Source organism: Pelmatolapia mariae, linkage group LG14 (assembly GCF_036321145.2).
Source record: "Pelmatolapia mariae isolate MD_Pm_ZW linkage group LG14, Pm_UMD_F_2, whole genome shotgun sequence".
Classification (NCBI taxonomy): Eukaryota; Metazoa; Chordata; class Actinopteri; order Cichliformes; family Cichlidae; genus Pelmatolapia; species Pelmatolapia mariae.
In genome coordinates this window covers 39,345,858-39,467,753 of record NC_086239.1, presented here as the reverse complement: position 1 = coordinate 39,467,753, position 121,896 = coordinate 39,345,858, and the positions used below count along the sequence as shown (strand labels likewise).

General features: G+C 43.9%; 4 protein-coding genes across 5 annotated transcripts in view; 2 read left to right on the top strand and 2 right to left on the bottom strand.

The window, feature by feature from the left end:
• Nucleotides 1-1,124: 1,124 nt before the first annotated feature.
• Nucleotides 1,125-51,196, bottom strand: col4a3 (collagen, type IV, alpha 3). The gene is made up of 52 exons (XM_063494238.1): nt 50,963-51,196; nt 47,483-47,539; nt 43,248-43,337; nt 42,715-42,759; nt 42,211-42,255; nt 41,939-42,001; nt 40,817-40,870; nt 40,700-40,726; nt 40,519-40,593; nt 37,965-38,027; nt 37,846-37,881; nt 37,592-37,639; nt 37,382-37,456; nt 36,822-36,866; nt 36,633-36,695; nt 36,497-36,541; nt 26,508-26,561; nt 26,381-26,422; nt 25,531-25,612; nt 25,310-25,345; nt 24,555-24,719; nt 24,284-24,376; nt 23,754-23,849; nt 23,501-23,571; nt 23,121-23,309; nt 21,365-21,533; nt 21,194-21,286; nt 19,624-19,728; nt 19,313-19,407; nt 18,074-18,224; nt 17,738-17,851; nt 17,487-17,654; nt 16,990-17,079; nt 16,770-16,904; nt 16,439-16,537; nt 15,910-15,999; nt 15,641-15,780; nt 13,735-13,861; nt 13,526-13,606; nt 13,326-13,427; nt 11,877-11,924; nt 11,605-11,790; nt 11,208-11,338; nt 9,880-9,952; nt 7,226-7,297; nt 7,027-7,152; nt 6,692-6,790; nt 5,312-5,524; nt 4,905-5,082; nt 4,674-4,791; nt 4,361-4,533; nt 1,125-1,486 (listed from the first exon to the last, which is right to left on the bottom strand). The coding sequence occupies exons 1-52, from the start codon at nt 51,047-51,049 to the stop codon at nt 1,405-1,407; spliced, it is 5,004 nt and encodes a 1,667-aa protein (XP_063350308.1). The 5' UTR covers nt 51,050-51,196; the 3' UTR covers nt 1,125-1,404.
• Nucleotides 44,081-45,300, top strand: LOC134641721 (acetylserotonin O-methyltransferase-like). The gene has a single exon (XM_063494240.1). It carries the CDS (start codon nt 44,163-44,165, stop codon nt 45,237-45,239), a length of 1,077 nt encoding a protein of 358 aa, XP_063350310.1. The 5' UTR covers nt 44,081-44,162; the 3' UTR covers nt 45,240-45,300.
• A 4,489-nt stretch (nt 51,197-55,685) lies between the features above and the next one.
• col4a4 (collagen, type IV, alpha 4) lies at nt 55,686-107,852 on the top strand. The gene is made up of 47 exons (XM_063492629.1): nt 55,686-55,720; nt 55,892-55,945; nt 58,103-58,145; nt 67,895-67,966; nt 71,773-71,907; nt 72,291-72,335; nt 72,429-72,545; nt 75,406-75,474; nt 75,547-75,582; nt 75,687-75,749; nt 76,553-76,588; nt 76,699-76,740; nt 77,039-77,119; nt 77,310-77,354; nt 77,622-77,684; nt 77,811-77,855; nt 77,948-78,001; nt 78,593-78,653; nt 78,734-78,838; nt 79,861-80,016; nt 80,177-80,266; nt 81,372-81,532; nt 81,616-81,688; nt 81,788-81,894; nt 89,405-89,588; nt 90,639-90,707; nt 90,780-90,887; nt 90,981-91,049; nt 92,490-92,639; nt 92,989-93,150; nt 93,305-93,472; nt 93,697-93,840; nt 94,086-94,193; nt 94,681-94,859; nt 95,659-95,722; nt 95,807-95,881; nt 96,000-96,107; nt 96,195-96,302; nt 98,446-98,517; nt 100,915-101,043; nt 101,153-101,260; nt 101,559-101,714; nt 104,973-105,218; nt 105,448-105,564; nt 105,914-106,099; nt 107,086-107,369; nt 107,619-107,852. Exons 1-47 carry the CDS (start codon nt 55,686-55,688, stop codon nt 107,850-107,852), a joined length of 5,016 nt encoding a protein of 1,671 aa, XP_063348699.1.
• Nucleotides 107,853-115,280: 7,428 nt separating this feature from the next.
• Nucleotides 115,281-121,896, bottom strand: part of exoc3l2b (exocyst complex component 3-like 2b) — a 37,718-nt gene continuing 31,102 nt past the window's right edge. For both annotated transcript variants that reach the window (XM_063493493.1, XM_063493494.1), the window contains exons 10-15: nt 121,449-121,565; nt 119,497-119,632; nt 117,539-117,661; nt 117,309-117,464; nt 116,921-117,042; nt 115,281-116,696 (exon numbers count right to left, since the gene is read on the bottom strand). In XM_063493493.1, coding sequence (XP_063349563.1) covers nt 116,408-116,696; nt 116,921-117,042; nt 117,309-117,464; nt 117,539-117,661; nt 119,497-119,632; nt 121,449-121,565 — 943 coding nt within the window. In that variant the 3' untranslated portion in view covers nt 115,281-116,407. The remainder of the gene's footprint in view (nt 116,697-116,920; nt 117,043-117,308; nt 117,465-117,538; nt 117,662-119,496; nt 119,633-121,448; nt 121,566-121,896) is intronic.

Here is a 121,896-nt window from a genome sequence, read left to right as displayed (position 1 = left end):
AGGTGTTAGGACCTGCAGTGCAAAGAGTGGGGCTGTGTGTGTATCAGCTGTTGTAGTTCTGTATTTTCTAATTGGCTTTCTCACATTACGTTAGTTTTTATTGTTTGTAAAACTTTTAGTATTTTTAGTTCTTACTGTATGAAGGGCACAGCTGTCACCAACCTGTGGAGGAAACTTCATTTGTGTTCTCAGCCCGGTGTTGTGCACCCCACTTTATTTCCACAACAACAAGTGTGCTACTAGCGGTGGAATCTGAGGTGGGACCGATCATCATGAAGAACGTATTTGCAGCCTCTGTCTCGATTGGCTGAGACACAAAGAGAGCTGCTCTGGTGAGCCCACATCGTCTCCACTGGGATCTTTTCTCACCTTCAAAGGTGAGATAAGTAAATAAACTGCTTCATCCCTGCACAACATGTTGAAGCTGAAGACCACACCGGTGCCACTGCTGTCACACAGGAGTTCACACAGGCGGTCAGAAAACGTTTCCTGGACTGACGAGTCTCGATTTCTGCTGCAACGTTCAGGTGATCGGCTCAGAGTTTGGAGGAAACGGCGTGGATCCATCCGGTCCGTGTCACCAGCTCACGCTGCTGCTGGTGTGATGGTGTGGGGGCATCGTCAAAACACCACCTGAGTGCTGTTGCTGAGCTCGATGTCTCAAAGCTCAGTCGGCCTCCGCACATCTGCAGCAGCTCTGTGATGTCATGTCAACATGGACCAAAACATCTGAGGAAGCGGCGTCTGCCTCTCTCACAGTTTGAGAAAGTCAGACATGTTTCTTTTTTTTAAACTATCAATCTCCATGTTTAAAGAGAGCGACGTCTAAAGGTGCTGACAGGTTTTTACGAAGTTTGCAGTGATGGCTGCAGCTCAGGTGGTAGAGCGGGTCCAGTCTGCATGCCAAAGTATCCTCGGGCAAGATACTGAATCTCTCTGATGGATCCATCAGAGTGTGATGTTGAACAGAAAACACTTAAACACAGAAAAGAGTGCTTGAATGAACAGATGAAGGAGTATTGCATATAGTGCATGTGGTGAGAAAGTGCATAAACAGGACCACTCACAGGAGACTTCTATAAAACATTTTTTATTAAACAGAATAAAATTCACAAAATGCACCCAAAGAATCTGCTTTTTTTTTCTTAAACAATGACAGCATGAAAGTATATACAACCAAGATCTGTCTGTGTACTATGAGAAAGCCGTCCTTCAGGGGAGCTCGTCTCTCTGAGCACACACAGCGCTGCACAGAGAACATCAGCAGAACTATTGTGGTATAATATATTATCATATATTTTAAAATATTAATATTCATTATTATTATCAGTAGTATGACTCAGTAGTAATGTGAACAGCAGTCGTATTTGCAGCAGCAGCACCAGCAGAGGGCGCAGCAGTAAATTATATCTGGTTCATGCAGACTCGGCAGCGGCTGATCCGGTTACCTGGAAGGGGTCCTGAGTCTCTCCAGAGCTGCGGTCGACTGCACACAGAGACAGAAATACAAACAGGAAGTAGTCAGTGTAATGATCCAGGTGAGTGTCCAGTGTTTTTCTGTCAAGGCCCTGCCCTTTGGGGGCGGAGCCCTGGTCCCACACTTCCACACTGGTTCCCTGTCTGCCATCTCTGGCAATCAGCAGGACCATACTTAAGACCAGCACTGCCATCAGTTCTTCACCAGATCGCCATGGTGGTAACCAGGCCTCGTAACTTCTTGTTTCTTAATCTCATGTCCCACAGCAATCTCGCCAAGTCACCACGTGACTCGTTCGCAACTCCTTACTCTGGACACGGCATCCATGGTCAATACTCAGCTTCATTTTGTAACTCGCTCTCCTGGATTTGAATTACTGACCTGTTTCTCCTGCCTGTCACAATCCTCTGGATTACTGGAATACAAGGTTGGAATTCCACTCACTCACTCACCACTTGGACGCCCACCCGGCTACCCCACCCTCCCTCCACAGTTTTATGTCTCCACCTAAAGCTACAGATCAATAACCAGGATCTTTCCACTCCCGCTTCGCTCTTCCTCTGTTTTCAGTGTTTCCTCGTCAGAGATTCCCCCGCCACGTCTTCACGTCTCGCCATTGGTTATTCTGCATTTTCATTAAAACTTGGGAAATCTTATTATTGCTCTGTGTTGTGTCTGCACTTGGATCCACTCCCATGTAACTGCCTTCTGACCTTGAAAGTATGAACTGGCTGAAGAAATGGACCCAATTCCGACGGCAATCGCTAAGCAGGCAGTCATGGTTCGGTCAACATGTCCTGACTTTAAGTCTTTAAGTAATCCGTGTAAAATTTCTATCCACAAACTGTAATTTCTGTTCTGAAGGCACTCCCGGTCCTAGTCAGCCACCTGCACCTACCTGTCCTCCATCCACAGCCACCATAGGGGCTCAAGCCCATTTTCCACAATGCTGTCTCCCTGGCACCTGAACTATTTTTGGGTGAGTTGGGTTGGTGTGTGGAGGATTTGTTACAGTGCTCGCTTGTTTTCGGTCGATGCTTTGAAACTCTCCTATTTTGTTGGACAGCTGAGAGGAAACGCACTGGCATGGGCTGAAGCATACTTTTCCTCTCACCCTGGCCTCTTCCTGAAATTTGATCAAACAACCAGCTCTCCCGCTTGTTCCTCTTCAACCTCCCATTCCTGCAACTGTTCTCAATAACCAAAGTTTAGCCTTGATCACTCATCAAATGGAACCAGTCCACTTAGTTTTATTTGGTAATCACAGAGACTCTTTCATTCCACACTTTTGCTTCCCCCTGAGACCCCTCTGATCTTCAGCTATCCATGGCTAAACAAACAATGCCCATATAGACTGGCCCAGTGATGAGGTCGCAAGCTGGAGTCTGTTCAGTCTGGTCAACTGCCCAAGATCGGCGCTACCTTACAGCTCACACGAATTTCCCTCACCACCTGATTCACCATCTGTCCACTGAGTAACACAACCTTCAAGAAGTTTTCAATAAAGATCAAGCCTGTCGCGTCCTCCTCACAGGCGCTGTGGTTGTGCCGACCTTCTCTCCAGAGCTCCAATACCCTCAAGCCACCTCTCCATTGCCTCCCTTTCCAGCTGAGGGTTACATTGGTGAGTTGTTAGCTGCCGGGATCATCCATCCCTCCTCAAACCAAGTATGTTCTGGTTCCCTTTTCGTTCCCAAGAAAGACAAGACACTATGACCGTGCATTGATTAACGAGCACTGAATGACATTTAAAAACTAGTAGCTTTACCTCCCATTAACTGCACATTTGAACCGTCCACAGGGACACTATTTTCATGAACTCTCTGGAATCCTCATCACCTCATTTGTATCAGGGAGGCGGATGAATGGAAGCATTTAATATACCATTCGGACACTTTGAGTACTTGGTGATACCTTTGGGCCTCACCAATGCTCCCGTGGTTTTCCAGACCCTCATTAATGATATGTTGAGGAATTTATTTTGAACATGTTTGTTGGGTGGAAAAGATCAGGATAATATTCTCAAGACACATCAGATCCATGTTTGAAGTGTCCTGGTCTTCTAGAGAGCTGCCAATACATCAAGGCAGAAAAATTTGAGTTTCACTCTCCCTCTGTCACCTTCCTGGGTTATACCTTGGCAGGAGGTAAGGTGAAGACGTACAATCTGTCTGTCCCATGTCTCGAAAGCATCTGCAATGTTTTCTCAGATTTGCCAACCTCTAACGCTAATTCATCAGAAACTACAGTCAGATTAACCACACCTCCTGCTCACCTTACCTTCAACAAAATTCCTTTCGCTCAGTCCCCTGAAGCCTAGACAGCTTTCATCAAGTTAAAACAACTCTTCACCTCTGCACCTGTCCCGGTTACCTATATATCACGAAGCAGTTTACAGTGGACATCGACGGCTCTGATTCAGGTGTCAGGGCCGTACTCGCTCAGCGAACCGGGCTACAAGGTAAGCTGCAGCCATGTGCCTTTTTCTCTTGTTGTCTAACTGCCACGGAAGAAAATTGTGATGCAGGAGATTGTGAGTTGCTAGCCATCAAGTTAGGAACTGATGAACCAGTCCATATCAGTGGAACTAGCCAGCATGACTTCTTTCCCATTGTGATCTGATGTATTTTCTAAGTGTTCCTTAAATTCTGAGCCGTGTATATCCCAACAGGCTGTATACACATGAAGGTGTTGCGCAAATACGGTGTATATAAATACACAATATTTCAACTCTTTACAAAAAAAAAAAAAAAAAAAAAAAAAAAATCACCTGGTCCTCAGCAGGTAGACTTTTGGCAGTTTGCTAGTCTGGAGCACTGAGCTGTGTGTTAACATGGTGACACAAAGGAAAACAGCAGTGACCTTAGCAAAGGTGTGTCATACCTGAACATGTTGCTGGGGTTCAGAGCAGCCAGCCAATAGCTGTAGGAGTTGGTGTAGAAGTTGCAGGTTCCTCTTTCATGACACTCAATGAAGGGGAGCTTCCTGAAGTGTTCTAGACAGGACCCAGGTGAGGCCAGAGGCTGACCCGACCCCTCCGCCCCTGCTCCTGTTTCCTGGGGAACCAATCACAACTTGGGTCAAAGGTCAGAACAATGGTTCATCCACTGCAACACTGGTTTGGTACTTTTGAGAACTGTTTTTATTTGCTTATTGTACCTTAAAAAAAACTGTAGATATGAAAACATGAGCTCACCATCACAAAGGAGTAACCCGTCCAGAGCGAGACCCAGTTGGTGGGACAGGTGGGAATCATACTGGTCTGACTGTGGACGGCGATCACCGTGGAAGCTCTGGCCTCACACACAGAACACCTGCGACACGAGAAACAGCACCCCGTGAACATGTGTCGCCCGGTGCATCACAAGTTCACGAGTAGAGAAACATTGGTATTGGTGTGAGACAGAAGTGTGGGGCTGTGTTTTACCGGCTAATGTAGTTGCTCAGTGACTCGTTAGTGACGAAGGGCAGCCCTTCTGCCACCAGTTTATCTGTGGACAACCAGTAGGACAAGTCGTTGTGTGCGGCGTAGAGACAGTTCTGCCCAGGGCTGCAGATCAGGAAGGGCATGGTGGTAAAGCGCCTCAGACAACTACCTAGCGTACCTGCAGAGAGAGACGGACGTGTTATTTTAACCCTCTTGGGTCTCCAGTTGCGCTACAGATTTAAAGTATTCAAATGCACCTCTGGATGAGGTCTGCACACCCATGAAGTTTAACAGGTTTTTTTCCCCCAATTTTTTAATGTCAAGCATTATTTTTAAAGTAGAATTCAGACTTCTCAAATGTTTCATATGAATCTTTAATAGAAAATGTAAGCAGGGTCTTGAATTACCCAGGTCTTGTCCGTGAGCTCGACTGTTGCCGTTGATGAACAGCAGGGAGTAACCCTCGTATATGAGTTTTGTTTCTTGAGGACATTTTGGGATGTCGGTTGTCTGGCTGTGTCTGGTGAACAACAAGCTGATCTTTTCAGGTGATGCTGACATAATACCCGGTGTACCCCGAGAACCTTTAAAGCCAACTGGACCTTGTGGGCCTGGACAACCTAAAACACAGAGCAGTCTCAGATCCACCACAGCAGTGATCCACAGCATTTAGTGTATATACATGGGCAGAGATGTTAGTCCCTTGTATGTGGTGCTAAAGCCACCAAACCTTAAATTAAAATTAAAACTCTGGGACGTCGCTGTCCCTCTGGGCACATATGAGTAAAGACTCCTTACAGACAGAGCAGACAGCAATAACAACAGAGATCTCTGATTATTCAAAGTGGAAACGTTCACATGTACCTCACGACCAGTTTGAAGTCTAACACAAATTCTGGACTTGGTCTGGATCACTATGTAGATCCTTCAGGTAGACAGAGGTGAGATGTGCCATTACGTCACTACGTTTATTTGTTTTGGGTTTGTTTTTTTTATCTGCTCACCTTCTATAAACGACAGCAACAAGACACAACATTAATTAACTGTAGGGACCTCTGATTGTGCCGTTTCTGCTGATGTGACTTACAGTCATACCACATCTATGTACGTCCTGTACCGGCAGTTTCAAGTTTCTATTAACCTCGCCTGCTCCTGCCAGAGTATTTTCCTCAGCAGGTATATCACTGCGTGAGGAAAATCTATTTGAAACATGAACAGGTTGGTGGCACAGGTGTAGATTTTCCCCACCTAACTTCTCGTCAAGGCTATCACATTAACTCAGCCGGCTGATTTTCCGACTGTTCTGCTGGGAAAGCTAATGGCAGCTAAGCTGTTTTGGCCAGCACAGACTTCGTGTTTGCGGCTAATTCTGAATTTTGACGAAACGCTGTAGAAGGGTAGAGTGGGGTCATGTTAACGATCTACTACACCCACCAAGGTCTTGAAGTTCAAATGAACGATTTACTCAACTTTAAAAGTACGATTCTTATATGTGCGATTTGTAAAACATATACAATAAAGTACTATGTGAAAGTTTACAATTAACTGAGTGACACAAACCACAGCTGCGTAACAGGATCAGAGGGTGACACAATACCACAGTGAGAGCAATAACATTAAGAATGTCCATTCAGTGTAGAAAACGTGTGGATTCTTTCCAGTTGAATTATTGCTGAAAAATGTTGTTTTACGCCAAAAAGTCTCTTTACACTCACATTCACTCTACAGCATTTTGAGTATTTCTAGCATTAAATTTGTGTTCAGTTCTAATGTTGGAGATTTCTTACCTCTTGTTCCAGGCACTCCTCCATCTCCCTTTTGTCCTTTTATCCCAGGGCCTCCAATTTGTCCTTTTTCACCCGTGTTCCCACAGTGCCCCTTCACACCTGCAGCCACAAACACAACATTGCTTCAATTCACACTTTCACTGCTTGTACCTGAAGCTTTGTGTCCTTCGGATCTCTCAGGACTCTCCAGGATCATGGAACACCCCCACAAGTTTACTTTGTTCCCCCAGTTTTATTCCTTTGTTTTTAATTAAGCTAGTGTGACTGACCAGGCCGGGTTTACTGCAGGCACCAGAAGTTGCAGTGAGATCTCCTGCAACTTTGTCCACACTCACCTTTGGGGCCACAATTCCCAGGGGAACCTGGAAATCCTTTTTCCCCACAGGGCCCTGGCTCTCCAGGTGAGCCTTTGTCTCCGGGAAACAACAGTAACTGTCTGGTTACATTTAGCCCCTTTGTTCCTGCAAGAGGTAACATTCAGTATTACATACAATACATGTGTCATCATGCAGGTGTGTGTTTCTGCTACGGTACCTTTTTGTCCAGGACAGCCCTGGGGTCCTGGTAAGCCGCATCCACCTGGTGGGCCTTTGTTCCCATTCAACCCTCAAACACAAACAAAGAGCAGCTCTATAAATCGCTTCACCTTCAGATATCAATATTATATCATTTAATAACATGAATATATAAGAGAGCATTAGCACACATATAGATAAGGGACAGCGTTTTTGGTACAATAAGGTCCGCTTTCTTTTCCCATTACAGTTTCTGTTGACCATTTAACCAAAGCAGACTTTGCTTGCATGAAATAAAAAGGCCTGTTTGCTGAACCTCTTGCTATGACTGTATGTTTAAATCTGAGAAATTAAAGGAATATCAGACAGACTAAACTATCACCGTATGCTGATGATGTAATTTTGTTTATTATAAGATACACAAATCACTTTTAGCTTAACTACATTTACTAAAAATAATGTGGACATATCTCAGGATGTGCCGTAAGTACAAATAAAGTCTGTGGGAAATCTCTGATGGACTGAACTTAGGAGGTAACTGGAAACCCCTTTAAAACCAGTGCCGTTGTTCTGGGAATCCATCCTACCTGACAAACCATCCTACCCGTTGTTTCTGTGCATGCGCACAACACGAAATTAAGTGCCAAACCATGCTACCTTTGTGAATAAGAGCTAGAGACATACTCTGACGGGTAAAATTAAGTGCCAAACCATCCTGGCTTTATGAATATGAGGTACAAGCATACTCTGATGGGCAACGTTAAGTGGCAAGCCGTCATACCTACTTAAATCTGTGCTGGAATTACTCTGAGACAGCAGAAATGTGCATAAACTCCTTACGGTAGGACGTTTTGCCAAAGTAGGATGGTTTGTCAGAACACTGTAACCTTCCAAACCATTCAGTCATTGAAGGCTGCATTGACTCAATGTGTAGTTCCATTTCTCGGGATGTGCACACCAGGTTATGTGGAAGATTACGACATAAGGTTTAAAGGTTTCATCCTCAGTTACAAAGTAGATTTCCAGCAGAAGTCTAAATCAGGTCAACAATATTACTTTTTAATGAAAATGATAGAAAGAACCTGACCTAAGTATTTCTGCAATACAGTTGATTGTTGAATTATTCTCGGTGTGGTTGCATATACCACAAGACAGATCCACACACAGCAGACATGATACCAAATACAAGTGGCTGTAACTGATGAGCCTATAAAAGTAGAGCAGTGATCTTTAAAGTACTTTTCAGTGCAATGAGGAAGAGTCCAGGGGGGAACAGTCAGCAGTGCAGGAGGTTCAATTAATTTTGCAAATGCTTGATACATACGCGAGGTTAAAGTGCATTTAACTTTCAGATTCTAGAATCATAAACTGAATTAACAAGATGTTCAGCGCATATTTAAAAGACGAATAATATCAGTGCCAGATTGGTGTCCATGCACCAACTCTTCTTCCTCATTCTGGTATGCAGATTTGTTGCTGTCAGAGATACGACCTACCACAGTGGTATCATCAGCAAACTAACAATTTAACAGATGTAAAGTGACAGAAGCAGTTTGTTGTGTAGAGAGCATACATCGCAGACAAGACACCTCATGGTGCGCGAGTGTTGTGTGAATTTAAACAACCCACTTCCTACAGAAGGAACTTCAACTTTCTGTTCTTTCTACAGAAAGTGGTTTGTGTCATATTAATCTAATAGACTCCAGTTTGTGCATGTAAATGGAGAGTCCTCTTCACACACTGAGGTTAATTATGGAGTTCCACAGGGTTCGGTGCTAGGACCAATTCTGTTTACATTATACATGCTTCCCTTAGGCAGCATCATTAGAAGACATAGCATACATTACAAAAGAATAGAGTTTATTTTTAACATGTGAATATAAGAAGAAGAAAAAGCAGAAAAACTTTGTTAAAGTGAAGATGTCAGGTTGTCATGAGTATCTCATATCCACACAATGTGCAATTCTTTTTCTGACAATGTTGCATTTTATTCTGTTGTATTGTGTACAGTATCTTATTCTTATTATCTTATCCTGTTCCAGTGTTTTCTTAATTTTTGCTGCTGTAACTTTGCACTGGCCACTTTCTGCTGTGACACAACAAATTTCACAAGTGTGGGACTAATAAAGGTTATCTTATCCTACCTTATCTTATCTTATGCTGCCAAGCTGTTCTTGCCCAGATGATAACTGTGGACACTGACTGAAAGTAGACGGAAGGCTAAACATCCAAAAATGAAAAATCTCCAACATTCTGGTCTAAAGTCTAAATATTTACTTTAATCTGAGAAATGGCAGCTGTAAAACCTATAGCTGTGGTTAATGTCACATTCATTCTGCGATATATGTGGAATTATATTTACGTCTTAATAAAAGCACGAGCTAAAAAAATAATCAGAGCAAATCATTTATCATAAAAGAAGTTTTGAGATAAATTAGGGCTTCTCTGTGCGCACGGCTGCTGAGTTCTACGTGTTGAGCATTTACATGAGAGGAATTTAATTGCACCCATGAAATGAAATTATTTGCTAAAATTATTTTTTACTTGCACAAATTTTTATGACATAAATATCATTCCATAGATATATGCACACCGTGAGGACAGACATGAAATTAAACAGCATTGTGAAGCTGCAAACAGCAAACATGGAGTGATTATTATTTCAGTCCTTACCAACAGGTCCTCTGACACCTACATCTCCCTTCCTGCCTCTGGGTCCTCGTGAGCCTGGTGGGCCACATGCACCCTGTAAAACCACAAAAGCAGCTGATGGTTTTTAATACTGTCATATTAACACTCCTTATTCTGTTTGATATAGACAAGCTGAATTTGAATTATTTGTAGTGCAGTGCTAGAAAACTCCACATGGGGGCAGTCTCTGCTTGGTAACAGTCAGCCTCAGTGAGCTGTTAAAGATGGGGTGGACTGAGGCCCTCTGATCAGATTTGTGGCTAAAGATAAGAACACTTCAAACTGCGTTTCCATTTGTCATGGGCGTGTCCCTAACTACTAATTTGTTGATTAAATGTAAATTTAGAGTAATAAACTATTCAAAAAAAACAAGGGGAAAAACAGAGGATGGCAAATGTTAACAGCCACAGTGGGTGTAGCATGTGGTATGCTAGCTAACTAACTTACTGTGAAGGATGTCATCTGTCCCACTGAACACCTTCCTCATTTATAACAGGCATTAGCATGGACAGCTATAATGGCTGCGTGCACTGCAGCCAGGGGTAGTAATAAGTAGCCCAACATTTCACCATTACTATAGTTAATATTGATTATAATATGTATTAGTATAATTATTTTTGTGATGAACAACAGTGGGTTCTTTATTTTTTTTAAATATATATGCAATCATCTACTTTACATCCCAGGAAACGTTAAATGGGTCTAAATTTATAAAGAACGGGTAGACTGCTCAAGTCCCCCTGAAGAAAGGGCTATACTAAAACTTTGTTTTATGATGTTTAAACATGCTCACATCTGACCTTTGACCTATGACCATGAACATAATAAGATTGTATGTTATTACCTGTACCCACACGGCCTGGCTATAGGCTTTCTATAAGCTGTAAAAACAGCTTTAACACAGATGTTAAACTGTATTCATGCAGTGTGTGATTTTGTGAAACTTTACGACATCATGGTGATGCCATAGGACATTATATTGAAAAAAATGTTAAAAATGTGTTGTACAGCTCTCTCTGTGCACTTTCATATATTACTTGATATGGTTTCTTGAATTTTTTTTAAGGTCAATTTGGATCTTGAGTGCTAAAAATGAATGTCAAGGTTAAATGCTGAGTGAACCCAGGTACTCGTGTTTGTGGTGATTATAACATTTTTACTGATTCTCACAGTTTGTGTCACCTGATTTTAGCCCAAATTAAACCAGCTCGAGCTCTCTTTGGTATCTAGCATCACACAGATTTGGACACTAGACTGCTAACAAACAGATTCTGAACGAACTGCTTCCCGTAATGTTTCTGTGTACTGACCAGCTGGCCTTTTGGACCACTGTCTCCATCGGAACCAGGTTTTCCTGCGATACCTGGTGTTCCTTTACATCCCTTATCCCCTTTGAAACCAGGACCTGGAGGACCAGGAGGGCCCTTACAGCCAGGCGGACCTACAAAAGGACAGAAGATGTTGTTTACGTACTTTGTTTACACCAAGTTTAGTCATCTGGGAAGTCCAGACATCCTGAAAGTCCTCTGCAAATCCAACAATTCTGAGTATGTTTGTCTCTCCACACTGTGGGAAACTATAGTTGCATCTAATTAGTCGCACTTGAAGAAAATGCAACTCTCAAACACACACAGAAAAAAAATGCTAAATCCCCCACAGTAGCCTCTAAATCATTTCACTGACGAGACTTCTAATGTGTCTCGTCACCTTTTGGTCCTTGACATCCAGCCGGTCCTATTCCACCCTTGCCTCCTGGAAAGCAGACTCCTTCCGTACCAGGAAGACCGGGAGGGCCAGGTGCTCCAGGAGGTCCAGGGCAGCCTGGATTTCCTGTTGGACCAAATGGCCCAGGAGGTCCAAGGGAACCGGGAGGACCCTTCTCCCCGGTACACCCTGAAGAGACCAGAGGAGACAGCACTGTGTTTTTCTTCTTTAGCTCTGACTGAACACTAAACACAGGGTTTGATGACAGGACTCACCAGGTGGACCTTTCTCTCCATCTCGTCCTGGAGGTCCAGGCTTAGATACTGGGAAAAGAAACAGAGGTTAGGAAGTAACGCCGAAACTGATGCGTTTGATTCTGTGAGAATTAAAGGTATGACTATTTACTGTCTCTGAGGTCTGGTCCCTGGATTTTGGTTCCTGGATTCTGGTCTCTGAGTTTTGGGGGTTTTGTTAAAAGTTTTATGTTCATTCCAGGGCCGGTTCTAGACAGGCATATATGAGGGGGCTGATAGAAATGTAAAGGGGGCAAATGGTGGCAACAGAGGAAGGAAAGTGGTGGGGGTGGTTGGGGGGTGCTCTAGATCATCGATCCACAACATTTTCTGCACCACGGACGGTTTAATGTCAGACAGTATTTTCACAGACCGGCCTATAAGGTGTCGCAGATAAATACAACAAAATAAAACAAAACGACCAAAACAAGAACTGTGCTGTTTTGTAAAAATACTAATAAACGTGAATTCACTGTGTAACTTTATTAGCAGCGTCCTCCTGAAATGCGCCAAGAACATTGAGAGTAACATCCTCTGCCCTTTAATGCTCTCTGGTTGCTATGGTAACGCATAAATATTTCTTTCAAAATAAGACACAGAACTACAACACGGGAAAAGAACCAGGGAAACCAAATTTCACACCCGAGCCTCAACTCTTGCGGGCCCGGTACCAAACGACTCACGGGCCGGTACCTGTACCGTTCCGTGGCCCACGGGTTGGGGACCGCTGCTCTGGATAACTGTTTTTGTCATGTAATGGGAATGTAATCAGGTCTCCACCCTAAAGCCTGACCAACTTAGCTCTTAGTGTCACTGAAGCACGCAAACCCCCTGACCATGTTAAGGTGGCAATCCGTCAGGGGGCAAACTGAAAAGTAAAACAACCATAATTGAAATAAAATCTTCCTCATCAGATTATAAAGACTAAAACATGACATTTACCTTAATTGGATGGCCTATATCAAATTTAACAATTGCCAGTATTAACAAAACTATAAAGGGTTGGCATAGTAATAAAAAAAATTATTCACCATCTATTTTCCTACAATTCTCAAATTAATTTGTAGAACAGAACATTTGAACTTTTTTTATTCTTGTTTGTCTTGTTTTTTTTTTTTTTTAAATAGGTTTTCTAGTAATGAGTGTGTTTTGCTATCCTGTGTTTTGGTTCATCGTTTCTATTCCTTCCTGTGTATTTGGTTCCTTCTGGGCTTTGCTGCTCTCGCTTTTGTCTCTCTGTCTTTGTCCTCTTGTGTTCTCATTGGATACCAGTCTTCTTCCATGTTTATTTTCTTTGTGTTGCTTTCTGTTCATGGTTTTGCTCATGTCTTGCATTGCTTTGCTTCAGTAAAAGCGCCGTTTTCTTGAATAACCTGCTGTGCATTTGGGTCTGGCGCCTGTGTGGAGGTGGCAGGGTAAAATTTCCCCTACCTCCCATCGCTCCTTTCTCTCCAGGAGGTCCAGGTATCCCATCCTGTCCCTGGTTTCCTCTTGGACCAGATGGGCCAGAAACGCCAGGTGGCCCAGTGTTACCTAAATATGAAGACATAATTCATGCACAGTGGTCTGTTCTTAGGTTTAAGGCAATAAAAACAGACAGCAAAGTGTATATTGGAACACTGCTGATGTACCTTTGAGGCCAGGGGGACCTGGAGAGCCAGGTTTTCCTTTAGGACCATCATAACCTTTTTCACCAGTAGACCCAGGAGGACCTGAAACAAACAGTCAGGGTTTGATGTAGCTTTTAGTAATGTATGCATGTCTTTTAGAACATTTCATTAAAAAAGTAAATCAAGAATTTCTATCTGTATCTCTCCATCTATCCATCCATGAATCACACCTTTGCAACCAGGTAGTCCAGTGGGTCCTATAGGGCCACAGGGGCCACTGACTCCTGGGGGACCGAACAATCCATTGTTTCCTGGTGGTCCCTTACTACCTGGAGGTCCTGGAAATCCTGGACTTCCCTGAAAGGACAGATCATTCACTCTGGCAAGTATTATCCCAATGATAAATACATAAATATGTCAGCTTTGTAGGGGTGTTTTTTTAAAACCGCTTATAATTTGCTTTTTGCAACTTAAAATTTTACATCAAGTATGGATTTTCCTAAAGAGAATCAGCCAATCAATTCTGTAAAATACTGGTTGTGAAAACACTTTTACATTTGAGAATCAAATAATTTATATTTTAGCCACTCATTGCTTCTTCTGTGTGTGCACCGTTTTATTCACTTCATGATTTTACTTTGCTTGCAAGTTTCTAGGCCGCTGAGATGAAACACAAACAAAACCAAAGTTAATTTTTTATGTTAGTCTTCAAGATTCAAGAGTTTAAATGACCTGGCTTATGTGCTTAACATGCAGGCTAATTTGTACATGTTAGAATACCTTAATGACAAAAACAGGATATTAAATACTTTCACATTAACGATGAAAAGCATAACACATGAAAACCATAAATTAGCACTCTCAGCTGGCTTTGGAGTAATGCCCCAGATTTGTTTTTGAGTTATATAATTAACGTCTTATTATGGGTCGGGTCTCTAAAAACTATGACCACAATCAGCGTCAAGGGGCAGCCCTGGCATGGTCCGAAACCCACCAGCAATGGCTGTACAGAGACCGAACGGCTCATAGCAATGGGCCAGACACCCTAAGATCCTGAAGCACCCCCCCACAGGACACTCTGAGGGATGCAGTCATATGCCTTCTCCAAGTCCACAACACACACATAGACTCGTCGGCTAAACTCCCACACATCCTCAAACAGTCTAAAGAGTTGGTCCAGTGTTCCGCAACCAGGACAATAACTGCATTTTTTCCTCCAAATCTGATGTTGATGGAGGGTTAACCCTCCAGTTTTGTGAACGCAGAGTGCCATCCTCTCCAACCAAAAGATGTCCATTCACCTCAAGCCAAACATTTACAGGAGCATCATGTGCCCGTTAGCCCTCTATGGCTCTGAGTGCTAGCCAGCAACAATAAATAGACTCTCCATTCAATGGAAATGGTCATGTTATCCTAGGCCTTACCCTATGGGGTCACAATATGAATAAAATGTCAGAATGAGTTGCACCAACTGCAGATGAGGTGCAAAATTCTTGCACCTCATCTGCAGTCTTCATTGCTTTTGGCCATGTGTCCATAGCTTTGAGGGTATGGACACATGGCCAAAAGCAATGAAGACTGAGTGATGAAGATCTCCTTACACCTGAGTCCTCAAGGATGAAACCCCGTAGGGAGACTAATGAAGCAGTGGTGCGACCAACTTAACCTCCTCAGACCCAAACTCTTCCATGGCATCATTTTAATTTCTCTTTGATATTTGGGCATATTGGGACCTGATGAATGTAAAAACAAAGAATTGCCAGATTTTATTTTCCTAATTTTTGTTTCTGACAAAAGTTAGCTCCACATATGAGGACATTCATTTAAAGTTTTGATAGAACAGTGGCAGTATAATGTCCTTGTAAGTGGATATCAAGCTCATCTAGAGAAACATTTTGTGTTGTGGTCTAGAGAACCCAAAATATGTGGACCCCAGGTCCTAGGAGGTTAAGGAAGAAATGCACTGTGTGAATAGCGTGTCAGAAGATGTCTATGATCGTTTCAGTTGAAGACGGATGCCCACTGCAGCGAACCCTGCACTTACCTGGGATAAGAAGAACTGCCATCATAAACGGCTTTATGAAGAAAATATTTTATACTATAACCAATATCATATGAACTTCAAATTATATGCACCTTATCTCCTGGATATCCTTTAGATCCTGGTCCAGGTGGACTAGGTTCTCCTTTACAACCTTTAGGTCCATTGTATCCTTGACTTCCAACTGCACCGGGAGGACCACAGCGTCCAGCACAACCTTTCTGACCCTTTAAACCTGGAGAGAAAACACCATGAAAGCCTTTATAATTTCTTCCTCTCCTTTCCGAATTAAAACTGAGAAACATTGCAACAGAAAAGCATCTTAGATGGTTTATGTTTCTTCACTCAGGCAGGGGGACATTACCCGGTGCCCCTATTTTTCCTTTGTCACCACGGGGTCCACAGCTACCAGGAGGACCTTTCCTTCCATCTCTACCAGGGTCACCAGGAAGTCCTGATAAACACATACAGTTGTTGTTGATAGTCATGCAGAATCATAAGAATTTTTCTGTCTGAATTTTGGTGTCTGACAGGGCTTCACATTTCAAGACTGCATGACAAGGAGTGACAACATGACAGCAATGAGTGTCATGTTAAAAACAGCAAACCCCTGGTACACCATTTTTAGAACACAAAGTGAGGTGCATATCCTTAACAGGGCTCTTTCACAGTGTTGGAAGAGAAGATTTAGGCTTAGTGGTTCTAGGTGCCAGCAGTCAGTGTTTAAAGCTGATGATGATTGACTGGGATGCTCATTTTGGTCAACTTGAGATCACCTTGTTAGGGTCGGGGTTAACCCTAACCTAACCCCTCTCTCTTTCAGATACAAAGAAATTACAGAGAGACTACACTTTGTTTACAACTCTCACAAACTTCCTAACATGACAGTTCACCTTGAGGCCCACAGTTTCCAGTTCGACCCTTGGTTCCATCTTGGCCTCGTGGCCCGGAGAAGCCCTTGTCTCCTTTATCGCCAGTGAGGCCTCTGAGCCCTGACAGTAAGAAAGGAAGAAGACAGGTCACTGTAATGAAGGCACATAATCTGACAAATTAAAGAAATCATATACAGTAAATGTGTTAATCAGTGAGCTTTAGCAGTACTCGTAGGCTAGTGTTTACAGGTTAGTGTTGTAAACTCAGCTAACCACTCTGAGAGAGAATGTAACACGATAAATAAAAGCTTCAACACTAAAGAGTGATGCTTAATAGAAAAGAACAGATTACCTGCTAAGCCTTTCTCTCCAGGCTCTCCAAATATCTCAATGTTTGTCTGAAGTCCTTTTGGTCCAGTTTCTCCTTGGTCCCCCCGAGGCCCCGGAGCACCCTGAGAGCCAAAGAACCCATTTGCACCCATCTGACCTGAGAGGCAGAGTAACAGAGAAGGGTCAGACAGACAGACAGACTGTTGGTGAAAATAACTGACTCGCTGGTGGCTAAATGAAACCTTTTGGTCCTGGTCGTCCAAGCTCTCCTGGTTTCCCGTCATCCCCTGGAATCCCAGGTGGTCCCTGAGGACCAATGTCTCCTCTGATCCCTAAAAAACAAACATATGTTGATATTCAATATTGTTTCATTTGCCCATACATCTATCTTTACACTATTGTTTCATTTATATTAACAATCAAAAACTTTAGTACCAGTCTTAAACATGCACAAGGTTCATGGATTAGGGTTAGAGTTAGGTTCATATCAAATATTTTATATGGAATTTTTTACCTATGGGACATACTCAAATAAAAATGCTATGAAAATTGAACTGTGAGGCTAAAACGATTTATTCTAAAGGGAACATTGTCTGCTTTCTGAATGTAACCCGACCCTTCAGTGGGTCACCAGCACTCTGGTATAGGTTGAGATCAAAAATGTAGTTTTAGTCCATCTTCAAACTATTTTTCCTCATCAAACTTTTCACTGACAAGTGAAAAGGTTGTGCCTCCTCACCTGGGCTTCCTGGCTCCCCATCACTACCTCTCTGGCCTTGTGGTCCCATCGCTCCTATAGGTCCTGGTTTTCCAATATTCCCTTTGGACCCAGATGGCCCCTGAATCCCCAATACTCCTGTGCCAGGCCGCCCAGCATCTCCCTTCAAACCTTTTGGGCCTCGGCACCCTGAAGGACAGGACAGTATCAGAGCAGATCTGTTTCTGTTTGGTGACGTCAACTCTACCCAGACTAGCTGTCAGATGTGATACCTGGAAATCCAGTGAAGCCCGTCGGTCCTGGCTCTCCATCAGGTCCAGGAGGTCCAGGTATACAGATTCCAATAACACCAATGGGACCAGCTACACCACACAGACCTCTGTGACCTGAGAAATACTTCACCTCAGTTTAGGTGTAAATGAATTGAATGTATTTCCTTGTTTGGTAGGTTACCCTACAACATAAATGAATATCCAGATGCAGTTATTAAGTATTTTTGCCCTTTCTTAGAGAACCATCCTCTCGATCTTACTGTGAAACATAATTTGTTGCTAACCAGTTCGCCCTTGAATCAGCAGAGCTGGATCATCACTTCATGGGTTAACTACCTTTGGATCCTGGCAGACCAGCTTGTCCCGGTGGTCCTGGCTCTCCATTTATTCCTTGAGGTCCAGGGTCACCTGGAGGTCCTACAGAGCCATCTTCTCCCTGAAGTCCTGACTGACCGTTTGGGCCTGGAAAACCAAAACCCTTTTCCCCCTGAGACCACAGAGAGCAGCAGAACAGGAAACCAGTAAATGACATTTATAACCAGTTGGCAAACAATGATTCATATAATCTTCTGATCTTCTTCTGATATATTCACCTTATAAAGAAGTTATTTAATCAGCTCTTAATAAGTGTGAGCTGAATTAGGTGAGTCTGAACGTCAAACAAACCAACATGCGACAGATGATAGTTCATTACAAATGTCAGAAAACCAGCTTCTGCTTTCAACAGTGCTGTTGCTTATTCAGATCACTGGTCTTTGTTCAGGTCAAAGGTTCTCCATGACGCCATCTTCTTTGCTAAAGCGGAGCATCAGTTCTCTGAGGTTAGGCTTCTGGTATTATTACTTCTCCAGGGCTGTGCTGACCGCCCTTGACCACCAGAGTGCAAGTGAGATTTAGCTTGTTTTCCCATCAATGGATATAAATCAAAATTATCATTGTTACTGAATTCATATTCTTCGCCATGCTGCAGAGTTTGAAATCTGGATAGACTGATTGCTTCGACGGACAGCTGTCTTTCATACAGGTAACAAGTTGAGGCTCCCAGTGTCAGCTCGTTACCTGTATGAAATACACCTGGGAGCCAGAAATCTTACTGATTTATAGAGGGTTCAAATACTTCCAAATATTTCCTTCATGAAAATGCAAATTAATTTATAACTTTTTGAAATTCATTTTTCTGCCTTCTCTCACTGTTCAAATAAACCTACCATTGAAATTATAGACGGATCATTTCTTTGTTAGTGGCAAACTCACAAAATCAGTTCAGATAATGTTTTCCCTGACTGTATGTTTTTAATTTGTCCTCCAACTGCCAAAACTTTGGAGAACAACCAACCTTCTGAGGTCTCAGTTGTCACTGGTGACAACAACAACCATTGTTTGGTACCTTTATGGGTTTTGTTAAAAAAGTGTATTCCGAAAACGCAGTGTTGTGACGATTAGCACTGTTGCCTTGGAGTTGTGTAGTCTTTATCTCTCACCAGCTGTGTTGTGTTTGGATCACACAGTTTGCCGAGGATGTTGGTCGCTTTCACAGTTTGTTTATGATAACAACTTTCTGTTTGATTGAGTTACCTTTGGTCCCGGCATCCCAGGAGGTCCTGATGGTCCTGCTCGTCCTTTAATGCCAAAGCTAGGTAGACCTGGGGCTCCTGGGAAACCCTTCACTCCTGAGATAATATAGAAGTTGTTAACTAAAATGATGATAAAGACTGTTGTAACCCTGTGAGCTCCAAGGCTCAGAGGGTCTAACTCTATGACATCATAGTTTTTGTTTTTTTCTTTGCTAAACTGTAAAACATAGAGTTAGGGTTAGGAAGGAGGTTCATTCTCAACATTCATAATAATTCAAGATTAGTTCATGTAAAAACTGTTCCTGAACTAACCTTTGACTCCTGGGAAGCCTGGCGGTCCCTGGACTGAAAATCCTTTATCTCCCTTTTCTCCCTTTGAACCACAAGCTCCTTTTGGTCCTTTAGGTCCCACAGCACCTGAGACCAGCAGAGAACACAGGTGAATCAGGGGGTAAACATAACGAGGCAGAAGTGCTAAAAAGAGCTGGGTGTCATGGAGTGTGCATCTCCAGCAGGTGGAATCACTCACTCCTAGCGTGATGTGCTCTTTCTGAAACGCTGTAACTACATTTAAGCATCTAATTCACCCACTGTTATCTCCTTCAGTGCATGTGCCAACCCAACTCTAACCAGATTCTTACTCTGGATGGCATTACCTTGGCCTCTAGTAATGCTGTGAGGAACCTTGGAGTCATTTTTGACCAGGACATGTCCTTCAATGCACATATTAAACAAATATGTAAGACTGCTTTCTTCCATTTGTGCAACATCTCTAAAATTAGAAATATCCTGTCTCAGAGTGACGCTGAAAAACTAGTTCATGCATTTATTACTTCCAGGCTGGACTACTGTAATTCATTATTATCAGGAAGTCCTAAAAACTCCCTGAAAAGCCTTCAGCTAATCCAAAATGCTGCAGCAAGAGTCCTGACAGGGACTAGAAAGAGAGAGCAGATTTCTCCTGTTTTGGCTTCCCTTCATTGGCTTCCTGTTAAATCCAGAATTCAAAATCCTGCTCCTCACATACAAGGTCTTAAATAATCAGGCCCCATCTTATCTTAATGACCTTGTAGTACCATATCACCCTATTAGAGCACTTCGCTCTCACACTGCAGGCTTACTTGTTGTTCCTAGAGTATTTAAAAGTAGAATGGGAGGCAGAGCCTTCAGTTTTCAGGCCCCTCTTCTGTGGAACCAGCTTCCAGTTTGGATTCAGGAGACAGACACTATCTCTACTTTTAAGATTAGGCTTCAAACTTTCCTTTTTGCTAAAGCATATAGTTAGGGCTGGACCAGGTGACCCTGAATCCTCCCTTAGTGATGCTGCAATAGACGTAGGCTGCCGGGGATTCCCATGATGCACTGGGTGTTTCTTCTTCACTCACTATGTGTTAATAGACCTCTCTGCACTGAATCATAGCTGTTATTAACCTCTGTCTCTCTTCCACAGCATGTCTTTATCCTGTCTTCCTTCTTTGTAAGATTTTTCTTGACGTATGTTCTAAGTTCTGTGTTAGCGTTCCTTGAGCCCGGTTTCCTTGGTTTCTCTGAGATTACATTATTTATGCTTTTTGTCCTCGTCCCTGTGTTTCCTCCCTTCACGTTCCCGTGTTTCATTCATTCGTCTCCCCAGTCTGTCATGTCTCCATGCCTGTTTCTTTCCCAGTTACTTAATGTTTTTTAAGGGTTTTTTCCTTCCCACTGTTGCCAAAGCGCTGGCATTCATTGGCTCGTATGATTGTTCGGGTTTTCTTTCGATTACTGTAGGGTGTTTACCTTCCAACACAAAGCACCTTGAGGTAACAGTTGTGGTGATTTGGTTCTATATAAAGCTCTTTGGGTTTGTCAGTAAAACATAAATGGACACATTTGTTTGTCTCACCTTCCGGTCCAGAGACTCCAGATAAACCTTTCTGTCCTTTCTGACCTGGATCTCCTGGAGAAACGATCATATTTCCTTGTGCACCTTTTTCACCTGAAACAAGAAACAGACTGTTAGCTTTGCGTCTGATCCCCCTCCTCTCAAATCCAGACTATTCCTGGGCAGATTTACCTTTTTGTCCAGGTTGTCCTCGCTCTCCATGGTCTCCCATGTTGCCTTTACTTCCTGGAGGCCCTGGCTCGCCAATACCAAGAGATCCTGAAGGTCCCATCTGCCCTGTTGGTCCCCTGGGACCAGGGGACCCACACAAGCCCCTGTCTCCTTTTTGCCCCAGCGGTCCCTGAAGGAGAGAACAGCAAACCATCTTCACTGAATCACACCTGACCCCAGAAACTTAAAACTTGATGGTTTCTTCCTAAAAGCCACCATCAACAAGGCACTAACTGTGGCTCCATCTAGTGGTAGAATTTGTAAACACACTCTTGGAGTGTGTTTACCTCACAATATAAAGTGCCTTGAGGCAACAGTTGCTGTGACTCGGCACTAAATAAATAAATGTAAAAACGTTATAAACAGCAGGTGTTTGCGCTCTGCTGTGGTTAAGACTCTGGATTTTAGAACAAATGTTTTAGCGTCTGTAATGAGCTGATCAAAGATGCATACGACTAATCCAAATTTACTGACTTAAGGCGTTTCATCAGTACCAAACTGGGCTCTCCCCTCACACCACAAAGAGCCTTTTTTGCCAGCTAGCAGCCTAAATACAACAAATGTTATTGGTTCTGCCATCTTTACACACCAATGATTTTCTCTCCCTCTGTGAATGTGGAACAAAGAGAGAATCATAGTCAGACGCAGTCTTATTATCAGTTCAATTGGTTAACTGAGACGTCATTTTGTAATATATAGCAAAGTATACAGTACTGTGCAAAAGTCTTGAGTCACTCCTTGTTTTTTTCCTTGTTTTTGCAGGAAAATGGGAAACGTGCAGAGATTTATTGAATTGTGCAAACATACAAAGAATTCCAATATATTAGACAAAAACTGAGTTTGAAAAGTTGAAACGAGCTTGAAAGTGAATATTTGTTATGACCGCCTTTATTCTTCAGCAGTCTGAACTCTCTGAGGCAGCTCTCTGCAGTTTCTTCAGGAATAGTTCTCCAGGCATCTTGAAGGATATTCTCACATCTTTGGATGTTTCTGCCTTTTGTTCGGTTCTCTGTCTGGATGAGCCCACGCTGCTTCAGTGATGCTGAGGTCCGGCCTCTGGGGAGGCCGATCCATGTCTTGTTGAATCAGCTTGCTGTGGTTTGGGACCATTGACCTGCTGAACAATGAAGCTGTGGCTATAAAGATGGTTCAGATGGTATTTTGTGGTGAATCGAAACCTGATGGTACTTTTCTGGACTCATAATTTCATCAATTCTGACAAATCTCCAACACGACTGGCTGAAAATCAGCACCAAATCCTGACGGATGTCCACTGTTGTTCCTCACCAGACCTGTTCTGTACAGGTGATGATGATTTGGATTCATCTCTCCATCAGACCTGTTCCTCTGGTTTTCAGTCCAGTTCTCGTGACATTTTCATTTATCAGAGTTAAGAGGCTTACAGAGAAAAAACATTCCTTTAAAAATGGTGCGGTACAAGGACTGGACAGAAAATGAGTGGAACAGCATTCAAAGACCGTCAGAAAGCCGGGGAACTTTAAAATGTACAAGTCTGAATCCTTGCAAACAAAATCAAAAGAAATGAGACTTGAGGCACAAGACTTTTGCACAGTACTACTTTTTTTTGAAAAAAGTTGATTTGTAAAGTTTGTACATCTGATCCACACAAAGTACAAGTAAACTCACTTAATTACTTACAGTACTGAGTAAATACATTCGAGTCTGCGGCAGACTGAAGAAAACGGTGATTACTCACATCGTCTCCTTTTGCTCCCTGAAGACCTTTTGATCCTTGAACTCCTGGAGGTCCATCACTTCCCTGGGATCCCGGTTGTCCCGGATCTCCCTGTGATCCCTCCTCACCCTTCTGCCCCACCCTCGTCATGATGCCTGGGTCACCAGGAGGTCCTGGGAATCCCCGGTAGCCAGGGAACCCCAGTGAACCCTGATAACAAGTGAGGGTCAAACACTGTGTGAAACTGACTCACACTTACTCATAATTACAGGATCTACTGACAACAGTGAAAGTTTGAGGGTCCCAGAAGGTTAGGGTTCAGCCCATATGAGGGGATGAATCAATATCTGTCTATAAATGATGAAATCCAGCAGTAGACGCTGAGGTGATGCTTCACTCACCTGTGGACCAGGTTGTCCTCCAGGACCTTTCACTCCTTTGTCACCTTTAAATCCAGGAAAACCAGCCGATCCTGGAACCAGAATGACATCACGGAGGTAGACAGTTAAGATCCAGGGTGAGTTATTTATGACATTATATCATATTTAAAATATCATCGTTTTCATTGTGTGGCAGCTAAGATTATATCAAACAACTGAAAACTGACATTTTATCTTTTAACTTGGCTAACACAGGTGGTACCGCTGTTCTTACCTGGCAGCCCGATATCACCTTTCTCTCCTTTTTCACCTGGGGGTCCAGGTTCAGTGGAAATAAGACGACAGGTAAAACACATCTCCCCCTTCTCACCTAGTAAACACCAAGCAGTCGGTTTTTAAATGAATCATGACAAACGCACCAGGAAGTCCAACTTCTTAGAAAATAAACAAAAAAACTGTACTATGGAAAATATTTCTGGATTTTATTTAACCCGTGTTTGTTGTATCAGTAGTAATGAAGCTGCGATGAGTCTGGATGAAAAACCCGAGCTTATTTTGTGGTTGGCTTTGTCTCAACATAAACAGGACGAGTTTGACACCCTCGATGTCTTTGGTTTGGCTCAGCTGTACTGAAAGACATTTCTGAAGTTTTATTTTGGTTCTTCAAAAATCAAAAATCTCATTCCAACCTCCATGTAGAAATTCTTTGTATTAAACCGTGATGTGAAACACGTGTCCACATCGGGCCAAACAAGCATGACGTTTATATCACATGACACACAACTCCAGCTCTCTCCCACTCACCCTTCTGTCCTCTCGTGCCTTTTTCTCCAAGAGGTCCCATCGAGCCCTTCAAACCTTTAAGTCCTGGCAGTCCTGCGCCTCCCTCGAGGTAGTCTGGCAGTCACAAGAGACACATTAAATCAGACGGACTTTCAGCTGCTGGTAGTGCTGCGGTTCACTTTATGTTCTCTTTTAATTTCTCGTCTTTATTCTCTTTAAGCTTTAAAGACAAACATCAGAGGGTCCGGGATGCTTCCCTGAGGGACACCACATGTTTAAAATGAAACATCACCTGGTATTCCTGGTTCTCCGGGCTCTCCGCTAGCACCCTGAAGACCTGGCTTTCCAGTCAGGCCTGTGGGGCCAACAGTGGAGGGGCCCTCTTCTCCTCGGTCTCCTTTTGGTCCAAATGATCCAGGTGGTCCCTGGATCCCCGGAGGACCAGGCAAAGGAACACCTGGAGTGAAGGACGGCAGACTGTCACCAAAGAGGAGAAACAGCTTCTGATAACCTTGAATATTATTCATTATTATATTATTCATATTTCTTTGCGCCTGAGTAAAGTGTCAGCCTTTAAAAAGGTTTTTATTTTGGAAACGGGCACCAGCAGCTATTTTTTTCAGCTGCGTGCTAAACAGACAATATCAGACAAGACTGACGAAAACTGAATAAATATACATTTTATGATAATAGATAATAATATATGTTACCTACCAAATGAAGTCTCACGGTTTCTCTGTTGAAACCTTTTTCATTTTGATCAAAACATTCCAAAAAAATCAGTAATCAAATAAAGTTGCAGGAGATCTGGTGGATGTTGGGTGTAATCCATCCACTACAGTTTAGCCAGCTTGAACTAATAAAGACACTGTTACTTCCACCATCAGTCATTCATATTTGGCAGCACAGGCCTGTTTTGGAAGGAGCGAGGCCCCAGCAGAGTAAAGCTGTAGCCAGATTAACGCAGCTTAAATACAAAGGTGGTCTCTGGATTAACACCATGATCGATTACATAAGGGACAGAGAGAGAGAATAATCAGACTTTACCTGGCTCGCCCTTTTCTCCAGGTAAACCAATGTATCCTGAAACAGGTGAGAGAAAAAGTCTGAAATGATAGCGGCATGAACCTCTAAATGTAATCTGATTACAAACACAACTCAGGTCGCCGCTTCGATATTCACAGAATATACGTATATAACATACAGTATAATATAAATATAAATATAATATTTCATAAGTAAAAAATTACTTGGGAAATGAAATTCACCTTGTACTCCAGAAGCTCCTGGGGGCCCCCGGGGCCCGGGAAAACCAGGCTGGCCTTTCAGATATATCCTATTCCACACCATCTGGTTCATAAAAAAGTTAAAATTAACACAAATACAGATAATGGATTCAAAACCAAGCATCAACCTTCAGGGCTGAAAAATGAAGTCTGAAAACCTGCAGTTCCTCTAATGTCCAGTTGAGGCTGACTCCAAAACTGAGCCAGTCCTCATAGACTCAAGACTTAGTGCTTCACAGGCTCCGCCCCTCTTAGCAAGAAGAACCCCCGCGACTTTAAATAGTATCATTTCTCTATAGAATTGTTATTTTAAGTACATCTCTGCATGACATTGTTTCCTTATTAACTTTAAAGAAAACAAAAAAGAAAAAGGAAAGAAAAACTGATCAACTTAAAACAAACAATACCTTTATTAGAAAGTGCATGTACTAGTACTGCAGCTCTCTAAAGTACTACTACTACATTTAACGTGCATCAGTTTGTCAGTGAAGCCGAGCGCTGCACACGCGTCATCACATTTCCTCATCTTAGCTTTCGGGAGACTTTTGTTTGTCTCGTTATCTCCGCCTTTCTTTTCATCATTGTTAAATATTTTTACATTTTTCTTGAGGGTTTGTTTACTGCACTTCATACCTCCTGCTCTGTGCTGTGTGCGCACTGGCTTGTGGATGTGAAATTACACTTTATTCTAGTACGGCAAGAAAAGCATGTTCCCCAGGGTCACACGTGCCCGGCCCCCCAGCATCGCACCGGTGGGGGTGGAGGGGGTGGTTGCCTCACTATTTGAGAAGGACTGCACTAACTTTAGAAGATCCAAAGAAAAGAGACTCACATCTCCCGGAGTGCCCGGAGGACCACGGTCACCTTTCTCTCCCTGGAAACATAAACAGTACCGTAAGATGACACGGCGCTGGCTGCAGCACTGCAGTAATCCATTCTGTATCTCATCCAGTACTCACCACGTCTCCATCGATACCTGGAGGTCCGAGAAACCCAGGATCTCCGGGGTCTCCCTGTAGACATACAGATTTAAACACAGATATATAAACTTAAATGTTTTCATAAGTGGTGCTGAAAGTTCTGATGTCTTGTATCATGACAAGTCCAACAAATTAACTAGAGCTGGTAGATAAAGGGTGAGGGTTAGCACGGTGGCGGTAGCATCACGCTGTGGGGCTGTTTGCTGCCAGTGGTTCTGGTACACTGCACACAGTGGATGGTATAATGAAGGAGGAGGACTTCCTGTTTTATTTTGATAGTCTCATCATCCTGGTCCTGTGGCCGGTTTCCTGAACAGTTTGGACTCTGATATTTCTTGATGTGGTGGGTCACAGTGTCAGTCACGTCCCCACGCCCATGTCTCCCCATGTCAAGCCTGTGTGGCTTAGTCTTCGTCTCTGCGTACTTCCTGTTTAATTTGTCAGTCTCTCGTCCTGTGTGCATTGTGTTTAGTTTTGCTTCGCCCATCTTGTCATTTCTGATTAGTTCCTCCTCTGTTGCCTCCACTTCCTCGATCGTCCTGCTGTGTATTTATCGCCTGAGTCAGGTCTAAGGTTTTCATGTTCCAGGTTTCTGGTGTTCTCGTTCCACGTACCTCGTGTTTGGTTTTTTCCCCCCACTTGAGATTTCGTTAGTTTAGTCTTAGTCTCCTTTTGCTTTAGTTTGTATTTTTGTGCAGCCAAAAATAAAGGCTTGCTTTTTGTTTAAGTCCAGTACCATCTCTCTCCTCTCCACACAGTCTGCCATCACAGACACAACCCTGCTGAAAATGTATGAACTGCTGTACCAGGAAACCAACTAATTTAAATGAGCTCTACCATTCTGCCAAGAAGAGCGGTCAAACATCCAGACAGAGTTATGTCAGAAGCTTTTTGATGGCTATCAAAAGTGTCTGGTAGGAAATGAATCTCACATTTTCATGTTTCCAATCACAACAACTTCATTGGCTTTAAAATGCTTTTTAAAAAGCATTTCAAAAAATCAAATATTTGCCCAATAATACCCCAGGCTAGACTCCCATGCTAAGTGAGCCTACCGCATGACATGAGCGAGACAGATAAATATAAAGGCATGGCAGCTCGGACGTCACCCGGATCAACGAGGTCCGCGTCAGGTGTTGAGGAACCAGGGCACCCTGGCGAGAAATGGGCTACTGGAACAAGAAGGCATCGGTGGGCAAGAGATGAAATCAGGGTTTTATTGGAATACTACTACGCAAGTAACCCTGGCGGAAGGGGTTACATGAATAGGATGAGGGGCCTATGGATGCTTCGATACCCAACATCCACAATGACGGCGAAGCAACTAGTAGCTCAGTGTTCCAACATTCGAAAGAAGGGACTGCTCTCACAGCTAGAGATTGACGAGGTACAACATAAATGCTACGACAAGGGGGAGCCAGGACGCCAGGTCAGGGGGGAGATATCATCACCCCCACCCGAGATTAGGTACCAAGCCCCAAGTGCGATAGGAGAAGAATCATTGAGTGCGAGAGGAACTGGCCTGAAAGATAGGATCATGGCCAAGCTTGAAACCTGGATCCCCCGTAGCCGGTTACCAAGATTACGTGAAGTACCCTCAGAAGGTCTGCTAGATGACGTTAATGCAGCACTACGGACGATACCTACAACCACCATTACAGAGACTAACAAGCTGATCTACAATACGGCAGCAGTGATCAGTGAGATGCTTGGCTACAAGTTGAACAGCCACAAGGGGCAGTACCCTCCATGGAGAAGAAGGCTAGAGGCTAAGATCAAGGTAGCACGGAGGGAGGTCAGCCAACTATCGGAGTTGCAGAAAGGTGCGATGAAGAAGGTGCCTAAGAAGTACAGCAAGCTGTCTATACCTGAGGCCTTGGAAACTGCCAAGCAAAGACTCACAGCCTTGGCCAGCCGCTTGAAGAAGGCAGGAGAATAAACCAGCTGTTCTCCACAGAACCAGCCAGGGTGTACTCTCAGTGGCAGGGAAACAATATGAAAACAGCACCACCAAGGCTGGAGAGCAATACTGCAAGAGCATATGGGAGAAGGACTCAACCCATAACAGCAATGCTCAGTGGCTAGTGGATCTGAGGGCAGACCACAGCAACCTCCCTGAACAGGGACCAGTAACCATCATAGTGGCAGACATCCAAGAAAGGGTCTCCAATATGAAGAGTTGGACAGCACCAGGGCCCGACATGGTTCACGCCTACTGGCTGAAGAAGCTGACTGCACTCCACAAGCACCTGGCAGCACAAATAAACCAGCTGCTAGTTGATGAGAGACACCCAGAATGGATAACCGGGGCCCGCTCAGTCCTGAAGGGACCTCAGCACCACGTGGAAGCTCCTGTAAGGCACCAAAGTGGCTAAGATGAACAGGCACAAGGGCCAATACATGAGCAGGGCACAGAAAGGGATGGGCAAGAATACCAGAGGCGCAAAACACCAGCTACTGGTAGACTGAACAATCAGCCGAGACTGCAAGACCAGACTGACCAACTTGTGCTCTGCCTGGATTGATTACAAGAAGGCCTATGACTCAATGCCCCACACCTGGATCCTGGAATGCCTAGACCTATACAAGATCAACAGGACCCTAAGAGCCTTCATCAGGAACTCAATGGGAATGTGGCGTACAACACTAGAGGCCAACTTCAAGTCCATAGCACAAGTCACCATCAAGTGCGGGATCTACCAAGGAGATGCTCTGTCCCCACTGCTGTTCTGCATAGGCCTGAATCCCCTCAGTGAGATCATTAACAAGACTGGCTACAGATACCGACTACGGAATGGAACAGTTGTCAGTTGTCGTGATCAGGTACCCTGCTGGGATAATAAGCTGTCCAAAGGAGGAGATAGAAGCCACTGACATCAAGACAAGACCATGCATGGAGGGTTTCACCCTAAGTCCAGCACCCTGAGGCTGTACGCTAAGAGGAAGGAAGGAGGCTGGGGACTGGTGAGTGTCAGCACCACGGTCCAGGATGGGACAACGAAGATGGCCCCAACTGACAGCGTGCTCAGTGAATACCTCAGGCAGCAGAAACCCAAGAAAGAGGAGGAAGACGAGGCACCATCATGGAAGGACAGGCCCCTGCACGGTATGTACCACCGGCAGATAGCAGAGGTGGCTGATATCCAGAAATCCTACCAGTGGCTGGACAAAGCTGGACTGAAAGACAGCACAGAGGCACTAATCATGGCAGCACAGAAACAAGCTCTGAGCACAATAGCCATAGAGGCTGGGGTCTATCACACCAGGCAAGACCCCAGGTGCAGGCTGTGTAAAGATGCCCCTGAGACAATCCAGCACATAACAGCAGGGTGCAAGATGCTAGCAGGCAAGGCATACATGGAACGCCATAACCAAGTGGCCGGCATAGTGTACAGGAACATCTGTGCTGAGTATAACCTGGAAGTTCCGAGGTCAAAATGGGAGACGCCCCCAAGGGTGATGGAGAATGACCGAGCTAAGATCCTGTGGGACTTCCAGATACAGACGGACAAAATGGTGGTGGCTAACCAACCGGACATAGTGGTGGTAGACAAACAGAAGAAGAAGGCCGTAGTGATAGATGTAGCAAATGACAGCAACATCAGGAACAAGGAACACGAGAAGCGTGCGGTGACTCCCAAGCTAGGCGAGTGGTTCCAGCAGATCCCAGGAACAACATCGGAGATCTCTGTCCAGAAGAGTGCAGTCCTAGGAACAGCTAAGATACTGCGCAGGACCCTCAAGCTCAGGCCTCTGGTAGAGGACCCGAGCTTGAAGGATAAACCAGTAATAACACTTCTCAAACACTACTCAAAATCCTCCACTCGTAGGAGCCACAGGACATTTAAATAGTGCACATGCATCAACCAACATGCAGCCTGTTTCAGCTGCTGCTTGTTTCTCCATAGTTTAAACCTTTTCTGACTTTTTTCCTCTGTCTTTTACTTTCTGTTGTATAGTGTTCGTTTAAATAGTTTTCTCTCAAACATGATGGTGGAGAGAGTTTTTCTTCGCCATGCTGTTACTGTTACTGAGAAACAGGGTCACGGCGCAGCAGCTAAACACCGCACGCTTTGTTTACTCCTTAGATCAACTGATCGCCCTGATGCCAGCCGGCTTGTTGACCAAACCCACAGACATGTTGATTACCTACAGGTAGACCACAGTATGTGCATCTTCAACATTGTGTGTCTAATGAGGTGATCAGCAACACAGGGGCACCACAGAGACCTCCATCTTCAGAGGTTTTCTGATGACTCTGCAGTGGTTGGATATCTCAGTGAGGGTAATTAGTCAGAGTATCGGGCTGTGACCATTGTTTCAGTCCAGGGGGCCGAAGTGGACATTGTGGAGGACTATAAACACATCAGAGTACAAAGACACAATAACCTGGACTGAGTTAAAAACACCACTGTGCCCTACAGGAAGGGCGAGAGTCGTCTCTGAGGTCCTTCAACATCTGTTGGAAAATACTCAGGATTTTTGTTGGAGTCAAATTGTTAAATGTTGCCATTATTGTACTTAAATTTGTAAGTCTTGGTTCAAACTGTATGATCAAAGACATTCCTTTGTTTCTGACCCCCTCCCCAGCTGGTTGAATGGTGGGGGAGGCTGTAGTGCAGGGGTCGGCAACCCTGGGCACACGTGCCACAGCTGGCACGCGAAGGGTTAACTGATGGCACGACCATAGCTGGACTGGCCAACAGGCATACCGGGCATTTGCTCGGTGGGTTGATGGTGATTTTTCGTTTTTATGGGCCGATGATTTTTTTTTTTTCCTTCTAATGGTATAAACAGTGAAAGGTGGTGGATTGTCCAGATGCTGGCCAATGTGTAAAAATAAGTCAGTTGTTTGGTGGTGGCTATGGCGGAGCTTCCACAGAGGCCAGCAGGTGGATGAGGGAAAGGGGAGGCAGGAGGAGGAGAGACCCGAGGCAGCCGCCGGTCCGAGTGTCAGGTGAACTGAACTTCAGGTAAGAAGTTATGACCTGCAGTCTATCTGGGTCAGATATAAACCAAGTTTAGGTGGAGTTTATTTTCGCTGTGCTGACTTTTTACAGTCAGTTACAATAACTCGTACTGCGTACTAGCTAGCATGACGGAGTTTCTATACAGCTGGGTGGGTGCTATGATGTTACTGATAGTGAACTTTATTTTATTCATAAGGTTAGTTAGTAGAGTCGCCAACCGTCCCGTAAAAAATTGAATCATCTCGTATTCAGAGAAAATATTACGCGTTTCGTATTGAGCTGAAAAGGAACAGTTTGTCCCCGACTTCAGCTAGAATGAAAAAGACACAAAGCTGGAGTTATTCTGTCTTTACGCTGCAGCTGCCTCTTCTCCTCTCATTCTCCCCCCCTCCCTCTCCTGTTGCTACTTCAATCATGAAACTGATCAATGATCAGCTGATCGGCTTTTCTCTCTTGTGACAGTGTACATCACTGTCACAACAGCGTCTGTTTTCATTCAAAGGCTTTATGGCTTTAATACCTGGTGGGTTGGTCTCTAGTCAAAATGCCCGGGCCATTTTTTTGTCCCAGTCCAGCCCTGGGCACAACACGCAGTGAGTTAATCTGAGAAGGTGCATTAAAAAAAATAAATGGCCGGGCCAGCGGTGCACATCGCAAATTAGCTTGCATAGACACATTAGTTGTGCCGCTTCTTAATGACGGTATCTTAGGTAACAACCCCAACTACCAGATTCAACTTGTAATTGGCTAAAAATAACTTAGCCTACTGGTGAGAGGGACGTTGTTAGCTTTCCACATTCCAACACTTCAAAAGCTTCAGGAGCTGTCCGCTCAGCGCAGCATCAGCACCGCGGAAATACATGGATACATCCGTAGACTCGAGACAGAATTCACAATGCGTTTTCGGGACTTTCAGGTGTATGGACCAATGTTTTCTTTTCTGATCAAACCAGAAAGCTTTAATGAGCAGCTGGATTTGTCTCGCATTAACTGGCTGAGTTAATGCCAGTTAATGTGACATCGAAATGCAGCTGATTGAACTGAAAAGCTCGACTCTGTGGGGGTCAAAGTTTGCAGAACTACAAACACAGCTGGTGTCCACAGCTGTGCGTGTTCATGGAGCTGCATTTTCACCTGCTGGACATCACTACCTGACAAACTTGTCAGGTAACTGTCTTCAGAACATTGCAGAGGCCTTATTGACAGTATTTGGCTCTACATATCTGTGTGAGCAGATTTTCTCTCACATGAAGAGTGTCCTCAGGTAGCCGTCTGAATGCTGGACACTCGGAGACCTGTGTCTCTGAGTGGGAGACCAGAGATCACATTAACATGTGTGTCTCTGTATTAACAAACATGCCATATTGGCCCAGTTTATTTTTCTTATCATTGTTGTGAGGAGACCATAAATAGCATTTGTATTTTCTGTTGTACAGTTCATTTGCTGTTATAGATACAAAGTGTCTGTTTTTGTTTCTAAATAGCTGATAACTATTCGCTGATAGCTGCAAACATCTGCAAACAAATATAATTCTAATAAAGTTGTTCTATATCAGTGGTTCCCAAACTTTTTTTGCTAGGCCCCCCTTTGTTTTACAAGAAAAATGTTTGCCCCCCCCCCCTCCCGCGCGTGCACGCGCGCACGCACGCGCACACGCACAAACACATCCTCCAACCACACACACCCATATTTTGCTCCATTGTGGTTTATTTCACACCTCAAACATTTAGTAAACAATTAAGCAAATACAAGTAATCTGCAATAAATTACAGGGAGTAAGAAAATAAACTACTAACTCTTTTACGCTATGTCCGCACCTACACGGGTATTTTTGAAAACGCAGCTGTTTCGTCCACACGTAAACGGCGTTTCGAATCACCGAAAATGGAGATTTTTAAAACTCCTTTTTTGCGTTTACATGTGGACGAGGAATACAGAGTTCGTCACGCAACGTCAAAGGTATGTGCCTTTTTCACGTCACGCTGTGCGCCACGTTATTGTTTACATGAGATGAGTTGCAGAATGGCAGATAGAGACAAAATACTGTTAATCTGACTATCTGCAGGTTTTACACGCTTACATACACACACGCAGTTACTGTCCCTCCATTTAGAAAGGCAGAGGCGTCACGGTGTGATTATTTTACCTGTAGTTGTTTTTTCCTGTGTAATAATATTCAACATTGCTATCAATACATTTTTGAAAAAATGTCTCTCTGTGCAAAATGGGTTCAAAAACATAAACAGCTGTGGGATACTGTTTGTCCGTGATTGGAACCGGGGGAACAAATCGTGGCAGGATCAGCCTGATGTTATTTGTATCCTGCTGTAACTTTACTGTATAAAGAGCTAACATCTCCAACATGTCAGGAGTAGTTAGTCATTACAACAAGTGTTTGTGAACTAAAAATCAAGAATGTGGGATACTGTTTGTCCGTGATTTGGAGAGCCTAGCGCGTGCTCCCAACGCAGGGAAAACCAATTCTGCAGTGGAGACCTACCTTGGCACTTGTGCAGGTGAAGCCAAAGGGCAGATATGCTTCATCATATTTTCTAGTCTTTGGCTTAGAATGAAGTTGGTTTGGAAACATATTCAGCGATGCTTCATCTCCTGCTTTGCGTTTGTGTAGGCGCCCTGTGCTAGCAGTGTCCAAGCGTTTTGTTTTTCCCCCCCCCTTTTCATACCGCGCCCCCCCTGCAATGGCACTGTGCCCCCCCTAGGGGGCGGGCCCCACACTTTGGGAAGGTCTGTTCTATATAGTGTGTAACTGTTAATATAGAGCGTTATTAAATTTATTGCTAATGCAATCATATGGCACACTGACTTCTGAGGAAACTTTAGATGGCACTCATCATCAGAAAGTAGAGCTGGGCGATATAAGATTTGTTCATATCACGATATGTTTTTTTCATTTCAGGCGATAACGATATATATCACGATATAAGCCAAATAACTATATTTGTAAGATTTAAATGTGCCGTTGCTCAGAAGTAAAATGTGAAATAATTAGCAGCTTGTTTTAATTTAAATATTTATTTCCCATAATAAGTTCAACAGGGTAGATGTACTTAAGGAACATGAGACTTCAGTTTCAGATAAATAAAGGCAAATATTGCAAACTACACAAAACGCAGCTGCTAAAGCGTTTAAGTTTCAAAATAGAACAAACAAAACAGACTACTAAATTGTCAATTCCACTTAGAAACAAAATTTTAATTCTAAAAATAAATCTTAGTTCGTTTTACAGAAGAACAGACAAAATTGACTAACTTTTGTCAATATCAAATAAACTGAGAACTAAAAGGAAATTTTCAATCTCGCTTTTCAAACAGTTTTAACAGTTACTTTAGTCTGACAAAAGCCGAATGACGAATTAGTGCTTTCAGTCAGAGATTGAGCATGCACCGGTTTATTGTATTTCCAGACTTGCTTTCGGCACAATTTACAGTGCGTTACTCTGTTTTTTGTCAGACTTGAAATAGCCGAAATACCTTCACACTACGGAACTTCTATGGCCCTTCCGTTCGACAATCTCTCCGGCATTGGAACCATTATTGGTTTTTTCTTCGGTAACCTTCGCTCACGCTCTCGGTTGATTTTTCTCTAGTCGGCAAACTCATTTCCTCCATTATCTGGGCAGCCCGGCTGCAAAAACAAATACACATGTGCGCCTTGGCACTTGTGCTGTACGTAACAAGTCACGTGACGTGACGCTGCGGCTGTGATTGGTTAGGCTCTGCGCTACTTAATTTGGATTGGCTGTCCTTTTTTTTTTTTTAAGAGGACAAGAGAGATGAGGCCTATTGCAATAGTTTAATTTTTCTATTGAGAAAAAGTTATTTCGCAATACATATCGTTATCGTTCTATCGCCCAGCTCTATCAGAAAGGTTGCCGACCCCTGCTGTAGTGTTTTATTATAGGGACACATCCTATGTGAAGGTTCTGTTTTCTTGTTTAGTAAACTTCCTGCCCTTTTTGGCCTCACCTGTGTTTGTGTATGGTGAGACTGTTAGAGGGGTTAAGCCATATACAGAGTGGGGGAGATTACCCTTTGGTGAGCAGGAGGTCACACAAACGCACCCCCAAACACAAACACACACACGCACTTACATACACACTCAATGCTTTAGGGTTTATGATGCACCATGGGGGGGGGTTTACAATGGGTGTTTGTGTAAACTGTGTGTCACAGAAATAAAAGGCTGCAGGGGAAGATGGTTCTTCGAAGTGGTCTGACACCGAGGGCAGAAGGGCTGCTCTGAGATCCTTCCCTTGCTAGCATGTGAAAAACCGGTTGAGCTGTTCGTCTTGCTTCGTTAACGGGAATAAGTCTGAACTAGCGGGCCTGTGAAAGCGCAGACCCAACAATTTTCTATGAGTCTATTGTGGTCAGTGCTATCCTCTTTGCTGTTGCATGCTGGGGCAGCAGGTTGAGGGTCACAGATACCAACAGACTCAATAAACTGATCACAAGGCCAGTAATGTTGTGGGGATAGAGCTGGACTCTTAGGGTGGTGTTGGAGAGGCGGATGTTGTCCAAAATAAGGACAATTCTGGTCAATACCTCCCACTCCCTCCATGACGTGGTGGCTACTCACAGTGAGAGACTGAGATTACCCACAATGCACCACTGAAAACACAGGAAATCCCTCCTGCCTGTGGCTGTACAGCTCCTCCATCTTCTGCACAGCATACACTAATCGTTGCACACTTGTACTATTTGCAGACAAAATAAAGTTTTACACTTTGATAAGAGGCAGACCTCAATTTCAACCACATATATTAATTTGTGTTATATACTGGGATATTTATAAGTGGGCTGTTTGTATATACCAGAGCTTCATTGTTGTATTTTGTAACTTTGTAATATGTTGTGTTATTTAATTTAGTTTAAGTTACAGTGACCACATCATTTCCTCAGTTACTAACAAAGTATTGGGATTTAATATTTAAGTGGGCCAAATGTTAAAAACAAACTGACTCAGCAGGTGGTTACCTGTTCTCCAAACTCTCCACGGAGTCCATCCTTCCCTGGCTTACCCTGAAACACAAACATGTTCCAGGTTTTAGATTCCTATAAAGAAATGTGACTTAATATTGAAGATGGGACTACATGTCTTTCTTGTTCCTACCAGGGAGCCAATGTCACCTTTCTCCCCCTTCTCTTCTTTAATCCCCAACCTCCCAGGTTTACCCTGGAGGAGAAAACAAAAGCGCTCATCACTTAAAAATAAAAATTCACAGAATAATAATTCATAGTTTTTTTGGCTTTAAAAAAAAAAAAGTTTATGATTCACCCAGGCAAACAATTTGACACTTACACGACGACCAGGACAACCTTTTTCTCCACTGTCACCTGGTTCTCCCTGTAAAACAAAAGCACATCAGAGAAACCCAAGAGAAACTGACAAAGTGACTGACAGACAGAAAGACAGAGCGACAGACAGACCCACAGAGCAACACACAGAGCGACAGATTGACAGAGCGACAGACAAACAGAGCGACAGACAGACAGAGCGACAGACTGACAGAGCGACAGACAAACAGAGCGACAGACAGACAGAGCGACAGACGGACAGAGCGACAGACAAACAGAGCGGCAGATTGACAGAGCGACAGACAGACCCACAGAGCAACAGACAGAGCGACAGATTGACAGAGCGACAGACAGACCCACAGAGCAACAGACAGAGCGACAGATTGACAGACAGACAGAGCGACAGAAAAACAGAGCAACAGACAGAGCGATGGATTGACAGACAGACAGAGCGACAGAAAAACAGAGCAACAGACAGAGCGATGGATTGACAGACAGACAGACAGACAGACTGCCTGACAGACAGACGGCGCGACAGAGCGATAGACAGAGAGACAGACAGACCTTCAGCTCTTTGGGTCCCTCGGCATACAGTTTGATTCCTTTTGGCCCAGGAACTCCTGGAGGTCCCCGGTCACCCTAAAACCAAACACAGCTGATGGTGGTGAAGGTGAAAGGGATGGTGATGAAGAGGACGGCGTTTCACAGGTTAGACACAGTACAAAATCAGAGCATGTCGTAGTTTGTAAATACAGACCATACTCCTATCCCCACCTTCTGTCCTCGTGGACCTGGGATCACTGGACTGGGACCTTCCTGACCCTGAACCAAAAACAGAGACAGAAGTTACTTTATGGTTTCCGTGTTAACGTATGAATGGTGCCGTCACATGAACCACCACAGCAGCTTCTCCCAAAAAACAAAAACAAAACTAAAAGCGAATCCTGACGTCAAGCCAAGTGTGTAAGAAATCGTTTTTCTGAATCACAAACTGCTCCTAGGTCAGTTTACTGTGTTACCCCACTAACCTTTTCTCCTCTCAACCCTGGAAGACCTGGAATTCCCTGGAAAAAAATACATGAGATGTCAGCTCACTGAACTACTGAGTGCAATTAATGTTTGAATAAGGTGGATGTCCAAAGCATACAGGAAATCCATCGAATCCTGGTGATCCTGTCACGCCCGGTTCACCTGGATCCCCACTGAGCCCCTGGAACACACAAACAGTTCAGCAGCCAGTCAGAGCAAACTTTATACCAGCTAATCTGATGATAAGTTTACAATGCTCATGATAGAAAGCATCTTAAGATTTAACAGAATTTGGTCCAGCCTGCTGGATTCAGTCTGTGAACCAATCAGCGTTCAACTGATTGGTTGATCATTCTGAACAGTCTAAAGCAGGGGTCAGCAACCCTGGGCACGCGTGCCACAGCTGGCACGCAAAGGGTTAACTGATGGCACGACCATAGCTGGACTGGCCATCAGGCATACCGGGGTCGATGGTGATTTTTCGTTTTTATGGGCCGATGATTTTTTTTTTTCTTGTAACGGCATAAACAGTGAGAGGTGGTGGATCGTCCAGATGCTGGCCAATGTGTAAAAATAACTCAGTTGTTTGGTGGTGGCTGTGGCGGAGCTTCCACAGCGGCCAGCAGGTGGATGAGGGAAGGGGAGGCAGGAGGAGCAGAGACCCGAGGCGGCCGCCGGTCCGAGTGTCAGGTGAACTGAACTTCAGGTAAGAAGTTATGACCTGCAGTCTATCTGGTCAGATATAAACCAAGTTTAGTTTATTTTCGTTGTGCTGACTTTTCACAGTCAGTTACAATAACTCGTACTGCGTACTAGCTAGCATGACGGAGTTTCTATACAGCTGTGTGGGTGCTATGATGTTACTGATAGTGAACTTTATTTTGTTCATAAGGTTAGTTAGTAGAGTTGCCAACCGTCCCGTAAAAAACGGAATCGTCTCGTATTCAGAGAAAATATTACGCGTTTTGTATTGAGCTGAAAAGGAACAGTTTGTCCCGGACTTCAGCTAGAATGGAAAAAGAGACAAAGCTGGAGTTATTCTGCGTCTTTGATCAGTGATCAGCTGATCAGCTTTTCTCTCTTGTTTGTTTATCGCCCACTTTGCGCCAGAAAGAGGAAACCAGCGGAGGTCGCGCTAAACAACAGCAGCACGTTTAAGCTTGATCAGCTGTTGTTAGAATTTATTTAATATTAATTTCTAGTATCAGCTGATGTTTGCTGGAGCCACAGCTGTAAAGCTGCTGGTCATGATGTCGGTTTGGATATGTGGTGAGAGGGAAACATGAAGATGAAACCAGGAGATGTCCTTACTGAATCATCAGAGCTGAACAGGTGATGGAGAAACAGGTTTACCTTTTAGGTGACATGAATGAGTTGAAGGGAAGTTATGAACTGTTTCTGAGAGACAAATAACACCAGGATCCTTTTCTAAGTAGCTGACAGCTGGTAACTGTGCAGGGGCGGGTCTAGCAAAGTGTTGCCAGGGGGCCAGGTAGGGCATTAACAGGGAAAGGGGGCACAAAGAAATACTTTTCTTTCTTATTCTCATTTAAAATGTCTCGCTTTTATTAAATAATTATCTGAATCTTACAACCAAAATTTTTATCTGATGTAAAATGTATAGAAATCATACATATACCTACAAGACAGCGTACATCACTGTCACAACAGTGTTTGGGTTAGGGTAGGGTTAGCTATCTTAGCTAACAACCCCAACTACCAGATTCAACTTGTAATTGGCTAAAAATAACTTAGCCTACTGGTGAGAGGGACGTTGTTAGCTTTCCACATTCCAACACTTCAAATGCTTCAGGAGCTTTCCGCTCAGCGCAGCATCAGCACCGCAGAAATACATGGATACATCCGTAGACTCGAGACAGAATTCACAATGCGTTTTCAGGACTTTCAGGTGTATGGACCAATGTTTTGTTTTCTGATCAAACCAGAAAGCTTTAATGAGCAGCTGGATTTGTCTCGCATTAACTGGCTGAGTTAATGCCAGTTAATGCAACATCGAAGCAGCTGGAATCCACAGCTGTGCGTGTTCATGGAGCTGCATTTTCACCTGCTGGACATCACTACCTGACAAGGTTAACTGTCTTCAGAACATTGCAGAGGCCTTATTGACAGTATTTGGCTCTACATGTCTGTGTGAGCAGATTTTCTCTCACATGAGTGTCCTCAGGTAGCCGTCTGAATGCTGGACACTCGGAGACCTGTGTCTCTGAGTGGGAGACCAGAGATCACATTAACATGTGTGTCTCTGTATTAACAAACATGCCATATTGGCTCAGTTTATTTTTCTTATCATTGTTGTGAGGAGACCATAAATAGCATTTTCTGTTGTACAGTTCATTTGCTGTTATGGATAAAAAGTGTCTTTTTTTGTTTCTAAATAGCTGATAACTATTCGCTGATAGCTGCCAACATCTGCAAACAAATATAATTCTATAAAGTGGTTCTATATAGTGTGTAACTGTTCATATAAAGCGTTATTAAATGTATTGCTAATGCAATCATATGGCACACTGACTGCTGAGGAAATTTTAGATGGCACTCATCATCAGAAAGGTTGCCGACCCCTGGTCTAAAGGGTTTGGTGGAGACATTCATTTGGAAAATGAACCTCACTTGATTTTTTTTCTTTATTTCAGAAAAATCAAATATCTGACCGTGGCGCCTTTTGGTCCCGGTGGTCCTCGTGCTCCTTTTATATCCTGAGTCTCGGGGAACACTCTCGTCTCTCCCTGAAACAGAATCAGAGGAACCTTTGTTAAAAGAAACCATCACAGATCAAATCAGCCATCTTCAAATCCATCTTCTTCATTACAGCATTCAGGTGTCAATGCTTACCTTCATGCCCCGAGGACCATCACGCCCCTGAAACACGTGAACACTCACAGCTTTAGCTTCACACACTGAGTTAGCTTAGCGTATTTTTAACTGTTTTATAGACAGGAAGTGACTCACCCGCCTGCCTGCAGGTCCAGGAAGTCCAGGATGCCCTGGAAAACCAGCATCCCCCTGAAAGACATGAGTCACATTTGTGTGTGTGGGTGCGATCGGGTGATTCATTTTGATAGGAAACACTCTCCAAAACTGGCTTTGATGCTGATCACAGCCTGGAAAGCTTTGGAAAACCTGAAAGTCCTTGATAGTTACTGACAGCTGGACACCTAAATATGTGTGGTTCAAAATGATCGTGACTCTAGACTCCTATGCAGATGATACACAAGTATATCTCCCTGCCCAGTGTTATTGACGTAACTAGCGTTTTAAACAGCTTGTCAAAAAGATGAAAAAAAATTCAGTTTAATTGTTGGCAAGTTCCTGTAAAAGTTTCAGAATAAAAGCCTTGTACATACTGGGTAAACCAGCTTACGTGTTTATAATAAGCCACCACAGGATTAATCATGGTCACCGTGGCTTCTTTTCTGCAGCTTCAACCTGCATGTGTGGATGGCGGGCTGATTTCTGGAAGCGTTTCTGAGCGCGTGCACTAATTTCCAGCACACAATCACGTCTGCTGTTAATGCGGTGCTGCGTGAAGGCCTGACGATTACACACATCCAACACTGATTTTCAGCCTTAGAATCTTTAAATGTTTTGTTGACGAAATATTTAACATCTGCATCATTGTTTTCATTGACATTCAAACATTTTGAAATAGTTTGCAGGTGTAGTTTTTGCAGATTGGTGCACCTCTGCATCTGCAAAACGTTCTTTTTTGCCTGTTATCCCTCCAGCTGTTTCATTTTAGTATCAGCGACTGTGACAGACTTTTATTGCCTTTTTGAGACAAATTCAAAATGAAAATGCTAAATTGTCTTAGTTTAAACAATATATACGTTTTTTTTGCTCTGTTGTGAATAAAATGTGCATCTGTAACATTTGCAAATCACAGTTTTCAGTTTTTATTTACATTTTGCAAGTTTTTCCACAGCTGGTCTATAACTAGCTGCAGGGATGAGCGCGTGAGGCTCAGACGGTTATACATCAATCGGCGAGCACAGGAAGAGAGGAATATAAAACTCCAGAGATGAGAGAACAAAAGATTATTCGATCTGCCTTCTGCCAAGCCATGATTTCTACCTTCGTCCCGTTGCATCCTGGGATTCCTGGCCGACCGATCGGTCCTTCGTGTCCGGGCAGTCCCTGAGAAATAAATGCATCCAGAAATGTGTTAAACGTTAAGTTAAACTTTATTATCATTATGTGTTTTTAAAAAAACACCAAAGAACATCTTTTTTTCTTATATATTCTTCATGTTACTTCCATACGTATTAGGATCTAGCAGATATGGAGCCTACAGTCTACTGTGCTGTATATTTAATGTGTTCTCTGTGTATGGTGAGCGTCCGTACCGGCAGTCCCGGAGCTCCTGGGAAACCTGGTTCTCCCGGCAAACCCTGATGGTTTGAGAAGTTCAGAACAACGTCAGCAGGACATTTTTTGGTAAATGTGTCTCAAATGATGCTAAAATCAGGGAAAATTTAGGCTTAAAAAAGTCCAAACGACCCCCCCCCCCCCCACTAGCTGCCAGCTGGCTTCACCTGAACTGGACCTTTGGGCCGTGTTTGTGCTGTTGGAGCCTATTGGAGCATTTTTAATGACATCATGTGACCAATAACTCGGCCGCTGTGAGGTTACTGTAGTAACAGACCCTCCACGAAGGCTGAGCGAGAGCTTAGGTGAAGTTTGAGCATTTATCTGGATGGTAGTGAGCTCTGATTAGCATTAGCATCTGTGCCAGCTTGTTTTATCTGATAACTGAGCTTTCATCCAGATACGGTCCCATCTATAACTCTGACACGGAAGCAGCCAAAACAGGAAAGGTTCACTGGGATAAACGATAAAGGCCGTCATACCCGGGCGCCCTTCAGACCCGGACTTCCTGCAGGTCCCGGTTCACCCTGAGGAAAAGAAGAAGAAAACATGAAATGATCTCCAGCAGCCCAAAGCCATAGATTCAACTCTGTGTTCACAGTGAGAAAGGTGCGACATGGTCAATGATCAAGAATCAGAGCAGCATCAGGACCTGACACGTCATGTGACTGAGCTGTCATGTGACTGCTCCAAACAGAAAGTAGTGATTGAGTCAGACTCACTCTCACCTCCTCCTCAGTTTTACATTACACTAAAACACAGCGTTTATTTTCACGAGTGTCTGTGAAACTGACCACGTCTCAAACAAAATCTGACTGAAATGTGATTTTAAACCTAAAAACATCAAAAAGTTTCCCAGACAATGACTTGGATGTTTAATGACGGGATTTCCATTTAAAAAGAAATGTTTTATTATATTACATTTTATTACAAACAAGTATAAAGAGGACTGTGCAGGGACTCGATATGACAATAACAATAACAATAAGAAGAAGAAAGAGGAGATGTCTGTTACCTTTTCTCCTAGTTTGCCCTGATCGCCTTCTTTTCCAGGATAGCCAACGTTTCCAGGAAGACCAGTTTCCCCGGGGAAACCTTTTTCACCCTATTGACAGAATCAGAGTTCAGGTAAGTCAGCTCGCCTGCTGTCCACAGAGGGGCAGCAGAGAGCAGCAGAGTCGATCCAGGCGTCTCAGTCTTCCTGTTTCTCGCCTGGGGGCACTCAGGTGCCGGGCATAACAAAGGGACATTTCACGCTCGGCAGAGAGGAACCGGCCTTTCTTTCTTTCTCCTCGTGAACACACCCGCGATCACAGAGCTCACACCTGGGTGGTCTCAGGTGCATGAGACACAAAGGACCGCAGAGTTCCCTGCAGCCCGGCTCAGACCTGCACGCTCTTGTGAGACGCAGCTCGGAGACTTGACGCCATTTAAAGCAGCAAAAACTGAAAAGTTTGTTTCAGGCGAAATCACAAAATCATGAAAAACAACCCGATCTGATCACATCAGAGGATCAGAGACCACATCAGCAGCCCTTCCACACCTGGCACATCCATCAGCTCCACTCTATTTTCCTCCATAATAAAAACCACCGCAAAATACTTTTATCAGAGGGAGGGGCTATTGCAAGATATTCATCAGTGATTGGCCGACGCCTCCTCTGTGACTCTGACATCAGCGCTCCATGATGGGGAATGTCCCGGTTTCCAAAATGCATCCGGAGGAGAGAGGAGGCCGCTGGAGGATGCACAGGTGTGTCCTATCTGCAGGTCGTTTTAACATGGACACTGAATAATTTTTTTTTTTTTTTTTTTTTTTTTTTTTTTGTTGGTACCAGCAGACCTCAGAACCCAAGCAGACCCTGGCACAGCTCTGGTGTAACAACTGAGAAGGCACGTTTCTCTCTTGTCTGGAAGACCGATCTGTGGCAATGGCTGACAGTGAGAAAATGGTTCCAACTAAGGTGTTGCCTACTGCAGACGTGTACCCTAAAAGAATAATGGAGTATATCGAAGGCTTCCTCATCTCCAAGACATTGTTCACATCCTGCGAGCTGGGTGTGTTTGATGTGTTATTGGGTTCAGAGCGCTCCCTGTCTGCAGCAGAGATCAGTCAGGCTGTGGGTGCGAGTCTGGATGGCACAGAGAGGCTGCTGGCTGCCTGCACTGGCATGCAGCTCCTCAACAGACACCAAGACAATGGGAAAGTGTCTTACAGTAACACTGAGCAGGCCAGGCTCTTCCTCACGCGCTCCAGTCCTTTGTCCCTCTACCAGTCCATCCATTACCATTCCAAAACAATCTACCTCTGCTGGCACTATCTGACTGATGCCGTCAGAGAGGGAAGAAACCAGTATGAAAAGGCTTTTGGAGTCAGCTCTGGAGACCTGTTTGAAGCAATCTACAGGTCGGATGAGGAAATGGTGAAATTTATGCAGTTAATGCACTCCATCTGGAACATCTGTGGTAAGGATGTGGTCACAGCCTTTGACCTTTCACCCTTCAAAGTCATCTGTGACCTTGGAGGCTGCAGTGGGGCATTAGCCAAGCACTGCACGTCAGCCTACCCAGAATGCACTGTGACAATCTTTGACCTCCCCAAGGTGGTGCACATGTCGAAGGAACACTTTATCAAGGAGGATGACCAGAGGATAAGCTTTCATGAAGGGAACTTCTTCAAAGACTCTCTACCAGAAGCTGAACTCTATATTCTGGCAAGAATCCTCCATGACTGGACAGACGAACGCTGCGTAGAGCTACTCCAGAGAATCTATAAAGCATGCAAACCAGGAGGTGCTGTGCTGGTGGTGGAGGCGCTGCTCAATGAGGATGGTTCTGGCCCGCTTACAGCTCAGCTTTACTCCCTGAACATGCTGGTGCAGACGGAGGGCAGAGAGAGGACAGATGTTCAGTATGCTGCCCTGTTGACTGCTGCCGGATTCACCAACATCCGGCACTGCCTCACTGGGAAGATCTATGATGCGGTGCTGGGACACAAAAAGGCATAAGATGAAGAAAAATGGATGCTCTACCAGGAGTGAAGCCTCACATCACCTGTGGGGGGGGGGGGGGGGGGGGGGGGGAATCACATTCCCTTCCTGTGTGTTTTCACTTTTCCCATGAAGTTTCAAAATGAATAAATTCTTCAGCATCAAAAAAAAAGATAAAAAATAAAAAAAATAAAAAAAATAAATGTGTCTATATGTCAGGTTGGGTATCAGACGCCACCTCTCTGGGGACATCTCAGGCCCTCCAAGGTTTGGAGGCCTATCTCCCCCCACCACTTCCCCTGCCGGTGGCAGACGCCCTCAGACATCGATGCGTTGGTGGTTCTTTGTGTCCGGGGGTGGGCGTCCGGGTACACACCGGCTCACTCCTTGGTGGCTGCTTATCCGGGCCTGGAACCTGGGGTTCGCTCGGGCCACTTCGGGGGTGGGGTGCCCTCGGCCTCTCGGCCTGGGGCTCGGTCACTCAGGCACAGCTGGCTGCCGGCGGAGCTCACGGGCACGTCACTGCAACCCCCCCTGGCTTCTGCTCCGCGGCTGCTGAGTGACCCCTCATCTGGGACTCTCCTCAGCTCTTTCTGGGATAGTGGCGCGGCTGCCCCTCTGTTGGTCTTCCTTGGTCTCTTGTGTTCTGGGGGCCTCTGGATGTCTGGAGTTTTGATCTCCTCCATACCTGCTTCATGCCCTGGAGGATGGGACTGTGGCCCCCCACACCCTCTAGCAGATCATTACATGAAGGAACCTTTTAAATACAAGCGCGCTCATGCTCACAGGTGTACACACGGGTGATCACACACACAAACTACACCCTTTTTGGCTCCTACCTCAAAGCACACTGTGCGCTGTCGATCTTACGTGCTGCACAATAATGTTTAATATTAAGTATGTAGTGTTATATTCCCATATATCATTGTGATGTTGTTTATTCTATTACTCTCGTTTTCTTCTGCTTGTTTTCTTTTTTCTTTCTCAACAGGTGATCCAGGTGATCGATATATGTATTTTTTGTCTACTTATTTTGTTGGTTTTTGTTTTTTGCCCTTTATCCCCGTCCCTCTTCTCCGCTGTTTTTTTTTTGTTTTGTTTTGTTTTGTTTTTTCCCCCCTCTTTCTTTCTCCCTTTTCTTTTCCCCTGTCCCGTATCTAGCAAGTAAAAAAAATAAAATAAAATAAAATAAAATAAACAATAAAAGGTAAATCAAATGGACCATTACGGCAAGGCTGGGATGGTCCATTTGGTAAAGTAAATCCGTTGGGCATCTTTCTTCGCCTTTAGACAACAATTCTGATGGCAAAAGAACCAAACGGGACAGGTTTAAAAAAAAAAAAAAACAAAAAAAAAAAACATGGACACTGAAAAGGGGGCGTGGCACGCAGCTGGAATATAAAAACCACAGAGCGAGCTGCACTCATTGGCCGGTAACAACAGACAAAACTTCACCAAAGATGAAAAATGAAGCCACTTCAGACCTGCAAAAACCAGCAGGGATGTAGATCTAAGACCCGTCAGACTGGTCAGCATCAGTTTCATAAAATGATTGAATAGACAGGTGTGTGCTCAGGTGTGTATTTATTGTAAGTGTGTATGGCCACTTTAGATCAAACTTTATATCTATATACAGTATATAAAGTTTATATCTAAACGTTTACATTGTAGATATCTGTACTGTTTCTAACACCTGCAGTGACAGCCTGACGAACCCGCAGTCATCACCGCGTGCTGCTTCCTGAGCTGCTCTGCAGGTCCTGCAGCAGCTGCTGCGTGTTTGTGGCTGTCGGCCTTCAGTAACCAAAAGGCTGCTCCAGGATCAGCTGACTGACGTGGCCGTCTTTTCTGTACCTCGTAAAACTCTGCGGATACTCGTGCACTTTGTTTTGCGTCCCTTCTGTCGTCTTCCAGATCTTCTGGTGTTGCTGCTCAGAGCGCTCATTCTTCTTAGAGTTTCTCTGACTGGATTCTTTTAGGTTTTCAGCCTAGTGACAGCCTCCTTCAGTTTGTTGGTCGTCATTCAAGGTTAAACAGTTTGGACTTGAGTTCGAGTTAATCTGCCCTGAGACCATGAGAGCAGAGCCCTCAGCTGGACCCCTGCTGGTCGGTCACATGTTACCTGTGAGCCTCAGTGTAAAAACGGCTAAACCTCCTTAATGCACTTCAGTAACACCTTCATTTAAATTGCATGTGGCAGAAACGCAAGAGACCGATTCTGGTCCTGGTTCTGTGTCAGTGTGTTCAGGTGGAGACCTCACCTTCTGACCTTTGACCCCATCGCAGTGACACAAAGACTTCCCGCTGCAGTGGCACACCTGCACAGAGATGAGAGGAGTAGTTAACGATGTTTAGGTCTTTGTTTCCTACCATGAGAATCTGCAGGCCTGCGGTTTTTCTTTCACAGTCACTGTTAGGCAAAGTTAGTCGACTCCATAATACAGAGCAAGCGTACTCACAGGGTAAGAAAGGGGAAATATTAGAAATTACTCAGTACTTTAAACTACTTACAATGTAACCATCTCTTCTTTCAGTTATACTTCTAATACTACATAAAATGTTGTCACAGCCTCATGTGTCTTCTTGTTACCAGCTTGTACTCCAGTGAGTATTTATAGGTAATAATCTAATAACAGGGTAAACAGCTGTATTATAAAGTGCAGGTGTGACTGCTCTTTAAGAACGTCGTCACACCCGCAGCCAAACCCATCACCTGTGATGTCACCGTCTTGATTTGTCTGCAGTGATTCCTGAGTGACTCACACACTCAGGAACATCTCCATCATGTGTCCTGCAGCTCGGCATCGTTTAGTCTGGCCTGACCTTAAACTCGGGTTGAAGCCTTTGTCCTTCTGCTGAGCATGTCCCGCCTGATTCTTTATCAGTCAGACATATTTCTGTGGGGTTAAACCCAAACACCTTCATGTAACCTGCAGGTGTAACTGTGGTCTTCCTGTGATAAACCGAACTAGCAGACAGCAGGGGGGAGCTCTGATATCATCTTATCTTTCATTCCTGTCTCACATCTACACGACTGCCTCCATACGAGATGCCTCGACACGTTCTGGAGCAGAGGATGGTGGGTAACGTCCTGTAGCGCCGTGATCAGACGCAGAGCTGCAGACGAAGTGTCTGAAAATATATCAGATTATTTCCATTTTGAGTCAGGTGAACCTGAACCACCTGTACGGTCTTATCACGGCAGACTGACAGACGTTCACAGGTAATCTGACTGATTTCTTTTTGCGCGCTTCAGGAAGATTTTCCTCCGTGATTTTATCGTGGCAGCAATATCGGGGTCACGTGGCCCAGCGTCGGTGCTTTGTATGTGTGACGCACGTGTCTGAAACAAAATAAAGAAGCACTTTGAGAAACGTGTTGGCTAACTCTAACGTGACCCGCTTCCTGTAACGGTCCGAGGTAGCTCTCAGGTCACAGCCAAGTTTCTCTCTGTTCCCTGCGATTCGCTTACAGCAGCGGCTTTCAAAGGTTTTGTACCTGTGGGAAACCAAAATATCAGGGCACACCTGATCATGTGACACGTCACTAATGTGTGACTGACAGCCTTTTTGCAGCATCTGGAGCTGCAGTCCTGCTGCTGCTGGCTCAGATCCAGCGTGATATTGAAGTAGGCCAACATGGATGTTTGGCTTCCAATCAAATAATGTTAATCGTGTTAGCATTAGCCAAATTCAACAAACGACTCGTCAGGGCTGAGGGTTGTTGAGCATTCCTGATCCAGCTGAAGCATCGGCGTAACTTTGTGCTGAACATTGGGGGGGTCGAGATCTCTGTCTAAATAAATAAATCTGGGTAAATTCCCAGATGATTAAATATGCAACTGTTTTGCTGGTAATAACTGAAACGAGTACAGAAAATAAACAGCCTATTTATGCAAGATAATTCATTATTTTATTGGGGGGGTTATATTGGTTGGGTCTGATCATCGGGGGGGTCATAACCCCCCTAACCCCCCTGGAAATTATGCCCCTGAGCTGAAGTCAACAGGCTGGTAGGTGTGCCACAGCATTATCTGTCCTTCTTTGTCTGCAGTGGTTCATCTGGACTGGTGGCTGCTCACAGCTCCATGATCCAGGTCTTTGCTGCACTATAAGGATACAAGTCCAGGACGTTACACCTGCAGGAGCTGCTCAACCAGCCAAGCTCATGAAGCTCCCGGCAGACAGCTTATGAGCTGATGTTGATGCCAGAGGAGGTTTGCAGCGCTGCAGTTACTGAATCAGGAGAGCGCCGCCGATGTTCATGGCACTGTGCACCTCAGCCCTCGGGCGCCGCTCTGTAACTACACCTGCCTGAGATGTTCTTAAACGCAATAACACCACTCTATCGTGCTTCATCGAATATTTAAGATAAGATAAGATAACCTTTATTAGTCCCACACGTGGGAAATTTGTTTAGGAGGAAACTTGTAGCAACAGTTCAGGGCTACAACAGCACCGCGCTCAGAATCAGAGGATTCTTTAGAATCTGTCTCAGTGTTGTTGAAGGCAGACTGCACGGCCATGACGGCTACACAGAGGGAGCGCCACAGTGTCACATGGTGCTTTCGGCTCAGCACATCACTGTGTGTGTGTGTGTGTGTGTCTGTGTCTGTGTGTTTGTGTCTGTGTGTGTGTGTGTCTGTGTGTTTGTGTCTGTGTGTGTGTGTCTGTGTCTGTGTGTTTGTGTCTGTGTGTGTGTGTGTGTCTGTGTGTCTGTGTCTGTGTGTTTGTGTCTGTGTGTGTGTGTGTCTGTGTCTGTGTGTTTGTGTCTGTGTGTGTGCGTCTGTGTCTGTGTGTGTACTCGGGTCAGTAATAACACCAGATGAAGACAAAAGGCTGAAACAGAAAACAGACGTCCTAAACCAACAGACAGAAACCCGACTGTCCGTCTGTCTGACTGCACACAGACAGACGGCTTTTATTTCCTGTCTGACATTCTTTGTAGATTCTTTGATATCCGCAGTAAATAGAAAGAGGAAACTTATGCAGCTCGACCTCCTGCAGGGTTACTGTTAGTACCTGAGCAGGTGAGCGACAGAGAGTCTTGTCATTTCTAATAACTCTCATTGATCATCATCAGTAAACTGATTGATAATTAACGTCACTAATAAGTCTGTAAACCACATACTGTTCCATAACTCACCAGGTTAGATCGTATTAAAGCTTACAGTTTGCATTATTAGGGGCGTGGCCTCTTTGACTGACAGGTGGATGGTGACACAGGTGTCTGTAGCTGCTAGGCTTTACCCGAACTGGACCTCTGGACCATTTTGGAGCCTTTTAATGACCAATAAGCAGCTGCTGTGAGGTTACTATAGTAACAGACCGTCCAGGAAGGCTGAGCGAAAGCTTTGGTGAAGTTTGATTTCATTTGGATGTTACTGAGCTGTGATTAGCAGGTATCTGTGCAGGTGTGATACACCTGTGCAGTGTGTGAGCGCAGACTGACACACAGGTTAAATACTCAGTGTGTGTGAACTAAAGGTGGCCTTCAGGGTTGCTCACGTGATTTGATTTTTAAATAAATTAATGAATCCACCTGGCTATATAACAAATATAATATCAACAGCAATAATAATAATATTAATAACAATAATAACCATCATCATCAAAGTAGGGTTTTTCGTTATTAAAAACTTTGGAAAAACTATCACCCACATCTGTCACTGATCGCGTGACGTCTGTCGGCAGAGTACTGAGCAGCAGGTGAGCCTGGTCACCTGGGTGAAGGTCACTCACCTTCTCTCCGTGCACGGCCGCGCTCAGGCAGCTCCAGAGGACCAGCAGCGGGAGGATCCTGCGCCTCCGGGCGGTCGGAGGCTCCATGCAGGCGGGCGGGCAGGTAGCTGCCTCCAGCCGCGACGGCTCGGCTCGGCTCGGGTCCCGGATTGTACTCAGGTCCGCTTCAGTCCAGAGGAGGGTCCTCGCACCTGCCGGAGCCCGGACACAGCAGCTGCTCTCGGATGGAAGCTCAGCCCGATGACACGGCACGAGCCAACACAGTCACACTCAGCACGAGACTTCCGCCGTGACCTTCAAAATAAAACCTTGGCCCTGAAGGAAATCTGGTCACAGCTCCATCCTTTTATTAAGAAATCTTCGTGGTGGTTGAGTTTGTGGGAAAGCTTTTGTAATTTTAAAGTTTCTGCTGTCAGACAAAAATCACGCGTTTTATTAATATGAGAGAAAAGCATAAAAACTGTATTTCAGGGTTTCTCTCTGATGAAAGGCCAAAAACAAGAAAGGAGGTGGTGGTTAAAGAGCACGTTCACACAGGATCAGCTGATGACAGTGAATAAACAGGTGATGCTGAAAGGAAGGAGACCTGAGATGGTGGAGGAGCAGGTGTAGCTGATGCGGAGGCAGCATCCTCTCAGCTTTGAAGACAACGCGCCTGGAAGACTGGAGACCTGAAACAAGTGCTTCACAAACCCAAGAAAGCCTCAGGTGTGTGAGGAGGGGGGAGGAGCTGCGAGTGCAGCACCTGAGGGTGAAGCTGAGGAGCTGCAAGCACTCGTGCAGGAGCTGTGCACGAGAAAGCTCACGTGAATAATAAATGAGCTAAACTGGCGCGAATTTCAGGGTTAAGACAGATTTGAGATTTCATCAAAGTTAAACAGAAAGCTCAGGTGTGTCAGCAGGCTGTTAGCGTGCAAGCTGTATACACACCTGGACGGAGCAGCACCGCACGCAGGCGCAGGATGCCGGAAGTGCTGTTGTTGCTGTGCGCTGCAGCTTGACCTGCGGGCTGTTCGTGTGTGCGCTCCTGCGGGGAAGTTGTGCTCAGGTTTGCAGCGACATGGAAAGCGCGTGAAGCTCCGGACAGTGACAGCTTCAGGTAGGAAAACTCACGTGACCGTTTGTTTGGGTATCGGGCTGCCGATCGATCACCGTCAGCTGATTATGGTTAGTCAGCTGTTAATTAGCCGCCTATTAGAGTCTGAATGTCTGATCACGTCATCCAGGTAAATAACGCTAATGAGGAGAAGTACTCGAGTACTTTTACTCTGTGGTGATTTATACTTGAAGTTCGGTGAGGATACTTCCTTACGTCTGCACGCACCAAACCGCAGTGCACTATGAGCATTAAAGTCCACGTGCTTCTGCGTTAATTGTTAATTAGCGGATTTGGCGCAGATGCTGATTCATGTGCTTTAAAACGTGTAGCTGTGAAGGGATCGATGGGGCAGGTCCACCTTCCCCGGGTGGTGGTTCTGGGCTCAGCCTGAGGGACCCGGTCTGGAGAATCAGAACTGGACTTTCCCTAAACATGCTGTTCCTTTCACAAGATCCATTTATCAGACTGAAAATACCATAAAGACAATCCATCAAATATTATAACACATTTCTGTTTTACAGTATGTGCAAAAACAGGACTTGTGTATAGACTGTATGTAAAAGATGGCAGCGGAACCCTACGTCCGCATGTACAGGATATTTTTGTAAACAGATTTTCCGTTTTTGTTTTGTTTTTTAAATCCCAAACTTGAAAAACAAAGTGAAACGCTGTCAAGAACATGCCAAAGCAACAGGTGGTGATATAATCCTAACTGTGTAGAAATGTTGGCCAATCAGAAGTCTAGACGCCTGGGAGGGAAAGCGTAAACAAAGATGGCGCATAGAAGCAGTCGTTGTAAACAGAGGGACAGTAACTGTATGTAAGAGTGTGAGGTTAACAGCAGCAGTGTTTTGTCTGTATCACTGTAGAAATTCAATGATGTGAAATAGTAACGCGTCGCACACCTCTGATGCTTCGTGACTAAATCTCTGTTTTCCTCGTCCACACGTAAACACAAAAACAGAGTTTTTAAAAATCTCAGTTTTCAATGATCCAAAACGTCGTTTACGTGTGGACAAAGGCCCAAACGCAGAGAAGAGGCTGCGATTTGAAAAATACCCGTGTGCTCAAAGCTTAGGTTAGCATCACTGGGCAGGCTCGCCGCAGTCATGTGATGATCATCACTTCTGAGTTTGCTGGATTTTACTTATTTCACGTTTCATTCAAAGAGCTGAGAAATGATCACAAAATGAAAACAGCTGTAAATTTGTCTTTTTCTGTGTCTGAGTTTTCATTTTTGAACTGCAGCACACACCAAGACATTTCAAACTGTCTTTTAGTTACTTCCTGTTTTACTTTGAAGGTTTACTTCCTCCCTTTGCTTCCTTTCCCTTTCTGGTCGTTCACCCTGTCCCGTGAACCTTCTGTCTGTGGTCGTTCTCAGTTTCTGATGATACTTTTTGTTTTTCTCCTGCTTTGTTTTGCAGTTTTTGTCTTTTGAAACGTTTGAATGAAACTTCTGAACAGAGTTTAAACTGAACAGCTGTTTGTGCTGCTAGCATCACGCCGTGGCGCTCGAAGCTCCGAGGCTGCTGTTAGCAACGAGCCTCCTGCAGAAACACGGTGACTGACACGGATCGTTCCTGCTGTCTGGCTCTGTGAGCGCGTGCTGCAGCAGCTTGGTTCGGTCGGGCTGTAGCAGGCGGAGGTTACTGAAACCCTCAGTCCAGACAGTGTCGCTAAAGCAAGAGCTGATGGAGCTCATGATGCTGTTAGAGCAACTTTCTTCACATTAAACACGCATCACAGAAGCTCCTGAAGAAGAACTGAGAAGTTTCTCATTTCTAACTTTATCTTAACACCTGCAACAAATACAACATCATAGTCATAGCAGCCAATCAGGGAGCAGTAAGAGGCTGACAGGTTATAGAGACACGGCTCTCTGATTGGCTGATGTCCAGACACACCTGCTGCTGCTCTTAGCATCAGCATCCTCTAAAGGACATGACTATGGGGAGCGTGGGCTGCTGTCCATGTGCAGTTCAAACACAAAGTTTAGAAGTCCTGATTGGCTGTCCAAGCAGGAAGTTACTCACAAACAGATACAGCTAAGAGGCCTGTACCAGGAAGCGAGTTTAACACACCTGGGATATCTTCCTGGTGTCTGGATTCACTCAAACTAACGAAGCAGGTTATCAGCTCACTAAGTTAATAACCAGCTTCATGTGAGCTTCACATGAAAGGAGTGAGGCTGGCAGCATGTGACCAATCAGAAGCATGGATTAGTGTCCTGGGAGCGGAGGAAGAAGAGTGACAGTGAGAGAGGAGAAGCCTGCATGACTGTGTCAGTAAGACTGGAAATGAATTTTAACCTGTTTGAAACCAGGACGGAGTTACAGACTCAGAAGTGTCAGAACGTCATCATTAGGAAACACGAGCATTTTATTCATGTTTCCAGCCTCGCTGGAGCTTTTCCGATGGATCCTGCAGGAATGGTGTTGCCATTTTTCCACAGGGCTGATTGGTCAGCAGGTGATTTCACACCTGTTGATGTGGAGCAGCTGATGGAGCCGGGCTCTGAGACCCCTGCCAGCTCCACACTGACGGCAGCCCAACACCACCATCAGGTTTCAGGCTCATTTACTGTGTATCTGTAGTTCTTTGACTGACTTTAATACAAAAATGTTGACGTGTTGATCCAGTTCATGTGGTGTGTGTAGAGCTGCACATGTGCAGCAGGTGTGGATAAACTCAAAAAGGCATTTTTACTGCTGTGAACATCTGAGCGACAAAAATCCAAAACGTAACCTAAACGAGAAAGCTAGGAAAACAAACAGAGAACCTGGGAGTTTACGCGACCGAGGAACACAGGAGAGAGACAGCCACATGATGGTACGATGCAACAACGGACAGAGGACGACACACAGCTTAAATACACAATGGAGTAACGAGGAATCAGACACAGGAGGGAGACACAGCTGGGACCAATCACACATTACAAAACAAAGGGGACGCAAAACTCAACAAACTGAACACAGGACAAGGACTATCAAAATAAAACAGGAAGCATGAAACAGACTTGAGACTGAGACGTGGAACACAGCGAAGATGTAGTGACAGAACTAAGCACACAACACAGAGACAAATAAGGAGAACAAGAATCTAGAACAAAATCTTCACTAGAGACACGACACCAGGAACACACTAGGAACAGGGGAGGCACAGAAACCGAACAGAAACCAGGAACTATAAATATAATACAAGCAGAAAACAAGAATATAACTTAAACTGAAATTACACAAACTCGGTCCCAGACCTGAGACCCAGTACTGTGACAGTATTAGTGAAACTAAAGTAAGTGTGAAGCTCGGATCAACTTAGCGCTAATTGAACTTCTGGAGTTGAATCCCTTCCAGGAATTTTTAGAGGAATTCGTTGGTGCTGTGAGACGGGACAGGGCTGCACATCTGATGTCAGATATTCACGAATGCTTACCGCTCTGAAAGAGACATTATCTTCATTCATGCTTTATCCTCGTGGCAGGTATGCAGAGGAAAAACACTCTTTGTTTCCCTGCAGTCGAGACGAGGTCCTATTGTGTGGCATGGTGGAAGGATTTCTGTTTTTTGAATTCACAGACGATAACATTTGACGGCCTTCAGGGAGGTGTGCTTTCAGCGCACGATGGTTCTGTCTGATACAAACATAAAAATCATCAGGTGTGAGAATACAGTTGGAAAACTAACGATTACAAGAGCAGTCACTTTTAATATTACATCATTATTATTGTTACGATTTTTAATCTGACGGTTTGATCCTGGTCAGGTTTACCTCAGGTGTGTGCGGTTTCACCTTCATCATCTTCAGCCTCAGTTTCTTTGTTCCTGCAGGACGACCAACAGCGTCGGAGTGTCCTCACAGGCCGAGAACCGGCTGGAGGCGGAGTCAGAGTGTAGCAGGAGGGACTTCCTCTGAGCCGAAGGCAATATGCTGCTGACTTCCTGCTCTGATGCCTGTGGCCTCAGGCTGCTCTGGTAAATAAAACCGCACACATGAACACGTCTGTTAAGTTTCCATGACTGAATTCACGGTGAGTCTGTCTCAGCACACCGAAGAAGAAGATCATATTTTATTGTTGCATGTTTGGCACGTCATAATAATCCTGATTTATCTGCTACTGCTGACGTACTTTTACACTCCTGCGTAGTACACACTCGTTGTGTACACACTTTGTGCTGCATGAACACAGCAAACTGAGCCCTGATCTGAAATGAGGGCAGCCTTTCACCTGCAGCTGTCACATTTTGCTGACAGTCTGGTCTTTGGTAACATGACACTAAATTCTTTTACGATGAAGATGAATTCATCTGCAAACAGCAGCACAACCTATGCAACACGTGTAACAATGTTACAGTGACAAAAGACACCGACTCTACAGTCGCAATAGCTGCGGTTCCTCTGACGTCCAGCAGAGGCAGCAGTGAGTCAGTCCCCATAGACTCCCATGTTAAAACTGTACAGCAGAAATAAACATGCTTACAGCCTGATGCACAAACTGTTTGGTCCCTCCTTCATAACACCTGTACAGTAGAAGAATGTTTTTAGGATTCACCTGGTTAATATGTAATGAGGTTTAAAGTTTAGGGGCGTGGCCTCTTTGGCTGACAGGTGGATGATGACACAGGTGTTTGTATCTGCTAGCTGTCTGCTAGGCTTCACCTCAGCTAACTGGAGTTGCTGGGCGTTTCTCAATATGCGTACTTGTGCGTACTTGCGTTCTCGTGTACTCGTGATACGTCATCAGTCGGAGACCAAGTACTGTTCCAATTCGAAGTACGCATCACGCCGAGAACGCGAAAAAGTCCCGGATGTGTTCTCGATCCGCCCGTTTTATCGAGCATGCATCGGTGTAGACTTGGTACAGCAAAATATCCCAGAATGCATTTCGTCCAGAACAGCGGACTCCCGGCACATCGTTTTCAAACCCCCCCCCCCCGCCCGCGGTCTTTTCGCTACTCAGGTTAAAGAAACCCCAGCAGCTGTCTATTGTATTAAATGTCCACTAAAATAAAAATAAAAGCGTTCTAACATCTCACCTGCTTGTTTTTATTAAGGTATGTACACGTATGTACATGTACACTATTTTTATTAATAGAGGTTTCACTACTGAGGTTAACAATGATATATAAGTCACTTAGATCACTTCTAAATGTTAATGTTTGGTTTATTTCAGTGTTTTATTTGTTCCTGAGTAAACCGGTTTGGCTGTGATTAAAGTTAAGCTTCATAACATGTTACTCACAGTTAAATTAAGAGGGGACGGCAGTAAAAACTCCGGACCTGTGACATCATCACGTACGCTGGTGTTCCGATTGTACAAATCACGAGTCCGTGCTCGCGTTCTCGGCGAGTCCGTACTCCCGTGCGTTCTCGGCCAGTACGTACTCGCCGAGAACGCGAGAATTGAGAATTGAGAAACGGCCGCTGTTTTTGCTCATTAGCACATGTTACACACGTCTGTAACTCTGCCTGAGTGTTTGGGTGATGCACGTGCTCAGATGCGAGGTACGGATGCCTGGATTAACTTTAAGCACACTACGTCTTGCTCCACCTCATCACCCTCTTTTAACCATAGATTACAAACCATAGACCATTTTCTTCATACAAACTGTGGTGTCAGTATGCGTTTTACATCTTAGCTTATAAACCAAGTCTTACCGTACATCAGGGGTGTCCAACTCCAGGCCTCGAGGGCCGGTGTCCTGCAGGTTTTAGATGTGTCCTTGAGCCATCACAGCTGATTCAAATGGCTAAATTAGCTCCTCAACATGTCTTGAAGTTCTCCAGAGGCCTGATAATGAACTAATCATGTGATTCAGGTGTGTTGACCCAGGGTGAGATCTAAAACCTGCAGGACACCGACCCTCGAGGCCTGGAGTTCCCCACACCTGCCGTACAGTTTCGTAGGGTTGGTGGGAACCCTGAGTATGGGTGCATTTCATAGTTTAATAGCTGCTGCCTGTTTAAAGCTGATTGGGGCTTTATGCATCACTGTGGATCAACGTTTTTTTTGTGTTTCACCTGTGTCCTCTCTCCTTCAGGTGCCTCCTGATCGTACTCAAAGCCCTGCCAGCAGCTCTCGGGGTGAGTCCACCTCTGCCTTTATAAGCCCTTTCAGTCTGATCCAGCAAACATTGGCCACCAGCCAATCACAGCTTGTTGTCCTTCACTAGTGTGTGATGTCATCAAATCGAGTCAGCTGAAACAAGTTAGCTGTGTCCAAATTCATGGGCTGCATCCTCCTGAGGACGCATTTGTAGACCGATTACGTCACAGCGACGCGCCGAAGGCTGTCCAAATTCATAGACTCCTCCGAATGCAGCCGACAAATGCGTCCTCCTTTTCCCCGAATTTGAAGGGTGGGTCGGGTATGTCCTTCGTGGCCCACCATATCCCAGAATTCATAGCGCGGCCCAGCCAAACTCCAGTTTCCAACAATGGCGGCCGCTACTAAGTTTTAAAATTACTCTTATTAATCTTTCTGAGTCACAAAATAAACTTAACATATTTTCAGGCGAGAACATGGGTGTGTAGACTTGAAATATCTGCTCGGTTTATCAAGATATCGCATAATTGCAAAAGTGCTCCGACGTTTTCGGAGACCTCTGTTACCCACCAGCTCGATAGCTAGCCGAGAGCTCGAGGGTCACTGAAGCCGCTGAGAACGGCGCAACTCCCGGCACATCATTTTCAGATCACTGCGGACTTTCGCTACTCAGGTTAAACGTAATAAATAAGTCACTTAGACAACCTAAAAATGTTATTGTTTGTCTTTTTTTCAGTGTTTTATTTGTTCGTGAGTAAATCGGTTTGGCTGAGATTAAAGTTATTAGATTAGGTAAAATAAAACTTTATTAATCCTCCGGGTGGGTTCCTCCTTGATTTTTACACAGCTGAATAAACGTCAAACAGAAAACTGATTAAACAGAAGTGTGAGACGGTCGAGAGTTTACTCCAGTGTCCTGTTATATTTTAGATAGCAAGGAGCAGATGGCCGAGTTTATTAAACTCCACCGAGACAGCGGTGACGTTAATCAGAAGGCTAGACCGTCTAATTTCCCCAGCCGTTTACTTCCGGCCTACCCGACCTTCTGAGGACCCGGCCCACGTAGACCGAGAAGGCTGGGTCCTCAGGAGGATGCAGCCCATGAATTTGGACACAGCTGTTGTCTGTCCATTAGCTTGTTTCCATGGTTAAAGTATCTTTGCTCTTATTGGTCAAATCGCAGACCACAGTGTGGAAGTTGTCATATGATGTAAAGATGAATCATTGGTGGGATGACATCATCAGTTGTCCTGGCCAATAGTCGGGCTGTGCTGTCGTCACTGAGCTTGAAGCCAGTGTTTAAATTTCCCTCCAGCTGTGAAATGACGATCTCACAGCTGTGCTTCTGTATCCAGGTGCAGACTGTTTGATTCTGGTGTTTGCAGGAAATACACGGCTTCACATAATTTCACATCCTTTTTTCTTTTTACATGATCACTGTGCTTTCTCAAACCTCTGCTTGTTGTTCTGATGAGTCCGACCCGTATGTTGCCACTGGGCCTTTCTGGTCTTCGGTACTGGTATTTTAATTTAATGCAAACTTTAATGTGGAGCTTCGGGACAGTGATGCATTACAGGTGTTACAGAGTTCAGGTTTGAGTCCTGCGTCAGATGCAGGGAGCAACAGAACCTCTGGCTGTTATATAAATAAAACTGCCATTGCTATCTGTCATCGCAGGCATCATAAATGTGCTCTTATATATTGTGCTGTCTAATGACACGTTCTGTCCTTTGCCTTTAATCAGTACCTGCAGCCTCACACAGCACACAGGAGTTAGACTGATGCATGTAGTTTAAGTAATAATGAAGCCTTTCTGCAAATGAATCCTGAGCACTCAGATGGAGCTCAGGGTTCATCCACCAAGCAGCCACCTCCACTCTGAGCTTCTCCTTGAAGCCTGAGTCCTGCAGTCTTCTCAGAGAGATGACAAATCTCACGTTCCATCCTCGCTTGTTTCTGAATCGGATTCTGAAATCGGACTTCTTTAACGGTGATGACTCATCCTGGTGCTCACAGAGGAGCTGAAGCTTCTCTGTACACCACGATCCACTTCACGGTAACCAAAGAAACACAAGCTTCTGCCAACCAGCAGTAAACAGCCGGTGAAATCACAGTCAGTCGCACCTGGCATCAGATTGGTGCCGTCTGCTTTTGTTAGCTAAGGCTCCGCCCACAGAGCCAGGAGACATGAAAACACCGTTTAAACAGTGCTGACCAGAAACTGTAGAATAACTTTCTCTGCCATGAGCTAATCCACTGAAACTACTAACATCTAAAACAAGCTGCTGTTCCCGAATGAAGCTTCTTCCTACATCATTTCATCTCGTTACCTCTGCAGAGTCCTTTTTCCAGGGTTGTCCACACATGAGCTTTGCTCTGACGGGTCATTTTATTTCTGTTATATCATCTGTCAGAGAGAATGATGTCATCCACAGACAACAAACTAATGGTCAACCTGTCTCTATTAATTTGAAAACTAGCTACCTCCAGTGCTTTCCTACCAGCAGGCGTCCCGGCCGGGTCACTATGGCAGTGTTTGAGGCGCTCGTCCTGCAGTCTGATGGGTCTCAGTGATTATATTTCTGGTTCAGCAGGTGGAGAACAGCTTCATGTCCACTTTGCTAACCGCACTGTGACTGCAGAGAATAATAATGGCTAATGTTGCTAACTGAAGGTGAAGGAACGTGAGATAGGAAACTGACTGAGGAGACAGCTGATTATAGTCACTCCTGCCGATACTGCAGTCTAATACTGCAACACTGAACTAAACGGTGCTTCTGCAACCAACAGTTATTTTTATTATGGAGTAATCAGCTGATTTATTTATTTATCTTTAACAATTGATTCATTCAGTCAAAAACGCCATCAGAGCGTCAGCCGATAGCCCAAACTGCCATAGTTCATCAGTAACATGTAAATCTGTGAAATATAGAAAGGCACTCAATACAGAGCAAAGCTGATGCCATATTACTGAAACCAATCAAACGGTGCTGACATCAACATAACTGCAGATATATCAGCGTCACAGGGGTCGGTGCGTCCTCGTCAAATATGACAAAAAACAAAAACCGGCTTTGAAGCAGTGAATGTTTTTCTTCTTGAAGGATTTGAAACAGTTGTTAGTGTTTTGTTTACCGTCAGCCTGACGATGAATCATTTAATCATGTCTGATGAAGGTTAAGTCTCGACCTCGCTGGAGGACTTGGGCTCAGTGAAGGATTAGTGAGCAGAGGCTCCACAAAGTCAGCAGCCCCGGATCAGACCTGATGAAAACAAAAGTGATGGTTAACATTTTAGAAGCATAGAGCTGATTTTTCTTTTTAATGCAAAACTACCAGTGACAGATGATCTGACTGTGTAGCAGGTTTGTTGGTGTCTACAGTTTGTGTTCTTAACATGCGGAAACTCCATAAAAAGAGGGAATATTATCTAAACCCAATGACCTGGCAGGACGCTAACAGTGTCAGGTGTTTGGTGGATCCTTTACAGATGGCCTGCAGGCTGAAGACGAGATGGGCCAGTGTGCGTCTGACTCTGAGGGGTGCATAGCTCCCTGAAGCTAATAGTCATTTGTGTTTCATGCAGCGGTCACTGCAGCTTTAACAAGTCTCACGTCTCCTGAACAATGCCAGCTAATGGTTCTTTAGCAACTCTCCAGACTCGATGGTTTTCTGGCATAGACCTCGGTCTTCAGTTCACCGCACAGATTTTCAGTGGGATTGAAGTCAGGGCTCAGTGACGTTCACTTTGGTTTTCTGGACGTCGTTCTTCACCTGGAGCAACGTCTGTTTTGGACGTTGATGGCACAGTTGTGTGCACATCAGTCTGAAGTTGTTTTGTACCGTGTAGCTGTCTTTGAATTTCTTAATGATGCTTCTCACTTCAGTTCTTCACACTTGATAACTTTGTATGTTCATACTTCTATAACTGTATGCAAATAGAAACGAGCACGTTTAGAAATGCTATGTTTAAAAATTCCTGACTGTTAGAAAACAGTAAGTGACAAACTTTAAATTTCATAATAATTTGTCCTCATCTGTATGTAAACAACACTGGACTAAATTCAGGAGCTCAGGGTCTGATTGTTCAGGTCCTCTGGAGTCCCTCAGGGATCAGACCTGGATCCTCAGATGTTGTAGACATGGAGACTGTTTTCTTTACCCTGCCTGTCACGTTGAGGTCACCAGGTTCAGTCTGTCTGGGAACAGCAGCAGCGCCGGCCAATCAGCGGCCGGGATTTCTGGTCAGCCAGTCAGTCCCTTCATCTCGGCACCCCAGACGGAGGGATGGTGATTAATGGAAGATGCTGGAAGCTGGTTTGAGTACAGTCGGAGTGCTGATGAAGAGGTGATGTGAGTGCAGAGAGTCATGACAGCGTAAGTAGTGATAGTGCAGCATAAATGGAGGTGGATGGAAGGATGATGGTTTGGGAGACGTTCAGAACAAAGTCCTGACAGCAGATAAAGCGATAGCAGTCACATTCCTGCTGATAGCCACGCCTCACTGATAACCTCGTTTACACAACGCTGCAGGAATGCGGCTGCTAACACAAACACTGCTGCCTGCTGAGAAACTCGCTGTCTGGGGCCCACAGAGGAAAAAAAACACACTGACTACATCAACAGGGACACTCGGTGTGGGATGTGTGAAGAGGAACATCCTGGATCAGGTCCTACTGTTCTGCCTGATGACCCCTCAGAGCACAGCCACATCAGTACATTTGTGGTTTATCTTTCAGTACGAAGTGCAATTAAACATCGGGGGTGTTTGTAGGATTTCTACATGGGATTGCACAGGAGGACAGGAAGAGTCTGTGAATAGACAGACACTTTATTGATCCCACAGCGAATAGTGTCGTGGAGAAAGTGTCAGACGAGATCGTGGGTTTGAAGCTGTGAATTGAAGGGTCGATGCTGGATGTCATCAGTGTGTATGCCCTACAGGTTGGAGATCAGGTAGAAGACAAAGAGACATTGGAGAGGAAGTTGGTCAAAGTGGTAGAGAGTGGTGGTAATGGAGGTGGGGTTGGGGGTGATTTCAATGGACAGGTGAACAGGGCTGATGAAAAGCTGTTGTGTAGGTGTGGTGTTAAGGAGAGACATGCAGGAGGGCAGTATGTTTATTTACACAGCGCCAAATCACAACAACAGTCGCCTCAAGGTCTTTATATTATTGTACAGTAGACCCTACAATAATCCATACAGAGAAAACCCAACAATCAGATGACCCCCTATGAGCAAGCACTTGGGGACAGTGGGAAGGAAAAACTCCCTTTTAACAGGAAGAAACCTCCAGCAGAACCAGGCTCAGGGAGGGGCGGGGCCAACTGCTGCGAACTGAAGGAGTGTCACCGTGTCTTTGTGGATCAGAGAAAGCAGGTGATTGGTTGCTGAGAGAGGAACTATGCTACTGCATTAGGAAGTATATGAGGGTGGTGCAGTATGAGGACAGAGAGACAGAGTATTATTCAGTCTATTTGGTACGTGCGTATTGTTTGTGATGAGGTCCCCTTTCAGTCTTATTTATGTTCTGGTTGTGTTCGTCCTGTCAATAAAAATCACAAATTAGAAAACAGAAAAGCAAACTGCACCGTGCAATTCCCAGTTGACCGCTTGCGTTTGTAACTAGAGGACAGCGAGGACCATAAAAAGCCCGAAATACAAAAAAATTAATATAAAGCAGGACCAAGTTACAACATCACAGCTACTATGTTATTTTACTGAGCACATGTACATAAACAGTATTTATGGAATATTGAAACATATTAATATTCTTGAAACATGTACAGATTGTTTTCACCGACCTTGTGCTGGTTAGTATGCAACCCTGACAATATATACAAATACAGCTATTCATCTGTACATGTTCCCTAATATCTGTTATAAATAACAAAGTAGCTTTCATGAGTGGATTTATGCACACTCAGCGCTACATGAGGGTTTCTGCTACACTGTGCGTAGCTGTAGAAGAACAGCTATTGGTCAAGTCCAAGAATCGGCCAATCATAGAGCCAATAGCATCAACCCTATTTTCTCAAACAAGCACAGAGACTGTCAGTCTGAGGCTTTAAGAGCATGTGTAACCTTCAATAATAACCGTAATTCTGTGAATGACGAACTCAAACTCTGCAGCCAGTCGTTCGTGTCAGTGATCAGTAAGACTGAAAGTAACTTGGATCATTACTGACAAACACATGTATTTAAGAGTCTGGTATGAGGGCCTGTCAGTGAGGCGTCACATGGCCGTCCTTCCAGGATTCTGACTCTTAGGGCAGCACCACATCCCCCACTCACCTGTTGAAGCACCAATCACCGTGAAATCCTCAGTCGCTGTCCGTGGTCCTGAAATTTCAACAGTCTATTTTGAGTGGAATTAAAGTTTATTAAGGAAAAAATGTGTTTCTAAAGTTTATTGACGTAAATGCATTGATTAGACTGAGGTCCGTCTAAAGCGGGGTGGGGTCCAAACTCGATATTGTCATCCCACCGTTCTCACCATTCCCCAGCCATCCTGCTTTAAACCTCAGGGCGTAGGCTGTGAAATCCATGCCTCAGAAGCCACAGTGTGATGAGATGAACCCGGAGTTTTGTTGCTGCTGGTGTTGTGTCTCTGCTTTGGGTTGGAGGCTCCCTTGAGTTTGTTGAGTAAATATAGAATCGGGTGTCTTATTGGCTGATACATTTTTAACACATCTTCATCTGATACTCCAAATAATCTGACACGAGACTCTCTAAATCTCTGCCAGCTGTGAGCAGCTTTCTGTGAGACAAAATCACAGCTTAAATCATTTTCTGACAAACCTGCCAGGGTGATCTTTTTTTTTAAAGGATGGACCAGATTGTAGATTTGCCACTGCTAACATTTTTATGGCTTCTTGTTAGCATCAACGTCTCTGTGGAACTCATTTAAAGTGCTGCAGTCGGGTTAAACACATGAATCAAACAATATTGGATCTTTTATTTTCTTGTAGGGTCAACCTTACAGTATAAAGCACCTTGAAGCAACTGTTGTTGTGATTTCGTTCCACATAAATAAATAAATTGAACTGAATTCATTTTCTGTGGATTAATGAGGGAATGATCATCATCTGTGTCCATGATACTACTCGATTACTTTTGAGCCTTTGAATGGGGAGCTGTGTATAAAATGACTGCAGCTCCTAAAATAATATTGCAATACTTCTTTTTTCAGACCTTTTGAATTGAGTGTGAAAGTCTGCATGTTTTTGATTACAGTTTCCTGTGTAGGTGTACAGAGGCAAAATGACCAAAACAACCATGTATCTGGCTAAATGGACCTGACTGTGCTGTGAACTCTGAATCCACCTGAGACTGGTTTGCCAGAGGTTGTGTTCCCATTGCTCAAAGTTCATATTGCTGCTCTGCAGTCAGGATAGTTTTTGTTTGTGTGCAAAACTTGTTTGTTTGAATTTGAGCTCAACTTCAAACCATGTAGTTTAAACAAAAGTGCACAGGTTGGTCACAGAGCGATTTATTAATATCAATGAAGATCAGGTGTGATTATTTTTATAGGTGCACTTGTACTGCTTCAGTAGTTTTGTCACAGAGGTTACACATTTATTTACACATTTATTTACACGTCTAACTGTGAGCACACAGGCTGTGTCTGTAAATGCACTGGAACACGTGCCTCTGGCTTGTTTTAGAGTTTAAATCTCACTTTTCTGTCATATCAATCTGAACATCTGAACATCTGTACTCATTGAAAGAATCGGTCAGGAAAAATTGGAGCGTGATTGTCACTGACGTGATCTGATAAACACACACACACAGTCAGCTGTCTGCTTCCTGAGAATCTCAGATGCTTGTCTTTCTGTCTGACTTGTGTTTACATTCCTCACTGTCTGAACAGAAAATAAAAACAGTGCTGCGGTCTGAGCGTCAACAGACAGAAACCTTTACCAAGTCTAAAAGCACACATCAGGTTGATGTCATTTGAGTCCTTTCATTCTAACAAATACTGTGTTATTGACTTAGACCCAGTTGACCAATGTCAGTTTAACTCTTTATTTATTCAAGCAAAGCTTGAACTCGGGTAAGTTCCACTGTGAATATTTCAACACAGGGCCTGAGCAGGGGAGCAACTCCCTGGGAGTCGTACCGGGGCTCCCTGGGTCAGCTTCATTCTGTTGAGTGTTCAATGCTCACGGTGGCACCAAGCTTAGTTCTACGGTGGGCAGATTTTCTTTGAGAGGGAACTATAGATACAGAGCATCGGGTTTTATATTTTAGGAATCAGGGCGGTAGGTGATGATGAAATTGAACCTAGCAGAAAATAATTACCTATTGCCTGTTGGGAGTTGAACTTTTAAGCTGATTGGAGGTAGGAGGATAGGTTTTTATGAGCTGTCCAGGTTATGAAGGCATCCTCCTGTAACCAGCGCCTCCACTCCTCAGCCAGCTCACAGTTAACAGCATCATAATCCTGATGTGTGGCTTCTGTGTTTGAGACCACAAGCTGAAGAGGTTCAGTTTGATGGGGCACACAGCTGACAGCAGAGACAGGAACTCCCAAAGGCTTAATCGCATCATCTAGTTGCCTATTTGCTCTTTTACACACTGGAATCTGTAAAGGCTTGGAAAGGTAAGGGGTCCTGGAAAAACTGAGCTAAGCATGGAAGTAGGGAGTTGCAAGTGAGGATGCGAGTCTTGTAAGCTCCGCCCACTAGTAACCCCACATATACTGATGGGTGTTCCCCTTTGGCTTCATCAGACAACAGACACAAAACACCAAGGATGGCCCCAAAAATACAGACCTTCACTTCAGCCTTCCTTTGCCATTCTTCAGCCGTCCAGCTGCACATTCTTCCAGATGTTTACCAGAAGGGGCTGATGGAAATGAGGGGATAAGGTAACTAATGACGGGTTTAGTTGTGCCCTTTCTGGCTCGCTCATGCAGTATTTATCAAGTTTAACTACCAACAAAATCAGGGACTAAAGGGAAGATCATCACAAGAAGCTAAAGCAAGTAGCGTTTAAGAAGTACTAGAAGAAAAGATGAGAAGAGGACAAATCACTCTAAATACTGCAGAGTGATGAGGTGATGACAGAGGAGCGACGCTCTGAGTGGACGCTTCAGCTGGGCTTTTGAATCCGTGGATGATGAAGATGAGAGACAGATGTGCTGGATGAAACTGTCGTCGGCCCAAACTGTGATATGCTGACGTTAACAGCAGGTCCCATCCTAAAAAAAACAGGAAGGAATCCACGCTGCTGGAGCCTCTGCTGGACGTCAGAGGAACTGCATTTTTTTCAGGACTGGAGATTAATACGTTCAACTTTCAGGCGCTACACAAAGCTGCAGGTACAAGCTGAACCAGATTATTCCTTCCTTCCTGCCTCTGAAGCCTGGTTTATGTTGTTGCTCTCATGAATGGTTGTGCCAAAGCAACGCCATAACTGCTGGCGTTGTTTTGATGTCTCTTTGACTCCACCTCTCGACTCGTGTAACCTGGTGCGTGACATGGTCAGCATAAACACGAGTGCTGGTCTTTGTTGGTCTTTACTGCCACTCCAAGGATATACCAGCACAGGAGCTCAGAGGTTCTCAGACTATGTCGAGAGAGATGCTGCGACAGGCTGAGAATCGGAGACTTTCTGAAGGAAAAACGACTCCTTTGCTTCATGTTTCAAACCAAAGGCCTGTGACCTCAGACGTGATGTCACAGCTCTGAGTGCTGGTGTCAGCTGAGCTGAGATGACGTGTTATTATGATACAGTGATGTCATGGTTATGTCATGTAATATTGTTGTTCTCTTGTTTCCAGGGTGACCTGTCTGAGCCATGTGGTGGGCGGGACTGCTCCACCTGTCAGTGTTTCCCAGCCAAGGGAGCAAGGGTGAGACTCCGCCCACTAACTCTAACATACACAAACAGCAGCAAACCACAGCGCAGCTGCTCACTCTTCAGTGTCAACAAACCTCAGACTCCTTCAGTGGCAGCTCAGGACACACACACACAGACACACACACACACAGACACACACACACAGAGAAATGAGGAGCTGTTTGAGGAGTGCTGCTGTTAAATTATCAGCTGTTTACCTTAACCTGACTCAGCAGATTACTCACACACATGCGTGTTTTCATCACTTCAGAGGACTTGCATGAATTTCTTTGCACTTAACTGAACCTTGAACCTGAATTTTCACCCTAAATTTCAATGATTCCGATTATAAGGACCTTTATTCCCAACAGGGAGCATGTCACCAAAGGTCAGTTATCCCAGCACAGGATAGCGTTGTGCTGTAACTGCTGTTAGAGCTCGTGGTCGTCAGGACTGAGGCTCGTTTGTACGTTATGATGAATTAATTCAGGGGCCAATCAAACCGCTGATGTAACATCACATGACAATCAGCTGATCAAGTTAACAACAGCAATAAGAACAACATGTATCTGTCAGACTGTCGTCCAGCTTCACACTGACCTCCTGCGTGTGTGTGCGTGTGTGTGTGTGTTTGTACAGCTGGGGGCAGTAGACAGGCAGAGAGGATTGTGGGAAGGCGTCTGTCTCAGTGATTTCACGCTGAGCGGTTTAAGAGAAAGGAGGATGGAGAGAGGACTAACAGAGATCACAGCTGTCACATCTCATCACACACACTCACAGACACACACACACTCACAGACACACACACACTCACAGACACACACACACACACACACACACTCGCAGACACAGGATCAACAGATTCACCCAAACCGATCGGTTCTGATTATAAACACAGATGTATCAATAAGTTTGTATCGGTGTATCTGATCAGTGATTAATGATCAGATAACATCAGGGATCATAAACATCTCGATGTTGGAGACAACCACAGAGCTCTAACTAACACTGGGAAACTGGATACAGGGGAGTTTTAGTCAAGACATCAAACTTTATTTGTACATCAGGTAAAAATGGAACAAACATGCTGTATAATGTGTGCAGATCACAGCCTTTTATTCCACATGAATCATTACAGTCATTACAAAAACACTCTGGTCACTGTTGCAACAGAAGCTTCTGTTGCAACAGTGACCAAAAACACTGATTTTGGTCACTGTTGCAACAGAGACTGTGTGCAACACCTGGATCAGGTGTTGCACACAGTCTCACCCACTACAGTTACATTACTGTGATGAAGCTTTGCAGCAGATCATGCGATAAACACACTGACCTCCTTCTCCTCACCTGCCCAGGTGACTTGGTCTGTACATGCTCACCATGTGTTCTTCTTGGCTTTTATGCTTGTTTTGCTCTCGTAAGGCCTCATTACCTCGCAGATATTCATGTTTCCTCAGCCAGAAACTACACACCTCTGAACGAATGACCTAGTTTCAGAAAAGCATTGATTTGGTTTAGTTTCTGTTGTGGCCCAAACTGAGCCTTGTAGTTAAAGTGGATCTAGTTTTCCTTACTTGCCGTCATATATCTCCTGGTCCAGAGGCGCATCTTCATATTAAGCGTGTTTCTAATAATGAGCTCAGACGTGTACGGTCGTCCCTGTGAGTGAAAACCTCGGTCTGCTAGTAACACTCCATGTTTCCTATTCTTGTATTTGCGATATCATCTAAAGGAAATAATCCCTAATATGATTATCTGAGGCATCAAAGCTCCACTTTCAAGTCCAGAAATTTAAAAAATCGGCTCTGGAAATGGAGCAGAACGTTAAAGTGAAACCACACTGAGGGTCACCATCACTCAGCTTAACAACAGGCTTAAAAACCAAGTGTACACAAAGTGATCACATGAGCGCTTAACGCGACAAGACGGCACCTGTCGCTCACAGGTACGCGCCATTCCCTTTATCCTGGAACGCTCTCTGCTTTTACTCAGTTTGAACCACAAGGGGCTGAGTTTATGCAGTAAATCTGACCTTTGACCTTATCAGTGTTTCCTGTTTCCACATGTGTGGATGTGGCTGTGGACAGTGCTGTGCTTTTGGCACACTCATTTCTGAATCTTCTGTGATAAGCAGTTCAAACCCCTCATGGCAGTTTGTGTGTGTGGGGGGTGTGTCATTGTTCTGGTGCCACACCGCCCTCATATGGTCAGATAACAGTATTACACATGTGGGACTCGAATGCACCAACATCTGGATTAAACCATATGAAGTCCGCCCGCTCTGCCATCAGTGTTGTGATTAATAAAGTCTCCAAAAGTTGATTCTGTTCATCTGGACGTAGCGTTTTGTGGGAGAAACGTTTCGTCACTCATCCAAGTGACTTCTTCAGTCTCAGCTGACTGCAGGTTTCAATCTTATAAACAGTACATTTGCATAATGACTGAAACCAGCCCACTGAAGGAACAATGGGCTGGGAGGTCAGTTCCTTAATCTTAATTATGATTAAGGAACTGACCTCCCAGCCCAGCAAATGTACTGTTTATAAGATTTGGGGAAACCTGCAGTCAGCTGAGACTGAAGAAGTCACTTGGATGAGTGACGAAACGTTTCTCCCACAAAACGCTACGTCCAGATGAACAGAATCAACTTTTGGAGATTTACTTTTCTGGATGATTGAGAATGCATCAAGACGATTAATAAAGTCCTTAAAGGTTTTGCAGAGTCTTCTGTCTCAGGTTCACTTATGTTCCTGATTGTTTTATATGTTCTTATACTTTCTGACAGGCGACGCTTTACACCATGAGCCATTCTTTGTGAGTCAGCTTGTTAATGTGACAGTGTAATTAATGAGAAACTAAAAAGTAATATGACAAAGAATGATTTACGGTTTCAAAAGTTCAGATTCGAGCAGACAGTTGAATTCTCTTAGTTTGTTTGTCGGCTTCGTGTTTGTCGAGTGATAAGGATTAAGATAAGATGGGGCCTGATTATTTAAGACCTTGTATGTGAGGAGCAGGATTTTGAATTCTGGATTTAACAGGAAGCCAATGAAGGGAAGCCAATACAGGAGAAATCTGCTCTCTCTTTCTAGTCCCTGTCAGGACTCTTGCTGCAGCATTTTGGATTAACTGAAGGCTTTTCAGGGAGTTTTTAGGACTTCCTGATAATAATGAATTACAGTAGTCCAGCCTGGAAGTAATAAATGCATGAACTAGTTTTTCAGCGTCACTCTGAGACAGGATATTTCTAATTTTAGAGATGTTGCACAAATGGAAGAAAGCAGTCTTACATATTTGTTTAATATGTGCATTGAAGGACATGTCCTGGTCAAAAATGACTCCAAGGTTCCTCACAGCATTACTGGAGGCCAAGGTAATGCCATCCAGAGTAAGAATCTGGTTAGATACCATATTTCTAAGATTTTCAGGGCCGAGTACAATAACCTCAGTTTGATCTGAATTAAGAAGCAGAAAGTTAGCGGCCATCCAGGTCTTTATGTCTTTAAGACATTCCTGCAGTTTAACTCATTGGTGTGTGTTATCTGGCTTCATGGACAGATAGAGCTGGGTGTCATCAGCATAGCAGTGAAAATTTATGCTATGTCTTCTAATGATACTGCCTAAGGGAAGCATGTATAATGTAAACAGAATTGGTCCTGGTAGTTTTTAAAAGTGGTGCTTTGTAGTGACAGAGGGCCTCGGGATCAGGCGGCCTAGAAGAGCTTTCGATAGAAACCTGAAGTTGTTGATGTTTTCTATTAAGATTTATTCATTTTTATCAGTTTTTAAAGGATTAACAGGTGTCTTTGTGTCCTGCAGGGTGCTCCTGGTTCTCTGGGTCTGCAGGGCCCTAACGGACCCATGGGCTTCCCGGGTCCTCAGGGGCCTCCAGGAGAGAAAGGCCAGAGAGGAGATGAGGGGCCAACAGGAGCAGCAGGCCTGAAAGGACATATGGTGAAGGAACATGGTTCTGTTGTTTCCAGAACTTCATGTTTTCTGCCCTCAGGGGTGTACTGCAACGCAGGTTTAACAGAGTCAGGCTTTCTGTGTTAGCAGCACTCTGCTTCAGGCATTTGACTGACAAAATGGGTCAGCTGAGCACCTTCTACTCCACTCAGAGACAACACCAGAGGAACTTTAGACATAGACCATCCAAGCAACACTGAAAACTGAAAACATAGTTTGCTTTGTAGTACACCCCTCTGAAGACGAGATACTGTTTTTGTTGTCTGACCAATCGGAGCTCTGTTAGGCCTCACATGGTATCTAACCCCTAATATTTCTGAGGAGCTGTGTGGAGAACAGTTTAACCGTCTGCTTGTTGTTTATGGTTTCAGGGATCTCTTGGTGTTCCTGGTTTTCCAGGTTTGGATGGAGTTCCGGTAAGAAGCCCCGCCCCTCTCAGCCTCTTAGCTCGGTCAGCTGTGACCTAGTGATGTCCCGCTCTCGGCATCTGTTTGTGTTTATGTGTCCAGGGACACCCGGGACCTGCTGGAGGTCCAGGACATCCAGGTCTGGATGGATGTAATGGAACTAGAGGAGAGAAGGGGAAAGCTGGACTTCTGGGAGAACAAGGACGTGATGGAGAACTGGTCAGAAATGACAGTAACACTGATAGCAAACACTTCACTGTGGAGATGAAGAAAGGCCACAGTAAAAATAATCAGAGAACTCTTGATTTTAACTGTCTGATGGTGAAAGAGTCCTGAGAGAATAAGGATGAGGTTTTCTAGTCTTACACTGCTGTGAGCCTGTGTATGGATAGTTCAGTGTACTGCAGGACAGTGGGATGCAAAAGTTTGGGCAACCTTGTTAATAGTCATTATTTTCCTGTATAAATCGTTGGTTGTTACAATAAAAAATGTCAGTTAAATATATCATATAGGAGACACACACAGTGATATTTGAGAAGTGAAATGAAGTTTATTGGATTTACAGAAAGTGTGCAATAATTGTTTAAACAAAATCAGGCAGATGCATAAATCTGGGCACTGTTGTCATTTTATTGATTCCAAAACCTGTAGAACTAATTATTGGAACTCAAATTGGCTTGGTAAGCTCAGTGACCCCTGACCTACATACACAGGTGAATCCAGTAATGAGGAAGAGTATTTAAGGGGGTCAGTTGTAAGTTTCCCTCCTCTTTTAATTGTCTCTGAAGAGCAGCAACATGGGGGTCTCAAAACAACTCTCAAATGAATGTCTCGGACTCCCGGACCATCAGCACCGGCTCCCCTCAGGGCTGTGTTCTTTCTCCTCTGCTCTTCTCCCTGTACACCAACTGCTGCACCTCCACCCACCAGTCTTTAAAGCTAATCAAGTTTGCAGATGACACCACCATTATTGGACTCATCTCGGACGGGGATGAGTCTGCCTACAGGAGGGAGGTTGAACGTCTGGTGTCCTGGTGCAGCCACAACAACCTGGTGCTGAATGCCCAGAAGACAGTGGAGATTATTGTGGACTTCAGGAAGCACACAGCCCCACTCCCCCCCATCATCCTGACTGACACCCTCATCACCTCTGTGGACTCATTCCGCTTCCTGGGTACCACCATCACCCAGGACCTGAAGTGGGAGCCCACCATCACCTCCGTCATTAAGAAAGCCCAGCAGAGGATGTACTTCCTGAGGCAGCTGAAGAAATTCAACCTGCCAACACGGACGATGATGCAATTCTACACCGCAATCATCGAGTCCATCCTCACCTCCTCCATCACCGTGTGGTACGCTGGAGCCACTATCAGGGACAAACAGAGACTGCAGCGTGTTGTGCGCTCTGCTGAGAAGGTGATTGGCTGCAGACTCCCATCTCTGCAGGACCTGTACACCTCCAGGACACTGGGGCGTGCAGCTCGGATCACAGCTGACCCTTCTCACCCTGGACACAGTCTGTTTGACCTGCTCCCCTCAGGCAGGAGGCTCCGGTCCATTCGCACCAGAACCTCTCGTCATAAGAACAGTTTCTTCCCCTCTGCTGTTGGACTCAAGAACAATAACCATATGACTGTTCCCACCACTAACACATGACCCTACACTGTGTTCACTGCATCATTCCATGTTTGGCACTGATCACCACCTGCACTCATGTATATATCCATCTACTTAGCACTTTTAATTTTAATTTTTTTTATGTTTATTTAAGCGTTGTCTGACAGCATGTTTGCACTAAGTACGGCAGCAATTTCCTGATGTTGTAAACCTGCTCAACATTTGGCAATAAAACCATTTCTGATTCTGATTCTCAAATGACCTGAAGACAAAGATTGTTCACCATCATGGTTTAGGGGAAGGATACAGAAAGCTGTCTCAGAGATTTAAGCTGTCTGTTTCCACAGTTAGGAACATATTGAGACAATAGAAGACCACAGGCTCAGTTCAAGTTAAGGCTCGAAGACCAAGAAAAATCTCGCATAGACAGAAGCGACGAATGGTGAGAACAGTCAGAGTCGACCCACAGACCAGCACCAAAGACCTACAACATCATCTTGCAGCAGATGGAGTCGCTGTGCATCGTTCAACCATTCGACGCACTTTACACAAGGAGATGCTGTATGTGAGAGTGATGCAGAGGAAGCCTTTTCTCCGCCCACAGCACAAACAGAGCCGCTAAAGCACATTTGGACAAGCCAGCTTCATTCTGGAATAAGGTGCTGTGGACTGATGAAATTAAAATTGGGCATAACAAGGGGCGTTATGCATGGAGGAAAAAGAACACAGCATCCCAAGAAAAACACCTGCTACCTACAGTGAAATATGGTGGTGGTTCCATCACACTGTGGGGCTGTGTGGCCAGTGCAGGGACTGGGAATCTCGTCAAAGTTGAGGGACACATGGATTCCACTCAGTATCAGCAGATTCTGGAGACCAATGTCCAGGAATCAGTGACCGGGGCTGGATCTTTCAACAAGACAACGACCCGAAACACTGCTCAGACTCCACTAAGGCATTCATGCAGAGGAACAAGTACAATGTTCTGGAACATCTCAGTCCCAGACCTGAATATTATTGAAGATCTGTGGTGTGAGTTAAAGAGAGCTGTCCATGCTCGGAAGCCATCAAACCTGAATGAACTAGAGATGTTTTGTAAAGAAGAATGGTCCAAAATACCTTCAACCACAATCCAGACTCTCATTGGAACCTACAGGAAGCGTTTAGACGCTGGAATTTCTGCAAAAGGCGGATCTACTAAATATTGATTTCATTTCTTTTTTTTGATTTTGTTTAAACAATTATTGCACACTTTCTGTAAATCCAATCAACTTCATTTCACTTCTCAAATATCACTGTGTGTCTCCTATATGATATATTTAACTGACGTTTTTTTATTGTAACAACCAACGATTTATACAGGAAAATAATGACTGTGAACAAGGTTGCCCAAACTTTTGCATCCCACTGTATCTGTAGTGCACTACATATTTGACCATCGCTGTGGTGTTTAATTCTTCAGGGTTTTCCAGGACCGAAAGGATATCCAGGAGATCAGGCGGTGTATTTCATACGTAACCCTGGAGTGACTGTAAGTACACTTGTACTGCTGCAAGTTAGGATCAGGATTTGGCTTATTAATCAAAGCATTTCTGTCTGACAGGGAGATGCTGGGCCCAGTGGACTTCCTGGTCTGCGGGTGAGTAAACAAACTGTCATGTGACACACATGCCAGCAAGTTTACAGGGAGGAAGCGTTCGCTTGAAGTGGTCCTCCTTCAGGTTTCTGTCTGTCTGACTGCAGGGTGAGCAGGGCCTCTCGGGATCGAAGGGAGCAATGGGTTCTCCAGGACCAAAAGGCCAAGACGTGAGTCACCAGTTAATATTTACTGCTTGGAGAAAGTAATCTGGTGCCGTGTCACGTGTTTAAGTTGTTCCACGTTGGAGTTTTGAAGCCAGAAACAGACAAGAATGCTGGCACAGATATAACCTGTATGGGAGTCTTGATGCATGCTCGATCATCCAGGTAAGTAAATCCAGTAAATGAACACTGCTCAAACTTCCCTGTCCAGGATGTTACATCCTCATCATTGAAGGTCCACTGGCCTGTAGGTGTAAATAGACTGCAGAGTCCTGGCCTGACGAGGTAGCTCTGCTGTGTTGTGCCATCCTCTTAGCCAGAGGTTGTTTGGTTTCCCCAATGTAGAAATCCTGGCACCTAACAGCGTACACTATGTTACTCTGTTTGTGTCAGGGGACCCGATCCTTGGGGTGGACCAGTTTTGGCGCAGCGTGTTTTGGGGTTTAAAAGCCACAGAGACCCGGTGCGTCTCAGCTCCCTGTATGGGAGCCAGACTGGGTGTTGTAGGGGCTCAAAAACTTCAGTTCAATTTATAACTTTTTTGTAATGTGTTTTTTCTGTGTTTTTGGCTTTACATTATGTCTCTCTCCATTAAAATTAAGCTACACAAGAAGTTGGAGACTGTTCATTATTTTTTGTACAACTTACAAATTCAGCTGAGAAACAAAGAATTATTTTCCCGATCAAAGTCTTGATCGAAGGCAGCAAACTAAGTGCTGCTGTCTGCTGTTTCAGATATTCTTATTAAAGCCTTAAATTAAAGCTTTAAATTATTAATTGCAATAATGAAATCTTTGCTATCTGTGCAGGGTGTACCTGGAAGCCCGGGTTCTCGAGGTCCACCCGTAAGTAATATGCACGTAGTAGAGTATAGTATTGTGAATAGCGTCAGAGTAATTTGAAAAACTGCGTTTTCTGACCTTTTATTTCAGCATTTGTTGTTTGTGCATTTTAGGGGGAAAGAGGTCGATCTCTGCCTGGACAGAAAGGAGATGAGGTACGCCCCCTTCCTCGGCGGCATTTCTTTTAACTGAATCAGCAGCACGTGAACAGCCTGTCGCGCGAGGCAAAAGTGCTGTGCAAAAAGTCACATTTGATTACTCGTTTCGGGCAGAGCTCTGTTTTGTCACATTCTTCTATTTGTAGTGAAATGAAAACAGAAGGTAAACCAGTCAAACTGTATAAATAGTACTTCACCATTGACAACTGCTGCAGTAATACAGCAGCAAGAGCAACACATCAGTACTGTGTAGTATGTGCAGTGCCAGTACTGTAGCAGTTTGTGTGGTCCACAGGGGGATCAGGGTTTGCAGGGACCTCCGGGGCCGTTTGAGTATGTTGACCCTCCCGAAGACCTCTACATCAAAGGAGACAAAGTAGGTGGAGCCTCACTCTGTTACAGCCTATCAGATGACACATTTAAGGGGACTTCCTGTTTTCTGTTAAACTTTAAATAGCAAATGTTGGTTTCTAATATCTCTTGTTGTTGGGAGGTTTTGCTCTCGGTTTTCTTATGCTGGTTTCCATTTAGGGGTTCTAATGTTGCCTTCTGCTTGGATATTCCAGGGCTCCCGGGGGGTTAAAGGAGTCTGTGGAATTGATGGACTGCCGGTAGGTTAAATATCTTATTTAGGAACTTGAAGTTCTCTTTGTTGTTGGATTCTTGGGCACCAGGCTCACTCGAAGGTTAGGATTCTCCCGATTTACAGAGTTCAGGACTATCGCTCATCCTGAAAATTGTCATCTGTAATTTCATGTTTGAAGGATACTCAACTGCCGTTTTTAAACCCCATTTGGTTGTTGTGTCCCACATCTCCAAATATCATTTTTAGTGGCACTGTTACTGATCAGATATTTTTTATTGAATTGTGGTCTCAGGGTCTGGATGGGCCGCCTGGCATGGAAGGGGAGAAGGGGATTTTGGGGCTTCCTGGACCAAGGGTAAGATGTCATTCCCCCTCGCATTATTGATCAATATTAAGCAGTTTTGATCAGACTATAGACTTTAATTAAACTTGAGATGTCATCGATCTTTGAGGTATTGATGCTGAACGAACTGTGTTTCAGGGACTCCCTGGACAATCTGGTCTGCGTGGGAACAAAGGAGTTAAGGTTGGTCAAAGCAGAAGATTCCTGTTTGATAATCGACTTCTGTTGTGCTGTTCCTCGGATCATCAGGTCTGGTTTTTCTTTGGTGTTTTCAGGGAATCCAAGGAAGCTCAGGACTCCCAGGTCTGATTGGGCGAAAGGGTCCTAAGGTCAGTCTGTTTCCTGTACATATTTTATGTCACTGTGGATAAAAGCAAAGCTTCCCATCCATCCCAACTAAACACTAGGAACCAGGGAACAAGGAGCACAGAGCATTGTAGCACACCACGACAAAGGGGCGAGAGAAGACTCGGAAAATGTATGCACAAGGTAATGAGGAGAAAACTAGCAGGGGAAGTTAACCAAAAGACCAGTAAGATAGTCTGATATCCTCAACCGCCACAGACAGGCGCAGCGTCTGCATCACTGAAATTCATCCATCAATCTCTCGTCCACTCATGAAAAAGACTCTGAGATTCTTGAAGTCCTACACTTTGGGCAGTTTTCTGTCCATGACCTCGGACGTCTGATCTCTGCCGCTCAGCTGCAAACCTCCCCACTGCATGGTCACCACCTGGCCGGCAGAGCCAGATCATCAGTAAAAACCAGACACGTAATTTGTGAGAGCACTGAAACCTTTCGGCCATTCATACACGTAAATGTTCTGTTACTAGAAGTTGTGAACCCGATTATCTGGTTAGTATCATGTAAACAAAATGACCTCAATAAAGATAAAGCTGTCATGTTCTGTATGTTCTCAGGGCGAAAGGGGAGATCCCGGGCCTCCAGGCGTCCCCCGGGTGGCAGACATCACGTACACCGGTATGGAGCAATGCACCAATCAATCAGCTCTTTCACAATTCTTCTTCTCTGATGTCCAATGACTACTTCATGTCTTCTAGGTCGAGTTGGGGATCCCGGGTCACCCGGCCCGCACGGCCCTAATGGAGACAGGGGGCGGATGGGAATACCTGGCCCCCCAGGACCGCCTGGCAGATCAATAGTCGGTGAGTACCTGCATATTTTACTGTTTCTGTAGCAGTGTGAGCTGGCAAACATCTCTCCGATTTGTTTAGCACAGCGAGATGACACAGGTGAAACATCTTTTCAGGATCTTTCCTGAAACGTATAAATCATCAGAAAAACCGTGTGGCATAAAATTCTGTCAAATCAAAATATGCAAAGCTTCCTGCTGCGGTGGATAAAGGAGCAGCTCAAAGGAGCTTCTTGGAGAGTCTGAGTCAGAGGGTGGATGAAGTTGGTGCTTCCTACCTAATGTTCAAATGGTTTTAAACTTTAAAATCCTATGAGAGAGTTTTTAAAGATTTTACATGCTATAATGACGACGAGGTCAGATTAAGTTTGTGTAGTCAGATTAAAAATGGGATGAGACGACAACGTTGGGTCATTATATACCACTTTGGGGGGTATAATGATGATGAAGTTGGTGAGGTGGTCTGAGACTCATGAGGCCAGATTTAAGGTGGTAGCAGCCGGATGTAAGGCAGTATGAGGTTGCTGTGAAGAGATTATTTGATGATATGATGACAAGGTGAGATTCAAGGTGGTATGAAGACTCTGAAGTCAGCTTCTTGTTACTTTCAGTTACTGAACACATCTACATAATGCTGTATTGCACATGTCTTCATCCTGTCTTGTCTACAATACCCTGACTCATAACTTGAACCTGGTATTCAATACCTACTGCACAATCCACTTCACATTTCTAGTTTTATGTCTCCTGGAGATTTTTTATTTTCTTATAAATGCACCATGGGGGGCTTGGGGTGAAACGGCATTTCGGCACGCTGTATACTGCGTATACTGTTGTACTGACAATAAAGACCTCGACTCTTGAATCTTGAATGAATCTTAAAGTTGAGCTAGGGTGATTCAAGACAATACGAGTGTCATGGTGAGATTTAAGGTGGTATGAACTTGATTAAAGACAGCATAACAGTGCTGTGGTAAGAAGGATGTTTTCTGCTCATGTTTAAGGTAGTATGATAGTTTTTGTTGTTTTCTTCAGGACTACCGGGAGTTGTAGGTCAGAAGGGAGGTCCAGGATGCAAGGGGGTCAGAGGAGATCCAGGTCAGATCTCTACAGAGAAACCCACACCTGGAGAACCTGGAAAACCAGGGCGCCCTGGATTCAGGGGACCTAAAGGACAGCAAGGTGTTCCAGGTACCAGACAACAGTGTTTCTGTCTGTTAGTGTTGTACACCTGTAGGTACCTGCAGGGTCAGACTGCAGATATTAACAGCAGGTGTGGGATGTGTCACTGTCCCAGTTGATTTTTTTTCTCCTTGTTTTTCTCCCACTGACTTCCTGTTTATCTTTAAAGGTACCTACTGTCTCCCTGGAGCCTCAGGACCACCTGGGGACCCAGGTGTGCTCGGGCCCACAGGGTTTCAGGGCTCACTGGGAATTAAAGGTCAGTTGCTGGAGACATTGACTGAAATTGTGACTTTTACACCAATTAAAGGTTTAGAGGGTGGAAGACTGATGAGCTGCTTTTAGCCTTAATGTGAAATATGTGCACACTCGGGCCACGTCACATTCGCACTGTTTGCGTTTGCTAAATGAGGAAAGATGAACGATGCTTTTTGCTTTTGTCCCACAATCAGTCAACAGTTTGTTACGTTACCAACACGCCTGTCCACATTATGCTACGTCAATCATGCAGCGGTCAGTTTATAAACATCAACTGATGAAGTAATTTCAAAAAGGCAATCTGACCTTTTTAATGCCAGAAACCAAAGGTATCATCACCATGCTAAAGTCATCACTAGCTGTTTCCTTTAGGTTCTCATTGTAATTTATCCAGAGGAGTTTTATTGGATGAAACTGGGTTACTTCTGGCTAATGCTAACTTACCAGCTAACCATTTCCAGCTATGAAGAGCATAACCTTAACTTGCTTCCTCACTCATGTTGTTGCTGTGAAGCCTTAGACGGTACGTAGATGTAGCTTTGAGACGTCACTCACTGGTGTGTTAAGACTTCAGCTGAGGACTTCACGGTCGCCAGCACTCGCCGTAGTCTGATTGATCTATCGATCTGTGGCTGACTGACTCTGATTGTGAAACCGCACGCTGTGGCTAACAAATTGTGACTGAGGTATTAACCAATGAGCATGCTCCTAAATAACCTTCCTCTCTTATTCTAAGAATGAGCATAATTTATAAAAACAGACTTAATGTTTTGTTCAAAATGACCTCAAGCTACAGAATGAGTTAGTACACATTTCCTTAATGCATTTACAAACGTCTTCAAAGCGAGGGAGCAGAGGGCACTTTTCCCATACACTTCAATACAACTGGAAGTCTTTTGCAGTAACGGGTGTCGCCACCTTCAGCTGTGTCCGTCTGTTATACTGTCTATAGCGAAGACATCCTATGTTGGCCTTAAGTAGAGTCCATGTTGCCCCGACAGCCAGTCGTAGTGACGTTATTAATCAGTCAGATCGTTTTGCTAATGTTTGCTGGAAGAGCTCAATAAGGGTTAGAGATCGATCTAACCCTAATTTCTTTGTTTTAGGTAGTTGTGGCGGCTGTTCTTGTGGCATTCCTCTTGTACTAAGAGGTGTACCTGGCCCTGAGGGTGACTTGGGATTTCCAGGGTTCCAAGGATCCTCTGGACCCACAGGTCCTCGGGGAGAGTACGGTGTTCCCGGAGACACAGGAGAGACTGGTGAGCAGGTAAAGCAACTGAGCAACAAGGTCAGAGGTCATCTGAGCAGCCACCACTGCTCTGTTTATTTGACTGATTGCTTTGTTTACAGGGTCGGGCCGGATTCCCGGGTGTCAAAGGCTTTAAAGGACAGAAAGGAGATTTAACAGTGAAGGATATTGAAGGTGAGTCACAGTCTGTGCAGCTGTCTCCCAGGCACACTTGAACATTATTGACAGTAACATCAACATAACCTCCTGTGAATGCTGCTCCTTTGTCTCCAGGTGAGAAGGGAAACCAGGGACAGCGGGGCCCTGCAGGCAGACAAGGGTTCCCAGGAAGAAGAGGACAGACTGGGCCCTCAGGGGTCCCTGGAAATCCCGGTTTCCAGGTCAGTCGGGTTAGATGATAGGAGGAATGAGGATTGGAAGATGTTGTTCAAGACTGGAAAGAGCGAAATAAGAGAAGCAATAATGTGAAAGAGTTTCTCAGCAAGTAATTTGTCACTGTGGGGCTGATAGTCCGTCCATGAAATGATTTCTGTTTCAGATGTAATGAGATGATGTTCACATTACAGCTCACTGATCATGTCTCCGTCGCTTTTCCTTTTGAACGAATGTTTATCAAAATCCTCCGATGGTCAATTTAAGGACATATTTCATGATTCCATGCAGTCCTGTGAAAAATTAAGTGGATCCTTGTTGCGTTTATAGGAATTAAGAGAAGTAAATGGCAGCCAGGTGCTGCTGATCAAACGCACCGGTAACTGATACTTACCAATTGTGAGCAACGTTATAAAAGCAGAATTTTCTAGCAGTTTGCTAGTCCGAAGCATTCAGGTGTGCGTTAACAGAAAGCAAATGAGGAAAGATGTCAGCAGTGATCTTAGAGACTAAACTGTTGCTCCAAACTAGGAGAGGTTATACGGCTATTTTCAAGCAAGTCCATCATTCTGCAGTGAGAAAGATTATTTACAAGAGGGAAACATTCAAGACAATTTTCTCAGTGATGGATGTTCCAGCAGGTTCATCCCAAGATCGGACCATTCAGTGCTCAAAGAAACGACAAAAACCTAAGAGCTCTGCCTCAGATTCTGAGGCCTCGTTTTCAATTTTAAAGTTCATGACAGCACAGTTGGAAAAAGACTGAACAAGTTTGGCTTGTTTGGAAGAGTTACAGGAGAAAGCCTCTTCTCTTTAAAAAGAACAATGCAGCATAGCTTAGATTTGCAAAGCTGCATCGGAACAAACCCCAAGACGTCCAGAACAATGTCCTTTATCAGGCGAGACCAAAGTGGACATGTTTGACCACAGTTTGGAGAAAACCACGTCAGCATAGTAGTGGAGGGATGACGATTTGGGCAGTGAGTGGACTATGAGCTCCTCTGTATACCAACGTAGTCTAGAGTCAAATGTGAGGCCATCTATCCCGAAGCTGAAGCTTGGACCAAACTGGGGCATCAACAGGACAATGATCACAACTGTATGCCAGAAAACACACTGACACCATATCTGTTATATCCATGAATCTGTTTATAACTTAAAGTTGAGCGTTGAGAAATGTGGATGACAAACAGTGAGATAATCAGAATCAATGTTCCCTCTAAGCTGCGCGCGTGCACAATTGCGCACTGCTGGCACGGTCTCTGCGCACAGAAAACAATTCTAACCTGAATTGAAATTAAAATTAAAACTTTAACAATTCTGTTTTGCAGTGTTAGTCAGTAAGTGACTGGCTGCTCCCGTATGGGATTAGAACGATGCCACCTTATCCCATAGTCCAGCCAATGATGCGATTCACATTCGTATATATGCAGCCAATCAACGTCGTTGACAGGCTATGACAGCGTCCTTATGTGCCGACAGCGGTGTTTTAGCTAGCAAAGCGGCGTGGCTGATGTGGAGTGAAGCCACGTTAATGACAACGTGTACAACCATTGGAGATGTGAGCAGGACAGACGGAACAACTGACGGAAAAAGTGTGGACTTTATACCAGTTTTTAAATTGTGTTGATCGGCCACGTAAAACCAGAGTTATGATAAAAATATCTGCAATGTTTGGTTTTCTTCCTGAATACTATCGTTGTTTATATTTACTGCGGGAAGAAACGGTAAAAACGGCGTTTTATAAGGAAAATGCTCCAAAGCGCTCTCCGCTAGTGATGTTCGATTCGTGAACGAATCGTTCAATACTCGAGAATCACTTTACTGACTCGTGAATCATGATTCACAAGCGCAACTGACTCACTGACTCATCCCTGTTGCTGTTAGCAAACTAATTCCATTAGTAGAAATATATCTAGCTTATAATTAAAATTGTGTGGAAAAAAACAACAGCCGGTTTCTTAACAAAAACATTTCTGCTCTGAACTGGAAGAAAAAACACTGAGTAGAAGCTCACATCAAGACAATAGCTCCTCGGTTCACAGTAGCATCTCTCAGCTAACATACTAACAGCATATTTGAGTTGCTCACCCCCTCCCTTGCTGTGCTGAATCATAGCGTAAGCGAATCACTCAGGACTCACTAACCCCCTCCCTCCTGGCTCACAGCTCAAACGAGTTGAACGAATCACTGACTCACTCACTATGGCGTTATTTTTGTGCCACTATTCTGAGCGCACATAAAAAAAATTGCAGGTGCAAGTGTTGCATTTTGAGGAGAAATTTATTTTGAGCGAAGAAAAGCTAAATTTGAGTGATCAAAATTCATTGCTGCGTGCAAAAACCTGTATTTCAGTGTTTGCTATTATCCACACACACACACACACACATGTGTGTATTTATATCCTTGTGGGGACATTTCATTGACACAATGCTTTCCCTAGCCCCTTACCCTAACCCTAACCATCAAAAATGAATGCCTAACCCTGACCCTTACCCTAAACCTAACCATAACCTAATTGTAACCCTGACACTAAAACCACATTTTGAGGCTCAAAAATGCCTTCAAACTCGTGGGGACCGGGATTTTGGTCCCCACAAGGGCTGTTTGTCCCCACAAGTATAGTAAACTACCAATTTTTGGTCCCCATGAAGATGTTAATACCCGTCCACACACACACACACACACACACACACACACACACACACACACACACACACAATAGCAGCCCCTCTCGCTCAGTTTTTGCATTTGCACTTGCTCGCAGTGTGTTGCTCGCGCTCTCAACATTTCTGCCCGTGCGCGCTCAACTCTTTCTGTACACCGTTATATTTGTGCCACAAAACCAGCCAATCACAGACTTGGATGCAAAAAAAATCTTATTGGCTGTTTTGGTCTCCAATCAGCTCGAAATGACGAAATGCAATATCCCAGAATCCATTTTGTCCAAAACTCAAACGAGGCAGTGGCGGAGGAACGCAGAGTGGCTGAGTTTGAAATATTACTCTTTCTGGGTCACAAAATAAACTTTTAAGATATTTTCACGCGAGAATGTTTCTGTGTAAACTTCTAATATCTGCTCGATTTATCGAGACATCACATATTTGCATAAGTGCTCTAACGTTTTGGAGATGCCTGTTACCCACCAGCTGACCGCATAGCTGGACTGGCCACTGGGCAAACCGGGCATTTGCCCGGTGGGCCGATGGTGATTTTTCATTTTTATGTTTGTTTGTTTGTCTTTGTAACGGTATAAACAATGAAAGGTGGTGGATTAGCCAATTGGTCATGATCAACTCTGGGCTGGACCAATTACAATACATCCGTATTGAGAGGAAAAGGAACGCGATTAGTCCCGTACTTCAGCTAGAATGAAAAAGACACAAAGCTGAAGTTATTCTGTCTTTGCTGCACAGCTGCCTCTTCTCCTCTCATTCTCTCCCCCTCCCTCTCCTGTTGCTACTTCAATCATGAAACTGATCAATGATCAGCTGATCGTCTCTCTTGTTTGTTTATCGCCCACTTTGCGCCAGAAAGAGGAAACCAGCGGATGTCGCGCTAAACAGCAGCAGCACGTTTAAGTTTGATCAGCTGTTGTTAGAATTTATTTAATATTACTTTCTAGTATCAGCTGATGTTTGCTGGAGCCACAGCTGTAAAGCTGCTGGTCATGATGTCAGTTTGGATATGTGGTGAGAGGGAAACATGAAGGTGATACAAATCATACATATATACCAACAAGACAGTGTACATCACTGTCACAACAGCGTTTGTTTTAGTTCAAAGGCTTTATGGTTTTTCCTGTAATACCTGGTGGTGCAGTCGGCCGATTTTTTGTCAGTTCAGCCTTTTATATTATGTTTAACCCGAGTGACCACCCGGTCAGCTGGTGGGTAACAGGCATCTCCGAAAACGTTAGAGCACTTTTGTAAATATGTGATGTCTTGATAAATCGAGCAGAGATTTGAAGTTTACACAGCACCATTCTCGCATGAAAATATCTTAAAAGTTTATTTTGTGACCCAGAAAGAGTAATATTTCAAACTCCGCCACTCTGTGTTCCTCCGCCACTGCCTCGTTTGAGTTTTGGACGAAATGCATTCTGGGATATTGCATTTTGTCATTTCGAGCTGATTGAAGACCAAAACAGCCAATCAGATTTTTTTGCATCCAAGTCTGTGATTGGCTGGTTTTGTGGCACAAATATAACGGTGTACAGAAAGAGTTGAGCGCGCACGGGCAGAAATGTTGAGAGTGCGAGCAACACATTGCGAGCAAGCGCAAGTGCAAAAACTGAGCGAGAGGGGCTGCTAGTGTGTGTGTGTGTGTGTGTGGATAATAGCAAACACTGAAATACATGTTTTGCACGCAGCAATGAATTTTGATCACTCAAATTTAGCTTTTCTTCGCTCAAAATAAATTTCTCCTCAAAATGCAACACTTGCACCTGCAAATTTTTTTTACGTGCGCTCAGAATAGCGGCACAAAAATAACGCCATAACTCACCCCCTCCCTTCCTGTGCTGAATCGTAGCATAGACAAATCACTCACTCACTCTCCCCCTCCCTCCTGGCTCACAGCTACTTCTTCTTCTTGCTTGGCAACCAATGTTAAGGAGCATTACCGCCCCCGGCTCACAGCTCAGTGGACATTTAGATGAGAAAATATATATTTGACACATTTAAGGAAAAAACTAATAAAATAAAAAAATAAATAAATAAATGTTCCCTTTAGAATTTTTTTTTGCTCTATAAAATAGTTGTTTTCTTTTACAATCATTCATCTTAGCAGTAGGATTTACATTAAAAGAGAAACAAATTAAGTTTGAGTGAAAATATACATTTTTGCACTCTCTGGTCAACTGACTCAGTGACTCAAATGACTCAAGAAACCCGATTCACTTTGGTGAGTGACTCATTAAAACTCGATTCAGTAAAAAGAATCGAATTTACCATCACTACTCTCCGCCTGTGAGCAAAAACAAAACCAAAGAACTCCACCCTTTCCTATTGGTGGAAAAATGTACCATGTCGACCAATCAAAAAATGATATGGCAACATGGCATTTAGTAGTTTAGGAAGGGGGAAGTTTTAGGAGTGACGGTGGTGTTTTGAGATGTGAGAGATTTGCGACGTTTAGCACAAATCTTGTGTAGTTAGTGTGTAGTGTAGTCAATAGTTTTGTTGTGTGTGTCAGAACAATGAGGCGACTGCTGAATGTTACAGGTGTTACAGGAGTGATACATCTCCTGTTGTCAGGCCTGCAGGTATCAGGCGGTTGTTCTCCTTTATCTCATAGTGGACAGAAATTATTTTTTGGAGTGGCACAAATAATTTGTGTGGCATCAAATTTGATGCAGAACAGCTGATTGTTCTGTAAATAGTTTGAAATGTTTATTTAAAAACGCCTTGGCTGCATTTTTAGTTAAACAGCTGCAAAAAACTTTGTTGTTTGCATAACTCAGTTACTCTTTTGAAGAAGTAACTATATAATTAATTGCCCAACATTGGTCATTATATACTGTATTTTGCAGACAGAGTTACAGGACTCTCTCCCAGACCACAGATTCACACTCATAATACAAGTCAGAGCTTTATAAAAAAAAAAAAGAAAGTTGTGTTTTCTTTTTTTTTTTAAACCTGTCCCGTTTGGTTCTTTTGCCATCAGAATTATTGTCTAAAGGCGAAGAAAGATGTCCAACGGATTTACTTTACCAAATGGACCATCCCAGCCTTGCCGTAATGGTCCATTTGATGTACCTTTTATTGTTTATTTTATTTTATTTTATTTTTTTTTACTGCTAGATACGGGACAGGGGAAAAGAAAAGGGAGAAAGAAAGAGGGGGGAAAAAACAAAACAAACAAAAAAAAAAACAGCGGAGAAGAGGGACGGGGATAAAGGGCAAAAAACAAAAACCAACAAAATAAGCAGACAAAAAATACATATATCGATCACCTGGATCACCTGTTGAGAAAGAAAAAAGAAAACAAGCAGAAGAAAACGAGAGTAATAGAATAAACAACATCACAATGATATATGGGAATATAACACTACATACTTAATATTAAACATTATTGTGCAGCACGTAAGATCGACAGCGCACAGTGTGCTTTGAGGTAGGAGCCAAAAAGGGTGTAGTTTGTGTGTGTGATCACCTGTGTGTACACCTGTGAGCATGAGCGCGCTTGTATTTAAAAGGTTCCTTCATGTAATGATCTGCTAGAGGGTGTGGGGGGCCACAGTCCCATCCTCCAGGGCATGAAGCAGGTATGGAGGAGATCAAAACTCCAGACATCCAGAGGCCCCCAGAACACAAGAGACCAAGGAAGACCAACAGAGGGGCAGCCGCGCCACTGTCCCAGAAAGAGCTGAGGAGAGTCCCAGATGAGGGATCACTCAGCAGCCGCGGAGCAGAAGCCAGGGGGGGTTGCAGTGACGTGCCCATGAGCTCCGCCGGCAGCCAGCTGTGCCTGAGTGACCGAGCCCCAGGCCGAGAGGCCGAGGGCACCCCACCCCCGAAGTGGCCCGAGCGAGCCCCAGGTTCCAGGCCCGGATAAGCAGCCACCAAGGAGTGAGCCGGTGTGTACCCGGACGCCCACCCCCGGACACAAAGAACCACCAACGCATCGATGTCTGAGGGCGTCTGCCACCGGCAGGGGAAGTGGTGGGGGGAGATAGGCCTCCAAACCTTGGAGGGCCTGAGATGTCCCCAGAGAGGTGGCGTCTGATACCCAACCTGACATATAGACACAGACATACAGGCACACTCAAATACAAACATCCATTCCCACCCTCATGCTCTCATAGGCAATTACTCCACACTCAACCAACGTGGAGACAGACATAAAGAGACGCTGTACACACAATCACACTCCCCAAGCGTACTCTAAGAACCGGGTCTAGGTACCCTTGCCCCTGGAGGGGGAAACTGCACCCAGACCCAGGTGGTGTTACCCTTTTCCCTGCAGTGGGGAGAAGCAGACTGCCCCGACTCCGCAGCAGCAGGGAGGCCCCACACCCCAGACCCCAGTCGGACGGCCAACTCCTCCTCCTAGCCCCCCCGCTCCAGCAGGCCGCAGAGACCGGGGGTGTGAGAAGACTCCAAACCTCCCTCTACCCGCTCAGAAAGTTGTGTTTTCAAAATTGGAGTTCAAGTTATTTTTACTTCCAATAGTGTTAACATACTACACAGGTCATGAACAAAATTTATTTAAATTTTCATTGTAAGTGGGCTAAAGCAGTTAATTAAAAGTAGTCTAACATAAATGTAAATGCTGTAATTTGATTACTTTAATAAACATGTAACTTGGATGGATTGGATGCTGGCGTGACCACAGTGCACACGTCTGCTGTTGCTCACAGTGGTCCAAGGGACCGCTCAGGGAGTTTGTGTGTTCGCTCACACACATGAAACATTAGAGGGAACATTGATCAGAATGTCCCTTTTTTGCAGTTGTCCTGCCATCGGTCATGCTGTTCTATCTCTTGACCTTATCTCTCAATTTGTCTGTTCTTAGGGTGAGAGTTTTTCCAGTTTCCCTGGAGAAAGGGGCCTCAGAGGAACTACAGGGTTAAAGGGATATTTAGGACCTCCAGGTCCCCGAGGACTGGGTGCGGATGGAGCTGTGGGAGAACGTGGACTCCCTGGGGATCCAGGACCTACTGGATCCTGTGGCCCCCCGGGGTTAAAGGGGGTTAAAGGTAAGAATCATTGTTACGAAAAACGTTTGGTAAAATCCACAGAAAGTGAGAACCAGAGTTTTTCTTTGCAACTGAATCCATATATACGGTTATGTTTTCATAGGACTGTCCTAAACATTTATAGCACCTATCCTCTTAACATCTGCTCTGTCAGTGCTGACTCCTTTTAAGGTCTAAGCCCGGGTTTGAGTAGAGTATGTTTCTCAAACAGGATGATAACTTAACATCTGTTGGTCATCTGTGACTCATCGTTTAGGGCAGGGGTGGGGCAGGATGTGTCCTTGATCCAACACAGCTGATTTAAATGGCCAAATGACCTCCTCAACATATCTTGAAGTTCTCCAGAGGCCTGGGAATGACCTCATCATTTGATTTAGATGTGCTGATGCAGGGTGAGATCTAAAACCTGCAGGACACCAGCCCTCGAGGCCTGGAGTTGGACACCCCTGATTTAGGGTTTGAGATTGGTTTTGTTTTAGAATAAAACACTTGATATAGGCAAATTTAGGAAACTAGAAAGTTTTACACTTCAATTGAAGTTTCAGACATTTCTGCTTTTGAATTATTCTATTGAACGTGTTTGCAGGGCAGCACGGTGGCGTGTTGGTTCCACCACCTGACTCTGACCTGGTCTGTGTGGAGTTTGCGTACTCTGTGGGGGTTCTCTCCGGGTTCTCCGACATGCAGTTAGTTAGGTTAGGTTAACTGGTGAATCTAAATTGCCTGTAAGTGTGTTTGCCCTGTGTCAGGCTGGCGATCTGTCCGGGTGTACCCTGCCTCTTGCCCCTCTTGTTTTTAGGTTTAGGTTTTCCAAACAGGCAGAAATGAAATAAAAAGGAGTCAGCTTGAAACCTGTGGGTGTTTACGGTGACGGCCTGAACCCAGTATTTTGGAGAAAACCAAACTTGATCTGAAAATACAATTAAATATAAATGAGTTAGGGATTTTCTTCAGCACTGAGAACTTGTAAAGTTCATAGGAACACTTTCATTAACTTTCTTAGCCAAAACCTTCTAACTGGTGTCTACTTAACTCCTCCTCTTCCTCCAGGTGACCCTCCACCCTTTAGACCCATAAGACCAGGTGCCCCTGGAGAGAAGGGAGACCCTGGAAGTGCAGGTAAATTTGATCTGTAACATCTTTATGTTTACCTGTTTACAGTACTTCCTACTCACCTCTCTCACCTTTCAGGCTACACAGGTTCCCAGGGTTCTCCAGGTTTTCCTGGTGGCATTGGGTCAGATGGACCTAAAGGAGACAATGGGAAGGATGGACTTCCTGGAATACCTGGGAAACAAGGTACCCAAGCAAACCTTCCGCTTCTGTAGCTTCACCTGTAGGTTACATGAGCAGAAGAGTTACCTTTAATTATTTCCCCTCCTCCTCCTGTAGGACCTCAGGGTGTCACTGGAGATTATGGAGATGAAGGACCTGAAGGCTTCAGTTATGATGGAGATCCAGGTAAGTTCCACAATGCATCAGCACAAACCAGATCTGGCTGATGCTCTGGCTGGTCTGGGTTTGGATACCAATGAATTCTGGAGCAGCTTGTTTCATATCCAACTGTGATCTTGAACTTTGTTCACCTGGCTCTGGAGGATATCCAGAAAGTATCCCAGTTTTCACTGGAAACCACATGGCACATTCTGGAAGCTGAATGAGTTTGTTCCGCAGGAAAAGAGATAAACCTCATCATTCTCAACAGGGCCTGGTTCCTCCTGTTTGACCCTCAATCAACTTAAATTCCCAATTAACTCTAGGATGAACTTCTACATACCTTCTACAAGGTTAGTTTCCAAAACTCTGGGAAGCAAATGAATTCACCGAGATGTCAGAAATTCCTTCAGAAATCTGCCCGGACCAGAAGGAACTCTTTCAGCCTTTCTGTTTTCACTGCTGTGCAGCAACGACGACTTGGCAGAATAATTTAAACAGCTTCAATGGCCAAAAATTAGAGGCTTACTGGTAGGGGTGGGTTTAAAAAATCGATTTCCCCATTCAGATTCTCGATTTTAGTGTGAATAAGGTGAATAAATATCAATTCATTAAATCCTGAATTGATTTTTAAATATAAATGTATTTTGCCAGAAATGGCAGCATCTCATCTTGAAGCTCACAAAACTATTTCAACAACAGCTAAAACGGCTAAAATGAGAAGCAGGTAAACGGATTCTGCACAAAGACGTAAACACAAAGCACGGATTCACCGTCGGTGCCGAGAGTGGACAGCTCCCAGATTCTGAAGCTGCAGGTTTCGTCACTCTGACCAAAACTGACTGAACCAGCAGCAAAAGAAGATCAAACTACGCTTCACGTTTGATAAACATGCTCATGAACTCCCTCTGACTTTGGCTGCTGTACTTCCTGCACAGCTCTCTCTCTCTCTCAGTGCACTCAGAGACCAGTTTACCATCAAATCTCTGTTCTGCTATAAAAGCCAGAACAGGAAAATCTGCTTCATGTTTTTCTGTTTTATCCTCAGTTACTTTGACACAAAGACACCTGCTGTGATGCTCACAGCTCTGATGAAGTCTCAGTGTCAGCTTTGGTTTATACACAGAAATAAAATATGGATATAAGTACTGATAAATCTTTATAATAATAATATTTATGTCTGAGTTAATCGAATCGAGAACTTGTGATTCAGAATTGAATCAGTTGTAAAAATCAGTGATGATACCCAGCCCTACTGGCACCGTGTTTCTGTCTAGTTTCTAACTTTTAAAAAGTGTTCGTTTTAAGTTGCACCCAGTAAAGTCTAAGTCGTTACTGTGATAAGCATCCTAATCTACAATTCCTTACTCTGTTACTTACTTCTGTGATGGCAGAAGGTTTGGACTACCAATAAACCCAAACCATTATGAGCTGTGTTTCCAAACTGTTTAACTTTATGTTCACCAGGCTCTCCGGGACTTCAAGGCTCTGCAGGTCTCAGGGGACCGACAGGAGACTCTGCTTTTGGGCTTCCAGGCTCTATTGGCTTTCCAGGGACACGGGGCCCTCAAGGACCCAAAGGAGTGCCTGGCGACCCCGGCCAACATGGTCTACCAGGTGATTTACATCTCAGGCTAACTGTACTGATCCACGACATCGTGCTGTGGGAGGTCCATTTACTTTGCGTTTTTGCATCACAATTTTCTGTGTACAAGATAGAGAGATAAACTGTCCTGTGGTTTTACTGTGTTTAAACATATCCCTACCATGTTTAGAATAAAAGCACCAGTCTTGATAACACTATTAAATAAAAGCATTTTAGCTCACCAGTCCATTTTGGTTAAGGTTCAGTTAGCATCCAGCCATTTGTATAAACTCTTCAGCTGTTTGCAAAACCCAAATTAAAACTGGTGGATGATGCTGAGTTAAAGAAAGGACACTTGAATCATTTCTTGTTTTTGTACAGGCATCAGTGGTCTCCATGGATGTCGTGGAGCAAAGGGTCAGAAAGGAGATGATGGAGCCCCCGGTATAACTGGCTGCCCAGGACCCACATCGGACCGATGTGATCCAGGAAAACCTGGTACAATGGGCGAGTCGGGCTTTCCAGGATCTATTGGAGCCCAAGGTAAACAAGCTCACTTTATTCACCCGGCAGCTTTTAGTGTTATTAGGTTTTACTTAACTTTAGTTTCTTTGGTTATTTTGCTTTTTATCTTTGACAAATATTTTTTTATCACAGTAGTTCCAGTAAGTTCTGACTATGATGTCATCACTTTCAGGTATTTTTGGGGATAAAGGGGAGATCGGCAACATTGGTTCTGAAGGAATTGGCCCCAAAGGCTCTGTGGGTGCATCAGGACTTCCAGGTGTCCGTGGAAAGCCTGGTTGTCAGGGCCCCCCTGGACTCAATGGAAGCTCAGGACTTCAGGGCACTGGTGGTCCAAGAGGTAAGTTGTTCCAGCCAAAGCATTAATTAAATATATCCTAACCACAGACTGATTAAGACACTTGTTTTATACATGTACTATTTCATCAGAGGTTTAAAAAGATCGTAAAGATCCTGCTCATTTGATCTATGACCTCACTAAATATTATGCTTATGGCCTCAGGCTCTAGTTCCAAGTCTTATTGAATAAAACATGATCATGAGACAAATTTTGACATGTTTAAGGTCTGACTGGACCCCGGGGCTGGGAGGGAGTGCCTGGGAACCCTGGAAAGCCTGGCGTCCCCGGAGATCCAGGCATGACTGGAGAGAGAGGGTTCAACGGACGAGATGGTGGTCAAGGAATCGAAGGGCCAAAAGGACAGAAAGGTAGAGAGATACAGAGTGATACACTACAATGATACTACAGTACCATTACCACATCTTTACAGTAACGTTACAACCAATTGCCACAATTCTACCACAGCACTGTTACTGTGTTCCTAAAGATTACTGCTATTACTGTAAACATGCATTAAGTGAGACTTCCTGTAATTTATGAGGAAGCATGGATGTTGAAGATCCAGCTAATTTGAGCTCACCTTTTTAAAACATTTCCCGCGTGTCCCCTGCAGGCTTGCAAGGTCCAACAGGCCCTCCAGGACCAACCAACTACATCCGCATTAAAGGAAAGACAGGAGACCCAGGACATCCCTCCACTGTTGGATTTACTGGACCTCGAGGTCAGAATGATACTTTGTTGCCAAGCGGCAGTATCGTGACCACGCTGGATTAAGCACTAATTGATCAGAAAGTGGAAAGTCTTTCTTTGGCTCCACTCTGATCACCTGAAAGACTTGCTTAGAGTTAGACATGGATACCACTCACCAAAACTGGAGCTCAGACTTCTTGGATGGTCTGTTAGTACAATTAAGTGCACAACAGCCATATTATTGGTTGGATAATTGGATTTAAAAAATCCCCCAAAAGGCTCCATCAGCACAAACACAGTCCAGAGGTCCAGTTAATAAAGAACTCCAGTTAGTGCAGTTGTTACGAAGGAGGAAATTATGGACAGAAACCAAATCACGTTGGGTATCGGTTAATTCTTTACTTATCGCAATAAAGAGCGTGGAATCTTCATTTCCCACGATGCTTTGGAGGTTCTGTGTGACAGATTGACTTTGTCCTCACTGAACTTTCTGATTTCCAACATTTTTTTCACTACAGGAAGCAAAGGTTTGCAGGGAGCAGCAGGCAAGCCAGGGCATCCAGGGTGCGACGGACCCCCAGGCATTGTAGGACCCCTCGGGCCCCCTGGACCCTGTGGCAAACAGGGGCCTGCGGGACCCCCGGGACTGAAGGGGTTTGAAGGATACTGTGGCTTTCCCGGAAACGTTGGAGATCCAGTAAGGCAGCTGAAGACGTCACTCGACTGACCCAAATTAAAAGCTTGATGAAGAAAGTTGCAGATTCTGAAGCTACCCTTTATCTCGATTGCCATTTGTGGTGCACGTGAAAGCATTTTGTAGTCAATCATCAGACTTGCTTGGTACTTGCACCTCGGGAGTCATGGTTAACATCCTTAGGCTGTTTGTACCTTCACCTTTTTATTAAAGAACCAGATATCCAGATGTTTCTCGTATACATTGATGATTTAGGGTCCAAGCCATGCTGCCATCTGGGCCAACCAGGGTCACCTAAGACAATAATAACATGGATAAAAAGTCAACTACAGCAACTGACTTTTTCTTCTCTATGAAAGATGTTTGGATGCTCTCAGCTGCGTCTCAGGATATTCAAGGCATTCAAACTGGCTTAGCCCAGCCAGGAGGAAACTGTTTTTAAACGATTTTTTTATGTTTAGGTATTTATGTTTCTGAGCTGCTCACAATCATAGGTGAAGATAAATCTGGTAAATCAAAAGCTTTACCTCAGGCCTCGGTTCTCCTCCAGTGCTCCAGTACAGTGCCTACATTACTGTTAACATTCCAGCAAATAACTTTATAGTTAAACTCTATTGTTTGGGGTAGCAAATGACTGAAAAGGCCGTTTAGTTTACAATAAATACTCGGGAAATTAGCAAAAAGAGCACTCTTTACCTTGAAGTAGTGCACAGTAAGCTTTTCAGTTTAAGACTTTGATTTGCTCAAAAAATGTTCAGAAAGAGAAGCAGGAAATATTGATCTGGTAATTTTGCGATTGCAGGGTGACAAAGGATGCCCAGGGAAACCTGGAGAGCCCGGTCCGCCGGGATGTAAAGGTCCCAAAGGTACAAGGTCACTCAGTCATGATAATGTTTTTCATGTGTTCCTTTGTTGTGCAGGCTGTAGTGAAGAGTGTGCTTGTGTTTCAGGTAATAAAGGGGAGTCTGTTGGTTGCCCTGGTCCAAATGGAGAAAGGGGGCCTCGTGGAGACAAGGGGCACCTAGGTGATGATCTGTTTCTGGCTGTGCAGCGTGAAGTTTGATGTTTGAGTTAAAAGTAACCAGAGTAAGGAAAAAACAGGAGAATGAATTAGGTGTTAATTCCGATTTCTCTTCCTCTCAGGACCTCCTGGATCTCCTGGAGATCTGGGAGGGTTGGGTTTTACTGGGGCTCCAGGAGAGAAAGGATCCAAAGGAGAGAAAGGACACTGTGGAAGCATCGGTCCTAGAGGTACATAAATGTATTTTCAGTGATAAAGAGTGTATAACTCATTGGTTATCCATGACCCGACCTTATTAAAACTGTTTTCTCTGTCAGGTGTGATTGGGCCCCCAGGTCCCAGGGGTCAACCAGGTACTCCAGGTATTGAAGGTAAAAGTGGGGGTGATGGTCCTCCAGGACACGAAGGCTACCGAGGACTCAAAGGTTAGAACCTACTTTAAAGTCAGTTACTTTACAATTTCAAGTAACGAGGGTTAAAGGACGGTTAATCTGGAGCCTTTAGTTTTTTTTAATATCCGTCAGGTTGCTGATCCGGTGCTTTAGAGTTAGAGCTAGAGACTGTTCAGATCAAAGTTCAGCTTTAAATCAAGTCTTTCTTCAGCTTTAGCATTAAACTTGTTCTGTAAGATTTCCGTTTGGCTATGCCAGATAGGTAAAAATATATATATACACACTACCAGTTAAAAGTTTTAGAACACCTGATGTTTCAGTTATTTATTACAAGTCAAGTCGTTCAAGTCCAGTGAACAGCTTGAAATGGTACAAAGGGAAAGGTGGTAAACTGCCAGAGGTTAAAAGAAAAAAACTAAGGTTCCCGAAAGCTGAAAAATAATGTAGATTTCAGAATTATGGAGGTTGATCAAGTCTTGAAAGCTGATGCTACTAACTAACTACAGGTACAGCCCCCTCTGTCTGCATAAAGCAGTGCTGGGACACACTGTGGTAGCATACACTCGTCAGCATCAGCTGAACAGTATTGTACTGCAGAAAGTAGTGTGATGCTACAAAAACAGTGAGAAAAAGGAAATTAACAATGGAAGAGAGACAGACCATCATAGAAATGTCGGTCTGTCCTACAGAGAGACTGCAAAGAAAGTCAAAGTGTCAGTGAGTCCAGTTTCCTTCACCATCCAAAGGCTCAGAAACAAACTGTGACAGGAAGAGGTCTGCAGACCCAAAGACACGACTGAATCAGAGGACACGTTTCTGAGAGTTAACAGTTGTGTGACGGCGGCTCACAACTTCAAGAAGCTAAACAGTGGTCGTAGTGAGCAAGTCTCAGTTTTACCTGTGAAGAGAAGACTTCGAGCTGCAGGTTTGACGGGACGACTTGCAGCAAGAAAGCCAGACGTCAGAATAAGACAAAGAGGCTTGTCTGGACCACGATTAGACTGGGCTGGAAGAAGGTTTTATGGACTGATGAATCAAATTTGAAATCTTTGGTTCATCACGCAGGATCTTTGTACGCTGTCGAGTAGGTGAAAGGATGGTTCCACATTGTGTAGCATGGAACATGGAGGAGGAAGAGTGATGGTCTGGGGCTGTTTTATCGAGCTGGTTTGGGATGAACTGGACAGAAGAGTGAAAGCAAAACAACCTGCAAGCCACCATTTATGGGACCTTCTGCTACAGATGTGGGACAATATTTGATGTCTATTGTAGAAAGAATACCACGGGTGTGTTCAGCTGTTAGATCTGCCAAAGGGGGCGACTTTGAGAATACATTTGGTCTATAAATTGATTTCATGATTTATTTTTAATTCCAATTGCTTATTTGTGCTATGCTTTCATTTCAGAGTGCAATGAGACATTAAACTGCATCATTTTCAATACAAAACTGAAAAATGTAACATTTAAAAAATTTAACATTTAACATTTAACCTCCTAAGACCCGAACTCTTCCAGAGCATGCATTTTTAATTTCTCTTTGATATTTGGGCTGATTGGGACCCGATGAATGTAAAAACAAAGAATTACCAGATTTTTTTTTTTTTTACCTGATTTTTGTTTCTAAGAAAAATAAGAGCCACATATGAGGATATTCGTTTAAAATTTCGATAGAACAGTGGCAGTATAATGTCCTCGTAAGTGGATATCAGGCCCCTGTACAGCAAAATTGAATATTTTGGTGTAAATAAGCCAAAATGTGATGTCGACATATGTGGACGCCAGGTCCTAGAGGTTAAGGCATGTGGAGCATGAAGTCACCAAACTCCAGCCGCCTTCAGCTCTTCACTAGAAAAACTCCAACGAGCTGTTCCTCTGCAGCAGAAAAACAAGTGTCAGTCTAGTTTCACGAGGCTCTGTAGGAAACATTATGAGTGGATGGCTTATTAGGGCGGGCTTTTTATAACAGAAAAGAAAGAACATTTTTGTTTATAAATGTGCTACAGGTATTTTAAAAATGCAAGAACAATGAATTTAGATACAGCATTTTAGAGAGTTTTGCACAAATTGTACTGACTGTAACAAAAAAAGAGGAAAAAAAAAGAAATATCCATAGACATTGTGGGTCCCTCAGATCTGCAGAAACAGTGTGTGAGATGGTTTGGTTTTGTTGTGCCAGGCCCTCCTGGACCGCTGGGACTTCATGGACTGGACGGACTGAAAGGAGAGAAGGGGGCCACTGGGACCAGAGGTACACACACACACACACACACACACACACACACACACACACACACCAATTCAATTTAATTTACACAGCGCCAAATCACAACAACAGTCGCCTCAAGGTGCTTTATATTGTAAGGTCGACCCTACAATAATAGATACAGAGAAAAACCCAACAATCATATGACCCCCTATGAGCAAGCACTTTGGCGACAGTGGGAAGGAAAAACTCCCTTTTAACAGGAAGAAACCTCCGGCAGAACCAGGCTCAGGGAGGGGCGGGGCCATCTGCTGTGATTGGTTGGGGTGAGAGAAGGAAGACAGAATAAAGACATGCTGTGGAAGAGAGACAGAGATTAATAACAGATATGATTCAGTGCAGAGAGGTCTATTAACACATAGTGAGTGAAGAAGGAACACCCAGTGCATCATGGGAATCCACCAGCAGCCTACGTCTATTGCAGCATAACTAAGGGAGGATTCAGGGTCACCTGGTCCAGCACTAACTATATGCTTTAACAAAAAGGAAAGTTTGAAGCCTAATCTTGAAAGTAGAGATAGTGTCTGTCTCCTGAATCCAAACTGGAAGCTGGTTCCACAGAAGAGGGGCCTGAAAACTGAAGGCTCTGCCTCCCATTCTACTTTTAAATACTCTAGGAACAACAAGTAAGCCTGCAGTGTGAGAGCGAAGTGCTCTAATAGGGTGATATGGTACTACAAGGTCATTAAGATAAGATGGGGCCTGATTATTTAAGACCTTGTATGTGAGGAGCAGGATTTTGAATTCTGGATTTAACAGGAAGCCAATGAAGGGAAGCCAATACAGGAGAAATCTGCTCTCTCTTTCTAGTCCCTGTCAGGACTCTTGCTGCAGCATTTTGGATTAACTGAAGGCTTTTCAGAGAGTTTTTAGGACTTCCTGATAATACTGAATTACAGTAGTCCAGCCTGGAAGTAATAAATGCATGAACTAGGTTTTCAGCATCACTCGGAGACAGGATATTTCTAATTTTAGAGATGTTGCACAAATGGAAGAAAGCAGTCTTACATATTTGTTTAATATGTGCGTTGAAGGACATGTCCTGGTCAAAAATGACTCCAAGGTTCCTCACAGTGTTACTGGAGGCCAAGGTAATGCCATCCAGAGGAAGAATCCAGACAATCCTGCAATTTAACTAACTGGTGTGTGTTATCTGTGTGTTTCATACTCCAACAAAGTAATATATTACGCCAGGTACTAGGTGGTTAATAAGCTGGAGAGCAAGATTGCTGCCACTTCTCCTCTTGGGCAGGTCCGTTGAGCATTTTAACAGTTATTATTCTCATTTAAAGTAACATTTTCCTCCCGTAGTAACCAGGTCTCTGCTAGCTCTAATAAATCAATATCTTGATCAATTATTAAATAGTTTTCTGATAAGGATTTAGAAAAGAGAGACCTAATGTTTAATAATCCACATTTCACTGTTTTACTCTTTGGTTCAGATGTGGATTCTGCATTGTTCTTTCTTTGTGATTTTTTATGTTTAAGTTGTTTGTTGCTGGTTTTTAGTTTGTTTTTTGTCTGTTTGGGAGCTGACACAGTCTCTATGGAGATGGGCTTTGGGGGGTAGCAGGAGGAGAGAAGCTGCAGAGAGGCGTGTAAGACTGCAACTCTGCTTCCTGGTCCCAACTCTGGATAGTCATATTTTGGGGGGTTTAATAAATTTGTCCATATTTCTAGAAATGAGAGCTGCTCCATCCAAAGTGGGATGGATGCCGTCTCTCCTAACAAGACCAGGTTTCCTCCAGAAGGTTTGCCAATTATCTATGAAGCCCACATCGTTTCTGGGACACCACTCAGACAGCCAGCAATTTAAGGAGAACATGCGGCTAAACATGTCACTCCTGGTCTGATTGGGGAGGGGACCAGAGAAAACTACATTGTTTTGGCAAAGTTACACACAATTACATATTATTTTTGGTTAGTTCTGATTCAGGCAACCAGGTGTCGCTGCTGTCAATGTGAATTATAATTTTACCAAATCTATGTTTATTCTTAGCCAACAGTTTCACGTTTCCTTCAGTGTTTCTTGCTCTGGCCCCTGGAATAGGGAGCTTCACATTTCTAAGAACACTAAGAAAAGTTCTGCATGTGCGTGTTATTGTAATGTCGTCTGGTATGTTATTAGATTAAATCTATAAAGTTGTGTAAAAAAATAAACTTATCCTGGCAGAGTTGGGGTTCAAAATCCTGAGTGGGTTTAGTTCCGAAAGGTACAGATTTTGTTTTAGAGATCTTGACCAAAGGTCCACCTGCAGAGCAGAATATAGCTGTTGTTATTGTTAACTTACTAATGATTATGAGACATTAATTCTCCTCATAGATCTTAAAATTACTTTCTATAAATTCTATAACACATTTTCATTTGGTCTGGTTTTTCAGGTCGGGGCTTTCCAGGTGTTAAAGGTTCCTTGGGTCCACCAGGAGATAAAGGTCCTCCAGGGCATCAAGGTCTTTGCGGTACATCTCAACCTGGACCACCAGGATACAAAGGCCCCTTCGGAACCAAAGGTCTGTACCAATATGATGATCTCCTGCTAAATTGCTGAATATGTAAATCTAAAAATCCGACCTTATCCTTTATTCTTGGTCACTTATACGCCTCTCTGTGCTATTGTAGGGCCTCCAGGTAAATGTGGACCTCCAGGTAAACCTGGACCAGACTGCAAAACTCCTATCAAAGGGCCCTGTGGAGATCCTGGCTGTCCAGGCCCAGATGGAGAGCCAGGTCAGACTTGAGACTAACTTTTTTAAATCAGCCAGGTCACCATAACCTAAACATTTCTTAATAGGTCATAGAAAGGTTCACGATTATCCAGCAATTTTCATGTTTTTGGCATTTTGTAACAGAAGATTTATACGGCCTAAATGCATGTAAGGGATTTGAAAGGTAACATCTTTTAGTGTATGAAATTATACTCACTCAGTGGCTAAAATGCTTCTTAGCCCTGGTTAATATTCAGTTTTATTTAAATTTAAGTGACAGATCATGCTGGATGACCTCTGACACGGGACTGATGTTTCAGGGAATCTTGGTGAGATCGGGGATCCTGGTCAAAACCCTCCAATTTGTGGGGATATTGGGGACAATGGTAACGTGGGATGCCAAGGGCCAAAGGGACCAAGAGGATGCCCAGGACATATAGGAACACAAGGTTGCACCGGATACCCAGGACAGAAAGGTTAGAGTCCATACAACTCAACAAAAACAACACAACAAAAATGATGCTGACACTTATTCTGTTGGTCACAATTCACTTCACAACCTGACAGATCTCAGTTGTGGGTTACATGAACGTGTGCGGTGTGGGAATACATTAGCTGGTATATTATTAAGCGAATATCTTGATCAACCCCATTACTGTTTGAAAAAAACAACTAAAAGTGATCTTCATTAGATGACAGATGATGGTTGGATTACAAAGGGACAGCTGATAACTGTTTGTGGAGATCATAGCATTTCTACTCTTTGGTGTGGAGCTGGAAGTCATCTTTTCTCAGTCCTTCAACAACAAAATTCTGAGTGGTGCATTTCTGCTGAAATGATACATTCAGACTTCATTCAAACTTAAAAACACTGTGATGCTGAGAAAACCACCAGTGGGTGCATTTTATCCTCTTTTTCAGTTTGTGCTTAAAAACTACAACAGAGAACCAAGAAAAGGACCTAAACTCTAAATGTAGCTTTCTAACTGTGTTTGGCCAAGAATGTTACAGCCGGGTAGCCGGTGGGATGTGAACCCAAAAGCAGAACGCACAGGATGTGGCCGATGAAACTGCCACAATAAAGAAAATAAGCAATAACATTAACAGAACGAGAACTAACAAAACCTAAACTGGGAAAAACTAACAAATGAAACCTGAAATTCCTGACGACACGAACCATGAACGTGAAACAGACAACTCAACAGTGAACAAATGGAGACAGAGGACTTAAATACACAGATGTCTAACAAGGGAAGTGGAAACGCATGGGAAACACAGCTGACACAAATGAACAGGACGACACAGGGGAAGCAAAACTAAACACACTGAACATGGAACACGGACTGTCAAAATAAAACAGGAAACATAGTGAGATGTAGACTGTGGCAACACAAGCTACAGATTGAGCGAGACATGACAGGCTGGAGAAACATACAAGCATGCAGACACGGGAGACATGGAACCAACCACAGGGAGGGAAACATGTAAACAGGAAGGAGACGAGACACCTCGACCAGTCAACATGGACTCAAATCTAACTAAACATAGTAACAAATACAAAGATAAACTTGATACTAAATAATAGACAGCTAACACATTATAACTCAAAAAAGGACCCAGGACCATGACAAAGAAGGCAGTTATACTTTTACCGTTATTTGAATCAACTTTACAACACAACTGTTGTTATTTAGAATAGTTCTTGTGTTTGAGACAAACATAATTTTAAGGTAATGGTCCTTTAAACTAAAATAAAACAAAATAATTTAAAAATGGATTTCTTACCAGAAGTGATGACATTCCTAAAAAATCATGGCCCACGGTCAAGCTACAAGTTTAAACTGAAATCCAAAACACACCATCATATTACGAAAGAACTTGAAAGACCGAACAGAAAACAGTGGCTCTTTCTCTTTGGCTCTTGGCGAAGGCGGTCGCACTTTTTCTCCTCTCCTCTCCCCCTTATCTTCCCTGCTTAGCCTCTTGTGTCCTTGTCTAGTCTCGTGTATTTTTGTATTACTTTTCCCTGGAACACTCTCTCACAGTCTGTTCTCTAAAAACTAAAGAGGAATTATGGATTTGATCAACTGGTCCCTGAATGCAATTGACACCCTTTTCTCAACGAGAAATCTGGGCTCGGGTGAGCTACCTAATATCTACCTATTCGGAACCATGATAACAGGGTTCTTGCTGATCGGAGCTGGCTTGGCCCTGGCTTATCGAAGATTAAAGAAAGCGGAATCGGCTGTTCAAAAACCCACAGGGGCGATCGTGGCTCAAGAGTTGGCAGTTCGTCTTGTAATTGGAAGGTTGCCGGTTCGAGCCCCGGCTCCAACAGTCTCGGTCGTTGTGTCCTTGGGCAAAACACTTCACCCGTTGCCTACTGGTGGTGGTCAGAGGGCCCGGTGGCGCCAGTGTCCGGCAGCCTCACCTCTGTCAGTGCGCCCCAGGGCAGCTGTGGCTACAATGTAGCTGCCATCACCAGTGTGTGAATGGGTGGATGACTGGATGTGTAAAGTGCTATACAAATACAGACCATTTACCATTTACAAGGCTGCCCACTGGGATTGAATCGATGGGACGAGGCGTGAGTTCTCAAAATGGACTCATTGAGCGCAGCACGGATAAGATCTTGGAGAAGCTCACTGCGGTCGTGAGTTCTCAGAATCTGCTCTTTGAGCACAAGAATGACACCACGGAGCGTAAGGTTGATAACATCATGGAGAAGCTCACAGCTCTCCAACGGGAGATTTAGAGACCAGTGTCGGACTGTTAGAACAGCTTTGAAATTCACATGAGTTGTTCGCACTAAAGTAAAAACCACCATCACTTCATGCTGCTACCACCTCGGCGCCAGCTGTGATCTCAAGGCTGGAGCTGAACAGCAACACCCTGATAACAGACTGTGCACAGACTGTTCCTCCCCTATGCAAGGCCACCTGGGTTGGCTGGAAGACTGTTTACTTAGCCTGGCAGGGCGAAGGACACTGTCTCAGCTGAACTCTGGACACACACACACACACACTGATACACACTCATCCCCCCTCCCTTTCCAAATGCCTTAGATGCTTGTCCCCTCCCGGGGAAGATGGCGGTCGACTGGACCAGCGCAGACATGCTGCAGGACCGGATGCGCTGTCTACACCGGCTCTCTCTCACCCTTTACCCGCCCCTGTTGCTTGTCTTGTGTTTCTATGGTGTAGTGACAGTCATGTGCTTTTTGTGCTGAGGTGTTTTTTTCTGTTATCAAACTGTTCTCCCATTAGGAGCTCAGTCTGAGTGGAATTTTTTTTTTCTCCTCCTCTCACCTCATGTTATGTATTTTCGTTGTTTTTTTCCCTATCAGCCTACCTCTCTGACATGTCTTCCCAATGTGTTGTTTGTGTAAGTTTGGTCAGAAGGTTCCTTTGTAAGTGCGCATGCGCCATCAGCGTGCTGCCTGCTGTAACCCTAATTTCCTTCGGGATTAATAAAGTATTCTGATTCTGATTCTGATTAAACATCCACGTGTAGCTCTGAGTAAAGAGGTATCATTACACAGAGATTAATGCATAGCTCAGTTTTTGTGCTCCCCACATGAAGGTAAAGGGTCATTATGGTAATTCTGAGGGCTGAAAAAACTGAATGTCAACAGATAGAAACTTTTGGATGGAAACACACTGGGTACTACAGAGCTGTTGTGTATTTTTGATGTCATGCTCACTTAGATAACACGTGTGAATTTGTGTGATCAGGTATGAGAGGCGATACTGGTTTGTTGGGAATACCTGGCCCTCGAGGTTGTAAGGGTGTTCCTGGTCACTGTGGATCTCCAGGACTTCCTGGACCTCCTGGAGTTCATGGACCAAAGGGGGAAAAGGGTGACACCTTAGATCCTGAACTCATATCACCTCCAAAGGGTCCTCCTGGAGAAACTGGCTCAACTGGTCAATTTGGACATGCTGGCCTGAATGGAGAACAAGGCCCATGTGGTCCTAAAGGTGAGAAAGGGCAGAAAAGCCAGAACTCACATAATCATATCAGATTCTTATCTCACAAAAACCCCTGATTGTTAGATTTGACTGTAGTCATCCCAAAAAGTAATCATTATAAAGAGTAGCTTCCTGGAGGTGAGGTTTCAAAATAAAACCTTCTGATGTCAAATTACTCCTAACATCAGATCTAATGTCAGTATAGCTGACTGTTGTGATGCTTGATGATCTGTTTCAGGTGATAAGGGAGATTATGGACCTCAGGGATGTAAAGGCTGCGATGGACCTCTTGGTCTAAAAGGAGACAAAGGAGAGCCAGGCCTGCCAGGAGAGAGTGGAGTAGTGGGACAGAAAGGTGAGACCTCTCCCTGTCTGACTTTTACCACATTTCTACTGAAGCAGTTTAAGGACCTTTGCTGGTCTAGAACCAAGAACCACATGGTGCAGGAACTGGGGCTGTGTTAAAGAAGCCCAGTTGCTTTCTTTCCAAGCTCCTTAAACTGCCATCACCTGGATGACTGAGAACCTACTCGGACTGGGACTGTCATAACCAACAAGACCAGCTAAAATCTGCTTTGACTGCCAACAACACCACAGAGCTATTGTAGCTTCTAGATAGGCTCAACTAAGCAAAAGCCAAAAAAGCCAAAGTATGGACATGGGCGTTTGTAACATCACTTACTGTTATGGTCTTTGGGTTGTAGGTAACCGTGGTCCAGAAGGTGAAAAGGGTTCTCACGGACCAACCAAAGAACTGAACTTGGGCTTGTTGGTGGTGCACAGTCAAAGTGCGAACACTCCCAGGTGTCCAGGCAACATGAACACCCTGTGGGAAGGATTCAGTCTGCTGTATCTGGAAGGCCAGGAGCGGGCACACACTCAGGACTTGGGTAAGTACATATTTATAAATCCCAAAACAAACTCTTATTCCAAAACCGCTCAGTGCAGGACTTACCTAGGAGTTACTTTCTTGTGACTCACCTTTGGCCCAGTAAACAGTTTCTCCTCCACCAGGTCACAAACCCTCAAACATCTCATTAGACCAGGATAAGGGATGAACACCAGCTTAACTTTATCGAGGCCATTTGAACCAAATATGTTGCATTAGTTTGGAATTAATTTGTTCCTAAGAACACATTGGTTTATTAAGATTTAAAAATAAGTGTGAAACAACTTCCAAAAATAGAGTTTAAGTGGCTGTTTTGTTGTCACATGTTGGGACATCAACATCTCCTTCGTCAGGCAGAAAGATAGTCCAGAGCTTTCTCCTCTAAGTTTTGTCCTTTAGCTTGTTCTTGAAGATCATGTGTTTCGAGGTCTAATGGAATATATAGAATTATAAAGCTATAGCTTTACATGCCTAACATCTATATCATCCACCAGGTTAGAACACACTTTAACCACACGCTAAACAAATCCCATGCTAACTCATGTTATAGATATCGTTAGCTAAGAATTACAGTAATTCCACTTATCTACACTGTGATAATCACCACAATAGATATACCTGCCAACAAACGGCTGAAAGTTTTGTGAAGGTCAAATGTCAACAAAAGTCAGAGGTCTCCTTGTTCAGATCAACCACCATCTCCCAAAGATGTCTGTGGTCTCAGAGGTATACTGGATCTGCCCTGGGTTTCCTTTCTCTGAGGCTCTCTGAGGTTCCTGTTCTTCATAATCTGCTTGTTAAAGCCAAGTCCACGACACCAATGTGGGATGGCTCAAAGAACCCTCTGATCTATATCAGTTCTCCAGAATCTGAGGTTCAGCGATCAGCCAGAATCTCCTCTTGATTACCTGATAGCTGGACGCTCACTATTTGTTTCTCTGCTGGATGCGTTTGGGAATAATTGAAATGTATTGCGTGTATTTCCAGGTCAGCCGGGGTCGTGCATGCGTGTCTTTTCCACCTTGCCCTTCGCTCCATGTAACAAGCGTACCTGCTCTTACGCCAGTCGTAATGATAAATCCTATTGGCTAACGACGATGGAGCCTGTCCCACGTGAACACGTGAGTGGACCCAACATCCAAAACTACATCAGCCGCTGTGTGGTGTGTGAAGCCCCATCCTTACCCATCGCAGTGCACAGCCAGTCCAGTCAGTCTGTGGAGTGTCCCGAAAACTGGACAGAACTGTGGGACGGATACTCCTTCGTCATGGTGAGTACTGCAGTGGTGCCAGATTATTAAACCACGTTGCTACTGCTGTTACTGGTGCTACTGGTGCTACTGTGTAGACTAAAACCTAAGTCTAAGCTACATTAAACTGAACTTTACTTATCTAAACCAGAGTTAAACTCTTAAACTTCACTAAAATTTAGACTAAACTTACCAGTCATAATAATACCACAATCATCTGAAATGTGATCTCTGTCCAGATGATGATGTAATTTCCCGTGTGTCCAATAGCATACAGGTGCAGGTGATGAAGGTGGCGGCCAGCCTCTGACATCATCAGGTAGCTGTCTGAAAGCATACAAGGCCCAGCCGTTCGTGGAGTGTCAGGGGCCTCGTGGAACCTGCCACTTCTTCGCCAACATGTACAGTTTCTGGCTGACCACCCTGACCGACCCGGCGATGCTGACCAGTGACCAAGAGCAGAGGAGGAGCATTGCAAAGTGCAAAGTCTGCATGAGGCTGTGAGAGGGAGGGCTGCCACCTCCACCTGTGTGAGACAGAGAAGAGATGCTTCATCTCCTCATCTTTCTCAAGGAAATCGAGAGGACGCATCACTTCCTCCAACTTTACGAGGCAGGAGGGAGCGAGTGAGGATGCGCTTCGGTTCCATCGAAGCGGCAGGACTAGTGTGTTTGTCTCTGTGAGGAGAGACCGTCGTCTTACAGTCAGTCAGCTGCTCGGCTGATAATCAATCAGTCCTGATCTGCAACAGCACAAGCATTCGCATCATTACATTCATCAGTAGGTGGGTTATTAATGGAACTACTTTAACATAAATAAATCTGCCTAACTATTCCAAAAAATACTTTAAAAACATGACTTCACAGGAAAGCGCCGCACATTTTGGTTCGGATGCCCTTCCTGACACGTGTGCCTCCTCTTTCATCTGTCACTCGAATTTGGAAACTGTAAATATTCATATTTCTTTGTAAAAATGGCAGCGACGGACATTCAGGCTACTTACGTCAGCTCGTGAGGTTAGTGAGTCCTTCTCCGTGCAGATGGTAAACAGACTTTCTTTTGGATAAAATAGTCTCGTAATATACTTAACATCCAATCTGCAGCACTCAAAACATAGCTGTGTTTTACAGCAGGTCACTTTCCGAGGTTTGTGCTTGGAATGATGTGTTTTTATTCCGGTGTGTAACAGGGTTGGGTACGCAGCATATTATCCAGTTTTTATATGATATCACATGTGATTTAGTTTCCTTTAATTAATTCAGAGGTGGCTTTATCTGCAGCTCCGTGTGTGTTCTTGGGCTCCACAAGAGTAACTTTGTATGAAAGACAGTTCAAAATAATCCTTTTTTATCTCGCACGTACTGTAAACGAGCTGTTTTAGCTGCTTGAAATGTTATAAATATAAGTGACTGATATTAATATTTAATGTACATAGCTAACAGTCTAAGAGCCTCTAAAACTTTTCATGTTTTCTTTTTTATTGTCTTTTCTGTGGTTGTTACAGTTCAGCATTACTCAGGGATGGAAGTAATCAATTAAGCGAAACAATCTAGTCTTTCTGTAATAATTCTTTTTGAGTCATTTTAGGTGTTTGCCATAAATATAATTAAAAACAAAAAAACGAAAAATTCCTGGGAACTACAGACTGGGAAATGACAGCGAATCGGAATGAGCCACATTTCTATCCCAAGTGTTTGTAAAAGTCAGACTGCAGCTCTGCCTGATTTTGTGCAGCGCTAAGCGAAGCTTCAGCTGCCACAGTAACATGATTATAATACTAATACACACACAAATAGAAAGAAACGCAGTCAGGGGAAAACGGAGCGAATGAAAAGGCTAGCTCCATTTGCTGTTGCTTGCACTCGATCTTAGCGAGTTTGCCAGAGAAATGAACGTAGTCGGGGGTTAAGGTGGAATTCAGCAGGGGGCTGTAGAGCTGTCGGCTCTGTTGTGAGCAGGTTTTGTGTGCAGGCTGTGATCAGCTGTAACTAAGATTGAGGAAGTGATTCCTCTGCTCTTAATCTTCAACATGACATAGAGCAGTTAAAGAAACTCTGCTCCTACAGAGATGGTTATCTCATTCATAGTGCTTGACTCCCTGGTATAACTCTCAAATGCACACCTTAAAGCAGATAACTCTGATTTAGAAGATCATCGTTTAGCCTGGAGAAATAGTTTGCTGCTTTATAAGAAAGCCCTCCATAGAGCTTTAACATCTTACGATTCATCACTGATTGAAGAAAATAAGAACAACTCTAGGTTTGCTGTTATGGTCTACAGGCCTTTTAGGGTCACAGCTTTAAACCTTTACTCAAAAAGCATCTCTAGACCCAGCAGTCTTAGCTAATTATAGGCCAATCTCCAACCTTCCTTTCATATCAAACATCCTTGAAAGAGTAGTTGTCAAACAGCTAACAGATCATCTGCAGAGGAATGGCTTATTTGAAGAGTTTCAGTCAGGTTTCAGAGCTCATCACAGCACAGAAACAGCTTTAGTGAAGGTTACAAATGATCTTCTTATGGCCTCTGACAGTGGACTCATCTCTGTGCTTGTCCTGCTAGACCTCAGTGCAGCGTTCCATACTGTCGACCATAATATCCTATTAGAGCGATTAGAGCACGCTGTAGGTATTACAGGTACTGCACTGCAGTGGTTTGTATCATATCTATCTAATAGACTCCAGTTTGTGCATGTAGATGGAGAGTCCTCTTCACACACTGAGGTTAATTATGGAGTTCCACAGGGTTCAGTGCTAGGACCAATTCTATTTACATTATACATGCTTCCCTTAGGCAGCATCATTAGAAGACACAGCATACATTTACACTGCTATGCTGATGACACCCAGCTCTATCTGTCCATGAAGCCAGGTAACACACACCAATGAGTTAAACTGCAGGAATGTCTTAAAGACATAAAGACCTGGATGGCCGCTAACTTTCTGCTTCTTAATTCAGATCAAACTGAGGTTATTGTACTCGGCCCTGAAAATCTTAGAAATATGGTATCTAACCAGATTCTTACTCTGGATGGCATTACCTTGGCCTCCAGTAACACTGTGAGGAACCTTGGAGTCATTTTTGACCAGGACATGTCCTTCAACGCACATATTAAACAAATATGTAAGACTGCTTTCTTCCATTTGCGCAACATCTCTAAAGTTAGAAATATCCTGTATAATCTGTCATCCCATGTCTATATAAATAAAGCTGAACTGAATTGAATTTGATGGATTTATTTTTTGTTTTTTTGTTTGCTGTAGAAAGATTGCTGAGACTTTTACTGATCACAAAGAATACCTTCACGTATTTGTAGTTTTAAAGCCACAATAATTTAAATGTTTCACTTTCATAGAGCAGACTTTAGAGCATCCTGTTTCACATGGAAGCAAACAGAGCTAGACTAGAACCTGAGGAAATGGATAGATGGTTGGAATCAATTTCAGTAGGTTCTGTGCGTTCATGAGGAATTAGATTACGCGTTAAACGAATAATATGTTGGGAAACAGATTTTTAATAGTCCTAATAATTAGTTTTTAATACTCATTTAACAATTCATCATCACGACTGGTTACCAATCTATATGTTCATAAAAAAGATATAAACCCCACTTCTTTTGATTTTCACATATTGATTTCTAGGGCTGCAGCTATATGATGATGATAATAAACATTGCTCATTAAAAAAACAGAATGAACTGCTAATAGGTTTTACTTTACTAAAGTTTAACTGCATACAACATCTGTCAAAAACCCCCAAACAACTTTTGATTGTATTGATGTGCCATATTAAAATTTGTTATAAAGAAAACATCTTCTTAAATGCAAAAATATATCAAAGGTCAAAGTAAAATAAATAAAGACATATGTAATCTAAACTAAGGCATAAACAAATCTGCTCTGTCTTGTTGGACGGCTATAGGAAGCAAAAAGAGCTCGGACAGTGTTAGAAAGCTTACATGAGGTAGAGCTGGTGTGAGTCTGTTTATGAGTCAGTGACACTGATGTGGTGGTGAATGTGTTGGCTGCACTGAACAAAAGCATCCTGAAGTTTGGCCTGCGCAAAATGTTTGTGCTGCTGAAAACAAGATGTTGGCATAGACGTTAATTAATATTAATAATGATTTCCTGTCCAACCCCTCGGCTCAGTGGCTCAGAGTTTTACTGGTCCATACAGGGCCTGGACTGGACAGGAAATCGGCCCTGGCATTTTTGATCCGGGTGGCTGTGATCACTGTGGTCTATAATCATAATCTATATTTACAGGTTTTAATCAGGTTGGTCCACCAGGAAAGTGCCCGGTGGGCCGGATCAGCAGTCCAGCCCTGCCCACACATTTTTATTTACTTGTGAAAAAGCTGTTATTTGTATAATTTTAATATTAATGCAATTTAATTAATATAATGTTTTATTTTCACTTTAAACCTGAAAAAAAGTTGCAAAGCCTTGAAGTTAATATGGCCTAGTACACCCCCCCTCGACTCACCCCTGTTTGCTGCAGGTACCCTCAGTGTGAAACAGGCTGTGTGGTTTAAACATGTATCAGACTAAGTTAAAAAGAAAACGGTGGTGTAGCTAAAGTTTGTTTTCTTCACGTCAGAGTTTCCTGATCAGTGCTTCGTGTTATCAGTGTTTTTAAAACTGAGGCCTGTATCGACGTCATATGTCAAAGACCTTGAGAATTATTTGAATAACTCGATGAATCGTTGCAGTACTCGTAATCGTTCCTGTTACTTCCAGCATCCCGATGTTACATTCTGCGTTTCTGTTACGTGCGTCATCCGTACCTGAAGTTTGGATCTGCGATGGAATTTTGTTTGAAACGTTACTAAATTTGGAATGAAGACCCAATCTAAGCAAAAACTGGTACCGTCTGTAAAGCCACGTGACCTTGTTTTTGGGATGATTCTCCTCACTGATAGAGTCTTTGAAGTGGTCTCAGATGCTCTGAGCTCCTCTACATGTCATCATCATCATCCTCTTTATGAGCCTTCATCCACCTACTGAACACATGCCCACAGCAGTGTCCACCACAGTAAAAAAACATGTTCAACCCCACTTTGATCTGTGACAGTTTGTCCCTCCTCTATTGTAAATTTGATTGAAACAGGTTTCATGTGTTTATTATAATTATATTATTGCAAAAACAAAATAAATCATCAGGATCTAAGTTACAGAGTTAATGCTGCTGTTGCATCAGGGCTGATGGTACATCCTGTAACAGCTGACTGGCCAGGATGACATTCTCTCCTCATCAGAGACCAATGACAAACAAACAACTTTAGCCCCGCCTCAAGCCTCTTCCACAGCCCGGTCAGGACTGCCTGGAAACCCTTTTCATCGGTCTGCTGAGAGACATTATGACTGAGCTTGTAATCACTGTGATTGGTCAGCTGCGAGGCAGTGACTCCGTGTCATTGGTCAGTCAGTATTTTGTAAATAAGTAGAGGAAGAATAGTGTGAGAAGCTGTGAATATATCTGAGAATAAACCTTGAAACGTGTTTTTGGAGCTCCATGTTTGTTAATCATGTGTTTGAGTTTTCAGCTCGTGGCTCATTTAAACACTAAAGATGTGTCACACTGCCAGACTAAACCAGGACCGGCAGCCCGGACTACGGAGCCGGGTCAGCATACCCGAGATCTCTTTTCCTTATCGTCTTTGTTTGAGCTTTAGCTTCATTGAAGCTAAGAGGTTAGACGAAGGTGATTATCAGCTCAATACGTGCGCCAATCAGAAACCAGGACAGACGACTGGCAGCAGAGTGGCTGATTTTCCAACAAACGCAAAAATGTAATGTAAGAAAAATATGAACAAGTTCTCCACACAACACAAACTGAAAGCTACATAGTGTGTGAATGTGATAGATGGAGATCAGCGCCATCATTCAAACAGCAAACACTAAATATATATATATTAAATTGTTTTATTACTCATTCTGGAAGACAAAGCATTGGTAATAAAGTTTCTCCTGCAACATGTTTCTTAGTGTTTCAAAGACAAAGACGTTAAGCTGTCTTTACAAAGTAGACTACTCGTCTTTTCCCCTGCACACTGAGCTCTGAGGGATCTCTGCGATGCACTTATTTCTTCTCGATCATGCTCTGCTGCACAACTTACCATAATGATGTACCTGAATAAGAAGTAAAGCACCTTTGTAGCCCCCAAAACACAGGCTTAAGCCTCTGTAAGCCTTGAATGGTGCTCCGTGGCACAGGCCTGGGAAAGGCTTGTGTTGTTTTTATGTTGCACATTCGTCCCGTGATGCTGGTTTTTAATCAGTGGTTAGCATTTCTTTGTGTTACTGATAAATGCCTTGATGAGAATTAAACCAAAAATGACTGTCATGGATTTATATTTACTTCGTTTTTGGTCAAATCTACAGTGGAGATTTTCTAACTTGGGTTCGGTTTCTTTGTTTTGGTCGTTGGTCTGGCTCAGTATTTTCTTCGTGATGATTTGTAAATATGTTTGAATGTCACTGTTTTATATTTTTACTGTAAACCTCATCAGAGTATTTATTTCGCTTGAAATTAATGTTGGTGCTATTTGATGCTAAAATCATATAGATTTTTATTTCATTTTGGTAAACGCTGACACCCTGAAGCTCCGCCCACATTCGCCACCAAAGTTAAATGCCAAAGATCACGTGACTCATTTCAGCCACAGCTGACCTCCTTCACTAAACTGTTAAAGGATGACGTTTTCTTGTCACATTTTCTTTTTAGGTGAATCGTTATTTCAGAGATAAAACTCACTCTAATGTTTGAGTCATTTAAATCAACATTTGGACCAAAGCCAAGATTTAACTACAGTTCCCATGAGTCTTTGAGAGGATGAAGAGGTGGGGCAGTCACTGTGTCTTGATTATGTTCTTATGGTATTAAAATCTGTCGCTGGTATTTTTATTCTCTGTAGACCGAAACGCCTCACTAACACTTGTGACATATTTTACTCTATGTGGATGGACAACTCTTCAATAAACTGCATCAAACTTTCACTCCGTCTTTATTTTACTGTCAGACATCAGAAAGGAGGCTGGTATTCAAAATACTCTCAGGTTTTTCTACGAGAGCTTTGTGGACTTTATAAAACATCATCGTACTCTGCCTGAATCTCATCGATCACTGTTTCTCTAGAGAACTAGAGTTATTATAGTAACCAAACGTGCTCGGTCTCACATATTGTTTTTTACTGTAACTTATACACGTTCTGTAACTTTGACGGTTATGTGCTGTGTATGGTTCAATGACAGCAATAACATCATTATTCCATAGTGAATCGGTCAGCAGAAATAAAGCGGTCCCAGGCAGTCTGGATTCAAAGTAAATCCAAACTAAGCAGTACGAGCAGCTGAATCATCACCAATGTTTTTCATAGGCCTGCAGAGAGTCCAGTGAAAACTTTTCCAACAGATGAGAGCAGATTCGCTCTGAGCACATGTGACAGATGTGAAAGGGTCTGGAGAAGCCATGGAGAACAGTACCTGGTTTGGTGGTGGGTCAGTGAAGGTTGTGGGATGCACAAACCTCTCCAGGCTAGGAAACAGCACTCTGACTGACCCATGGACCCATTGTCAGACCCTACACTGGTACAGTCATCGACCCAGCCCGGCCTCATCTGTATTATTGTAGGCTCTTTACCTTAAGGCACCTTGAGGCAAATGTTGTTGGGATTAATCCAGAACAGAACCTCTGGGTTCTGTCGTGTTTGTTATGGGCTGTGATTTGCACATAAGTCCAGTAACAGACTGCCATTCAGATTCAGATCAGGGGAGGTGGTGTGAACAATGATGTCCTCAGATGGAGCCCTCAGATGCTCCATCTGAGGGCTTCATCTGGTCCCAAGGTGCTCCAGATGGAGTGGCTCCCTCAAAAGATGCCCCATCTCTCTTTCTTTGAAATGAAACAGCAGTGAATGATCTGATCGGTTTTATTGTTATTTAAACTGATCTCTGTACAGAAAGATTCATTACATACATCCACATTTACAAGAGCAGAAGAGAAAAGCGGTTCTAATCTAACCGCTTCTAATCAGCTGAGAAATGGGAATGCAATAAAAGAGGAGATGAACAGTTATGGAATAATGGACTTCCTGCTGTAAGACCAAAACGCTGCAATGGAAGGAAGTGCAGAGTACAACAATTAATATATGAAAGGTTTAGCCCCTAAGAGTGAGCCCTCTGATTTCCCCACATCTTAACATGAATCAAATAAAGAATAAGACACAATATAAACGTCATCACACCACAAAGCTTTGACTCGAATCACTGCTTTAAATACAGTCAGCGCGACAGAGACTCAGATCATCGTCTAGTACCTGTGATTCAAACTCTCTTTCGTCATGTGCAACAAAACTAAGATGCTCATGTCGAGAATTTTCTCCATGTTCTGGGGTTCAGACCCAGACTCATATTTCTAACAAGGTCCCAGCCCATCCACATTCAGTCTGAGCTGCTGCTTCCAGTCTGTGCAGAAAGTAACGGGACACCTCAGCAGTCCTGATGGTCCGAGCTGAACCTTCCTGTCCGCACATACCCGGCTTCCTCACCTCTCTGTGTTCCTGCAGGAAACCGCCAATCAAAGAAATAATTTCCTGTCCTAACTCAGTCACTGGGTGATTTAGCACTGATTCTTCTGCTTATCCAACAGTCATCAAATGCAGACATCCAATCCACCGCCTTGTTTTCAGTCCAGTTTCTCCTCAGCTCGCCATCATCCCTCCTCATCCAGCAGCGATTTCTGTCCAGGTTTCCTCTCAGCAGGATCCCTCAAAGGTAAAAAGTAAATAAGTCAAAGCGATTTAAAAGCTGATCTCACAGTAGAGTCCATAATCTTCCTCCTTTTGCTTCTTAAACACAACAAGAGAATAGAAACTTTGATTTCTGATGGTCTAAATCCGTCACAGTGGCACAGCTGTGAGGCCACGCGGTAGAAATGCTGTGACACGTTCGTATTTTAAATCCTGTCAGTGTCTGCGTCTACATCCTCACACTGAGATTTGGAAAATGTTATGACTAAACTGTGTTAATAAAGTCATAAAAGCCACTGAAGCAGGATCTTCAGAGAGCATCGTCAGGGTTTTCCTGGACGGGCGTTCGGGTTTTGCGTCTGCGCGGTCGCAGCGTGGTGAAGCAGGAAGAGGCGGTGAGGGCGATGCGGCTCAAGCCGACGTTCAGGCAGTGGACCTCAGAGGTGACCGGCACCTCGGCGAAGAGGGCACGGTCCCGGGAGAGCGTCGCCGGGCCGCTGTCGCTGGTCTCGATGTCTTTGACGATGTTGAGGATCTCCTGACGCTCTGCCTGCCGAGTCATCCCTCTGATGTTCAAAATGGCTGACACGTGCTTCTTCCTGGAGGAGAGAGAAGGAGGAGTGAAGAGGAGGCTTCCACGTGGGCTTTTTAAAAGTGAGTCTAGCATCCAGCCAGAGTCCTTAGTATTTATAACAATTAACAGTTTCAATTTTATGAGCACCAAGGATCTGTAACCTGTCAGTAAGAATAAGAAGAACAGAGTAGGTAGAATAAGACCAAGAAGCAGAAGAAGATTTCCAGCATTTGGCCAAGGCGATGTTACCTGATGTCTGGAAACTCTCGGACCAGAACTCCGACCTCCATCTGGATGGAGGGGAGGTCCTCCAGCTGGATGATCTCAGAGATGTGACACAGAGCGCTGTCCAGCCAACCGGAGGAAGACTCCTAACAGACGGACAGAGGTGTAAAAAACGTTTGTGAAGAGTCAAAGAAGAGGAAGACCCCGTGCATTTGTTAGGTTTGGGTTCATTTTACTTTTTCTGCTTTTAGCTGACGACGTGACTGAAACATCGATCTATTCTTCAAAAACTAAAACTAAAATCCACTAAAAACTCAAATCGGAGCCCCTCGAGATTCTGCACATTTCTCCTACGCTGCACCTTTTATCTGTTTAGTTTTTTAGCCGGTGACCTCTGACCTCCAGAACTCACCAGGTCTTTGAAGAGGACTTTGATCTGGTTGCCTTCATCTCTAAGCCGACCAGCCATCCTCTTCCTCATCTTCATGGAGGTGCAGATGATTCTGCCTCTCATGACTGAGCGGAGGTACTCCGTCACCACCCGACGGTGGATCTCCGACACCAGCAGCTGGGAGAGAGGTGGAGAACATGAGCAGCAGCTCCAGCATCAACCGTCCACTTACTTGGTTTGGATGTGTGTACCTGATACGGAGGACTGTCCATCTGGCTGTATTTCTTGAACGCCTCTTTGATGAGAGCCTCGATCTGCTCATACGGCTCCGCGTTGGTCAGCCACTTCCTCTTCACCAGGCGCTCGAAAAAAGGCTGAACGAAGACACAAAGTGGGGAGAAGTGCAGATGAGAGGAGCCCTGCAGCGTTTTCAGGTCAGCTAAGTTTCCTAGCAGATGTTTTCTCTCTTGCTGCACAAGTTAGCATTAATACCAAATGCGTTTACACAGGGACACATCTTTGTACAGCACAGAGCGGATAAAAAAGATGAAAAAAGTAGTTATCATTAACCAGCAGAGGGATTCATAGTCCACCTATCCATGTGTAAATTTACAAGAAAGGAACTTTAATAATCTGAGACTATAAAACTATTATTAACCTAAAAAAAGAACCTTGTAATTTGTTGCAAGAATAATCCAAAATATGTGAAGTTTAAAAAAACAAACTGAATTAAAAAGCTTCATCAAAACTGCCTCAGTGCAATACAGAGATGGCAGACGGTAAACTCAGCGTGCTTCTGTCCCATAGGGGGCGCTCTCAAGATTTTTCCATTCTGTGAGCGTTAGGAACTTCACAGCACTATGAACCACTTTATGGCATCCGCCATTTTGGTTTGGGGCATGAAGTGAGCAGCAGCCTCCTGATAGCGTTCCCTCCAACCACCACAACCAGCTGCTTCTTCTCCACACGTGGAAGTAGAGCAGGGCGATATGAGCAAAAATATTTATCACAATATACATTTGAAAATTTGCGATAACGATATAACTGACGATATAATTGACACTAGACAAAATACTTTACAACTCCACAACTTTATTAGTGCAAAAAAACCCATCACTGTATTTTCACTTAAACAAGCAGCTGTTTTTTTATGTGCATTAAAGTTATATAAAAATGTAACAGTGCAAATGCAAATTCCTCGCTGACAGTTTAACCAAAAGGCATTTCCAGTGGAAACTGGCCGACATATCCTCAGCATAACCATGTATAATATCCACAAAACTTAAAAAGAGGTTCTACACACACAATACAGTAATATTATGTTGAAGCACAGTACGTATCACTCCGCGAGGCTCCTGCCTATGATAGCCGTAATGCTCCGACAATCCATCAAGCGGTGCGGCTTCGTAGCTTAGCAAAGTCGTACTGAAACATTTGACAGATTTTCGAGCGCCGTGTACCACATAAAACCGTTTCGAGGTCATAAAGACAACCAGAGTTCATACATAAGGCACACGGGATTATAAGGGGCACTGTCGATTTTCAGAAAAATCAAAGGATTGATTCTAAGTGTGCTGTATTTTCCAAAAAACACGGTAATAACGACGGCCCGCTAGCATGCTCTACCAAAAATAGTGCTTTGCTGTGTATCTGACGAACAAAAGTCAAACCAGTTCCACACCACTGAAGTTGGACCATTTTTACAAACCAATTCTGGTTCATCCGTTTCATTCAACGATCCGCTTTCGCTCTTCTCATTCTCCGCCATGTGCGTTTGAAGACAAAGGCACTGCGCATGCGCGTTTTACCCATATTCTATCGCCATATTTCATTTTCTTATCGTTGCCCAACATTATACCAGTATTACCGTGAACGGTATGATATGGCCCAGCCCTACGTGAAACCTTCCGCTGGGGTTTAACTCCTAACATCTAACCATCCTGGCTCGATGGCGCTGGTTTCCAGTCAGCAGAACGCTAACGCTTTATAGGCAAAATATGACACAAGTGTTTTATTACAGCTCTGACTCTTAATTGAAGCTGGATTTTAAAAACTCAAATAAAATGTGAGGTTTTTGTCTGGACGAAGGTGCAAATTATTATTTATGTGGCTGCATTTGGTCTATTCATCAAGGACCATCTTAGAGTGGCCCAGTTTCTGTGTTCTGTGTGTGTGTGTGTGTGTGTGTGTGCGTGTGTGTGCGTGTTACCCTGATGTGCAGGTAGAGCCGGTCAGACAGCACTTTGACTCCCTGCTGGACGATGTGATCCAGAGACTTGTTGGCTCGACGCAGAGAGTCCTCGCTAACTGACGGATCACACTGAGCGCAGCGCTGCACGAAACCTCTGCATGCACACGCAGAGACATATAAATTAATTCAGTTTAATTAAATTCAAATGTATTCATTTTGCACCAAATCACAACAACACTCATCTCAGGGTGCTTTCTTTTGTAAGGTCAAGAAACAATAATACACAAAACTCCAACAATCATATGACCCCCTATGAACAAGTGCTTTGGCAACAGTGAGAAGGAAAAACTCCCTTTTAAAAGGAAGAAACCTCTGGCAGAGCCAGGCTCAGGGAGGGGGGGGGGGGTCACTGGAACATAAAACCTGCACATAGCGAATCAGCAGGCCTTTCATTGTTTGGCTCTGTAGTGTGCGACCCAGCCCGTTGGTCCAGTCATCATCTTCTTGTGTTTGTATTTCACCCTCATTAACTCGGTCTCTCACTTGCTGATTGGCTGCTAAAGTTTCGCCACACAAATAAAAGCCCAGAGATGGTGGAGCATGGTGGGGCAGACCCCAACAAGCTCACCGTCTTTATCTTTCACAGCTTTGTAAGTGTAGGTCGAGTCTGGAGTTACCAGCAGTCCTGTTTGTGCTATTTTCCTTTGTGAGCAACTCTATTTTCATTATTAAAAGCTGGTTGAACTGCCTCAGCATTGGGACACTGTGTTAGGTTCCTTTGAGCTAGAAATTTAGGCTCCAAATGTTGGTTTAGCGTCCTTGAAAGGGAGATAAAGGCTGAGGTCACCTATAGTCAAATGTGAAAACCCTCTGAGGTTAATCTGTGTCTGGGTGGAACCGACAGCTTCGTTCATTTCCACGGGACATTGCAATAATTGCTGGAACAGAGCCATCATTATTGTTATGGGTCAAAGGATCAGCTGTTAAAAAGCTCTGTGGATCCACGAACCCATCTGGGAACAATAAAGGAACTGAAGGCGCCGATTCTGAAGAGCCGACAGAGGGTTAGATCTGTAAAATATCCTTATTTCAAGTTTGGTGTAACAAAAAAGGCAAACTGATCATTCTCAACAATGATAACATCCAGCACGTGCTTCGTATTTCATTTCTATATCATTCTCAGGTAACTGAGCGCTTGGTCCAGCATTACTTTACAACATTTCAGAGGGAACTATTGCACCTTTAACTGCACTGTGTTTATCAGGTTATTTTAACTTTAGTGTATCTGGATGCAAGAACACAGATAAAGGACAGAAACGTGTCCTCTTACATTTTAAAACAGCTTAAAGGTACTTTCAGTAATAACTGTAACTGTCACCACCAGGGGGCAGTGTTTCATCAGTGCGTGTGGTGCTGTTATTTAAACTATTTTGCTTTAACCTTTTAATTAGAAATGTGCTCTTAATGACTTAGCTCATTAAATAAAGCTTACACTGATCCACTTCGCCCTCTGGTGGTACAAACTGATATTACATGAATGTGCCGCCATAGTTCAAACTCAGCTGATAAAAATGAATGCCTAATCCTAACCCTCAGCTTAAACGTAACCATAACCATAACTGTAACCCTGACACTAAAACCACAGTTTGAAAAATACCTTCAAACTTGTGGGGACGGGCACTTCCCCATAGTGACTATTGGTCCCCACAAAGATATGTAAACATGTACATACACATGCATGCGCGCGCGCACACACACACACACACACACACACACACACACACACACAGTGATGATGTTATAGTTAATATTTAGAGAGTTAAACTATATTTAAACACAGGAATTAATTCACCTTTAAAGAAACATATGAAAACAAGTTGAAAAACCCTTTTGAGAACTGCAGTACTCGACAGAGTCGGTGACAGTTTGTCTCACAGTTCATTCGCATATTGAAGAGCGTGTGTTTGTACCTGAATGGAGGGCAGCAGTTGACCAGGGCGATGGTTCTTGACACGTATCCATCCTGGTGGTCTCCGAACATCCCAGCCTGCATCCCTTCATGGAACATCTCAACTTTCCGCTGGAAGCTAAAACAAATAAGCCAGAATCATGATCTGGTCTTTCAAAGCTAAAAAAGCTAAACCAAAGCATCTTACAGCTCAAGGACGTTTATATTACATCACATTCATCAGTCAGATCACACAGATATTCAAAGAGTCCTTTCCTGCTGTATTAAAAGAACCATGGCACTCACACCCAGCTCATGAACTGTTCTGCTGTAGCTGATGTCTTAATAATCAGCAAAAACAATTGAACCAAGCATGAGAAACATTTGTAAATTATTAACTACATATGGATTACAATGGGACTGAATCATTTTGAACTCGTGTTTGATTTTACTGCCAACCCTCTAAATTA

What these genes read in the sequence shown, in the direction of transcription:
- LOC134641721 (XM_063494240.1), top strand. Translation starts at nt 44,163, where the DNA reads ATGGCTGACAGTGAGAAAATGGTTCCAACTAAGGTGTTGCCTACTGCA.
- col4a3 (XM_063494238.1), bottom strand. Translation starts at nt 51,049, where the DNA reads ATGGAGCCTCCGACCGCCCGGAGGCGCAGGATCCTCCCGCTGCTGGTC. An exon ending in AGGGCAAACTAGGAGAAAAG is followed by an intron (nt 42,760 to 43,247) that starts GTAACAGACATC and finishes TCTTTTCCTCAG; the next exon opens with GGTGAACCGGGACCTGCAGG. An exon ending in GGGCTTCACTGGATTTCCAG is followed by an intron (nt 17,655 to 17,737) that starts GTATCACATCTG and finishes CCTGTCCTTCAG; the next exon opens with GGTGCCGAGGCCCAAAAGGT.
- col4a4 (XM_063492629.1), top strand. Translation starts at nt 55,686, where the DNA reads ATGGTTCTGTCTGATACAAACATAAAAATCATCAG. An exon ending in TCCCAGCCAAGGGAGCAAGG is followed by an intron (nt 67,967 to 71,772) that starts GTGAGACTCCGC and finishes TGTGTCCTGCAG; the next exon opens with GGTGCTCCTGGTTCTCTGGG. An exon ending in GTGGACTTCCTGGTCTGCGG is followed by an intron (nt 75,583 to 75,686) that starts GTGAGTAAACAA and finishes GTCTGACTGCAG; the next exon opens with GGTGAGCAGGGCCTCTCGGG.